The 144,179-nt window shown below is 46.1% G+C and overlaps 3 protein-coding genes and 1 long non-coding RNA gene across 4 annotated transcripts; 3 read left to right on the forward strand and 1 right to left on the reverse strand.

Annotated features, from left to right (window-relative positions):
- Nucleotides 1-20,872: 20,872 nt before the first annotated feature.
- On the reverse strand, nt 20,873-22,082 carry LOC119403095 (serine/threonine-protein kinase VRK1). Its single transcript, XM_037670078.1, has 2 exons — nt 22,016-22,082; nt 20,873-21,918 (listed from the first exon to the last, which is right to left on the reverse strand). The coding sequence occupies exons 1-2, from the start codon at nt 22,080-22,082 to the stop codon at nt 20,873-20,875; spliced, it is 1,113 nt and encodes a 370-aa protein (XP_037526006.1).
- Nucleotides 22,083-70,472: 48,390 nt separating this feature from the next.
- On the forward strand, nt 70,473-72,581 carry LOC119385982 (glycine-rich protein-like). The gene is made up of 2 exons (XM_049414870.1): nt 70,473-70,547; nt 72,214-72,581. Exons 1-2 carry the CDS (start codon nt 70,536-70,538, stop codon nt 72,490-72,492), a joined length of 291 nt encoding a protein of 96 aa, XP_049270827.1. The 5' UTR covers nt 70,473-70,535; the 3' UTR covers nt 72,493-72,581.
- A 12,287-nt stretch (nt 72,582-84,868) lies between these two features.
- Nucleotides 84,869-86,986, forward strand: LOC119393245 (neuropeptide-like protein 31). The gene is made up of 2 exons (XM_037660166.2): nt 84,869-85,026; nt 86,609-86,986. Exons 1-2 carry the CDS (start codon nt 85,015-85,017, stop codon nt 86,885-86,887), a joined length of 291 nt encoding a protein of 96 aa, XP_037516094.1. The 5' UTR covers nt 84,869-85,014; the 3' UTR covers nt 86,888-86,986.
- A 7,280-nt stretch (nt 86,987-94,266) lies between these two features.
- Nucleotides 94,267-95,927, forward strand: LOC125758101 (uncharacterized). The gene is made up of 2 exons (XR_007415848.1): nt 94,267-94,390; nt 95,649-95,927. It is a non-coding gene; the product is annotated as an uncharacterized LOC125758101 (long non-coding RNA).
- Nucleotides 95,928-144,179: the final 48,252 nt, after the last annotated feature.

The raw sequence follows: 144,179 nt of genomic DNA on the forward strand, positions 1-144,179 counted from the left end.
CCCACTATGCCTACACCATCATCATCATAGAAGGGTGTGTAACAACAGATCTATTTCTCTTAAAGGACACTAACAATAAAAACGATATTTCTTGTAAATTACAATTTCACAGTACCGAAAGAACCACTGTTGCGGCGAGACATCGTTTGGTAAGCGAAAAAAAGCATGCAAGAAGGAAAATAGATGTGGCGACGCCGCCTTGATGTTTCCGCACCTGCTCGTCATGACGACATAGATTTTGACGGTGTCTGCTAAGGCTAAGTAATAGTTTCACCCTTAAGATTATCCACATGGTGTTCTAAATGACCAAAAGTCTTTACATAGTAAGTTTCAGAAAATTTCATTCAACCAATGTGGCCAAAATACGCGAGAAGAACTTGAAATTTGTGACTTCACATTGACATTAACCTGCTGACGCTTCGGCGCGAAATTCAAACGCGAAACATTTACCTCCGTTTGCTCTTCTACTAATTAACCCGTGATGGCGAAATTAGTGACAATAGTATTCTGAAAGAATATGTCTGTTTTTTAAACCAACTTTTCTTTCACTTTGGTGTCGCTTTAATCTCACAATATGGTCTAAGGCAGGGGTCGGCAACCTGCGGCCCACGGACCTCCAGCACGACGTCAACCAGCCCCCACCCCTTGTCACTTCCTCTTTGAAGGCCGACATGCCAGTTGTGACCTAAAATGGGATTTTCGCTTGTAACGTATGTTTGATTGCAACTTTGTGATATGCGTCCTGAAAGTAAACATGATTTCTAATCCAGTTTGGCAAATTATTGTCAATTCACCGAGCCTTTACGCTTTGTTTGCAAAGCACAAAACACCCCCCCCCCTCCCCCTCCCCCATGGCTTGCTGTCCTGCCCCCCGTTGTGTCGGCTTCAGGCAACTTGGCCCTCCGCCTCAAAAGGTTGCCGACCCCTGGTCTAAGCAAATGGTCTAGTGTTCGACACCCGCAAACAAAGCTTAATATAGGTGGCTGAATTCGTAATTAATTCATTTATTAATTTTATGTATTCATTCATTCGTTCGTTCATTCAAATTTCCTTGCGGGACACAAAGGAGCATTGGGTAAAGGGTGGTTCAAGAACAAAAAAAGATATTACATTGTGTATACAGCCTATGGTTATACAAATAATGAGAAAACATTGTCAATAATAAGAGATCAAGAACACGCAAGTTGAACTATGCAAGACAATCACCATACAAAGATGTTACTAAAGACAAGATATCAGCTCAAAGGCACCATATTTGAAGAGCATGAGAAATATTTTTAAAGGGGTCATGAACCACTTTTTTAAGTAATCATCGAATGACCTTTTATCAGAGTTCATTGCCTCACGAATGGATTGCGGCAAAAATTTCTCGAATCCGTCAAGAACGAGCAAAGCCGTGCGACAAATCCGTCAAGAAGCCGGATTTGTCTCGCGCTGTAAGCGCTTTCTCTCGACTCTCATCTCTACGAGTGCGCTGGAAACTGCACAGGGAGGGATGGAACGGGGGAAAAAAGTTATGTCGGCACGCGTCATGACATTGAGCGCGCGTGATGAAACGCGGTCGCGCTCTCCCGGGCATTAGTGGGGCTATACAGTGTAATAGAGAGTTTGAGAATTGGGGCCCCAAAGGAGCTTGGACCCAAGAAGCTTGCGAGCCGCCAGGGCGCATGCGCAGAACCCAAGCCACTCTTGGGCTCTTGCGCTCATGTTGACCCAAGACGCAAGAATCAAAAACTAGCGTGGGGCCCCAAGGCGCCTTGGGTCACCAGCGAGAAGAGAGATACGCAGCGCGGGCCACGGCGCAGTATAGCGCGCGTCTCGCATGATTTTAATTTCGTCACGCCTGGAGCTCAGTGCGCTTGACCCAACGCAGCCTGCGTTGGCCCAATTCTCAAACTCTGCTGATCATCCGAACGCAAGCGCAGGCTGCCCAACGCAGCTTGGGGACCCAACGTCTTGGGTCCCCAATCGAACTCTCAATATTAGCAGGATATGGTGCGTGGCGCCGTGGCAAGAAGCGCATCTGATCGAAACGCCGCTTTTGATTTAAGTCGCCTATTGGCCAATTGTATGCTATGTGTTGTTCGGCGTCAAACAACAGGCGCCGGCTGCTCCGCAGACACTGAGCGCAGGCGTCTTTATGAAAAGATGGCGCCTGAGCAAATGGCAACTTCGCGCTCTACTTGTATACGCTCTCCTTGTCGCGCACGACTGCAAGACTGCAATATTTGGCTGCAATGTTCAAAGCAGTGTCTGCTATCCGCAGGATGTGTTTTCTCACCAAGCTCGAGGGTGGTTCATGACCCCTTTATATATTATGCAATAAAGGTTTAGTGCATGCAAGTATTAACACTGAAGGAAATTTCCGCACTAAACGGAAGGAACAAGAAGATACTAAAAGTTCCAAGTAAACGCGCGAAGAACACGACAATAACAAAATGCAAACAAGTAGTTCTTTAAAAGAATGCGAGTTCACGTGGTGACCAAGGGATTTTTTTTATTACGCTCACCTGCCGGGTCATCGGGAAGGTCGTTTCACAAGGGGATGACACGTGGAAGGGCAGATGAGTCAGGTGTGTGTTTTATCGTGCATGAAACAAAGATAACAGGGCTACGACGGCTGCTAAAAAGGCGAATGGATAAAATATTCTTCATTTTGTTTATGCCTGCGTTTTGTATTGACTGCCGTATTGACACACGCGCTTGCTTTATTTCTTCTTCAGTGTGACTGGGTTTTACCGGTTAAAACTGTTAAATGTGATACTGCTTGGCGGGACCAACGCCTTAATGCACCGGAAAATTCTTGAATGTTTTCTGTTATTATAATTGAGGGCATTCTGTCACGTGCGCAATTACAAGTGTTAATGTTGGATCATCTGCAAATAGCCGATGCGTTAGGTCCGTAGATGAAATTCTGACGGCCGACGACCATACTTGTCATGTTCGTCGTATACTGTGAGTGTTCAATGCTTTGTTGGGCATCACTTCGTCCAAGAAGTAGTTTACTACTTACCACTTTGGATCATGCATTCTTCATCGTCACATCAATATGCAAATAGGTTGTTGGTGGAAGTTTTAAATGCGCCTAAAATGTGCAGCTATATGTGAACCGCAGTATTTAAAAGGATACTTACGAGAATATTAGCAAATCACTCTTTCACAATGCCTAAATGACTGCGCTTGCCGCGAGAAGACGCTTGCTAAGCGAGAAAACGCGCAAAAACGAAATGAGGGCGGCGACGCCACCTTGAAGTTCCAGCACCAGTCACAATGACGTCATAGATTTTCACGGCGTGTACAAGGGCTTACGTAGTAACGTTGCTACGTAGTTCTTAATCGGTAGGAATGAAGTGCACTCTCTTCTGACAGAGCCAAAGGCTTAAAATACCAAGTTTCATGAAATTTCCTTGCGCCACTGTGGCCAAAATACGAAAAAGCACTTTGGGATCCGTGACGTCACCACTCGAGATTTTGCCAGAAAATTTTAAAATGAAACTTTTGGCATTGATTTTCTGACCTAATAATAAACATATGGTGGTTAAATTAACGGCACTACAGTTTTCAGTGTACAATTTTTTCAGTCTAAACTAACTTGCTGTTCCACTTGCGCGTCCCTTTAAGACGACTATCGCCTTCATAGGCCCGCAGAAAAATAAACTCATTCGCAAGCAGGACACATTAACTTGCGCTGCTATCCTTAAGTGTGTAATCTTCGCAGTTGTGCTCTGGACTGAGGGCCCCACCTAGATATGCCGTCACAGCAATTAACTGTTCAATAATGTTATTCGTCCTTCAACATTACGCCATGTGAATCTGGGCGAAGCACTATGTTCCACTCTTCTATGCTCCCCTGCTCACGTCTCCGTTATGGCGAGTGGTTCTTGTTCTTGTTTGTCTTTCGGCATGACATTTCTCTTTACTATGATTACGCTGCACGCTCTTGCAGGCTTCGCAATAGCATAGAGGTTCACGATGGGTGGATGTTCCCACATGCAGTGAGCCTGCAAGTGCTGGCGTCCAGCTTGATTCGGCTGTCACTCATCCAATCAATTCGTGCTGCCGGCGCAGCTCTAATCACTCATCTCGTTCGAGCAAAGATGTCACTAATAACAAGGCGTCTTGTCAACGTACCTCGGCTCTTCCTCCCTGCATGCTTTCTGCCCCCTGCCGATATATATGTACATATAAGTGAAGCGTAAGAAGAATGTAAGCATTAACAAGTGGCGAAAAGAGCAGCGCATGCGGGATGCAGCGATAGAGCTGAAGTGAGGGAGAGAGAGCACCCCAGAAAGTTGCGCTGAGCTCGACGAACCGCAACCCAAAGCTTTTCCTGATCCACTTTGGCCGAACAGCAGCCGCCCGCTTGCGGCCTGAATGTCCAACGAGACGGAATGTACAACGAGACTGAATGTCCAATAGTGGACATTCAGTCTCGTTGGACATTTCGTCTCGTTGGACATTCCGTCTCGGTTGGACATTCAGTCTCGTTGGACATACAGTCTCGTTGGACATTCCGTCTCGGTTGGACATTCAGTCTCGTTAGACATACAGTCTCGTTGGACATTCAGTCTCGGTTGGACATTCCGTCTCGTTGGACATTCCGTCCCGGTCACAAATTTCACTTTTCCGTTTTCGTTCCACACATCCCAATATTTGCTGTGAAAATTTTCCGAATGTGCCCTAACATTAGCGACGTGCGTGAAAATTCGTTTCGTCGTGATAGGACGTGGCGCTGAGACTGCGTATTACGCACGGCAAGGATATATATCAAATAAACCATATATCAAATAATGTGGAAGTAAAGTAATGTGGAACAATCTTGGTAGAGAACAGCGCTTTGCGATAGGTGGCGAGACACTGGAAGTTGTAAAGGAGTACGTCTACTTAGGACAGGTAGTAACCGCGGAGCCGAACCACGAGAGTGAAATAACTAGAAGAATAAGGATGGGTTGGGGCTCATTCGGCAAGCATTATCAAATCATGAATGGTAATCTACCACTATCCCTCAAGAGGAAGGTATATAACAGCTGCATCTTACCGGTACTTACCTACGGAGCAGAAACCTGGAGACTTACAAAGAGGGTTCAACTTAAATTGAGGACGACGCAGCGAGCGATGGAAAGGAAAATGATAGGTGTAACCTTAAGAGACAGGAAGAGAGCAGAGTGGGTCAGGGAACAAACGGGGGTTAATGACATCATAGTTGAAATCAAGAAGAAGAAATGGATATGGGCCGGGCACGTAGCACGTCGGCAGGATAACCGGTGGTCATTAAGGGTAACTGACTGGATTCCAAGAGATGGCAAACACGTGAGGGGGAGACAGAAAATTAGGTGGGTAGATGAGATTAAGAAGTTTGCAGGTATTACGTGGCAGCAGAAAGCACAGGACCGGGTTGATTGGCGGAACATGGGAGAGGCCTTTGCCCTGCAGTGGGCGTAGACAGGCTGATGATGATGATGATGATGATGATGATGATGATGATGATGATATCAAATAAACCAAATAGCCCGGTACCTCACCTTGTTGAGTAATCGATTAGCTATCAGTTTTTTCTCGGTAATCCGTTAGTTTTTTTAAAAAGGTAATTGTAATCACTGACGCCCTTTCACTGTAATGCGTACAAGTCTGTTCCCGACCCAGTTTTTTTTTCACTTGAGCTTCACAGCACTAATATCGACATCATTGGAAGAGTAATAGAAAAGCTCGTGTTCAGGCCGGTTCTGAAAAGTCCTCAAATTATTTTAAACATCATAAAAACGGTTTTATTGTCGCCAACGATTACCTGTATGCTATGTGTTGTAATGAAAAATTATTCACGCGAAGCACTGCAAAACGCGAGCAAGATTGGCTACTTCGGCAATAAGCTCAGAAAAAATGAGCAGTTCGCAGCGGATGGCCTGATGCTCTCTTGACTGGCCCGGTGCAGCGGAGGTGTAGGTCACCGCTCATTGCACGTCACTCTAATGTGGTGTGACGTCACTAAAACTTTCGTTACGCTTCCTAGACAGTGACGTCGGTGTCAGTCGCGCTAGCGATGGGTCTCGATCGCGAGAATGAGTATTTATACAGACTTTGGAAGTGAATTAAAATATATTCTAAACGTTTGCTGCGTGCAATACTTCGTGCTGAGCGTCCTTGCTTACAGAGAAAGCCTGCAGCAGGCTTTTTATAGCCTCAAAATTTGGTGACACCACCTCTTTAACGGCATGGTCTTTCCTAGACCGGCCTGCAGTTCTCTTGTAGCCGAAATGCCATGACATGTTTCCATCAAGGTAGTCAAAACTAAAACTGATATCCCACACTCAGCATGCTTCATAATCATTTCGTTGTTCTGGCGCGTGAAACCCAAGAATTTAATTTTAAAGGAAAATTTCCTCCCTAGCTTCTTCGACCCGCATTCTTTAAGAGGAAAGAAGAATTGTTCTAGGGGCTCGTAGAAAGCCAACAATCAAGCCAAGGAAAGCATAGGTACGTTATTTGTTGATCTTTTTAACTGTAGTGTAATGAATATGACCTAAATTGAAAGGACTTAAATGGAACGAAAAAGCACACTTTCTTTCGGTGGGTTTCGAACCCACAACCTTCGCATTACGCGTCTGATGCTCTAACAATTAAGCTACGACGGAGGGCGCTCCCTCGTCCACTTTGTTGGGCATTTACGTGAGCTTGATCCCTGGTAGTGTTAGCAAGCACAAATCACCGCCGTAATTATAAGGTTGCGGGTTCGGATCCCACCGATGGAAAGGGTGTTTTTTCGTCTACTTGGATTCCTTTGCATATGGGTTATAATTATTACATCGAAGTTAAAAAAAGCAACAAATAATGTCCCCAATGTTTTATTTGGCTTAATTGGCTGTTGGTTTTCTAACAAATAACTGAGTCTCTCGAACTATTCTTCTTTCGCACTTTCATAGCAAGGGATTCGTCATGCCTCGTGACGCTTTCTGGCAAAAATAGTGTTTCACACTCGCCGCCTTAGCTACGAGTGGCGCTGGTAACACTCTCAGGGATTAAACGCAGATAGATACCGCACAGAGTGGACGAGGGAGCGCCCTCTCTCGTAATCCTTTAAGGGGCTGTGATGTCCGATTTATGTCAAAGATAAACAGGACCAGCAAAGTATGCAAACAACCAAATTAAAGCATTAAAGTAACATATTCAATATACATATGAAAACTACAAATACAAAATAGAAATAAAACTAACAAAACTTGAAATTATGGTAAATGCAGGAAAGCGAATACGGAAACAAAAATACGACGCCCGACGCCACAGACAGTCAATATTTGGAAAACACACAAAAAAATGCGATCTTCCGTTAGGCTATCTTAACCCAATGAATAAGTTGTCTGAGAAATTTCAAACGAGGACACGTTTATCTCTTCTAAATTGGACATTCCGTCTCGTTGGACATTCAGTCTCGTTGGACATTCCGTCTCGGTTGTACATTCCGTCTCGTTGGACATTCCGTCTCGTTGTACATTCCGTCTCGGTTGGACATTCAGTCTCGTTGGACATTCAGTCTCGATGGACATTCCGTCTCGGTTGGACATTCCGTCTCGTTGGACATTCAGTCTCGCCGGTCACGTGACCCATTGGACATTCAGTCTCGTTGTACATTCCGTCTCGTTGGACATTCAGGCTCTGAATCCCCGCCCTCCGTTTTTCCCCTCGAGCGGAGTTTTGTATCTTCCGGCTGTTGTATCTTCCTTCCTATCCCTGTTCGCCAACCTCTGTGCCGCAGCGCCGAGTATCCCTCCCTCTCCTGCCCCTTGATTCCCGCCGCTGAAAGAGCGGCGTCCGCGCAACTGCCATCAGGGCCGGCGGTCGCGTGGTTCCCCTCACCCCCCAACACTGCGGGGGCCACCTAAGATTCCCTTAGGTTGGCCCCCTAACGAACTGCGCTCTCGAGGCACCTTCCTACCGTCTTTCTTTTCTTTTTCTTCTTTCTGTCCTTGTGGTTCCGTCTTTTCGCGGTGTGTTTTTTCGTTGCTCTTTACTCTCCCTCGCTTTCCTCTTGAGAATTGCGAAGCTGCGTGACGAACGAGATTCGAGCAGCGCTCGTTTGAACGTTGCGATTTCAGCGCGTGCCCGAGGCGCCAGTATATACAGGGAAGGCAGGATGCCCAGCACTGGTCAGCGATTCCGGCGGGCGGCATCCCGTCTCCGAGACCACGATCGTGCCTGGACTGCCACGGCTCTCGGTGGAAGACCTGGGCTGTATCTCGAATGCGCCGCTCGTTGCTTTCAACGGCGAACCACAAACTACGGAAAAAAAGAAGAAAAAAAAAACTCTACAACAGATTACGTCTACGGGACGGCGTTCGTGCGGAAGTTTGCATTTTGAAGACCTCGTATTTACGGCCCCACGGGATTATGTTAACGAACACGACAGACTGCAAAGTGTAGAAGGAAAGGGGACAGCGGCCGTCTCATGGTATTCTCTTTGCAATCAATGAATGGGTGAAAAAATTATTCCAGCTATGATGGACCACAACGGGCATAACGATGGGCATCTCTTACAGTGCAGTACTTTACCTCTTGAATGAGCTCACTTTTTTAACGAAGTCCGCGCAGTCTCTTATTGCACTAGGGCTGCTGATGAGGTAATGCTGCATCCATTACACCATCTTTATCATATTATCTTGTAACAAGCAATCGCTATATTGACACGTTGACAACGGAAGACTTCCAATCATTGCTCTTGATGTTTTTTTTTTTCCTGCCTGATCTTATCACACACTGTTGGCGGTGACACAATGTCACGATGTATCATGTTTGCGCCTCAAACAAAATAAAGTTTAAAAGCGGTATGCAGCGGCCTTAACTTTTTCAGGAACGTTATATATGAGCATAGTAGTTCGAGATATCAAGCATCGAGGGGACTCCGTGATTCCGCTCTCTTGTTTAAAATAATTGACGCTGTTTATTATAACAACCTAGAGCAATGTTTTTGTTGTTGTTGTTAATTTTACCGATTCTCGCTTTTCTTTTGAGTGCCACTTTGCGCCCATGTCATGGAAGGACAGTGTTATACTCAGCCGCTGTGGAAACGACAAACAGTCGCTAAAACTACACACATGTGGGGAAGGGTCTCAGCGCCTCACCAAAAAAAAACGCCGGTTCGCACTAACTACGCGCTGATGTGACGACAAAAATCTCGCTGCAAAGAGCAATTTCTATTCCAGATGGCCCGCATTGTGCGCAGGGTGTCTGCGGAGCGCCTTTCTCTTTCTTTTTTTTCGCTCAAGGGGACCCGCAGCAGCACACTGCGGGAAACGGCGTTTGCGGTTGCGTCAGACCACAGTCCCGGGGCTCAAATAATGCCGAATGGGCGGTGCGACAGAGCAACGTAACACGCGAACGGGCATCTCGCGGCAAAGAAACCCGGCAGCCACGTCGCACAATGAACGGCGTGCATATGAGCGGGACCACCGCCAAGTTGCCCGAGATTAGCAGTAGCAACATCGACGGATCCAGTAACCCTACACCTGAGCTTTGGCGGTGGAAGTGGCTCTGGCCCACACAATGTACTCGCGCTGCGGTGGCGCGTGCGGCGAGTGGCCCGGGGCAATCTGCCGGGCCAGTTAACTGCCCGTGTCAGGTTGCAGCGCGGCTCCCCTTCACGTCAACGAGACTCCCGCGTGCACAGAGCCGCCTGCTCATGGGAAACGTTATTCACTTCTGCCTGAGCCGTCGAAAGGCGCCGCGTTGCTTCGCCAGACCTCGCGGGCGGCAGCTCTTTTGTGCACGCCCAATAGTGCCGCCAGCGCCGCCGCCGCCGCGGGAAGCCGCGCTCGAAATGCCCACCAGCGTTGGCGCTTCCTTTCTTTTTCGTTTGTTTCTTTTCCATTCTTATTTAGTCTTCGATGAGCTAGGCTGCGCCTGCGGCTTTTGTGTTATCCAATGACGCTGTAACTCACAAAGACAGCCCGCGAAACTAGCCACCATGCACGACGGGCTAGCTCATCGCCTGCGTGAAGCACGGGTGCTCGCTTTTTGTTCGGAAAGCGGTGCGAACCCAAACGGGGTGGAGGGTGCGAAAATTGGCTCTTCACGAGGAAAAGCGTGTAAGCGAGCAATGAAGAAGGCTGATGCGTAATTTATGTGCTGCGCCTTTCCGCGCAGGTACTGTTGCGCGAAAGCAAAGCAAAATCACGCGCCTCCGGTTCCTTGGGGGTTATATGCTATAGGGCTGTGTACGTCGCGAGGATTGCGTTCACTATACCACGATTAAGTCATCGAAGCAACGCCGTTGGTGCTTTCCATACATGTGGCTCTTTCCCGTTCCGTGAATAGTTCAAACGGCGTACTAGGAAATGCGCAATGTGTGTGTGACTTCTGCACTGCTTCCGCACTGGAACAGGCAATCGTCAGTTTTCAGCGTGGGATTGAGATGCTTGACGCTGTGTTGCACCAAGACTCCAAAATTTTGGGCAATTAAGTGAAACGTTAGGCTACAGAGGGGTGCTGTACACTTTGTGTTTTTATACTATGTTCTTCATTTGTCGCGATTTTTTCAGCTTCTATCGTTGTTCTTTTTTCTTTGTATTTCCTCCTGTAGACTGACTTTATGGTACTGTTTACTATTAATATTTTTAATTTTGCGAACGCCAGCAGAGAGACTTTAGGGTTCTTCCTGAGCACTATAAGTGAATCAATTATTGATTTTATTATTATTATTATTATTATTATTATTATTATTATTATTATTATTATTATTATTATTATTATTATTATTATTATTCCCCATATTTCCCCAGGTTGTTAGACCTTTATCTGTCGAATAAGCTTGCTGAAGTCATAAGCTTCTAGTTGAGCTTATGCTCTTTGGCGCTGACATTTTAGCTGCCCACCACAACTGTTTTCCTAGTAGATCATGTTATGTGACCGGCCAAATATGTCTTCTTTGTTCGAGGCAAGTGGCAGAGTTCCCCAGGGATCAGTATTACGTCCGCCCCTTTTAAACGCGAAGCATTTCTTGGGCAAACAAATGCACTTTGAGCATATCTATCTATCTATCTATCTATCTATCTATCTATCTATCTATCTATCTATCTATCTATCTATCTATCTATCTATCTATCTATCTATCTATCTATCTATCTATATAACCGCCTACGTTTGTGCTCTCGCGGCCGTTCCGTTAAGTTGATGCGTACGAAAGTTGGTATGGCGTGACGTGAGTGCATGACGAAAATAAATGCCAGGTCGCAACGTGAAAGTCACGATATTGATGCTATGTACGGGATTACTTACATGCCACGGTGTTGGTGCGCTCGCGGCCGTTTCATTAACAGAGCATATACCGAAACTGCTACGGCATGACATGAGTGTTTAAGGAATATAAATGACGGGTCGTGGCATGAAAAACTCACAGGGTTCCTTATGCATTCGCCTAAGACGACTCGAATGCGGAAGCCATATTCTTCTTTTTCTGCTCAGTCGATGTATTGCTCCTACCCCACCCCTTGCGATAGCTTTCTGCACCTAACGTGGTTTTGCACTGCCTCCGTGATCGGCCCACTTTTGACCAAACGGCGATGTCAGTTGATGACGCCGCAAGTTTCGGCATTTATTACGTCATGATGACGTCATTTGGTGACGTCATCACTCGTGTTGACGCCGCCGACGGTCAGTTTTCGCATTTGATGAGGCATCTGAGGCTTTCGCCTTAATATAAACATTCATGCCATGTACGTTATTATTTACATGACGTGGTATTGGTGTGCTAGCATATGTTTCATTGACTTGAGATATAAATCAAAGATTGGTATGGTTGATGAACGTGAGTGTATGAGAAATGTGAAAGACAGGTCCTGCATGGTATATACCAGAATATACGTTTCATTAGCATGTCATATACCAGATTGTACATGCATGCATACATGACAAACATGCGATAGGCAACGACATGTCATGACATGAATGCCTTGATTTTCCTCAAAGCCAAATAATGCGATGTATGCAGCTCCTTGCTGACTACTTCGCATTTCATCGCTTCCTACAGTGGGTGGGGTCTGCCGGATTTCTAAAAGCGAAGCTGTTTAAGCTGGAGGTTAGGCCGCGTAGCGTGCGCAGGAAACTATCATCATCATGAACGGCCTCTGCCTTATATGGCATCTCGTGTCGCCTACCAAGGCGTTGGAGGAAGGAAGGAAGGAGGAGAGGAGAAGAGATGTGGAGAGGAGGAAAATCAATATCAATAAAACCAAATAAAACTCCTTGGCAAGGCGGTATATTGAACCCCGGTACCCACGGTCGAAAAGCTAGCGTCGTAACCACTCGGCTATCCAGGCACGCTAGCAAAACAATCATTTATGGGAACCATATGATTCTGCTGATATGGACGAGAGAAAGAGAAAAAGATAGAGAGAAAGAGAAAGAAAGAGAAAAAGAGACAGATAAAGAAACACGGAGAAAGAGAGACAGCGAAAGAAAGAAATAAAGTAGAGAGAGAGACAAAGAAAGAGACAGAAAAAAAAACGGAGAGAGAAAGAAAGCATAGCAGCATAGCTTTATATAGCATAGTATAGCAAGGGGGTGGGAAAGGGAGGGAGTGTGAGGGTAAAGATGAAGGAAAGAAGGAGGGGCAGAGAAAGCATAGCATAACCTTGTATAGTATAGTATAGCAATGGGTTGGCAGAGGAAAGTGAGGTTGAGGAGCTGTGATGTGAGGGTCATGAGGAGGGAAAGGAGGAGAGAGAGCAAAGCACAGCATAGCCTTGTATAGCATAGCATAGCAAGGGGGTGGAAAAGGGAAGTTAGGTTGAGGAGTAGGCAAAGGAGGAGGTGAATGCGCGGAACATGGCACAGCCATGTATATTATAGTATAACAAGTGGTGGGAAAGGGGGGTGAGGAGGAGTTGTGTGAATGTGAGGAGGAGGGAAAGGAGGAGGGTAATGCCACCTGCTCCACTGTTTGCTCAGTCTTTGCATCACTAGTGCCTAGCTGCCCCGATTCTTCAATAAATTCCTTAATGACGTTTCTTCCGCCGTTCGGAATTCTTCCCTTCTTTATGCCGACGACATGAAGAAGCTTGAATCCATTTATTTGATGCTCTCGCATCTTGGTGTCTAATCTATCTTCGTTTTCTGAATTGTGCAAAAATGTTAACTTCACCTTGAATAGCGCTAAGACCAAATTCATGACCTTCGATCGCGAAACATCCAGCACGGTCGCTCGGTTGGTTCGTTAACTGATTGGTTGGTTGGTTGGTTGGTTGGTTGGTTGGTTTAGCTTCTTTTTCCTGCGGGCGCCACTTGCCTGGCAATATGGGCTGATAAATTCTCCAACTCTTTATCACTTGTCAATTTCACTGCTGATGAGCATTTTTGTCATATCGGCATATCAGCAGAGATAGACATCCAAGCCTGCCATTTTTCTGTTCTTTTAATTCTGTACCGTGGTGTAAGGCCTGTGAGGCCAGTGATCTTATCTTGGTCGATTCCACGAAAGATCAAAAACGGTGTATATTTGATGTTTCCGATTTTCCTGATAATTTTGTATGTTGTGCACATATGACTGCACAGCACGAAATGGCAGTTCCTTTTCAAATAATTTTTTTTTTCAACACAGGAAAATTCAACAAGTGTCGCTGGTTGACGACGACCATTTTACGAAGAGTGCGTTTTCGTAAATTCGCAATCATGCTGGCAGCCACTGAAGCTATATATTACAAACATCTTTCTTTTTGGCGGAAGTAATAGTAAAGAGGAAATAGCTCTTATCATTTCATGGAATACTGAGCAAATTATGTATTTTTAAAAATTCATGAAAAACACTGCGTTTTTGAAAATCAGTCAAATTTGGGATGCTATGGTTACTTCTGTGAACATCTTAGCTTGTTCATATTTCCAGTATGAATAGGCCTTTATGTGAATAATGGACCTCTGCATTTGTATTTCTCTAATAATTTTCAAAGTAGTAAATTTTCATGCTCGAAACACCAAAAAGAAAAAAGTGCTCCTCAATTCGAAAATCTATGATAAAAAAACCCCAATCTCAATTTTGTTCAAAGTCCCCCAAAATGTTCTCAAAGGAATGCAGAATGATATTATGAAAAAACATGTTGCATCATTTTTATTAGAACAAAAGCAGAAAATGTCAAACATTGTGTTTCCAGAGCGTGGTGGCTACTGCGTAAAGGACATCTCTAGTAACAAGAAAATACAGTAACACGTCTTTTTTCTTCTCTGAGCTTCACTAAACAACAGTAATGATCTATGGTCGGAAATTGGCAACTGTTTTGTAAAGAAAAAGACAGTTCCAATAAAATGCATTCGCGTGGTTTGCGACTTCAGGCCAGTCTTAGACATCCCTCAGTCCACAGTAGGCACTTTCAGTTATAGCCTCCTTTTCTTTCATCTATTTCAGTTGAGTATAATTCATATCTTGAGTGCTAAAGAACGCATTCCCTCCATGCGTCTCTTATGATGATGTGCTGTGCCAGAATTGAGAGGTTGGTATAAAAGCCACGGTCTCTTCACGAATGGAAATGAATTTCTGGAGAGCGGTCGCCAAGAGGTGTTGTTTTTGTTGGCCCAAATGTGTACGTTGTCAAACCTTATGTGATCAATGCAGAATTTAAAAAGAATCGATTACGTGAAGATTGGTGGCAGCAGTTCTGGCCACGGACAAAACATGTTTTGTTTTCATTGCATCTGCTTTGTTTTGCATCTCCTTGTGGCTCTTGAAGCAGTGCTGGCAGATCTGGTTTCCCTCTTGAGCGCGTATCCTACTTCATGACCCTCCGCAAAAGAGACTTGATCTGATATCTTCTACATAACGAAAATTCCGCTGCAGCGGAATTTTCTTTTTGTGCACCATGAGGCAGTCCGTACAAAATCTAGGTCATGGATATAACGACTACCCCTAGCCACCTTCAGAGCGTAGGACAGTGATCGCATCAAAGCGAAGCACAATTTGGATGCTTAACTTTTATCTCAGGTGGTGTTTGGTTGACTGGCACAGCCGTACTCGTTGCTGTCGTCTGCTCAGGCGGGCGTCTATCGTGCCGCCCTTTGCACCTGTCCGCCTAACGCATGCTACTCCGTTCACACGAAGGCGTGTTGAGCGGGCCACTCGATCCGCCACACGATCCGCACGGTGCGGATCCAGAGACTGGGCGGGAGAGCGACGAGCGGTGAAAAATGTATCGTGTAACCAACGCAGTCGACACCCCAGCAATTTCTCGTGCAGAGCGACAAAGCCTGGCAAACAATGTGTGGCTGCTGTGCTTAGGTTGCACTGCGGTACTCGCCGTTCACCTCTGTCGCCATTTGCGATTTCTCACATTCTTACAATGCATGATCGACTCGGCTACACAAATTTCGCGTTTAGCTTCCTTGCTTTTGTATACGGTAAGCGCATTTATTAAAAAAAAAATTATCCAGAGGAATGAAGATATCCGTGCTGCCCGTCGACGACGAATATAAGTGGTGTCGCAAATGCATTTATTTGGAACGATCTTTTTTTATTTACGAAACAGTTCCCACTTTCCGACAATAGATCATTACTGTTGTTTAGCGAAGCTCAGAGAAGAAAAAAACACGTGTTACTGTATTTTCTTGTTACTAGAGATCAGGGGCGTAGCCAAGGGGGGGGGGGGTTGGGGGGGTTCAACCCCCCCCCCCCGAAATTTTTCAATTTTGCTTGCGTATATAGACACGCACACATACAAACGCACGCACGAACATACATAAAGTATGGTTGAACCCCCCCCCCCCCCCGAAAAAAATTTCTGGCTACGCCCCTGCTAGAGATGTCCTTCACGCAGTAGCCACCACGCTCTGGAAACACAATGTTTGATATTTTCTGCTTTTGTTCTAATAAAAACGATGCAACATGTTTTTCCATAATATTATTCTGCAGTCCTTTGAGAACATTTTGGGGGACTTTGATCAAAATTGAAATTGGGTTTTTTTTATTATAAGTTTTTTAATCGAGGAGCACTTTTCTCTTTTTGGTGTTTCGAGCATGAAAATTTACTACTTTGAAAATTATTAGAGAAATACAAATGCAGAGGTTCATTATTCACATGAAGGCCTATTTATACTGCAAATATGAACAAGCTAAGATGCTCACAGAAGTAGCCATAGCGTCCCAAATTTGATTGATTTTCAAAAACGCAGCGTTTTTCGTGAATTTTTAAAAATACATAATTTGCTCAGAATTCTATAAAATGATAAGAGCTATTTCCTCTTTACTTCTACTTCCGCTAAAAAGAAAGATATTTGTAATATATAGCTTGAGTAGCTGCCAGAATGGTTCCGAAGTTACGAAAACGCACTCTTCGTAAAATGGACGTCGTCAACCAGCGACACTTGTCGAAATTTGCTGTGTTGAAAAAATTTTTTATTTGAAAACGAACTGCGATTTCGTGCTGTGCAGTCATATGTGCACAACATACAAAACTATCAGGAAAATCGGAAACTTCAAATATACACCCTTTTATGATCTTTCGTGGAATCGACCTCTTGGCGTTATCATTGGTTCAACCTTAGCTTTCTGCGCACTAAGTGCGTCTAAATGCGGGGTCTTCACTTTTTCGGCTTTGTTTTGCCAGCAAGAGAATTCAATTCTGCAATATCTTTCTGTAAACTGTACACAACAATGTGTCTTCCCCAACTTGAATATGCATTTTTCTTTGTAAACTTTGTCACGGTATAATCACACGCCCTGAACTTCTCAGTTGTATATCCATTTTTTTTGTATTCCACGAAAGTGTTTTTTGTATTCCACGTAAGAACACTGGCCTTTTCATGTAGCTAACTGCCATTGCCGACACTGAAGCGTGCACAGAATACAAAGCCTTAAAACGCTCATTTTCTGGATGGTGCTATTTTCAGTAAGTGGCAGTCACTGTTTTTTTTTTTTTGTCATACAAGTTTTGCGCTGTTTTAACATACCAGTTTTGCATATTATACAAGTTCTTTCATCCTTCCTTATGTATCCCGCTTAAACTGTGCTTTGTTGCATATGAGCAGTATTTGTCATCGCTGCCCTTTTATGCTCCTTTTGTTGTGTCACTAAAGCGAAGCCTTATAGCGCTAGGGCCCCGTGTATTTTCCCTGTGCGTCCACAAAAACGTATGTGCTTCAAAAATTAATCGTATCCTATCACTCATCACCGGTTCACTAAAGAAATGAAGAACGGAAACAAAGGCGGCAAACACGAATTACGATCGTGCACGAAAAGCCAAGCGCATACGCTAAGCCAGGCACGATGACGCATGTCGTGAAACGGAGAATATGCATACCTGCCAACTCTCCCAGTTTGCCCGGGAGACTCCCGAATTTCGAACGCGGCCCCGCCATGGTGTTGTAGTGATTATGGCGCTCGACTGCTGAACCGAAGGTCGCGGGATCGAATCCCGGCCGCGGCGGCCGCGTTTTCGATGGAGGCGAGAATGTTTGAGGCCCGTGTGCCTAGATTTAGGTGCACATTAAAGAAGCCCAGGTGGTCGAATTTCCCGGAGCCCTCCACCACGGCGTCTCTCATAATCATATCGTGATTTTGGGACGTTAAACCCCAGATATTATTATTATTATTATTATTATTATTATTATTATTATTATTATTATTATTATTATTATTATTATTATTATTATTATTATTATTATTATTATTATCGAATTTCGAACGCGAAAAGAAAATAACGAAAGAAAGTGGTTCTAGAATTTTCTCAAGTAACACTCGCCGCAATACACTGCGCATTTTGTCCGGTAATTACACACTCGTGCGCACGCCGTGTAATTACGAGTGCCAGTATGATCGCCGATGTCTAAACACTTTACTGGCACTCATTCAGAGCAGTCTGTAACGTTGCTGCGGCCCTGAGAAACAATTAAAATGCACTCCAGTTTTCTTTTGTCGTGCCTCCCCCCTTCCTCCTCCCCGCTTAACGAACCTCTCGAACTGCAAGGTCTCCAGGTTGGCAGATACGAATAGGCCAAAAATACGCAACTACCATGCTTCTCAAATGGAAAACTACACACACACACACCACACACACACACACACACACACACACACACACACACACACACACACACACACACACACACATATATATATATATATATATATATATATATATATATATATATATATATATATATATATATATATATATATAATTTATTTATTTGTTCATTTGCCACGTGAACATATATCGGTGATACTTAAAGTATGCTTAAGGCGAAGTCAAAAAAAAAATGTCAAACGAGAAAAAGCGGGCTAGTAAGTGTCTCCAAAAAGAGAGTAAACGTTTTTTTTTTAATGTAGGAAACAAAGGAGGATAGGAATAAGAAGAGAAATAATGTATAGGAACACCTATCACAATGCATAACAATACATGCAGAGTAGGAAAATTATCGAGGAGATTCTAGGACCATGGTTGACAATAATTCCAGCGTAGCTTTGTGGTCCTAATATTGAGTTAGGACCACAAAGAGAAATACATCAAATGCTGTTCGAGCAAGATGAACTTGCTGAAATTTTCTCAGCGGTGCATACTGACAACTGTGTGAAGTTGATAAATCTAACAGCAAGGGTTCAGGCGTTTCACTATGGTGTCCAAAAGCCAGGCACGAGGGGCTCGGTTGACCTATACACATGTGTCATTTTCGAGTATCCGATACATCTAAAAGCGGATGGTCGCTTTTATTCCCACACCCTCCATGAACTTTGTATTGGTCAAAATAAAACCATTATTATTATTATAACTTGATCCAGACATATCTACTGCGGCGAGTCGAAGCACGGCCAGAGAGTGAAATAGAGATCAGATCACATTTCCGGTTGGAAGAAACAAAGAAGAATGTAATGATGAGCGAACAAGTCAGAGACGCTGAACCGATTGCACATTGCTGCTTACAGGTGAACATGCTCACAAGTTTCGCCAACTAGTGTGAGAGACGTACTCCATGGTAAAAATCAAGCTTAATCTTACAACCATATGCAACACAGGCACAAACACATGCTTTGCAGTAAAGTGAATCGCTAAAGCGTGCGAAACCCGGGGTGGTGCCTCGACACGTCTGTGCCTGTGCTTTCCTTTCCGTCAGCATTTATGCCTTTCGTTCTTGATACGTGTTAAACGCTGAAAATACTTAAGGTATCTAATGGCGCAAATCCAAAAGTTCGCTTTAGTCATCCACTGCATGAATAACGGGCGACAGTGGCGGAAACGAAAAAGCTCCCAATGCAACGCGAGTTCTCGTCTTCACGCAGTTAGCCTCAAAGGCGCCTGCACTTTCTACACCGCCGTTCTCACACTCTCAGCCTCATTTCTACGACTCTGAGTCCAGTTGCCTCGTATAAGAAGGATGGGTGGATGCTATGAGCGTCCCCTTTATAACGGGGCGGTGACATGTTTGCCACCATGCTCAAAGAAAAAAGAAAAAACTTCCTTGTTTCATGCTGGCCTAATACCTTATCTACATTGATTAAATCTATGTTATTACACCAAACAATTATAAATTCACGGTCTATCTCTCTGCCTCTTAAGGCAGAATGACCTTTTTTTTCCCCATTATTTATTTTTGTACTTTATCTCTACTTTTCTGCCACCAATACTCTAACCGTCTCTTACTTATTTCTATTGCGGACGTGCTCAGCTTTCCATTGTTGTCCCTAAAACCCAAGGCTTCCTGTAGACTCGTGCCCACAAGTATACGTGGGTGAATATCGCTACATTCAATAAGTACATGTTCCATCGTTTCCTTAGTTCCCCCGCAGCATGTACATTGTTCTTCTTCGTTACTGAATCTCGCTTTATAACTACGCGTTCTAAGGCAGCCCGACCTTGCTTCAAACAGCAAAGCGCTTCCCCTTGAATTATCACAAAACCTTTCCCTCCTTATTTCGTTTTTTCCCTTTCGGTAGTTACTCAGAGCCGGCTTCTTTTCCATCGCTGTCATCCAATAAGTCCTCTCCGCCTCTCTGACCTTCCGCTTAATGCTTCTTGTTGCCATATCGCCCGCACTGCTAGCCGCATATTTACTGGTGAGCCTCCTAGTTCTTTTTCTCCACTGCGTGTCAACGCTTTTTCTATACAAATACCTGAAAACCTTCTCTGCCCATCTACTCTTCTTCATTTTCCTCAGCCTCTCTTCGAATCTCATTTTGCTCTGAGCTTCCCTCACTTCAAAGCCTGTCCATCCCAATCACCCTTTACAGCCTCATTTGTCGTCTTCCCGTGAGCGCCCAACGCGAGGCGGCCCACCGTCCTTTGATTTACATCCATTCCTGATTGTACCTCTGACTTCATGCACACCACTGAGTTCCCAAATATAAGCCCCGGGACCATTACACCCTTCCACAGCCCTCGAAGCACCTCGTACCTATTGTATCCCCATAAAGCTCTGTGCTTCATAATTGCAGCATTCCTCTTTCCCTTTGCTACCGATGCTTTCTCTTGTACCTCCATATATCTGTCCCCCTCATTTACCCATACTCCGAGGTACTTGTACTCGCTTATCCTCGGTATTTTTTGGCCCTGTATGAAGACCGCATGGTCTTCGTGATCATTGAATACCATCAATCCACATTTTGTTGAAGACGCAACGGCAGAAAAACGCCATCTGTCACACTTGATTATTTATTAAGTTATTTCAAACTAAAAAACAAGTAGCTGGCGTGCGTGCAAGTTATTAAAGCATGTGACGCAATATATCCTTAATAGTTGAAAGGTCTTGCAAAGCATTGACTCAGTAGTGAACGCTTTTTTCTTTCCTGTAGCATCTAGTCCCTTTAAGATCCCGTTGAACACTCGGTCTGATCACCGGTGGAATATATGGGACGCTTTCGGGGTCGTGCGGTCGCATTTCGCCGGTCACGGTGTGTTGCTCTTATTAGCGTGGACTAGCGTGGTTGCAGGCTTATGCATGTGAGGGCACCGCCCACACTGGCGACGGGCACCGTTCGCAGGCCCGAGATGCTGGAATGATTTTGACCGTTACCGCCCGGTGGCCGTACCCCTTCCTGCTGTTGTGCCAACAGAGCCTGCTTGCGCTGAAGCATCTCCAGCATGGTCGTAGTGGTGTTGTCCAGGCTCATGCTGTTCCTGTCCTCGCAGAAGCCGTTCCTACGAGAGCCTTCTGAGCTAGTCCGACCGGAGAGGGATGAGACCGCCTTCTTCAACGGCGTTCGTTCGGGCTCCAGCTTGAAGAGGCCCTCGAACACCGAGGTGGACTTGGTTGCCGCAGGAGACCAGCGGTTGTTTTTACGAATCGGCGCCGTATAGTCGCTGGTGACCTGGGCTGGCGGTGGCTTTTCTACGACATTCTCGCCTCCGCTCTCGCCAATGCTGTGCTCGGCAAGCATGATTTCTTGCAGCACAGATTTCTTTGGCAAGAACGAGTTGCACCGCAGCGTCCTCGGTGTCTTGAAAAATATCCTGCCGTCGGGCTTAAAACGCGGCACCTCGACGCCCTTCTCCGAGATCCTCTTTAGCCGCTTGTAGTCTGGCGTGTTCTCAAATTTCATGAAGGACACGAACTCCAGGAGCTCGCATGGAATATCCCGATGTGGGGAGCACTTGCTCAAGAGCAGCGGAACGTCTTCCATGGTCGTGCTCTTCCCTTGGCTGACATACTGGGGGTACTTGAGGTTGTCCTCCCAAGGCAGTAGGCAACAAAGCCACAGGAGCTGATTGTCCCTCAAATGTACCATGTCACCCCTTCGCGAGTGTGCACCAACGTGGGCGTCCCGACTCGTGCATTCTACGGTGCCGATCTGCGCCATCCTGATATCTTCCTTGTATTCCTTGTGCTTGCCATTTTGCGTGTACCGACAGGCCAAACCAAAGTCCAGGAGATACACCCTGTTCTCACGGCCTTCGTCGAAAACAAGTAGCCGGCTGTAGGCCTTCACATCGGCGGGGATGGGCTCGTAGCTGTGTTCACGCTCTAAAACGCCGATCACGAGCATGCCGAGGCTGAAGGCAGTCTTCAAGCCATGCGTCTTGCCCTGCTGGTCGAGGACCTTCAGTAGCTCCAACCGTACCCGCGACCATGAACCGGTACTTGACGCCATTCTGCTTGTGGGACCCAGGACTTCGGAAACGGGGCATGCGAGAAAGGTGCACAGCATGCACAGAAGCGCTTCTTCTTTTTCTACTTCTTCCCCTGCAACGGGTAAGGATGTATCCCACTTTACAGCTTCATCATCATGTAACGTGGCGTATCGCTATATGCTCTCAGGGTATGATCCAGCGTTCGAGACAGCCACAAAAGATGTTCAATATAGGTAGCTGATTTATTTATTTATTTATTTATTTATTTATTTATTTATTTATTTATTTATTTATTTATTTATTTATTTATTAGAGCAAAAGTCTTTGATGCCTCATCAAACGCGAAAATCGACCCTCGGCGTCAACGCGAGTGATGCGAAAAATCATCATCACGTGATGACTACACATAGCGTGATGCCACATGATGACGTCATCGCATGACATCCACGATTGGTCAAAGGAGGGGCGAATCACAGATGCAGCGCGAAACCAGGTGAGGTACAGAAAGCATTCGGAGGGGGGCGGGGTAGTATCAATATCTCTACTAAGAAAAAAAAAAAGAAGCAAAAGATGGCTTTCGCCTTCGAGTCGTCTTAGGCGAGTGCATGAGGGAATTTGATTTATGCTTCCATTGAGGTTATATTTTTGTGAGGTGCGTCGAAAAGCTCCATTCTTGATTGTTTCCAGCATGTTGTTTGCATAGGTGAAATGGGGGGAGCGTATTGAAGAAGGAAGTTCAAGTTGCATGAGTGCGAACGGAGGTTACATAGGCTAAAAAAGCACGCACTACATTTGGCGGCGTCTTTCATCGATTCCGGAGTAAATAGCCCAATGATTGGGAGTAGCCCAAGAAAGGTTTGATGTTACGGTTACGCCTACATATGTGAAACAAAAAATGAATATTGGACACAGGTTTCTTATAACTATATATAGTGTGAAAAATCGGAGTTGAAACGTTTGTCAGTAAAAGACATAATCATATATTTTATGTGGATTTTGCCACATTAACTGAGTGTCACACCGATTCCTAATAAGGTCATCTTGAATCATTACGTGGTCATTAGTATTAGTAATCGCTCGGTAGAGTGAACGGACGTCAGCGAAAATTCGCACATGTGAATATATGTTATCAAGTGAGTCGTTAATGTGTACAAGAAAAAGGTGTGGACCCAGCACACTGGTGTGCGGCATATCAGATGAATCATAAGAAGGGTATGGTGGCGGATGATTAACAAAGGTGAACTGCTGTCGAGTGGTAAGCAAAGCGCCCCTTTTCAAGGCACGAAGCTAACATGAGTAAGGGGGCGCTTTTTAATAGCGAAGCTGTTTAGGCTGTCGGTAACTTGTGCTCCGTCGTAAAAAAACTCTCATCATCATGAACCGGCACGCGCTCTCTTCATTCTCTTTATAGTGACGCTGTTTGAGCTATCGGTAACTTGTGCTCCGTCGTGCAAAACTCCTCAGGTGGGTTTGCGCCACAGGAATTGGGCAAGCCCCGCTACAGTGCACAGCAGGTGCGAGTGCCAAGCGAAAACAAACACGCGAAAAAGATAGGGAAAGAAATAGATAGAAAATGGAGAGAAGGAAAGCGAGAGAAAGAAAGTGATAGAAAGGAAGAGGAAGGGAAAAATACCGGGAAATAGAGGAAATAGACACATAAGAAGATAAAACGACAGGGAAAGACATAGAAAGAGGGAGAAAAATACAGAAAGAAAGAGACACGAAAAAGAGAATGAAAAACAGAGAGCAAGACAGAGAGAAAGAAAGAAGGAAGTAAAGAGAAACAAGAAAGATAATGAAAGAAGCACAGATAGAGAGAGAGAAAGAAAGGGAAGAAAAGAAATAAAGATAGAAAGAGTGAGGAGGAGAAAGCAATATATAAAGAGAGAAAGAAAGAAATAGGAAGAAACAGATACAAAAAGGAGATACAAGGAGCAGTGAGAAAGAGAAAGAAAAACAAAAAATACAGAAAAAAATAAAGAGAAGCAGGGAAGGCCACCCAGCTGCGCTCTTTCTTGATTCTTAGCACCACTGCGAAACTGTCATAGTTTTTATCATACTGTCTTTGTCATATATGCTTCTTCTTCTTCACAATAAAATTTAAGTTGGACGTCAGAGCTCGCCTTCACATGTCTGCCCGTCTGTCGTCTACTCATGCGCTTTAGTCACATTTGAAATGGAATACCAACTAGTCCTTAGCCAACCATTGCTCTATGAGAGCGTTAGTCAATCTATGCACAATGGAGATCGTTAGCGAACAACCATACAAATATGGCGCCGTGGAGACATATTTTACGGTTCAAGGTGACACGAGCTCTAGTCTCCACACTTTAATCCTGATTTCCACGGCTTTGATCGAGTCCGGCGGTCCCGAGTAAGAAATAATGGCAGAAGTTCATGCGCTACGTATACTTTCTTCGAACTGTCACACGCTGTCGAGCTCGGTTTACCCCACATCAGGCAAGTTCTTCTCATACGTGCGTGTAAAAGAGCCTAGTCTTACTCGCACTAGTGAGAGAGATTACTTGATGTAGGCCTCCGCTGCTCTCTCGGCCGACCGCAGGATGCCAGTTATCCGTTTTCTGAGGAAGGACGGAAATGGGTGGTGGGTCCCTTACACACTACGCGATTTAAGTCTGCTCTAGCAGAGCCGCGCAATTTGCAAGAGGAGGAAGGGTAAGTAGAGGAATGAATGAGGTGGTGAAGGTAACGGGGAGGAAAGGTTCTGATTTGGGAATTTCCGGCACACAAAGGAGTGCGGAGGGAGCGCCTACAGTAAGAAAAGACAGCGCTCTACCAGCGGTGGACGAGACCATTGGTCGGGCCTTGAGGACCAGCGCGCAGGCCTGGAGTCTGTCCAGGCTTTTGCCAGGGAATATTCGCACCTACACCGCGTTTGGAGACTCTGTTCATCGCGCCTTCCCTTCCCGATGCACTTTCGCCTATTACTTTTTTTTCTCTTCTTTTTTTAAGAAGCACGAAGTCAAATACATATTTTATACATTCAGTGACCCATAAGGCGGCAATTGGTCAATCCCTGTAACAGCAGCGGTGACCGGGCAAATAAAAATGGAGGAGGGAATTAAAACCAAGTTGTATCGCTAGCTGGTGCAGCATCTACAATTTCCCTAGGACAGTTTCGCACACACTCATAGTTCGCCGAAACGATCGAGCGCGCCTTTCTACGCCAGAATTCGCAAAGCCGCTTCACGCCAGAAAGTTAGCGTTTTCCGGGCTACGTACTTGTGCGGCCTTTCCTGTAGCTATTAAGGTCTTCTCATTTAGCGCCACAGCTGCATGCGGCCACAATTGCTTCCGCTGCAGCTGCAACAAGGAAGCCGTATAACTAATGATCGCGTAACTCTCGAACGTAAGCCGGCAAGCAGCGCCCGGGCACCAAGCGAGAAAAGCTCCCCGGACGCCCGCGCTGCGCACACGACGTGGCACTTAGGGCTCTCTGCGCCCGCCCGTGTTGACGAAAGGCAAGAGCGTCCTGACACTGCGCCGCGGCAGTCGCGCTAGCGTTTTGCCCCGCAGCAGCTTCCGTGGTCAGGACTCGTTAGGCGCTCCTGAAGCGCTCCAGCAAGCGCCGTGCTATCCCGAGTGATTTGATGGCGCGCCGTATGTGTGTGCGTGCGTGCGCCGTGCGGCACGCCAGGTCGCCTAATGGCCTGAGCGCGCGCGCGCGTGCTCGCTGGTGGGACAGAGGGGAGGAGGGGTGATGCTCTTCAAAGAAGACTACCGTGACCGCAGAGCGGCCGCTCAAACACTTGGCCACGGAGATCCATCGAACGAGCGAGAGCCGACCCCGCGGTCTTGTTGTTTCAGCGCTTCGATCTTGTCTGGCAAGAGAACGGGGCTCGAGGGACAGTCTTCGAGGGGATTGATTTTGTCGCTTGCTTCCGAATCGCTGCCGCCTGCCACACGGCTAGCAGTCGCTTCTCCTGCTCACACGCCCGGCCTGTTCTTTCGGCCTATTGTCGCGCACTGTCCCCACTGCAGCGGTCGGGGTGGTGTGTTTTCTCTCGTGAGCCGCCACGACAAGCTCTTCTCTCTGCGTACACAGTTTATCGAAGGCCAATCTTTTGTCGCTAGCGTCCACTGCCAATCGGTACACCTACCTCCTTCTCGGATTTGCAGCGAAACAACCATTGTTTCACTAACCAGCGCTTCACTAACAAGAACCAAGGATTAGAAAAAAAAAAGGTGGTTAACGGAAACTGAATGAAACCAACGACATGTAGTTTACCGTCATGTGGCGCTCGTCGGGGTATTTTTTAGATTACGCCTAATTAGGTAATTAACTAAGATCAATTAAGCAATCTTTTAAATATTCATTTTAGGGCCCGGTGCGTTTGGTTACGCTGTAGAGGGTGTTCCAAAACGACCGATGCAATTTTTTGTTACATGCTGAGTGGTGATTTTTTCCGCCGTTTCAAAAAAGCCCGTGAAATATGAAATAAAAGTTCGTGACTGCGCTCATATGCAACCGTATTGCAACGCTGTCATACCATGCTTAATTTGATACTTTATGCGTCATTTTATACTTTATACATTGTCATATTTCTTGCTGTGATGAAAGCACACTTTATATACAGTGAATCTTGTTGACTCTTAGAATGACCACTCTAGTCGCCTGGGGCCGACTGAACAAATTTTCTCGGTCTTAACCACTCTTTGCCATTGGACGCTTTCGCTTATTACATCATCATCGCGACTGACTCAAGCTTTCTCCTACGAGCAATTATAGCGTAACAGTATTTTGCGAATACAAATTCTGGGCGCCTATTGGCAAAAAAATAAAAATAAAAATGCCTTATTACGAGAATTGCCGTAAGAGAAAACATGGACGAATCGTGATGCTGGACATATGATTTATGAAGCTGGCTATCCAATGGCCAAAATAATTTACGAACTCTTGTTCTCTGAAAATTCTGTCGCGTTCACGACGCCTCGATGCCTGAACAGTACAATAGACGAACAATAATCTGTGCTACATGTATATGGTTATTTTTTAAACAACTGTACTGAGTTTATCACCTTGGAATGTGGCTGTAAATTAGCTTATTTGAAAGACAACGGGGGTGAGATCAGAAAAAAACACGAGACTAGGGATTAAGCGAGGCAATAATTTCTGTCGCGGGAGCTAATGCTTTGGTAAGTACGCCCGGGATGCAGAAGGCTGGTACCAGTGGCTGGAGCCTAAAAGTCATGCGAGTTCCACATGGAAATGTTATTCCAAATGGCATCTGCACGGTAATTCCTAATGATGCTTTTGTGGGTCAGTCTGCACTATCATGCCTTGCTATACAACCTACTGCATTAAAGTTTATTTACTTATTTATTTAATAATAAATAAATAATTTATTTATTTATTTATTTATTTAATTATTTATTAATAAATAATTTATTTATTTATTTATTTAGTTATAAAGGTACCCACTTGCCTGCTTTCCATTATAGCTGTAGTAGAATTGCTGTTGCGCTCACCTACCAACGTCTCTATCAAATTCGAGACTTCATAAACATAATCGTGACCGCAGATGAAAAATCTCCCCCCTCCCTCAGCCGGAAAATTGTTCGAGGACGTATTGCGCGTTCCTGCCGCATGAAGACATGATGACCGCCAAACTGCCGACACCCGAAGTGGTTGCTTAGCAGGCTGAGGTGTCGTGCTACTTAGGTCGCGGTCGCGGATTCAATTCCCGGCCACGGCGGCTGTATGTTGAAGGGCACCGGATGCTATAACACCCGTGTACTTATACCTCGGTGCACGTTAAGGAACCTGTGGCGTTCAAAATAAACCCTGAGTCCCCCACTATTTAGTGCCTCTCAATCATATCGTGGGTTTGGCACGGCAGAACCCCACAAATTTATTAAATGCGAAGCATTTCTTAGCGAACCTTTGGCACTTTGAGCGTTTCTATCTACGTATCTATCTATCTATCTATCTAGCCGCCTACGTCTTGTAGCTCTCATGATCGCCTCCTTAACCTAGAGTAGACAAAGATTAGCGTGGGAGGGTAAGAGGATCTTACGAATATGATTGTCGGGCCATGACATCAATAATGTGAAAATCCTGTCGTGTACGTCGTCAAACCCTTTCCACTAGACACGTGTGGCACATACCCGTTTGCCACGGCCCGCGGTGTACGGGTATGCGCCACAGGTAATTGACAATTTATATCTACCCAGGAATGGCGAGAACAGACATTGGTTACCTAAATGCGAGAGCGTTAAGAAAAACCAACATCGGCAGCGGTGACTTGACGAATGGAAAGAATGAAAATTAAGATCCCAGCAGGAATCGAACCCAAGCATTCTGCGTGGCAATCAGGTATTCTACCACTGAGCCACGAGGTCTATAAACTGGTTTGGAAAAACAGCCTACGCAGGCGTAAAATCGGTGTAACATCAATTGTGGTTGTGGTGTTTGCCATCTAATTTTACAAGAAAGCAATGATCACTACATATGTACTCCTACGATACAAGCGTCATATCAGATTAACGTCTGTGGTTCGAGTGTTGTCTCTGTTTTTGTAGCAGTCTAATAAACATTACATTTGTACTCGTATGATTCAGCAAGCTATATTGAAGCATTGCTCGACCCCGGAGGAATATGTTAACGAAAGTTATATATGATATCCACATCACCGCACCGTACAGTGCACTTCGTCCGCCAGAATGACGCAGTGTCCTCTTCATTTCTTACGAGGCTGGGCGATGGTCTCATGCTGACCGAGGATGATGCCAGATTGATTGGCATCCGCTTTGTTGACTAGGCAACGCACAGGTAGTTTACGAATACTACAAGCGCCATCCACTGATGTTGGTCTACGTAGCACTATCCAGGCCTACCAGCCTCGACGACCTATAACTCACCAATGCGAATGATGGCTTCAGGTTCCGACAAGTCGCCGTCTCTATCGACTAACAATTTGTCGACGAAATGACCGAGGCATTCGCGAATTCCAACAGCTCTACTATACCACATACTTCACTACACATGGACCCCTGGATACTGCGATCACGACCGGATCCTATAACAAGTCATGACCAGATGCTGGTGCTCACTGATCACGGCGATGATGACCTTGTTCAAGAGCTGTCAAGAACTTCGTCCACTAATGCACACGGGTTGGTGAAACGTGCGTGCGTTCTCCATCATGAGGGACAAGTATAAGCACTACATATCAGCTTACCGCTTCTGGTGTTGGTGATACCCACGTTGCCGTTGGCAGCGTTACCCAACCGTAAACAACTGGTTATATAACACATATGCGGCTCTTCAACATATATGTGTGTGTATAAAATTTATACAAATCTTTAGCGTCATTTTGTGACGTGTCGCTCAATAAAAAAATTACGCCACAGTCACCTTCCCGCCGCATGCTTCGCATAACATCGACTCCCACGGTACGTGGGATCTGCCGAATTTTTTATTGATATTAAACTTCTCTCCGGTAAACAAAAACAAGTACTGTATTGGGTGGCTCTCGGTCCCCTTTACTGTGCACGTAAATCAGAGTGCAAGAGCGTCTTTGCATTTCGCCGCCATCCAAATACGACCGTCGCCATCACCACCTGGAATCAAGCCCGCGACTTTGTGCTTAGAGGGGTCCTTAACCACTTTTACAAGTAATAGTCGAATGGCCAGAGTATCGAAGTTTATGGTGTCACGAATCGATTGCCAACAAAATTTCTCGAATCCATGAAGAACGAGTGGAGTTACAGGGATTCCCGCGCTTTAAGCGCTTTCTCTCTTCTCTCGCCTCGACGAGCGTGCTAGAAGCTGCGCAGAGAGGGATGGCACGGTGGAAAGAAGTTACGTCCGTGCGCGTCATGACCTTGAGCGCACGTGATGAAACACCATCGCCATCTTCCGTTGTAATTCATGTGCGCGTGCGCGAGTGTGGCTCACTGTGTAATGTTAGCAGACTATGGAGCGCCACGTCGGCACGTGGCGGCACCCCGTGGCAAGAAGTGCATCTGATAAAAACACCGCTCTTGATTTATGTCGGCTATTGGACAATGACAGGATATCTGTTGTTCAACGTTAAACAGCAGGAGCCAGTAGCTCCGAAGAGTGAGCACAGGCCTCTGTATGAAAAAAGGGCGCCTGAGAAAATGGCAACTTCGTGCTCCGCTTCTAAACTCTCCTTGCCCACCCGCCGCGGTGGTCTAGTGGTTAGGGTGCTCGACCGCTGACTCGCAGGTCGCGGGATCGAAGCCCGGCCGCGGCGGTCGCATTTTCGATGGAGGCGAAAATGCTTGAGGCCCGTGTATTTAGATTTAGGCGCACGTTAAAGGGTCCTCCACTACGGCGTCTCTCATAATCATATGGTGGTTTTGGGACGTTAAACGCCAATAATTAATATTATTATTGTTAATAAAGCCTTCTTGCCTTGCACTACTGCAATATTTTGGCTGAGGTGTTCATAGCAGTGTCTGCTATCCGCAGGATGTCTCTCCAAGCCCGAGGGGTGTTTAAAACGCCATAACCAGGAAGAAAACACGGAGATCGTCACGTGGTTCACTCGTGGCCCCGGAGTTGTATATCGCGGATGGCGTCGTCGTCGAAACGACGTAGATGCATGCTGCGCCTCCGCGCCCGTTTCGTCGTCGTTCAGCCCGCAAGACACGCCCGCCTGCAGGCGCCAAGAGAGCGACGCCAATAGAGTTGTCGCGCGGCGCTCCAGCGCTGCATCTCCAATCTGCATGCCGAATGAGAGTCGGCAGCCGCCGCCGTAGTGTATACTGGCTCACGGCCCCGGCTGCCAATCATCCCGGCCGGGCCAAAAGTCGGTGACATTCCGAGCACGTCTTTCTCTGTCATCTATCCTCGCCGAGACTCCCCTGAGAACTCTGCGAGCGAAACGCCCAAGGATATAAGCGCAGCTTCTTCCCCGCTTCAGAGGACAAACTGTATCTGCGTCAGTCGGAGCGGAGGATGTCTCGCTCGCGATTCCTGCGGTGGCAATGCGCCGCGCTAACGAGAGCGGGTTTCCTAATGGGCGACAAGAGGTCGCAATGCGGCTAATGCAACTTTGACTGGCCAAATAAAGTGGGCGCCTTATAATGACTGAATGACTGAATGACTGATTGACTTGACTCTGACTGACTAACCTGACTACATGGATGACTGAATGACTGACTGATTGAGTGATTAGTTGAGTGAGTGAGTGAGTGAGTGAGTGAGTGAGTGAGTGAGTGAGTGAGTGAGTGAGTGAGTGAGTGAGTGAGTGAGTGAGTGAGTGAGTGAGTGAGTGAGTGAGTGAGTGAGTGAGTGAGTGAGTGAGTGAGTGAGTGAGTGAGTGAGTGAGTGATAAAATTTTGTAAACGGTAGAAGTCTTCGTTTTGATTTTAAAAAGCTTCTCTCATACCACATACTGTTGCGCAGAAAGTTTTACAATACGCGTGGTTAATTAATGAGTTTCGTCATTCCATGCTCCGGCAGCTTACCAACGCTTTCAAATTCCGAATGTGCTCTTGCTGATCACCTTTCGTTTCTATGTTGTTGACCTACCACTCAGTGCACAATAGGTCATAATCTGATGTTTTTGATTCGATCACAGCCATCTTTTTCGAACCTTGAAGCTGAACGAAGTACGGCGTTGTCTCCATTCTCGTGACTTGGATAACTCATGGCTTGCACAAAAGTAAACACCGTATTTGGAGATAAGCAACATTTGCTGGTCGGCTAGTTGGTGATGCATAGTTTATAACTATAACAGTACAAACGTAACAAGACAAAAAGAAGACACAGGACAGAGTATTTGGAGAACTCTACCGCGTTGCTAGCAAAGTCCACTTGCATAACGAAATATTTTTCCCAGGCTTTGAAGGCTTAGCTCGATGAAAAAAACGATGATCCGATTAACTCTCAAAATTCACGTTAAGGGATCGTTTGGGGGGAAAAGGGGGGAAATATCTGTTACCCAGCGTAATGTATATCATGCGGCGAATTCTGACTATCCGCTGCGACTGCAATGAAGCAATTTCTACTCGCTGCTGCACACTCCAGTTCTATCTCCTCTGTGCACTATTTATATTTCGAAAAACTCAGAAAAAAGTAATTCCATGTCCACGTTATGCCGGGTACGAACCCTGCGAATAGAAACAAGAAAACAGTCTGGCTCTTTGTGAACTTAAATCCTTCTTTATAAAATTGTGCGACCACTTGAAAATGCGCTGCACACATTTGACGCGTATATTTTTATTATTATCATTATTATTACTGCTAAGCAAGAGTATGCTAGCCACAGGCATGTTGCTTATCGTTAATGCTGTTAATTAAAATAAGTAAACAAGATGATCAGACGCAGCACAGGATGCCTTCACGCTCTACGTCCCATCCTTTCAAGGCGCGTATTTCATGATCTGACGAGCTCTGGGCAGGTCAGAATCAGTAAATACAGTAAAGCGCTCGTTCATTCGGATTTCACGCGACCGGAAACATTAACCGAATGCCGAATTATCGAAAGTATCAAGAGGGAGAGAGAGAGAATTCATTTTTTTATGAATACGCAAATCCAATACTCATTTTGCATAAGATCACTATAAAATCCGTAATTTTCGTGATTCGCGACTTCGTTCACAGTGTGACCGCGGCTCAAGACCCCTGTGTCTTCAGCCCAAACGTAAGATGAACCCTTCCCTTATTATGAACAGCCACCACCAACACGTGACAATATTGTTTTCGCCGGAAAAATGGCCGACAACTGATCGTTCATCCCTCACAATGTATAGATAGCGAGCTTTATGCCCACATGCTGACCGCGGCTGAAGCTCTTCACCTTCAACAGCTTCCACAATGTTTGAGTTTTGTGGCACGGCGCGGGCAGTGCCCGAAGTCAAAGCGAAGCTACTGAGGTCCGATTCCGCTGTGGTCGTTAACCGTGGTCGCTAAAGACACGATCATGGCGTTTACGCAGTTCTGACGCAGTTCTGATTTGAAACGAAACGGCTGAGCACCGCATCTGCTGAATCTGGCTCGTTAACGCACAGTCATGAATGGCGACTACGCAATTCTGAAGGCATGCGGCGAAATCAAAACTACTGCTTGCCGCACCTTTGACCCCAGTCGCTAGCGACGCGATTATAGATGGAGTTTGCGTGCTCCGAATAGAATCGAAAACGAAACAAGTTTGCCGCAGCCGCAGAAGCCTTGGTCGCCAACAATGCGCTTGCGGTAAGACTGTGCATGGCGACCACGCCTTTCTGAAGGCCCGCAGCCGTTTCATAATATAATATCTGGGGTTTAACGTCCCAAAACCACGATATGATTATGAGAGACGCCGTAGTGGAGGGCTCCGTAAATTTCGACCAGCTCGGGTTATTTAACGTGCACCTAAATCTAAGTAAACGGTCCTCAAACATTTTCGCCTCTATCGAAAATGCAGCCGCCGCGGCCGGGATTCGATCCCGCGACCTCCGTGTCAGCATTCGAGCGCCATAACCACTAGACCACCGTGGCGGGGCCCGCAGCCGTTTCGGTTGTTCGGGAACGCCGTTTTCGTTCCTTTGCGACGCATATTTGCGGTGCTTCGTGCTTGGCGTGCTCTGAGAATCGTCCGAATTAACTGGGTTCAGGCCAAATATGACCGAATTAACGAGAGTTTGAGGCATTTAAGCAATACATATCGAGACCAGAGAACACGTCAGAATTATCCGATTTGTCGAATTAGCGGGGGCCGAACTAACGAGCTTTTCACTGTATATTGTTTCCAGTACACGTGGTTGTGACCAAATGACTAAGCGCAACCACTATGGTACTTTCAGTTTTTCTCTTTTTTAGCCATATTTCTTATGCCTCTCTGTTTCAGTATATGCCATCGTTTCCTTCTTTTCATCGTCTTTTGTGCTTCTATTATCTCCTCGCTGTTACTGCCTCCGCGTTTCACTTGCCCTAATCCACTGTTCGAATCGCCACAAGTATAATTAGTACGCAAGTGGAGAGAGCCAGGATAGGCGTCTGCTGGGGCCACCTGTCCTCGTTTGCTAATTTCGCTCAGGTCCTCTCCCTTCTATGACTCTAGTGAGACGGGAAGCACACGTTTGGTGGTGCTGCTCGTGCTGTTTTTGTGACCACTGTTTGCGAAAGAATCTGTGCTTGCTTTTAGCTGCGTATATCCATCTATAAAGGTTGGGCCTGTGTTACGCGTGTTATCTGAAGTTACCTTTCCACGGCTCTCTGCTTTTCACGGCGCTGCAGCGCGATCCTGTGCCGTAAGAGGGACAGAATTTTTCCTTCACATGTTATTGCATGCACAGACCTGTAATTTCAATTCTTAAAAAAATGAAACGTGAGGCGCTCTACTGTAAAACTATGACCTTTGCCATTCCAAAAGTTTACGTTTCCCGCTACGACTAGTCAAAATCTTTCGGGCCATGCCCATTGAGCTTGTCTATCACTCGATGGAACGAACCCAGCGGAAATTCCCATCTCAATGTGACATGTACACGAATTGATTATGCACGATCATGTATACAACAAAAGGGAATAAATATCTTAGGCCCTGCGCCATTGACGCCAGTAGCCCTTCACCATTGGTCCAGAATTTTCGGGGCAGGTCAACATTGCCTGTCTCTCAAGCTGGTTATGCTCTCAGTTGCCGGCGAGAATCAGTTTTATTTCCCTATGATAAATACTTTTAGTGACAGTACATCATCAAGATTTTCTGGCACATATACGTCATCGCTCGGCCGACTTGTCTTCGCTAAAGATTCCTTATATCTAACGCCTCATTGCGATCCTCGATCCGCGATCGCCAACGAGCAATTGTAACGTAAGCAAGCGGAGGCTGACCAATTGAAGAGGCTCGCGCTGCGCTCTCATCCCAGTGACACGTTTTTCTTCTCCGCGGGCTCATGTAGTTTGAGTTTAGGAAAGGCACTGATCTCTAGCGCATATAAGGATGCAAAGCGCAGCGTCGGCGGAAGGGGGCGAAGGGCAATGAAAGATAAGAGGGAAGAGGGGACAAGGCGGGCTGCGCAGTGGCTCGACTCAACTAAAACCCTCTCCATATATGCGCGCTCCTGGAATCTCGTCAGCTGGTGAGATAAAGAAATTGTGTCAGAGCCGCTAATACTATTCATCTTTACTCAAAAGTGACCTCCTCTAAACAAGGGCAGCGTTTGATTGGAGCTACGTTAAAAAAAGTTGCAGGTTACCGCTGTAAGTTCCTTAAGTTCGATGTTAGAAGGTTCGAATGAAACACCAACGTAATAACTTTTGCGTTATAGCGCCCACGACCATATATGCAAGCGCGCAGGGTCTATAGCATTAAGGGGGGCGCCGTGGACTGATGGGGTCCCCTTCATCCGCTCCCCCAACTTCTAGGAGCCATACACACACACAAAAAAAAAAATCCAAGCAGAATCTTCTTTGGTAGTTGTTTAAGGGATGCGTATGCGTAGTTTTACTGTAGGTTGCACCTTCCCAAGAACGCCGGTTTTGGGTGGCATCGGCGCAGCGTCTTCTTCATAGCGTTCGTCAGCTTCTTGAAGGCCCATCGCGCGACCATCGAAACGCATATTTGACATCAAATTTTCTCAAAGCACGAATTTTCACGTTGTCTACGATTCTCCTTGTCGGCTTTACATCTTGTCCTGCAGGGGGCTTTCATTCTACCACCACGAAAGTCAACGAAGCCTTCATAGAAAGCGTTCTCTTTTTATATTTGTTTCGAACCGCCGGTGCACCCACCTCGGTGGTCTAGAGGTTATGGTGCTCGACTCCTGACCCGAATGTCACGGGATCGAATCCCGGCCGTGGCGGCCGCATTTCGATGGAGGCGAAGTGCTAGAGGCCTATGAACGTAGATGTAGGTGCCCGTTAATGAACACCAGATCGTCAAAATTTCCGAAGCTCTCCCCTGCGGCGTCACTCATAATAATATCTCTCCTCATAACACTCCTAGGTTTAAATGCATATATATACCCCATAAAGAGGACGGGAAGGTGACCGCCGCTGTAGCTCAGTGGTAGAGCATCGGACGCGTTATTCGAAGGTCGCAGGTTCGGTCCCGGCAGGCGGCAAGTTATCTTTTAGTCCACTTTAATTTCTTCACATTTATATCCTAATTACTACAAATAATATCCCCTACACTTTCCCTGGCCTTATTGTCTGTTACTTCTCATTATTCTTGTATGTAACAAAGAAAAACGAGCCATTAAAAGTCATCTCCTTTCCTTTACTCATAATCATCCTTCAGCAAAGAAATTTCAACTAGGCTAAAAAAAAGTCAGCTAAGTCATCCTCGCGACTCGCAGAGATGCTCGCGAAGCTACAGTGAGATATCCTGGTTTTGGGACGTAAATCCCCAACAATAATTATTATATAACGCACTGCTGGTATACAAAGCATTCATATGGTTCAGATATATCCACGTTCTGCAAGCATGGGTGTTCACCACTGTGGTTAAGACACTCACCTTCAGGCCGTGGTGGCCTGGGTTCCAACCCAGCCCTGCCAAGAAAATTTAGTTTGGTTAATTCATTTGTTTTTTAATGAAGATGATCGTCTGACGTGAGACAGGGACAAGTAGCTTTTTTTTTTTCATTGAGTCGGCAAATGAATGCTTGCGCATTTAAAAAAATCACAGTGTCCCTTACGCCTTCGAAGACGAAAGTCATTTGGTGTGGCTATTTTACCGTGCACTTTGTGTCACGCGAAAGCCGTTTTAAATGCGAAGCATTTCTTAGCGAACCAAATGCACTTTGACCGTTTCTATCTATTTGTTTATCTAGCCGCCTACGTCTTGGCACCCTCGTGGTCGCCTCCTAAAATCGGTATATACCAAAATTGGCGTAGGGGGACGTGTGTGCACGACGAACACGACTCGCAGGCCACGACATGAATAACGTGTCTTCCCTGTAGCGTACGCGATGAAATCCATTCCTCTAGTCACGCATACCGCGGCCCGTGGTATTCGAGTATGCACCACAGGCGATTCACAGTCTGTATCAACACAAAATTTGGCAATCATAACGCGACATCGTGAAGGAGCCCATGTTGCAGAAAACCCGGTAGGGCGTTGTCGATGGGGAAATATAGTGATGGAACCAAAGAATAAAAACTACGGCTCGACCCGGACTCGAATCCAGGTCTTCTGCACAGTCAACCAAGTACTTTAACACAGAGTAACGCCAGTGCTTCCAACCGCTTCAGAAAAAGATCCTATACAAGCTTCATGTCAGGACAACGCCAATTGAAGTTACAGAGTTGGCTCTCCGCCTTTATAGCAACGTAATGAACAAGTACATCTACGACTACGTAAGCGATAGTCAAGCGTTGCGCTAATACCCGTACGACAGATACTTCTTATATGCACGACATCGCACCGTAGCGTGCATTTCCAGGTGATAAAACTGACTCCTTTGCTTTAACGTGTGTGACGGCTTTAAGTCAGACCATGAGCTACCCTTTACAGGGCAGTGTTACTCGGCGTGTCTGGTGAGCCCACGATATGCGCACAACTGCTCAATTTGAACAAAGACGTCGATACACATCGTAACGCTTGGCTGAAAGCAAAAAATCCGGCATAGGCTCCTACTCGCTGACTGCTTCGCATGAAACCGATTCGCACAATGCGTAAGATCTGCCGGATTTTTTTCTTGTTGTTGTTGCCTTTTCTCTCTTCTTTTTTTCTGTCACGCCGAAGCCGCAAAGACGAAGTGAACGCGCAGCGTTGTAATCCCGCACCACAAAAGCTTATGCAATCTTTAAGCCATTGCGCTAGCCACTTGATTCATAGCAGGTGCTCCTCTGCGGTGGCTGAAAGGCTGAGTCGCTGCACCCGTAAAAGCGGTGCTGCGGTCACCTGTCTGCACGGTGATGGTGCGTGCGTAATACGGCCGCAGCCAGCGACGTGTCGCGAGTGTCACGTCGGTCGTCGCTTGTCCCGGCGTGGATGGGGGAGGGGGGGCGGGGGGGGGGGAGCTTCAGATGTCGCAATTACAGATCCGCGGCGGCGCGCGCACACCGCATGATTAATCCCAACAGAACATCAGCTGTGAGCGGCCGAACGGAATCAAAAGTCGCGCCGTGCTCCGACTGCGCAATCGAGACGACCTGCGGCAGGCGCCAAACAGCGGCGAGCGCGCTTGTTATGTGCTCCGCTGGCGGCGTGCATTGCTTCCCCGCCGGTGCCGAGGCGTTGCTTGCGACGCGGTTTCAAGCACGTGGTTCTCTTGCACAATAAGGCACGGCGTGCGGCCCGCCGTGTCTCCCCCTTCTCAGCAGTGGTAGTGGTACGGCGGTGCTAAAAGTTGCGCGCCCTGAGAGGGGCGGTGCCATCGGGGGAATTGCATCAAAATGCGCTCCGTGTGCTGTGCGCGCACACTGACAGCGCCAGATGGATTTCGAATGCAGCGTCCGGAACGGTGTCGCACGGCGACCGGCTATCCAAAGCTCTTCAACTGCGTCTCTTCTGGCCGCTGGACCACCTATATCGCGGTGTCGAGCCCCGCGGTAGAGATATATATACGTACGTGTGCGGAGTCGGCGCTCCTATCTCACAGCGCCCCCCGCCCGCAAACATGGTCCGCACCAACAACAGCGTTTGTCGAGGGCCACCCCCGCGAGCCGGAGTTTCGCTGGTTCTGCTCGCACCACCACGTACGCCTCGAGTGAAGCGCGCGCGGAAAGAGTCGGTCGCATATATATCCATAACTGATTGCTTGAGTGTGGGAACAATCTATGTGACACGATACCTTCGTCTCTTATAAGAGTCAACTCTTCACCCGATATTGTGTTGCTTTAATCATCGTTGACACACGCTATGTCTTTGTGAACAATAATTTAGAATATAACTACATAGCGCCGCAGGCGCTTGCTGTCGAGCTACTTCGATTTCTGGCCGCATCATTATCCAGCTTGCGTGTTTTCTTTCTGCTAGACGATTTTAAAAAAATGTTGCAATGGCTTCGCTTGGCTATGCCAGGACAACGTAGCGTTAGCAAAGGTTCAGCTGATAGTTCTTAGCTTTCCTTATTGTCTAGGATTAGCTTGATTATCATGCTTACTGCTGCTCCAATGACACACACATGGTATACATATTATTTGGCACATATACATTTATTTTGCCAGGCAACTACTTCGGGATCCGATGAGTTAAGCTTCCCCGCTCTTCTGCGCCGTTGAACAGCATTTGCGCTCTCCTTTTCCATGGCTAAACCACACTGGCAAACGCCAGTCAGGGGCGCTATCAAGCGGCTCCAACGCAGTGTCAGACGGCGACTGCACACCGAAGGCGAATAGCTGGGCGCGCGCCGGCGCCAGTACGTCTACCTCGGCTACGACGTCACTCCTCTGGAAAGCGCAGACCGGCGGCAGCGAGTCGCGCGCGGCAGCGGCGGAGTGCGCGGGAGGTGCTGGCTCCGATACTCCGATGCGCCAGCTGTGTGACATCACTGGTCCTCGCGCATGCACAGCACGGCTCTTGAGGAGCCACGCGAAACTGGCTCGGCTAGGCCAGTGTAGCTAACGCTACAAAAGTACAGCAGCAGTAAAACTGCGTGCTCGGGTGTCCTGCCCATGCGAACAATTTTATTGCTGCTAGTCTTCTATCATCCTTTTAGCGTGTGTCTCACCGTGCGTCTACTCCCTCCCCGTTCACCTCATTAGGCCGGAGGAAGTCGCGCTTAGGAGGCTTCGGGTCGGGGTTGCCCTTACACTGACTGTCATCTCAACGTCGAACTGGCCCCGTTTACCACAGGGTGCTACGCCTCCACACTGAACTGTCCCATCATGGAGGCAGATGCGTACCGTTTAATATAATGAGATGTCCAGTAGATCACTGTACGGGCCTGATTTTCCGGCCCGGGCCCGGCCCGGGTCCGCTTTATGAAGCCTGAGTCCGGCCCGGGCCCGTGGTTCCAAGCCCGGGACCAGCTTATCCAGGGCGCGCGTGTTTATGACCAGGCCCGGCCAGGGCCCGCTAGAGGATATTAGTTGATGATGATTAATAATGATGCCTTGTGCTTTGTAGCGGGCGATCGGACGGAAACTCCGGTGAGTAGATGCATCGAAATGTTGCTTTGCCTGCGGTGGTAGCTCAGCGGTTAAGCTGCTTCGCTGTTAAATCCTAGGACGCGGGTGCGATTCCCGCGGCCACGGCGGCCGTATTTTGATGGGGACGAAATGCAACACCCGCGCACTTATCTTTAGGTGCACGTTAGAGAACTCCAGGTGGTCGAAATTAACTCGGTCGCCACTACGGCGTGCCTCGTAATCATAGCGTGGTTTTGACACGTAATACCAAGGAATATAAATGAAATGTACCGTATGTGTCAACCTCAAATAAAAGACCGAAATCTTTATTCCTCCCATGGGAACAACTGTGATCTGGCCCATTGTTAGTGCTGTTATTTTTACGCTGCTGCACATGTATTTACTTTGATCGTACGATTTTGTCCGATCAGGTGATATACTCGTAGCATCCGGGGTTCCTTAACGTGCACTGACATCGAACTAGGGCCTGTAGGATTTCTCCTCCATCGAAATGCGACCACAACGGTCAGGATCGAACCCGCGACTTTCGGGTCAGCAGCTGAGCGCCTTAACCGCTATACCACCGCGGCGGACAGGATTCAGTTTATATACTTACGATAAGTACTTTCAGTGCCCAGTGACTCTTAATAACTTCGTACTTCTATTCGGTAGTTTTAGTAACAACATTTCTGCTTCGTACACTCACTACAATTTGACGTTCTTAGTGAAATCAAACATTCCATCCCACTCGATCCGTGAGTTGTCTCATAAAAGCCTTTCTGCTGCGTTCTATATGTTTGTTTGTTTCTTAATTCGATGGCGTCGGAATCGGTACTAAGAGGAATTGGTAAGGAATTGCTAAAACGCTAATAAGAGCTCAGTACTCAACATCCTCCCTTCCTTTACACCATAAAAGAAGGGAACAAAGGAAAAAAAATTCTCTTTTATATTTTAATCTATAGATTCTACCCGTACGCAAGCACTGTTGTGCCGAAGGAGCTCTGGCATGTTTACAGCGAACAATGACGTCAACACCGCTTTCTGGAGGTCAGACCTCGGGTCAGACATTTAGCTTCGACATGACCAAAGGAAACGAAAACTTCTTTATTGTGGATGAACAAAACAAGTACTACACTCATTGTGGCGAAAGTTCGCAGCATTCTATCATTAAGTCGCAGTGTTTATATATAGCGACGATTGCGCTGAATCAGTCGCGATGCACCAACATAGGCTGTGTTCCAATTCTGGACAGCATCGTAGACAGTCTACGCTGACAGCTTAGAAGACAGCATCGAGGTCATGTTGTCCGACAAATGGAACGCGTCTAGAAGACGTCTACGCGACGTGACGCCACCTCGCGTCGAGAAGAGAAAGCTAAGAAAAACAAACGTAAATGTTCTTTCTTTAGTCTCTTTCGTGTTCAAACCTATTAAAAAATTAACGTAGCTTACATTGAGCGCCTGGAAACGCGCCTACTGGTGCACAGATGACCATACCGGCGAGATCCGAGCTACGCGAGCATTGCGCTGAGCCGCCATCTTGTTTAGACAGCAAAGTAGCCTGCATCGTTTTTGTCTTTCTCGAAGCTGTCTATTTTGCCGGCTACGTGAGCATTGGAATGGGACTTAAGATGGCCGCTGTCCACTTAGCTGTCTATTTAGCCGTCTACGGTGAGTATTGGAACACACCCATAGTTACACTGAGTATATTACTTGCAAAGCTAACGCAATAATGCATTCGAGGGCATACAGTCACTTTAATTAATCGTTTATTTAACTAAAGTGACAGCACTGCTTGTATCACTGAATGACATTCCTTCAAAAGAAAACGCCATGATTCCAGGTGTACCACACGAAAGAACTTTGGGCCGACTACTGTTTTATATTTGCATTAATTATACAGTCACGATTTCACTTGATGTCAAGTTTATTGTACTTGCATGCGACGCCAGCTTAATTATTTTAGCTTCCCCTTCTACTGGCTCATTAGCTTGGTCAATAGGGTGTTCGAATATTTTAGTAATTAGGCGACAGATAGCCTAAAGGTTAACGCGAAGGAAGGACAGTAATTGTTCACCCCAGAGGCAAAAAGGTAGCCGTCGAACAATATCGCCTCTCCAGGCTCGTGAAGATCGGTATAGCCAACCACATGAGAATGTTCGGCGTTCACTTCTGGAATGCGACTACCACATAATTTATAGTTTAAGGAAGCTAAGTTTCATAACAGCTTTATCGAAACCGCTACCTTTTCAGAGAGTCTGGGAAATTAAATATTTATAATGTACTGTTTGCTTCTCACAAAAACAATTCGCATTCAGTTTGGGGCACAACCAGTGAAAAAGAAAATCCTACACGTCTTCTCAAGTAACATAAATAAGGTTTTGCAGGTTATTGCAAATTTAAAATCTTCAGCCCCTACAGAGTACTCCACTCTTTCAAAAGTTTAAAATAGTCTTAGAATGTAAGCTATGTAGATACAAACGTTTACATGAATACAGCTCCCGTATTGAGAAACGAGACACTTTTTGCACCAACATTCTAAACTTGCAAGTATAAACTCATGCATTGCACTAGAAGCACTAATAGTGCTTGGAAAATTCCACACTGTCAAATTATTCATGGAATAGAAATGCTAAGAAATGTTTGTCTCGAATATTAGAGGCATGCTTAACCCCGAAATTTACATTACCAAGATTAGTCGTACACAACAAGTTTTTTCTCGATATTTAAGCCGCATTTTTCTGGAGATTTTTCATCTTTTGTCGCTGTATATAACGTTACCTATGAGAATATCCACCTGTTCCTTCTTTTTGCTTCATTAATGACGCCGTGGATCTGTTGCTGTTGGTGCCATCAACAATACCAAGGATCTCCTCAAGCCATTAAGTAAAGGTTTTTGCCCTCGGCCCCTATCACAACGTGCAATTGAAGTTGCTGGAAAGAACAAATTAAAAAGAGATAACATGAATGAATGAAAATAGAATGAAAGAAAACAATAATTGACAGGATACATGGCCATTTTAAGCATCTCTTTGTTAAGTAAGTAATCGAAATAGTTAAAAGCCAATTTAATCAATTCCAACACATATAAATACAGCCCCCTAAGGACAGCGGTTGTTTATTACCATGATGGCCATGCCGGCTATTTTGTACTCGAATCACTCTCACAAGGAAATCCGACGAGCGGTGGATACTTGATGCACAGCACCAGTTCTGGGCGCGTATAATGTACGACCCCCTGCGGTCGGACGCGACAAAGAGACGTTTGATAGCCGGGGGTTTTCACCTGTCACCGTAGTAGAATCTCTTTATATGACGGCCCCTCCATATTAAACGGAGTACGCAGCGCGGCGCGCACAATGAAAAAAAGTAATCAAGAAATAAAGGAAAGGTAATAAGGTCGGAAGCGACACTGATTAAGGCCCTCCACTGCGATTAGGGGAATGGCCGTCCTTTGTTTCATTAGGGGGCACTGTCTTCGACGCGAGCTGATTGCCGGAGCCGAAAATTATTAACTTACCAAAGTGGCCGCGGGTAGGCGCTCCAGGTCATGAGCGACGCAGGCGCCGGCCGTGATGGCGGTGGATGGAAGGGGGGGGGGGGGGGGCATACGTATACGCTCGAGATGAAGCCGAGTCAAGCCGAGCCCGGACGGGAGGCAAATTGGCTGCCTGGGTGACGCAGCCCTAGCCGCAGGGTGAAAAACCCAATCTCCGTCTTGCGAGGATTCAAAACCGCGCGTCGCTTGCTTGTCACGAGCGATTTCGAGCGCGAAAAGTTGCGCGCGGACGGGGCGGGGACCATGCAATGCGTGCGTACATACGCCCGGCTGAACGCTAACTGGATTAACTCGCTCCGCACGGCCGGATATGGTATGCGCGCAATTCGTTGCGACGGGCGCGTGCGGTTTGCGACTGTGCTTCATTTTCCGGTGGGACATCGTTTTGGTGGTTAGTGGCAGTTAATGGGTACAAGAAAGGTTGGGAACGGTTGCCAGTTCGTCTATATAGGGCGATGTTCGCCTGGCTGAAGGACCTTGAAGCGTCGCGGCCCCTGCTCGCGCTGGATACAAAGAAACTTCTGGAAATTCAAACGAAAATCAGCATATTCCTTTCTTTCCCGTAGAATCCACAATGCCCGCCCCCCAGACAACGTCACAGGGGCGTTGTACATTTCGTGCAAAGCCACCAGACGAGCGCGAAGCTCAAGGTTTTCTATGAAACGAAGATTGATAAAACGCCCTCGTGGTTGCACAGGGAAGGAAGAAACTTAGAGGGACCCTTATGCATTCGCCTAAGACGACTCGAAGGCGAATGCCATCTTCTTTTTCTTCTGAGTTGATGTATTGATCCCGCCCAGCCCTCTTCGGAAAGCTGTCTGCCCCTGACGCCGCTTTGCACTGCCAGAGGCGTTGCAAGCTTTCTGCACCACACCTGGTTTTGCACTACCTCCGTCATTGGGCCACCTTTGACCAAGCGACGATGCCATATTTTCACGTCATCATGTGACGCAGGGGCGTAGCCAAGGGGGGGGGGGGTTGGGGGGGTTCAACCCCCCCCCCCGAAATTTTTCAGTTTTGCTTGCGTATATAGGCATGCACACATACAAACGCACGCACGAACATACGTAAAGTATGGTTGAACCCCCCCCGAAAAAAATTTCTGGCTATGCCCCTGATGTGACGTCATAATGGCGTCACAGATTTTGGTGATCTGTAGCGTCATAATGGCGTCATATGGGGACGTCATCACGTGAGATGATTTTTTGCGTCCCTCTTGTTGACGCCGTCGCCGCCGGACACTGACTCCGCCGACAGTTAATTTTCGCGTTTTATCAGGCATCTAAGGCTTTCGTCTTAAGTACCATGAGAATGTTTAGGAGAGGTGCTTTCTTGGGAAAAATTCTTGCTTTGTTACGGAATGCCGTGCATGACGCGTTTATAGAGCACGACCGCAGTCCTCCGTGGTTTCGTGATGGAGATGCGCACCTACAACTTCTGTCATGCATTTATTATGTCAGAATTATTGGAAAGTCGAGTTAAAATGAAATCAGGAGAACAACGTTCTCGTTTCTTGTTCTGTATGGCATAACTACATTACTGATATGATGTTGTGGGCTCTGTATAATTCTATACTGACTGATTTTCAGTTCAATGGTAACGGCTTGTTTTAATCCATATAGTAGCCGTGGCTTTTCTTGGTTTTGGTTACATCATTGTTTCTCGTTAGATTATACAGGCTGTTTTCTTTCAGACTATATTGGTTTTTTATAAAGTGTCTACAACTGTCTGGCACCTTTCGTCTTCACAGACGAACGGGCGGAAATACCATGCCGCTGACAGAGCTACTTTGAAATAGCTAAGCAACAAAAATTGTTAATTAACTATGTTATCATCAACTGGAGGGCGGTTGTTTAGGTATATGGGAAAGTTACAGGGTGTCACAATTTATTGCAAATCCTTTTCGTTAAAAAAAAACCTAAGAAAAGAAACGTTATTTTCGATATTCATCATCAAATTTAATGGCCCCGATCCCGGCGATATCAAAACAAAGCGCGCCGAGCGCGCAGAATAGTCGGCCGCTCTGTTACGTCATGTTGGAATTACCAGGGGTGAAAAAGTGACGAAATTTGAGTGAAGGCGTGTCGCAGCAGACTCTTGTCAGTAAAAACGGCAAGTCGTCTGAAATACGCGAGTAGGGCGCTTGTTCTTTCCGCGAGAATGCGTGGTGCTTATCTGCTTCATCTTTTAAACAATAAATAGGCGCAAAGCACTCTTTCGCGTTTAACAATGTCTACAAGAAAAAGCGCCACAATGACTGCCCCTTAGTCTCACGTATTACAGTGGAAGAAAAGGTGGAAACTGCGGTGTACTTGTGCAAAGCGCGAAAGAAACACCACGCGCAAAGGTAAGGCGATCCGTTGGTGCATGTCAAATGACTTGCCGTTTTCTACAACGAGATATTTTCGCGACGCGCATTCATTCAAGGTTCGTCACTTTGCGACGGAAAATTCTGGTCTGGCGTTAACAGAGCGGCCGCCTTTCCTGCGCGCCCGGCACGCTCGGGGCCCCTGGCTACGCCTTTGAAGAGCTCCGTGAGAATACTGAGGCCCTGGATTCCAGTAACAAAACCTCTTGGAGAAACGGCATGTTGTCCAAACCCAGGGTGCATATGGTCGCGTAGGGCGCATTGGAAATGCGAGAGTCACTTGAACGCTTCTTTTTTGCTGACGAGAAAAAAGAAAAAGAAAGAGGGGGGGGGGGGTGTTAGGAGTTTCGATGCATTCCGGTCAGGGGACTCCGCAGCAGCAGCAGCAGCAGCAGCAGCAGCAGTACAACGGATACTAGCTCTCGAATCTCTGGGGCAAAAGAGTCATCAATCTCTGACTGGACCGACTGGCGAAGCAAGCGCCTGGCAATCAGCAAACGGCAACGCAACCAATGCGCCGGCTGCACTCGACCTGAATTATTTATGCGGCCGAAGCCTCCGCTAGTGAGCTTCGTCTCGTGCATCTCTCCATTAGGAAGAACCAGCGGCAAACTGACACTGCCGTGTCCAGATCGCCGTTCGGAGCTGCAAGAAAGAAGAAGATAGAAAAGGGAAAGGAAAAGCTTTGAAATTGGGCAAGGCGACACAGATTGGAATGATGTGAACGCAAGAAAATGAATCAAATTTTTGACGAATGCCGGTTGTAGGATCGAAGCCTCCTTGGTCAGGTATTGATCGTAGGTGTCAATAAAAAAGAAGGTACAACTGTTATGTTTATCTTCTTTTTTTTTTAGACAACACTGCGAGGTTTGTACTTCTTTGAAAGCGGAGCATTTAATGGACACCCCATGACTTTCGCGCATAACTCGACTGCATGCACATCACAGCTCTTTCAGGGAGACCGACTGACTTGCTATTAAAGCAGTCCTCGTCAACTTGTACGATACTCACGAACAACTTTTCTTGGCAATGAACGAACAACTGCGGAGGTGGAGTTTCTGCACATGTACTCCTACGCCAAATAGTCCGGTATGGCGCACATTTTGTGCCGCTGTGGTAAATGAAGGCTCCGCAGCATAAACGTTCCATATCATTGTTAGACAGCCATTTCTGGAAGAAATTCGTCACGAGTTTATGAGGTGAGTAAACGGGACAGCCAGCAGGTGACAAACGCAATCTTGAGGACGCTGACGCTATTGTGCCTTTGAGGTACGCGTGAAAGTTGTGAAATTCTCGCACGCGCCAAAACGCGAAACGACGACTGATGTAGCGAAACAGATATCAACATTTCAATGTTGCTGCGTCCTTTTTCAAATAGTTTTCTGTAAAGAGTCAGGTAAGATTTTTGCTTTATTTCTCACGTAGAAAACACGGACGCAATCGGGGGGACTACACGCGTTAGCGGTGGCACGCGCGTCATTCGGCTACCTAGCCTTCCCTCCATAGCCAAGAAAAGTTATCAGGAACTATAGGAATGAATAACGCGTTATTTTTAAACACATGCATACGCCATCGACCAATCTGTACCTGGAAAACGTGACGCCAAGAAACTTCTTCGTGGGAATTGAAAGCGATAATGACCGAATTTCCCGAGCCACCGCGTCAGAATATACACATCCGACCAACATTGATAAACTCCAACTTCATGAATTTTGCGACGACGATGATGACGAAAACATTTATTGGTAAGAAAGAGATACTTCTAAAGCTTCGAATTGCAAAAGAAAGCCTACTAGCTCGCTCAAAATACTTTGCTAGATCCAGGTTACCCATCACTTTATTTCATCTGGATTCTTCGGTTACTTGGCGGTGAGAGTTTGAATTACATCTTCGTCAAATACATACGGTCAAAATGCAATCTAAATATCGCACTTCAACCGCACTTTCTATTCACGACAAGCTTCAGGGCATGGAGACTAATGGGCGCCCTTTAACTTTTCGAGCAGCTGCAAAAGAGCAGTTTCATTACATTCTACATCCATATTCCCCAATTGAGAAGCACATTTAGAACGCAAACAAAGCTTAGATATAACAAGAAAAGAGGAATACACCGTCTTTATAAATGGAACAGATATTATACACCGACCAAAGCTAATAACAGCGAGGTAATTTTACAAATAGGATGTGAAAACCAATTATACACCTCGTTACCACCGTCTTCTTCCAACTTCGTGCAAGAGCACAATGGAAACACAAAGAAAGCTAATGAAAACACTCCACCGAGCCTCACTGGAGAGTGACGCAGCAGGAGCAGCGAGCAGTGCGATGGAACGTCTTGGTTAGGTCCCTACTGACACGAAAGAAACTGCAAGTCGAGAGAATATTATATCAGCTCTTGAGTTTTCCACGGCGAAGGAGAAGCAACAAAACCTACCTGAGGACTTCCGTTTCTTCGGAGGTGATGCCAACAAATAAAAGGGGAAGAAAAAAAGAAAATAGCGAGAGAGAGACTACTTATGCACGAGCTTCCCTCTCAAAACACTCACCGTAATTAAGTCACAGGCCGAGCCCAGCTCGTATTCGAATGCAGTTATCTTTTCCGGCGTTTACGAGTCCCGCAGAGACCTGCACCTTGGGATCCCGATATGAAACTAAATTAAGGAGGAGCGTTTCTATGAATACTTAATTCGGAACGATGCCGCCTCGTTTTTTTTGCGTTCTTCTTTACTTATTTCTTATTCTTCTCCGACATAGATGTCCCCGTAATCTTCCGCGTAATTGGCCGGCCGCCCCCGCGCCGGCATGCATATAAATGCGATTTGCATGACCACACGGTCGTCTTTTTTGCACGTTGCATAGATAAGAGGCGCGCGCGGCACCTTCGCGAACGATTATTGTTTTAGTGATTCTTCATTTCATTTCATTCGTTAATAGAATGCCCGAATGTCACGGCTACCCTCAAGCTCATTTTCTCGCGCTTACCTTGTATCTGCGGAAGTGCTGGGTAAAAATACAGAAGCCGATATAGAGCGCTGCGCTCCTCGATTTGGATTCCATTTCCTTTCCACCGCAGCCGCACCTGCTGGCCGACGATGTAGCGGTAAAGTGATAATGCATGGCGCAGCTAGGCGCGTTGTTGGAACTGATGACTGAAGTTTGAGCTGATATACGTAGGTGTAAAATATTCAGGGAACGGGAACGTTCCGCCAAGGTCGTGTCCAGCATTGGCGTTGACCACCGTCCTCGACCTTTGGTCTTGCACGGTGTGTCTAAGAGAGTACGTGTAAACGTAAGCGAGCGAGTAATGAAGTTTGTGAATGGGATACTTTCACTCGTTCATTCACTCAGTCCGTACGCTTGTTTGTTGATAAAAATCGGCCGACCATTAGTTCTCCGGGTCCTATTACACGTCACTTTCTTTCCGGTCTCAGCAAGCAGAATGTCTAAAATGCTCCAACAGGCAGTCTCTATTAAAAAGACGTTTAGGCATCGAGAATTTGTGCGACGGGTGACTTGGAGCATCTGAGACCGATCGTTTTCAGTCACAATTAAATTGGCAGGTCGGCACTTGCGATGGACGCATCTTTGCCATATATACGACGCCGAAGTCGTGGTTTATCTGCACAATGGTATGCTAAAACGCGTTTGACTGAGCATGGTGACCAAATTCAAGGAGTCTGACGGCGCCGCTTGACCGACGTCTACCTCCACACGATGAATCACGTTTGCTAGTGCTGACGTCCGGAATTCCCTTTAGCAATAGCCTCGCCAGCTCAACACATAAAGTGTGTCAATTGAGGAGACTCATGTTTTCGTACAGCAGTACATGCATCCAAGAAGAGGATGGCTTCATAGAAGAAAAGGACGAGTTCGGAGGGAGTGCCGGGGGAGTTTTGTTGATACGATTGGTCAGCGAAGTTGTTTAGCAGTTAGAAGAACCAGGGTGGGGGCCAGTTGGTTGTTCATAGTGAACTTTTTCGGCGTGCTGCAAAGATATGAAAGACGACGTAAAAAGAACCATAGGGGACAAAATAAGCGCGAAGTAACTAACAACTGTTTCTTTTACGAAATCATGACGAAATATATACACACAAGGAAATGGGTAAAACAAACATTCATACATGCGCAAGAAACACATAGAGGTCCGATCCGCAATCTAACGCCCACCTGTCTCGAGGTCTAGTATCTTCCCTGCTCTGAATGAACGACACCTCTTCATCTGTTAATGATACCGAAGGTGCGCTAAGACAGGTATCAACGCCAGCGCGGCGCATCGTGAAAGCTTCGATAATTTCCCTTTCTTTTTAATTTTTACAACGCGATACAATTCTAGTGCATTCAGGAGGTGCATTAACACACGACTGCGCGAGCATAACTATAAGTGCAAGCAGATTACTCACCCCGGAAACTTGGCTTCTTATTGTAGCAGGTGTCAGTGTCATCCAAAATTCGATTGCAGCAGAATTGTATGGCGTATAAAAACTCAGAAGCAAGGGAAATTATCGAAGATTTCACGATCCGCCGCACTGGCGTTGATACGCACCTTCACGTTAGCGCACCTTCAGATGTGTTAGCGCACTAAGAGATGAGGAGGTGCCGTTAATTGAGAGCAAAAGATACTAGACCTCGAGACACGTGGGCGTTAGATTGCGGATCGGATCTCTCTTGATGTGTTTCTTGCGCATGTGTGAATGTTGGTTTTACCCCTTTCTTTGTGTGTATATATTTCTTCATGATTTCGTAAAATAAACAGTTGTTAGTTAGTTCGCGCCTATTTTGTCCCCTATGGTTCTTTTTACGTCGTCTTTCGTATCTTAGTAGCGCGCCGAAAAAGTTCACTATGTCGAGCAGCCTAACAAGTTGTCTTACAAGGTGAATTCAGCGTCTTGGCGGTGTTGGCGCTTGCACTCGGCTGCTTGTGTGAGAACCGCTGGGTATTGCCTGGTCTGACACCGGCCTTCGGCTTATTCAGCACGAACCGCGGGTTATTGCCTAGCGTGGTCCACGCGCTCGACAACTTTCATGGGCGGGATTTACCCAAGGTTTTCGTAGGAGGATGTTCGTTCGCCTTGCTTCTGCTGCTGTTGTGGCTTTCTCGCGCATGTATGTTGAGTGGCGTTTGCGTATTCGTATGGTAATAAAGATAACTTATGACTACGGGTGTGCGAATATCAAATTTTTCGAATACGAATCGAATACGAATATCCACCTTCGAATATCGAATCGAATATCGAATATCAAAGGAAAAATGCCTGCACAGTAACAATATTTTATTTAACTTGTAGCTATTTGAAGAAAAAAAAAAACATTAACAGCCTGACTGGCAACATAACATACACTGCTATCTCCAGAACGCAAAATCCAGGCTAGCACAGTGCACATCACAACACAAGCAAATATCATGGCACAATGAAAGTAATGACTAGGTGTTATCATGAAGAAATATGAGTTGCTCCACATGATCAGGCAGCAGGCGCTCCCTTCTAACAGAGACAACACCCCCCCCCCCCCCCTGCCACTGAAAAAGCACGCTCGCTTGGAACAGAAGTGGCTGGTATAGGGAGGTACATGGGGCAAAGCTTTGCCAGACTGGGGTATCTGAAGGTGCCTACAGTCCGCCACCAGTCACATGGGTCACTGTCTTTCTTCAGAAGTGGACCCGCATAGTGAACGAGTGGTAGTGCGGCACGTTACGGCCGCATAGTATTGAAAATGTACGGTTACTTGATCGCCAACAGCGCTGCACGTCGGAGATGCACCAGAAATAAATCATACGTATTGGGGCGCTCGTCGCAGGCAGATATCGTGCCTCCGTGTACTTACCATGTTTATCGCTCCTCTCGGCAACGTTTTTAGCTATACGAACGCAGCAGAAATGTGGAAGACGAGTTATTTTATGCATGATAATCGAATCGCATATTCGAATTTTTCGAATATTCGAAGTTATCGAATATTCGAAACTTTTCGAATACACGATTTTCGAATCGAATACGAATATTTCGAATGTAATGTTCGACGAATATTCGAAACTTTCGAATATTCGCACACCCCTACTTATGACTTATACAGGACAACATCAAACGTATCTTATATTTCACAATTTACATCTCCATGTACACGTACCGTCTCCTGTTTCCCTTTTTGAAGGCGTGTTGCACTTCGTCTTGTATATCTCATCTCGTGTTTACTTTTTTTTACTACATGTAAGGTCCCAGTGTGTACTGAATAAGGGTCTATGGCTGCTGAAGTATGACAAGCAGCTATGCGTAGTTACCGCGCCACACCTGCCGACCATTGTGAAGTGCGCGCCCAACGGGCTCAGCAATGCGCCTTCGACCACTGCATTGGGGCCAGGAAAATGGTCACCCCCATCTTTCTCCACGGGAGGACTACTTTGCCTCCGCCGCGGGTGAACCCGCTGCAGCGGTATACCTCCGGGATCGGTCCCTATTTTCTCCTGTGAAGTGTCACTAGTCAGTGCACGTTAAGAAACCCCAGGTGCTCGAAATTTTTCGGAGCGCTCCACTACGACGTGTCTCACAGCCTGATTCGCTTTGAGGCGTTAAACCCCATTAACTATCCAACAACACGAAAAATTCTGACAAAAGTGTCACTAACGGCTTCGCTGTACAATTATGGTATGATGCACGCCGAAATACAGTATGCGCAACCTGTACTATCGACAATACTCTGTGCGTGTTGAAGATAATTGCGAAAGTCCTGCTCCAGAGAAAATATTCACAGGGTCCCCCGCTGAAAGCGCCGATAATAAATCAGTTTAGAATGGCAAAACATTCTTAACAGCCGTACTTTAGTCATTAGACAGGCAATAGTTTCGTGTTTTTAAAGGAAAGGAAGGCCAAAATTGATATTCTTGGTTTGGTATTTGAAAATCAAATAACGTATATTCGCGCTGAGCCTAAAGAAAAAAGCCCACTCATGCTGCTAGAGGAGTATTGAAAGATAGAGAGCACCAACACGAAAGAACGGTGTACCTGAACATTTAATGCAACTGATAAACATGCACACTGTCTTCAGAGTTGTGTGCTGCCTCAATAATCGGAAGCTCAAGCCAGTTTTGCTACCTTCTGGAAAGAGAAGCTTTTTTGTTAAGCGTCGCGACACGGAAGCGAAAAGTGGCTCGAACCCTGCATACGCGTTTAGGCTGCGCAATTGTGCTTTCTTTACAATTAGTTCACTTTCTTTAAAAAGAACTGCCGTGCACTTAATAGAAGACGACCAGTGATCGCACACTGCCATCAGCTAAAGCTTTTTTTTTATAAAAAAAAACAGCGCAATTTTATGTCAAGGGAAGCGAAAGTGTTTTGTCACTCACAGCTACAGGACAAGTGTAGGATTAGATAATATTTTGGCAATTTGTGTTGAAACTTGTGTAATCTTTCGTGAATGCCGTGAAGTGGAAAATGCACGCAACAACGTATATCTAAGCGAAGGGTTTTGACTGAGACAAAGAAATGCATGAAAAAGAAAAAGCAAGGTGGAAAATCGTTGGCTACCCTTTACGTCATGCAAGGATCTACAAGAATCTTTACGTAATACAAGGATTACGTAATACATAGAAAAGGAAGACGGAAGGTAAGAAAGAATGAAAATAAGTGTGAGGGCACTCGACCGAAGAATATTCTCTCACGTGTAGTCGCGAGCGCTTGTTTAGCCCGATCGCCGTCGGAAATCATTGTGCTATCAGCGACCTTAGGCCAAGTTGCCTGTATCTTTGCTTCCTTGAATGATCTGTCGTATAAGCGGCCGGAGCAGGTACAGCTGGGGATGGAAAGAAACGCGAACAGCGCGGCGCGCTGTTTTCATTACACTCTGACCTTGGTGGCAATAAAAAGATGCTATAGAATGGTTCCTGATTGTATCATGAATGACTCTAGTGGCTTTTTATTACCATTTAGGCTACAACCGCTTGAAAAGAAATGCGAAACAGCAGACAATGTAGATGCCACTCTGTTCGCGTTTCTTTCCATCCCCACTGTACTTGGAGCATATTGTCGAGATTTAAAGGATAGACAATGGCACATAATCTGATTTGCATTTGGATCACATCCACAAGAACTGATCTCTACCACAGCTTATCTGTTCACTTATTAAACCATGCAAAGACAAGTGCTACACCATTAGTCGTGTGCTGCCTTCACGGCTAATACCGGGAAGGAGCTGGGGATGCTGTGGACGTGATTGTTTAGGCGTTGCCTCCAGCGCAACATGCGTAAAGTACATCAGATATCCGCATTATGGAAATCATTGTGGCTACACAAGGAAGTAAACGTTGGTATGTCGTGCTCATATTTATTACGGAGCGCTGCTACATATTCCCGAATCAATCAAACTAGATCAACGCTCACCATGCCACGTGCTCTATGGTAGGTGTATGTGCGACTTCAGAAATGTATTACAGTGCTTTAATGGGAATCTTATGAAATCGCAATTTTATTTCTCCGCACCTCCTAAAGAATCATGACACCCGCTTAGTGCTTGGATCAGCCTAAACTTCGTTTGACAGTGCCAGGGGTTCGGAAGAAGGCGGAGCTCTCGTCGCCAGCTTTAAAGCAGCTGTCTTTGCTGATGCTACACGAGTAATACGCAGACCATGTTAAACTTTACACGGATGGCTCTATAACTGTTAGGGGATCTGCAGGAGCTGTTATCTTCTCTGGAAAAGCCGAAATCTATAATTTTAGAGCGTCTCATAGGACTACGTCGACTGCTGTGGAGCTTGCGGCACTCCGCAGTGCACTTCGAAGAACTGAACTAGAGTCACTACAGAAATGGGGCATATTTACAGACTCGAAGTCAGCCCTGCAGTGGCTGTCATCAGCTTTACGTCGTGGTGCACAAGACCAACTAGTATTAGAAATAAGAAAAACCTATCAGCAATTAAAAGACAAAGGGCATGACATAACTTTTCAGTGGCTTCCAGGCCACTGTGGCGTCGACGGCAACGAACATGCCGATAGTTCTTCAAAGAATGCTCATGAAGGTGGTGTGCAGGAAGCCATTCCATTATCACGAACCGATGCAGCATCAAAGATTCGCTCGCCCGCACGTGATCTAACGCATTCAATGTGGAATACGTCCGGTTTTCTGCATACCCGCGTTCCCCGTCTGGATCCGTCACTTCAACTTCAAATTCCATCCGGACTATCCCGATCCGAAACAGCAGTCCTCTGCCGCCTGTGGCTTGGAGTGTATTTCACGAACAGCTTTGCTTACCGAATCGGAATGGCAGACAGTGCTGCCTGTGCTCACTGTGGCAGCGAGGAAACCGGTGCGCACGTCCTGCGTCATTGTCCTCACTATAGCTCCCAAAGACAACAGCTCTCAGCAACGCTAACACGCCTCGATGACCAGCCGCTTTCTGAACAATCAGTTTTGGAGTGCCGGAACGTTCTAGCTTCCAACGAAAAAGCGACGAAGGCGCTGCTGAAGTTTCTCCGCTCAACCGACCTCGCTAAACGACTATGATGCTTCCGTGCTTGAGTGTGTGTGTGTGTGCGTTTTTTTTAACTCTTTTTTCCTTCCTTACTTTTCCTCCCCCCTTACCCCTTCCTCAGTGCAGGGTAGCAAACCAAAAAACTCCTGGTTAACCTCTATGCCTTTAACTTAACCTTTCTCTCTCTCACTCTCTCTCCGCATAACGAAAATTAATTCCAGTGACCATGAGTGAGCTCCCATCTTTCTGCTCCATTTGCAAGGCCTTGGAGGCGAGGACGCAGATAATACCGTTCAAAGCGCGCGCTCATTCTTTTCCGTCGCACGCCTCCGAAACTCATGCAGCGCTCTCAAGCGCTCGCCGGAAAAAGCGTACCGGCAGCGTTGTTCCTTAAAGCCATGAGATGGCGCTAGCTGTAACGCGCTGTTGAAGTCTTCCTAACACTTAGTACATTGCGCGAGTATACGTGCATTATTCAGCCCGCGAAGTCACTGCAGAAGAGGCAGTTAAAGCGTTGTAATGCCGCTAAAAAATGCACCTCGTGAGGAAGCGAAGTGGGTTAGTTCAACTATTTCGTGATCAAGTTCATTACGCCGTTGTCGCGCTCGCTTTTGATCAGCGACCAAGTGCGGCACAAACAAATATCTGATGATGATTTCGGCCATAGATGAAACACAAAATTGGTTGTAAATGTTACTGTGCGCTAATAACGGGCAGAAACGATATAGTGGCAATTATTCTAGACTGGCGCTTAGCCGCCTGCGGCAATGAACATCAGTGGCCAGATTTTTTCCTTAACTCACTTTAATTATTTTCTCTCGCACTCTCATGAAATGCTCAAGGAACATGCGTGCGTGTTACGGAGATTCGGCGCGAGAGTTCGAAGTGTACGGCTATGAGTTATCATTATACCTATATGGTCAGGCAGCGCACTTTGGACGGGGACAAAAGTCTGGAGGCATCAAGTCTGAGTGCGCAACCTAACCATATAGGTATAATGATCAGTCACCAACTAGCCCAGCTCTCAACCTTATTGGGCTATGAGTTAGTTAACAGCCTTGATTACTTCTATCTGGTTTATTGCAGCACTTCAACGGCGAGATATCAGTCAGTTTCGTGAGATCTGTGCTTGGCTGCGTAGGCGTGCGCAAAAGGAAGAGTGTGTGTGTGCAGGGCTTAAAGTCTCCTTTCAGTGGAGGGGCGGCCCTCCAATATATATATATATATATATATATATATATATATATATATATATATATATATACAGGGTGTTTCAAGAAATGTGTCCAACCTTCTCAACACATCAGGAAAATGCGATATTTGCCGGGACTTTCAGAATTGCTTTTTCTGTAGCGGCAGGAATCTTAAGGTAGTTAAGGACATCATTTAGGACAGCAATTAAGAAAATTACATTAATTAACTTTTTAATTAGTGGAGTTAGGTGGTTGTGTCAAATGGGAGAATTGAAGTTCTTCATGCGAGGAACCCATCCGAGCTTTGAGATTTCGAAAAAGCGTCCTCTAGTAATTGTTGTGGCGTAATGAAATTCAACGAAATGCAACGGCTTTCAACAGCGAAAGCCATCGAATTCGGTTGAATTTCATTACTTCGTAATTATTACTAGAGGCCGCTTTTTCGAAATCTCAATGTTGGGATGGGTTTCTCGCACGAAGAACTTCAATTCCCCAATTTGACACAGTCACCTAACTCAACTAATTAAAAAATTAATTAACTTAACTTTCTTAATTACTGTCTCAAGTCATGTCTCTAACCATCTTAAGATGCCTAGCGCTACAGAAAAAGTCATTCACTCATTTTGGACGTCTCAGAAGAATATGGCAGTTGCGTTCTTCCATGTTTCTGTTTTGGTTTCGCCATTGAATTTGGTTGAATTTCATTACTTCGTAACTGTTACTAGATGCCACTTTTTCGAAATCTCAAAGCTGGGTTGGGCTTCTGGCATGAAGAACTTCAACTCGCCCATTTGACACAACCACCTAACTCCACTAATTAAAAAGTTAATTAATTACAGTCCCACATCATTTCTTTAACCATCCTAAAGTCCCTGCCACTACAGAAAAACCAATTCTGAAGGCAGCAATCAAATATCGCATTTTCCTGATTTTTTGAGGAGGTTGGACACATTTCTGGAAACACCCTGTATATATATATATATATATATATATATATATATATATATATATATATATATATATATATATATATATATACTTTGGGTATGAAGATCGATGGGTCCGGTACGATAGATGGGTGAAAAGAAGGACTCGCGTACGAAATGTAGTTTTATTGACGTTTCGGCTGGTGGGCCAGCCTTCGTCAGAATGAATGTACTGCCCGTGACAGACACTATTTATAAGTGTGTGGCTACACATCGTGGTGCAGAATAACAATGCAACAGGTGAATAACATGTACAACACAGTCAAACGTGCTACGCTTCGAGAGCAACAGACAGGTGATGGGCGCACGACACTGTGAATAACAATAGGAACAGGTGCCACAGGTGCAACTATGCCGCACATCGAGCGGTATATATATATATATATATATATATATATATATATATATATATATATATATATATATATATATATATATATATATATATATATAGATTGCAGAATCGTATCCACGAGATTCCACTGTGTATAGGCTATAGTTGAAGCGTTAAGAGAGGTGTTTGCGATGATCACAGTGCAGTGAAGCCAATTGTCTCTAGAACTGCGCAAACGGTTATGAATGCTATACAAATGCACATATTATTCCGAGTGTATTTCGGGCATTAATTCAACGTGTCAATGCAATAAAACATTAAATGAAATTTTTTTTGGAACGATCTTTCAAAAATAACTCTGGATGTAAAGGCTTAAAGATATGTGAGCTCAAAGTAAGTAACATTAGTTGACTCACTGGATTCAGAACCTCACGCTAACACTTGCCTAATAAAGTAGGCAAAATACATGCGTCTTTGCAATTACAGCAGACTTGTGATGCACAACTAAAAGAGTGAAAATTGAGTGGCAAACTAAACATAATAATATGTGGGGTTTTACGTCCCAAAACCCCGATCTGATTATGAGAGACGCCGTAGTGGAGGGCTCCGGAAATTTCGACCACCAGGGGTTCTTTAACGTGCACGTAAGTGTAAGTAAACGGGCCTCAAACATTTTCGCCCCCATCGAAAATGCAGCCGCCGCGGCCGGGATTCGATCCCGCGACCTTCGGGTCAGAAGTCGAGCGCCATAACGACTAGACCACCGTGGCGGGGTGGCAAACTAAACAGACCAAGGTGAACCATTACTGATTCACGAGCAGGTAGCTTCACACTCAGGTGCCTCGTGAAACAGTATGCTGTGCCAAGACGCTCTGTCGAACAGGGTGGTGACCCGGTTTCAGGAGGCCTTGCCCGTGGTGTTCAGTGTCTCAGTGAATTGCCTTCAGCAGCACGACGGTACCTGTTTTCTTTGTTTTGCTGGCACTCCATCAACCAAACATTCGCGATTAAATCATTATTCGGAAAATTACTGGGTATAATTTCCCCGCACAAAGCACTACTGCCAAAAAATTCAGCTCCAGCACTTGTCAGGGTGCCGCAGTGCCACCGTCGGACTGCCGAGGGGGGGGGGGGGGCGTCTTTAAAAAGTAGAGGGGGGGGCCATGCCCCCTCTAACTTTAAGCCTTGTGTGTGTGCGTGCGTGTGTGTGTGTGTGAGTGTGTGTGTGTGTGTGTGGGGGGGGGGTGATATGGGCAGTAGAAGCGGCCCTAATCGTGTAAGGAGTGCACCACGTCAGCCCTATCTCATTACTCATGCGGACCTGTTCCCTCAATGTTTAATGTGCATGGTTATTGCTATGCAGATTTTTTACTAATTGTGGTTCACGACCCTGATGTCGCATTCCAAGAATGCTTTACTTCTCACATTTACCCCCTAAAGCCGGAGACCAAAGGCAGGCCGCAGTGAGCACTAAGTCGCTGCTTCACTTTCCTTTTTGCGTCTATTACGAAGCTTGTCTACTTTCGGTCTCGTCTAATGGGAAGGGGAGGTTGCGCTGCAGTGACACTTTGCCCCTCCAAGTGGAGCACCCAGCGCACGCCTATGCTTGGCTATCCGAATATACCGGATGCTCCAGCGAAAATGGAAATCTGTGCCACTATATGTGCATTAACGGAGATGGGGTGTTGTGTAATATTCTCGGGGTAACTGTTTTATAGGTGAAAATCATTATTAACTTTTGTTTGCTGCAGTTAACCCTTTGCGACAGCGGAAGTGGGGCCAGACGCTGTTCAAGGCACGCGTGTCCGTTCAGCAGGCTTCATAAGGCTCGTATATTGGTCTCCGAAAATCAGTCAACAAATCCATCGGTGTTTCTATAACTATGCTCTCTCTCTCTCTCTCTCTATACACATATATATATATATATATATATATATATATATATATATATATATATATATATATATATATATATATATATATATATATATATATATATATATATACAAGGAAGTGGCCGCGTGAGACCAATGCTGGATTAACCGCGAAAAAAAAACAACACTTATCTTTTTAAAGCTTAGGGCAATCGAATATTTTTTTGTTTTGTCGCCTGAGTTGCGTTAGGACCCTGCCAGCCGCGTACCGGTGCGTGGATACGTACCAGCTACTATAATCTGTCTTAGTGATACAAATTTAAACCATGGGCTGTGTCATATGGCCCCGAAACTGCGCAGTGGATCATGAAGGAGCCGTACTGGTAAGCTCCAAATTAATTTTGACCATGTGGTGTTTTTTTAAGACGCACCCACTCTATAGGGTTTATGAGCTTTCTAGCATTCAGTTCATATATTAGATATCTACTTGACAGGTGTATCGAAGAAACGCTGACAAAAACCCTGCGTTGGGGTCACGAATAAATACATAACGATTCAAGAGGTGCACGCTAACAAAAATTGCGTACCTGGGGCGTCTTTCTGCCACGCAAAAATAATCGTCACCTATCTCGCGTGCTTTCGTTGCGTTGTCGCCGCGCGCCCGGTACTTCCCGGTCAAGAACGCCGTGGTGCTATCAGCATGGCAAATCACTCTTTATAGGAAAGCAGCGAGGCACAGTTTTCGGGAAAGGTAATGCAATAAAGCCAGAGGACTATTATCGTTGTGTGACAGAATGACGCTCCAAATATTCCCCTTAGGGTGTAGGCACTCGGGTCTTCCATTTATGATGTCTTTAGGTGGCTTTTCCCGCTTTAACGGCACTGTAATGTTGCCAGGATAACTGAACTGAAGAGGATAGAACACTTGGAAATTGCTCCTTGCCTAGTAAGAAAAGCGCGTTGAATACAAAGAAGAAGGAATGCGTACACCTCTAAAAAATCGAGCATTTAGGGAGTATTTCTGCTACACAACTATAATCGTCATCTACTTGGCGTCCTACGCTGTCCTATGCCTTTATTTTTATTACGCTGTCATCACGGCCCTCATCAGTCTACGGAATGTTGTTATTACATCGAAGCACCGCAAGACGAGGCAGAATATCGAACGTTTATCCGCCTATTTTGAGGTTGCGGAACCGTAACCGGCATATCACGATGTCGAAAAGATAAATGGAAGATACACAACAGGTTAAACAGGGATACATCGTGTCTCTTTCTTGGTGTTCTTGTACACTTATGCATTTCTATGTTTCTCATTGCGCAATAGTCGGAAGCACTGCATCGTGTTACCCTTGTGTCTCAATCCATGTCGTTGTCCTTTCTGTACGAAAGCTTCAAAAGAAGAGGTCAAGTCATCAAAGCCACTTCTACCTCCTACTTCGACATAGACGCGAGTTATAAGAGATACGAAGACTAAACGCCAACTCGACAGCACTAAAAAAAAAATTCACAGCATATCCACGGGTGAATGATGAAGAGCTTGGGCGAAGCTCCTGAAGCAATCATGGTTACACCGTGAAATCTTCAGTGGTTTCGCCCAGTAGTAATCAAAGCGATAGCCCAGTGCATCATGAAAGACGTGACAAACACTGTATATATTTATACAAGAAATTTTGTTAATCGTAAGTGGTAGCTAGACGTGGCTTCCGTTCCCCCTTCATTATAACGGCTTTATGGTCGGTGAAGTGATGGATCGGTGATGGGTCGCAGTGGGATGTTTGCAAAGGCGAAGTAGTGGGCAGTTTGCAAATGTGCTTCCGTTCCCTCTTCATTATAATGGCTTTATTATGTTCGGTGAAGTAATGGATCGGTGACGGATCGTAGTGGGATGTTTGCAAAGACGAAGGAGTGGGCAGTTTGCAAAGGTGGTTACGCCGGACAACGGAGACGTGACAAGGTTAGACTAAGAGGAGCTTCGCCCCTAAAAAGAAAGCGATTTCACTAGAATGGCCTTCACAGAACTAGTTGGTTTGTAGGTATACCGTCCAGTCTCTCCTTGCTCTCTCTCGCCCGAGAGTCAAGTGTCCATCTCCATTTCCACGGTGGACGGAGGATGTTGTACCTCGAGTCCCCTCACTCTCCGTATGTAGCGAGGCATCATCTTCAAACTGACTTGATCCGCCGTCGTAGCATAGAAGGTAAGGAGTAGAACTTTTTGTTGGGCTAGTTGGTGCATGTTTAACGGAAGGAATAAGGCGCAAACGAGACGAACACAAGAAGTGACATGAAGTGAACATAAGAAGTGAATGCACTTCTTGTGTTCGTCTCGTTTGCGCCTTATTCCTTCCGCTAAACAGGTAAGGAGTAGCGCTGCAAACTCAAGGACGCGTGTCCGATTACCGGCCACGGCGGCCACGTTGCGACGTGGGCGAAATAGAATACCACCTGTCTACTTAGATTTAAGTGCACGTTAAAGGACCCAGGTGGCCGAAGCTAATGCGGAGCCCCCCACTACGGCGTGAATCATACCGTGGTTGGGCACGTAAAACCCAGCAATTATTATTATTATTATTCGAAGTAACTTGAGAGTACCTGTAACCCGTAACCCTTAGCTCATGTCAGTCAACAGACAACAGCGTTTATAGATGAGTTTATTTTTCAAGAGGGATAAAACAAGACCGTAATGAGCTATGACATATCCGTAATAATTTACAAAGTCGGATACACACAGTTTTCACGAGGCTGCAGCTGCTTTAAAAAATAGCTGGCTCTCCCGTAATCGAGAGTATATGTAAGCATGAAATGCCTACCGGCAAAGCAGATTGGTTGGAGATGATACTAGCCACCATCTTGTGCATGTTCGCATGGGCACACCTCACCAAACTACGACACACTACACTGTGCACTCGTCGATATGGATGCCATTGTTTCCTGTCACTGTGCGATATAAATTTTGGGCCTTGCCTAGCATATGCGGCCACGACGCTACATTGGTCTCGGGTACATCATGCAGCGTGGCGCCATCTCTTCGAAGAAGGCGGCAACCCGCGCTGCGAAACCGCTGCCACGAAGATTACCTCTGCCAGCTTGCCGTTTACTCACTCGTCCAAACACCCACCACTGGCTTTCAAAAGAGCACAGGCGCTGGCGTTTAAGAGAGTAAGTGTATGGTGCCCTATCTGCCTTTGCAACGTCACTATTTCAGATGAGAAAGTTTCAGTGTACAAGAAGTTACAGCTTCAGTGATAGTGTGAAGAAGCACTAAAAAGAACTCTGAAACAATATTTCTTTGTAATTTGTTCCGTACCTAGCATGTGTAATGCGGTCCTGTACGAAGGGTTGGCTGCGAAAGATCACTTTTTTTTTTTTTAAAGGGCCCCTGACAGCCGATTTCTTGTTTGTGAAATTTATGTTGTAATAAGTAGGTCTATGTCTTGTAATCACGGAATGACACCGGAAATGTTCCAACGTGATGTCTAATTAATCCTAGCAGCGTTAATTATGGTCATTTTTAGTGTAGGTTCAAAACGCGCGCCGAAAGAGGATAAGAAACTAGCGCCGCGCCGCGGCGGTCGCGCCTCGGGGCACGCGTGATGACATGCGCTCAGTATTGGGTGACGTCAGCCACGCGCTTGTTGAACTGCCAGTTGGAGAACACACACACGGAGAGCTCACGCTGCCTGCCGACACGTACCGAAGAAGGAGAAGGTGGGAGAGCAAACATGCTTCGCAATATACCACAGTGCATGCACCGCGCATATTTCTGTCTGTGACGTCGACAACACTTGCTTTACCTCTGCAACGTCACAAGGGGCCTACGTCTACGTCATACTAGTGGTTATGTTGATAGGAGTTCAAAATTCAGATGAGCACTCAGGCTTACTTTAAAACCAAATTAAAATATCCTAAAGGCAACGCTCGTCACTCATAATCGGTCAGAAGTGCCCCCGCATGCAGGACTATCAAACAACACAAGCATCTCGAGTTTCCAAATTCGATGTCAGGGGTCCTTTAACTTTTGGGCTGTTTGCCTGGATTTCTCGTTTCGTTCTCGCAACGATGTCCGGCTGATCTCGTTTGAGTTCCCGGACAACGGCGCGGGCTTTTAGCTCAAAGTCACTTGAAGGCCGCAAACAATGGGACATAAAACTATTTCACGCTTAACATCCGCGAACTCAGTCCGGACAGAGTAAAAATACGGACCGCATTTACATTATAAAGCGAAAGACAATCTTTTTACAAGGTATGGTAAAGCTATTTGGTCTCGTCACCTCATGTAGTACCCCGCCACGGTGGTTTAGTGGTTATGGCACTCGACTGCTGACACGAAGGTCGCGGGATCGAATCCCGGCCGCGGCGGCTGCATTTTCGATGGAGGCGAAAATGTCTGAGGCCTGTGTACTTAGACTTCGGTGCACGTTAAAGAACCCCAGGCGGTCGAAATTTCCGGAGTCCTCCACTACGGCATCTCTCATAATCATATCATGGTTTTGGGACGTTAAACCCCAGATATTATTATTATTATTACCTCATGTAGTAAAGCGGAAGGAAGGAAGGAATCAATTTCGAAAAATGAATTGTGCAGCATAATAAAAAAATACGTAAAAAGAGCTCTGGTTTATACCATATTCATCCCCTCATTGAATTCGCAATTACGTTACCTTTCAACAGAACTATGGAAACCCTTATTCACCGGTTAAGGCTAGCCACTACCAACACAAAACATTTCTTACACAGAATTAGCCGTGCGGAAACTCTCGAATGCGAATGTGGGTTTTGTGGGTATCGGGCTTGCTGCGTCCCGTCCGTTGTCAAAGCAAGGACGACGGAGGCTTCAAAGCACAACAAACAACAATTTGTTTACGACTGCGGTTCATACGGAAAGATTGGCATGCGTTATGGTCGACATCGGGATGAGCAGCTGTCTATACTTCTTGCTGGCCGGAGTGCTCAGAAGCGAATAACTGTATGTTCATGACCTGAATGATGGCAACTAGCGTGAATAATTCGGGCAGTCATCGGACAGTTGTCGGGTAAGAGACGGACCTGAACGAGCAGAATACATTCCGCCACACATACAGCGGTAATGCGTTCTTAAGAACCCTGACAAAAGGAAGCGATATTCATTCAAGGACGCCAAACACGTTTGTTCTTACAGGGGAGGGTTTTAAGTAAGCGCGTCTACGGCCTGCTCCCGCTCTCAGTGTATCCTGAGTACGCACAGAGGTACTCAGCGAGAACGATAGTGCGCATGCGCACTACTGTCATGCCTGGTAACGTAAGACCCCCAGAAAGCTGTCCTTGCTGCATTGTGTGGAGCCATGCAGCGGAGCGTGACGATGCGCCCCTTTGGTTTCTTTGGGTTTTTTTTTTACAGTCAAACTGATGGCACATCATTCGCGTCTCTGGTACAGGCGCACTGTGACGTGTTTATTGAAAATGGGAGATCATCACATGCGTTGCGTGATCACGTGGTATATTGGTGGACACTAAAGCTGGAGGAGGCGCACGACGAGAGATATCGCTTGATGAATCTGTGGGCGAGCAATGCGTGTCTGCCGACGACCTGCTTCCGTACCGATTTGTTGCAGCTCGAATCGAATCGATACTGGTTCCCGCTTTAGTGAGTAGAGCGCCGCGCCGTTTTCAACAGACAGAGTGACTCTACACCTCTTTAAAGAACAGCTGTGGGGTGTCAATGCGACGCAAGCAGTTGTGTCGAATGGAGTCGCTATGGGCCATATCGTTGAGTCGAGGTGGAGTGTTGACTGTATGAAACGTTCTATAGAATTTGGGAGGTAAGCCTCTCCACAACTGTTTGACGTTCGTGCGCAGACGATCATGCGAAGAAAATTTAATCTAGGAAAGCTGCACTTTTGGCGGAGCATTTTCAACAGAATTTACTAAAGAAAACTCCGGCATTGCGATTGTTCAGCTGCAAGGTGAATGAAGGTTAATATACGCATTTCTATAATATTCGTGCTTCTAGTTTAAAATGTTCTGGCAGCGTTGTTTACTGCACTTCATTCATTCATTCATTCATTCATTCATTCATTCATTCATTCATTCATTCATTCATTCATTCATACTTCAAAATTTTTAGAACAAATTCAACTTCGTACCAAGCAAGGCAGTTAGTTTCGGTACAGATGCGTAATCAATTAGAATTATTGCATATATATAACCTAATATGTTGTTCTAAACGAGAAAATGACCAAGCTATGGAGTTGCTTAGTAGTATTTAGTAGCTTAGTAGTAGCTTAGTATAGTAGCTAAGTAGTAGCTTAGTAGTATGAAACCAAAAGGACAAAGGATGGGTAATGACTACCTGTCATTACCACGCCTGGTGAATAACCGCCATGCTTGCCGCTCACTAAATACCTTTTCAACGGAGAGAAGGATCACCTCCTTTCTGGACTATTGCACGGGATTACAAAAGCCGACATCATAGCCTCGGCAGTGTACTTTTTGGGCGAGGGAGTGTCACGCATGTTAAAAACAGCCCAGTAGGGATTATGGCGGCTCCCCGGGAGCCTTCGTTGAGAAGGTGCATTGGCGTAATGAGAGGAGAGGAGGGGGGTTCAACCCTCCTCCTCTCGAAACGTTTACGGTTTGCATGAATAGATATACACACGCAACTACATGCAGACGCACGAACATACATAAAAGGGGGTTGGACCCCCCGAAAAAAAAATCACAGCATATCCACGGAGTGAATGATGATGAGTGGGCGAAGCTGCGGAGGTTCATCGGTAAACCGTGAATCTTCCGTGAATTCTGCCCTGTACATCATCACCGACGTGAGATCGGGCGCGTTTATACTAAAGGTTCGATGAGTTATGACGACTTGCAGCTCACTTTAATTTTACATGTACGCTGTGAATTTTCATTGTTTAGAAAACCATTGCTTTAGAAAACATCTGGCGTCTTTCGTTAAGCAGCTGGCATCTTTTCGTTTTGCTTTAGAAACATCTGGCGTTCTTTCGTTTTGCTTTTACAAAACATCCGGCGTCTTTCGTTGGTTTATTTCATCAATCAACGGCGTTTTGAACAAAATTTTTATTGTTTAATCACGCACAGGAGAAATCTCACCAGGCACTACCTTGGAGGTAAACAATGGCTGCTAATGGGAATGAGAGACAGAAGAAGTCGGCTTTTAGCTAACACTTACACTTCTACTTCTACTAACGTTTCCTACTGGAACATGCCAATGGCTGCTAATGGGGAATGAGAGACAGAAGAATTCAGCTTTTAGTTAACGCGCACGCTGCGAATTTTTTTATTGTTCAACAACGCACAGGAAAAATCTCCCACCGGCACCACCTTGAAGGTCAAAGCGTAAGACTGGTTACGCACTACGACTACTACGACTACGACTACGAGGGACGAACGGGTGCCGCCTTAAGGAGCTTCGCCCATAAAAGAATCCTGGCTACGCCCCCCTGCCAGTCAGACAGTAGTGGGGCTATGGCATCATACGCCGCTAAGCATGATGGCGCAGGTTCGATTCCCGGCCATGGTGGAGAGATTTCACTGGTAGCGAAGTGCAATTACGCCCTCGTATTTCGATTTAGATAGACGATAAAGAACCCAGGTGGCCAAAATTAACACAATGTTGAGTCGCTCCCTGCGGCGACTTATAATCATATCGCGATATTCGCACGCTAAGCGCCACAGTAAAGAAGATACTACTGAAAAGGTTTCTTTAGGTACGTTTTATAGTAATCTGTGTGGTTTTTGGTACCACATGTCGACTCAACGTCCTGACGTTTGACCATCGACCCAGGCGTCGGAATACCTTGCTTTAGGCTGCAACCCTTAAATCTGACGCTGGGGCAAAAACCAGTCAAAAAAAGACGCCGGACAAGGGGAAGAAGTGACACACACAAGGACTGGACTAGCAACTGTGCTTTATTAGCTGACAGCACCTCCCAGAAGAACCACGGCGCATGCGCTAATCACGTAAAACCATGACGCCAAAACCCAAAACAAGAAAAAGCAAAAGCAGAAATTTGGCCTACATAACGGCCAAGAATCTACCGCCAGAGTGACAGGAACTCGCATTCCTTCTGTAGTAATGAAATAGACGTACTGCTTACACAATCATCGCGGTGCGTGTTTATATGATAAGCCTCAAGGATTTCGCGCTCCTCCTTGCCCCCACTTCTACCTAAAATCTTAACATTGGAAAACAGCGGCACACAACCGCAGATCTGGCAGTGGCGGGGAAGATTAGCCCCGTCTGACGTGTTCAACGAATTGTGGTGCTCGCGCAGTCGTTCAGTCGCGCAGTTATCATCTAATGACAACGTCACACTGGCGGCAAAACAAGTTCTGAGTTACTTCCGAGGTTGCTCTAACGCCCTATCTTTTACTCATGAACTTCCGCTTGACAATTCCATTAGGTTTTTGGATCTTTTGCTTAATTTTAGGGCTGATGGACATTTGTGCTGGTGCTTTTCTCCCAGAAGCAAGAAATCCTTGTTACCCTACTCGTCCACGCACTCAAAAATTGTTAAGAGAGGGATCGCGAGTAACTGTTTCCGTAATGCACTGCAGAAGAGTTGCCACCACTGCGTTAAGTCGAGTTTTGACTGTCAGGTTGAGCGCTTGGAAGCAGCGGGTTTTCTCAGGCAGGTCTTGACAGCTGTAGCAGAAACGCTGCTGCAAAAGGTGAAAAGGCCGGCGAATAGACGTCCAGAACCAATTGATTCCCAGCGGAAGAGTGTTGTAGTGATGCCTTACATACATAAGGTCTCCCACAATGTGAAAAAAGTCGCTTTGAGACAGGGCGTAGATGTTGTCTTTTCGGCGCCTTGCAAACTTTCTGCGCTGTGTGCACGTGTTGCTCGCGGAAACACTAGCACTCCGGTGTGTTCTATTCGGCATAAAACCAAGTACACTACCTGCGCGAAACATGTTGTGTATGCGATTCCGCTAACATGCGAAAAAGTATACATCGGCCAAACTGGCCGATGCTTGAATGAATGACTGCGCGAGCACCACAATTCGTTGAACACGTCAGACGGGGCTAATCTTCCCCGCCACTGCCAGATCTGCGGTTGTGTGCCGCTGTTTTCCAATGTTAAGATTTTAGGTAGAAGTGGGGGCAAGGAGGAGCGCGAAATCCTTGAGGCTTATCATATAAACACGCACCGCGATGATTGTGTAAGCAGTACGTCTATTTCATTACTACAGAAGGAATGCGAGTTCCTGTCACTCTGGCGGTAGATTCTTGGCCGTTATGTAGGCCAATTTCTGCTTTTGTTTTTTCTTGTTTTGGGTTTTGGCGTCATGGTTTTACGTGATTAGCGCATGCGCCGTGGTTCTTCTGGGAGGTGCTGTCAGCTAATAAAGCACAGTTGCTAGTCCAGTCCTTGTGTGTATCACTTCTTCCCCTTGTCCGGCGTCTTTTTTTGACTGGTTTTTGCCTCAGCGTCATGTACCAACTGACCCAGACTTCGACGTTATTGCCTTAAATCTAGTAGTCGCAACCCAGGCAGATTGGGCATTCACTTTTAAATGCGTTAGTGGAAGTAGAGAACGAATGCCTGCGTTTGTCTACATTTTGTAGCGGCCTATTTTATGCCTGTCCACATCACCGTCATCGCCATCAGCCTATGCAGGACGAGGGCCTTTCCCAAAGATCTCCAATTTACGCGGTGCGGCACAAGCTGATTCCAATTTATGCCCGTAAATTTCTTAGTTTTATCATCCAACCTAACTCTGTCTCCCACGGCTAGGTTCCCCATCCCTTGGTATCCATTACGTCGTCCCAATGACTATTATCGGCCCAAGTATGAGCCAAGAACGAAATGTGGAAACGTCAGAAAATGACATTTATGCTTGCTTTTGACGGAAACTACACAGACGGTTCTCCTATTAAGACACCATGACGCATGTGTCCTGATATGATCGAAATTTACGAATCGACAAAACAGCTCATCTAAGCAGAGAAAAGCTTGTTAGTCTAGATGAATCACGTTGCACCTTCGAAAGTGTTTGAATCGATGTAGCTGCCGTCGCCGCACAAGTTCGTAACTAAGCGTCTTTGACGGAGAACACGGACGTTGTCCAGCTGGCTCCGGAAGCGACATCCGGGGAGAAGTTGTCGCAAAATAAACGATCAGGGTGCCTTCCTGCTCGCGTTCATAAACAGGGAAGCAGTCGGCACTACAGCTTCAGGAACTCGTACGCTGTCCCAATGGTATACACGCCCGCATTCCTCACTGTGCCGCCTCGAATCGGCCGTTTCGTCGTCACCTCTCCCCGAGACGGTTGTTCTGTTTCGCAAATGGAAACTCCGCCTCGCAGCCCATTAAGCGAAATTGAACAAACAGCGCAAAGACAAAAGCGGCGTCGCTGCAGTCGGAGCTCGTGTGGCCCCGGTGCCTTTCGGGTTGCTCGCACCCGGGCCCCAAAAGCGATCACTTTCTCTCCCCGCTCTCGGCGACGGGTCAAGCTCGGAACAAAAAAGGCGCAACCTTCACGCCTCCTTGGGCACACTAAACTCCAGGAAAACTGGAGTGTTATTAGGCAGCCAGCTGTTTGCTCCTTCCGAGGAATGCTGGAAATCGTAACACCAACGACCCCGTTGCGTGGGCCATACTACGGACCCCACGACAGGAAGCCCCGCCCAGGAACTTGCAGGCTGTATAAAAACGCAGCTCGTGCAAGACACGCTCTGTGTCCACTCATTTGCTTACAGTCCCGTTTCGGTTACCAGGATCGCGACAACTCGAAAGATGAAGCCTACGGTAAGCTAAGCTGCATCGATCCGTTGCACTGTCCACGTGTGTAGACGCTCGCATCAGGTTAAACAATTATCGGTTATTGCGGATAAACGCATACGTGTCGCTTCGCGTGCTAAAGGTGCGATAATGCTTACAAGATTCTTCATATAGGGTAACTTTTGCACTGCCATGAAACGCGAGGGCCGACGCAAAAATCCCGAAAGGCATTCTTGTGACGTCCCTCGACCACTGTTGATGAAAGAGAACACGGCCGAATGATGTGGAATCGAGCAAATACAGCTCGCAATACAGAACTTATTTGTTCCAAGATTTCGGGACTGCTTTTGCATGTGCAATGCTATACCACTAGGGCTGAGGATGTGCCGTGTCTCGGATTGCATGGACTTTCTAGCCAAGCTTACGGCTGCTTGAGGTTGGATGCGAGATTCGTTTGGCCATCTAGCAAGCCATAGCATTGTCTGGTGAGGCGTTTTACGCACCAACGTTGGTCAAGGGTAAGCAGCCCATGTGCCGTGCCTGTAGCCGGAAAGCTTGAGGGGAGGTATTCCACATCCTACATGGAAATGAACCAACTTGCTTTCACTTGTAACTTGTTTTCAATGTAATGTCTTCGCTATTTGTACGCGCAAGTCAACTCTTGTTCAAAAGCGCGTTAATGAATTGCAATCGCATAAACCCTATTTTCCTTTGCATGAAAGTTTACACTAACCTTCTGCGATCATGCCTATGCGATGTCTTTCTTTTTTGTTTTTTTTTCCTGCAGATGCGTCATTGTACGGTAAACAAGTGTAAGCGTAACAAGCAAATTATTATGAAACAATTAGAGCATCAACAACTTCTTCGGTATCTGCGACAATGTAATGATGCGAGCAAACATAATAGCTCACCAATCCTCTTGCCCGCGCCATCGTCGATTGAGTCATAGAACGAGACAATATAGGTCGGGCAAGTGCGCGCCTTCCTGAGTGCACCAAGAATAGATTAAAGTAGCGGAGGCCCCCAGATAGTTATCTTCAGGCGCGGTATAAAGGAGCCCATCCACAGCGTCACTAGCTTGCGCACCGCTCTCACGGTACTCGCCTCTCGTCACGGTCTGCTGCCTAAATCTTGGCGGTGAGAAATTTTCTTCCGCCTACTGCGTGTATCGTACCGAGTGCGCCGTAAACCCGTGACAGCCGAGTGTGAACGCAATGCTCTGACGCAATCGCGAACGGAAATTGGGACAAAGGGTGCGGTTACGAAAATCCTTGTCAAAAGTTGCAGAATCAAGCGCACCACTTAGTTTCCCTCTGTTCACGCGGCCCGCTCATTGTCTATGTGTTGACTTACTTAGGCGGGAATATTACGAGTTCGTTCGAACTTTACCGAAACCCATGCGTTCTTCCCTATTGACTCGAGCTCGAGTAGCATTTGTCTTGAACGCCTTCACCCCGATTAGCTAGATGGTGCGTCAACCGACCTTACGTAAATGAGACTTAAATAGAAATACAAAAGGGTCATAGGAGGCGGGACCTGTTTAAGCAAGCCAAATGTGTAACGTCCGTCGAGCTCCGAGTTTCACATTCATGTCATTGTTACACTGTTCAAACTGTGTTGTTGCGGCGTGTACCGTGCGCACCAAACAGGCAACAGTTCATGCCAATCTGTGTTCTTGTTTTTACATCTCCAGGTTCTTGTCGTCTTCTTTGCCCTGCTGGCCACGGCTATGGCTGGCTTTTATGGCGGTTTCGGCGGCATCGGTTACGGCGGCTACGGAGGATTTGGTGGCTACGGAGGCTACGGTGGATACGGATTTCGCGGTTTCCCAGTTGGGCGTGTGTTCTCCTACGGCTCCATCATAAAGCACGGTTTCGGCGGTTACGGTCTCGGCTTGGGCTACGGAGGATACGGCGGTTACGGAATCGGCTACGGAGGCTACGGAGGATTCGGCCGCGGCTTTTACGGATAACGTGTGCAAGTGTGCATATATCAAGCTGCTAGCCAGTGATCTGACAAGCGCAGTCACAAAGACGCATCCCGGACTTCTCTGTTGCGTGTCGACCAAGATGACACTCAGGTCCTACGTTTTCCCGACTCCCATGTACAATAAACCTGACATATGCAAACACTTGATCGTTCTTGTTAGCCCTTTGGAGGTACCACTGGCACGGAGACTACCATCACAACACCATATACTATAGTTGTCTTCGGCATATTGCAGTAGATTTTCTAGAGGAGGCCATTGAATGGTGATTAAAATGTACGATCATTTATAAGTACACCTGCACGTTCTCTGTTTATTATTAGGGTTTTTATCATTTCCTTGCTACAAGAGCAGCAAACGAAGACGCATGACAGAGTAATTTAGCACCCTGATAGTTAGCCAAATTAAAAGTCGTTGCTTCTGTAAGAAAAAAAAAATGAATACGTGTTATACCTATTCATATTGTAAAGCGCGGCACTGATATGGCGAGTACGGGACGGGGCGTAACACACACACAAGCACGTCATATCAGTTTCATGCTTTACAATATGAATATGTCACACCAACAAGGTCAAATATCTACCCTTGCCCAGTGTTATACCTTCTCCGATAGTTTCTTTAATTTTTTATTGACGGTACCTGGAATGAAAATACTTTCTTTTCCTCAGAAAAGCAGCGGGATAGTGGCAGGAAAGGCGGCAACTACGATGACCATCGCATAAAAATGATTTAAAAAAACGCCAGGCCGGCGCGGAATGCGCAGCACAGTCACAACGAAAGCTGAAAGAGCGGCATTTATAGATCCCGTTGTGAAATCTCTTGGGGTTGCAAATACAAGTACACTTGCAAAGTTCCCACTAAGCCATAAATAATAATTTTTGTGAAGTTTGGAAGCACCCACTGCGCCATTATTCGTCATTCTGCGGAGAAGCCAGGTACCCGCTACACATCCTTAAGGCATTATGTGCACTTTGTTCATGCGGCGGCTGATGACGATGAAAAATTACTGCTGAGCCCTTTGTTATGGGTTGGAATCTTTAAACGGCCCACTACAGGTACGTAATTCGCAATGTGTGACGCCCGGTCGTTATTTCACTCTCCCAGCACGCTATATAACATATGTTAACGTGAGAAAGAAAGAGAGAGAGAGGAGAATAACTTTATTGAGACCCCGAGGAAAAGGATCATGGGGGCCTTATGGGCTTCCTTGGCAACCAACAGAAGTGCACTTGCGAGGTGCCCACTACGCTATAAATCACTATAATTTTTGTGAAGTAAGGAAGCACCCACTAAGCCATTTTTCGTGATTCTGCGGAGAACCGTCGTACCCGCTAAACACCTGTAAGGCATTATGTTCACTTTGATGATGTTGTGCCTGATGATGAAGAATTATGGCAGAGCCCTTTGCAATGGGTTGGAGGCAGCCCACTCGTTGCGCAATTCGCATTGTGTGACGACTGGTTAGAGCATTCGCGTTGCGTGACAACTGGTTGTAGTTTTACTCTTCTACGACGCTATATTACATATATTTTAATGTGGTTCCTTCCCGACATGAAGCCTCTATAGAGTCTTTTTGCAAAGTATTTTCAAGCACCGGCATGGCTCTGAGGTAGAATACTGGGCTCCCACGCAGAGGGCCCAGGTTCGAACCTCGTTCATTGCTGGATATTTCTTATTATTTATTTCGCGGGATAGTGGTTACGGACACCGACGGCGGCGGCTGCGGACAACTACGGCGCCAAAAACGGCCCTTCTTGTGATATCATAACAGCTTTCACCGAAAAAAACTATATTGGTCATGTGGGAGCCTTCTGAATTCCGCAGAATGTCGTCTGAGTGTTGTTTGTCATAAAATTTATTCTGGGAGTATCGTTCCTCGTTTCAATACCAAATTTGGTGTAAATTTTTAAAAATGCAATAAGTCAGCACAATTTTTAATACATTTGAGATGGTCGCAAGAATTCCTGGGATGTTTGTCAGCCGCTGCGTGTTATCTTTTTCGAACACGCCGACCCCAGTATAGTGACTTCGGGCCAAAATATCACTCCAGTGCACCGCGGCAGTGCTCATACACTTGCAGCACTTCTTTTATCGCGAATCAAAAACTACTTTATCGCTTCTAGATGCATCGTCGCAGGGCATGTGAATAAGAACTGGTAACGATAATAAATGTTGGAGTTTTACGTGCCAAAACCAACACTATCATTACGAGGCACGCCGCGGTGGAAAGTTGCAGATTAATTTTGGCCACCTGGGGCTCTTATACGTGCACCTAAATCTAAGCACACAGGCGACTAGCTATTTCACCTCCATCGAAAATATGATTGCGTCGCGGCCAGAAATGAACACACAACCTTTGGGTGAGCAACCGAGTACCGTTGCCACTGTACCACCGCGGCGGCACCGGTAACAGGCCAGCGACCACACTAACCATGTGTTACTGTTAACTATAAACGAGGAGTTGAAGCGACTTTGCGCAAAGCCTCGTGTTCAATGGCAATGGTTAGCTTCCCCCATTATGACATCGATAGCAAGCTCCCTATACCTTGTTTCTTCACCGATCAAGATGTTAAGAGGGTGACATATTCAAACGTTCCTGCGTCGCCTGCATTGTGGCAGCCGCTATTGAGTCCATGCACTGGCACTGTAGCATTTTACGAGAACGCATAGACACGTGTTTTCGCGTGCAGTGAGCCTTGACGAAGGACGCGTGCCAATTAAACACTGCAGTCTCAATGAGACTAATCGTTTCTTAGTGCCTGCTTGCAAACTGAACACAAACAGCGAACGATTTTTACTGCCTTTCTTCAATCCCACAGTGAGCGGTAGTTGCTTGTTGTCCTTCAACACCATAAAAGAAAGAAAGAAAGAAAGAAAGAAAGAAAGAAAGAAAGAAAGAAAGAAAGAAAGAAAGAAAGAAAGAAAGAAAGAAAGAAAGAAAGAAAGAAAGAAAGAAAGAAAGAAAGAAAGAAAGAAAGAAAGGAATGGTCAAACACCAATGTCATAGAGAACGTTCCAGAACTTCGCTGATATATTGGGCTATCATGACACAAAAGAGGTAAAGCATTCCAGAAGTGTGGGTCGTTGGTCTGGTTGGTCAAACATTTGTAAAGGCAAAAAACAATGCGAAAGTAGACGTAGTACAAGCGAAGGAACCCACAGGACGAGCGCTGTCCTGTGTGTTCCTTCGCTTGTGTTGCGTCTCCTTTCGCGCTGTTTTTTTTTTTATTTACAAACGAGGTAAGCATGAGGTTTTCTTCGAAATATCTAAAAGTAGAACTACTGGACATCAATGGCAGCAGTGCCTGCGGAAAAAGAAATCAACTAACGTTTGAACACCATTTCTTGCAAGTAGCTAATTATTCTCATTGCGATGAAGACTTTCCCGGCATAATGCTTGGTTTGCATTGTATTTGTGCTAGTTGTAAGGCCTGCGTTGTGCATGCACGGAAGCAGTGTTTTGTGGAACATGGAATCTGAGCGCTCAGCAAACTGAAATTGGAGCGAGCACTTAGATTTAACACTTACCCGCCACACGCGACGAATGTATAACTCCCAGTTTTATGGTGTAATTTTTGACAAAAACGCTCACCAACATTGAATAATACCATTCACTGAAAACATTGACATATGCACAGTAACATATTTAAAAAATAGAGAATTATGAAATATGAAAAGAAGCTGCTGCATAAGCTGCCCTTTAGGAGTGGCAGTGTTGCTATACTTAAAGGTCTCACTCAGCTTTTATTTGAGCATCCAACCTATGGCGCGCAGAGGCTGCGTTTTGTAACGATCTATATTATATTAGCCATTCTACTTTTCACTGCGGCGAATGCACAATTGGGGCAATAACAGTGGTTCGACAGCGTTCGTGGCAATGAGAAAGAGCGAAAAAAAAATGAAAATAAAATGAAGCGGCATTCCTAAACACGGCTTTGATTGTTTTATTTTTTTCAGAAGTCGTGGATTTCAAAGCACATTTACGAACTGCGGAATTCCAGATTCAAACGTGTCCACGTCAAGGAAGGGCCGAAATTGTTTTGATTGTTTTGATAAGGCTATGGCTGCCCCGTAGTTTACATCATGAATATAATAAAACTTTGGCTCTTTTCTTAAGGCGAGAGCTTTGTATACCTCATGCGAACGTGACCTTGAACAAAAAGCCGGCGTCAGCGGCGTCAGAGATATGAAGCAAAAAATATCCCGTGACCATGCGAGCTGCGCGTTTACTTCGTCTCTGCGGCGTTCCCATGAGTAAAAAAAATAAAGGCGTTCCTCTCAAGCGTGGCTCGAGACGCACGCGCTGCGCCTTCATTTCGTCAGTGCGGCGTTCGCGTGACTAAAAAAATTATGCGCAGCTTCAACTGACTTAACTTCGCGAAGCGCGAAGGCTGATTAAACAGCGGAGCTGGTGGCATCAGCGCGTCTTTCCTCCGATTTCGCCAACGCTCGGCGCGCCCTTCCTCCTCTCTCTTCAACACCGCCTGCGCTCGAGCGCGCGCTACCACTGGCCGAATCCTTTCACCGGCACAGCCAATCGCGGTCTTGCTCTCTCATCCCCTCCACACTTTAGCGTAGTAGAATGCTTATTCTAGTACACTGTACTCAACACTAACTGTACCTCTGCGCCATAGCTTCGCCTTTGCTCTCCTCCTCTCTACCCAGCTTCACCATCTCCCCGTCGCTACCTGTTCTCTACCAGGTTCAACTCGCTATACTGGGCTTCCCTCTCACCCACTCAGCTTTACCCATGCTCTCCCTCTCGTCAGGCTTCGCTCTCGCAGTTGGGCTAGAAAGTGCGGACGACGGATTCCCAAGGATTTACCTCGGCTTTAAACAGCTCCCCTGCTAATAAAAACAGCGCTCGCGTGGTATAAAGTGCATGGTAATAGCCACACCGGATGGCTTTCGCCGTCGGGTCGTCTTAGGTGAATACATGGATCCTCTGAGTTTTTTTAGATGCGAGGCAGCTTAAGGCGGGGGCTTTGTCCATATATCCCTCCCGCGGTGTCTACACCCCCACTGCGCATGCACGCCCCTCCCCCTCTCTCTCATCTCCTACGCTCCCCCCCCCCCCCCCCCCCCCCCCCTCTCGCGCGCCTCATTCTCACCTGCGCAAGGCCGCGATGAGCGCCAGCGCATGCTTATTGCGATAGCAATTATATGGACAGTGTCGGCTGGATTTTGCCGTCGCCGTCGTCATGCACCGTATATGTATAAGTGTATATATATATATATATATAAAAGCCCCAAAGAAAAATAATTCAGAAAAATGCTTCCGAGGCGCGGAATCGAACCAGGGACCTCTTCCTCCGCAGCGAGTGGCGCTAGCCACTACGCCACGAAACGCAGATCCTCCACGTAGGTAACGGCGAGCGTTATATACACACACCCTTTACCGCTGGACAGACTCAGAGACGGCTGCGCTTATAAGCGTTTCTTCATTACCAGCGAGATGGCGTTAGGAGCACGACAGGCGCATTTAAAAGTCGTCAGCGAGCTCGCTCGCTTTTTATACTTGCGCAGGGAGAACCTTGCCCTTCCGCTGTCTGCTCGCGCGGTTTTCTTGTGCTGAGGGGAAGAGGGATGTTTCACGCTTTCACCGTGATGTCCGCGCTCATGTTACGCAGCGTACGAAAGCCACTCGAGCTCAAGGGACGCCGCTAAACGAACAAACAGAAGATGAGCGCGAACTATCAAGTGCCACAGCTCGACACTTGAAGCACGCTAGTTTCCTTCGCTGCTTCGGCCGCCTTTGCCACAGGAGCGCTGTTCAAACTGAGAGTATCCATTGGCGAGCCTCACTTCATATAACATTAGTTTCTTGCTATCGCATTCATTGCTTCGGCCTTGCCGCGAAACTGTGACCTTTTTTTCTAATTACAGCCTGCACAGTTTTTGTAATCAGTTCATATGTGTTTAAGCAAATGGCCATGAGTTACGGTAATCAGCACTGCTTGCGAGTGGCGGCTAACCGATAGTAAATGAGGAATACATCTGATCTGTTTCTTTAAGCACATCGTGTATGCATTGAGGCCCTCTCGCTTACTTAATACAGTAGAACCCCGCTGATACGTTTTCTGCGGCACCGAAAAAAAAAAAGAAACGTAAGAGCCGAGAAACGGCAAAAAATGAGAAATTATAGTAGTGGCGAGAAGCTCACAATTTTATTTCAAGCCTGTCGCTTGAAGAAGTTTTGCAGCGTTGCCTGGCTCATTTTCTCACGCCAGATCAGTACAAGGCGTCTCTGAAGCACCTTCAGTGTCATGTGGCTTTCGGCGTCGTCAATGCGTGGAAATCCCCGCAACAAATCCCGCGCTGTTAAGACCGATTAAGCCGTTAGCTCCGGCAACTGCTCCACCTCCTCAACTTCATCACTGACGCATGCATCGGTACACTCGGCCACGATATCGTCGATGGAGAAAATGGCGGAGGTGACAACGGCAGCGTAATTGCTGTACGCGATGCCGTCAGAGCGAAAATCATTTCCTACAATAACGATAGCGATGAGTCCACCCGGGCACCCACTCCACGCAAGCAGGATTACTCCGGGCAACAAACTAACCTTGAAGTCCGTACTTTTGCTGAATGCGTCAAAACCAATTTTTAGCACCCGAACGAGTCATAGAAGTCATGTTTAGATGAAGAATACAGATCCCTGAGGTCATGTTTCTGGTGGCGGGAATTTAAAATGCATCATAGATGGCGCCCTCACCGCTTCTGGTTGCCAATTCGATCACCAGGTGGACAAAGCCAAGCCACGTGAAAAGTCAACATGGCCGCCTGGGCCGGTTCGCATCACACAATGCGGGAATGGTCCCACAGTTGCTACGTCTCAACGGGGTACCAAATGCATTTGATCCTATGGGAGCTATGCCGTGGCCGGCCGAAAACGACGTAACAGCCGGTAAAACGCAGCACCCGGGAACGTAACAGCGGCTTCTGTATTGCAATGTGTTTTAACGCGATAGCGTTAAAGAGCTCGTTTCGCAGAAATTTCGGTGTCGGTAGCGTGAGAATCGAATCCAGGCCTTTTGCGTGGCAAGCAGCTGTTCTACCACGGAGCTACGCCATTGCTTGAAACTGCTTAGAAAAAAAAAGAAAACACTACATGAATATCACGTTTGGGAGGAGTCTCCTTAACGCATGTACTATTTCGTGGAAGAAGCGTTGAATCACGCCAGGCGTAAGAACATGTGAACTGCGCAACGAGTGGGTGTTTTAAAGGCCCACCCATGACAACGCGCTCAGACATAATTAATCATCATTTTCAGCAGTGGCGGAGGCAGAATTTTTTTTCCGGGGGGGGGGGGGGTATCCTTTTTGACCCAACATTGGGTCTGGGCAGATAAATGGTTTCGAGTGTCATTTGGGCTCTGTATCCCATGGGGAAAAAAATTCGAGGGTGTGGCACGGGCCCGGTGTGCCCTCCCCCCTGGCTACGCCACTGATATTCAGCAACAGCATGCGCAAAGTCTGCAGGTGCGCGTGGCAACTTACGGACGCGTAGTTAGTATACTTCGCCGATTGGCAAAAGGAATAATTATGGCGTAGTGGGCACATCGCAACTGTATACTTGTAGCAGGCATTTAGGATAGTTTGAAACGCCCAAGGTTGCGCGCACAGATGTTCGTTTCCTTGCATCATGGTTGAGGCGGCCCGATCACGCTATCGCGTTCTACTCTGGAAGGCGAAGCTCAAGCGCCTTCCAGGTTTTCCAAGTTTTCATCCGCAGAGCAAGCAATTCAGATTCCAAGAGCTTACTTGAGGGTGTGCTTGTGAAAAAAACTTACGAAAGCTTCTCGGCCGCTTCAGCTCGGGCTGTGCTACGGACGCAGTATACGGTCCATGCAGAGTGCTTCCGTACAAGGCGTACAGAGCAGACGAAGTTCAGGTTTCTCAGACGCCATCCTTGCACGCATATACGGCTCATTCATTCCTGAAACGACGAAAGCAGTCGCCTCGTTACTGTCGCCGATATTCAGTCGATATTACATTAGTAGCAGGAAGTAAAGAAGATTTGAAAACGCTAGTTCTGAAGGTAAAAGAAGAAAACGAGAAGGCTGCTCTTTTTCTAGGCATAAAAAAAGACTAAGTTTGCGACAGCAGGTGAGGCTTAAAACATTGTTTTCCTAGAATCCACAGTACGCACTTATAGTAGCTCTACAAAACGAATACAACGAGTAGCAATATTAGCAGAGAGAGCAATGGGTGGATTGCGAACGATTTTGCAAGACAAAGATGTCAGCCTCAAAACCAAAATTCGCCTTATAAAGGCCCTGGTCTTTGCCGTGGTAATCTATGTTCATACGTCGTGCACCTTGCCGAAAAATTGAATAAAAAAGAAACTAGACTATATTTAGCTCTTGCGCAGGCGTACTCTTCTCAGAATTCCACACACTGCTAAATGAACAAATATCTGGCTCCTAATAGACACAAATCCTGAATCTTCTTTCGAATCGAAGGTAATGGAACAAAAGCTTTCATATTTTGGCTATGTCATGCGAGCTACCAGTTCTATGGGGTGGAAATTAAGGTTAGCCATAATGGAACGTAAGAAAAATGAGGCCATCTGCGCACACGATAGTTAGATGGTACTCTAGATGAAATGAAGAACAGCCTCGATGAACTTAAAGAGCCTTTATTAAATAGGCGTCACTGGCTGTCATATACTCGGGGTGTCACCAGGAGTCGCTAGCACTCGACGACACTTAACTGATTGCGCGCTAAGAAATTGTCGGCATTTCAGTTACAAGATTCACTTTCTATGGTTCCATTGTGCTTAGCATAATGCCACGTGGTCGTGCCGTTGACGAAGGCCCCTGTCGGCGTGTTCAAGACGAAACTCTTTATTCGGGCAAAGTTGTGCCCAGGAGGAGGAGGAGGAGGAGGAGGAATAAACTTTTATTGAGACCAGCAATTTGTTTGGCTGGGCCTAGGCCTCCCACGTGGGGACGTCGAGGTCTTGCCTCTCCGCCGCCTCGCGGGCCTGCTGGGTCGCCCAAATTGTGCCCAGGAAATGAAAATTTAAAGTACAAGCAATACACGCTGTATACTGATCGTGGCAAGCACTGTGTGTCGGTCGTCGGATAACCTGATCTGCGGTACAATGCGTCGACCACTCAACCTTTATACGCATAGACGTGCGCAGGGTTCCCCTTCAGAGGGGGCGAAGGCGGGCGAAGGTTCATCGCAGCGCCCCGCCCCCTCCCTATTAAGTCAATGTATGGGGCAGACTTTGCGCCCCCCCCCCCTCTTAGGTGACTAGGGGGGGGGGCGCCCCCCCCCCCCCCTGCGCACGCCTATGTTTATACATGTGGCATCGAATATTCGGGCCTTATCTCTGGCGGCCGTGTTAGTTCCAGAATAAATTCCACTGTTCGCGTTTGCGCGCTCAAGCCTATCAGATTATTGTAAAACAATCTGGAAGGTTCCGAGACATTCGGGCGTGGTGTGCGCAAGGCAGTGGTTATACGTGTAACGGACCGGTTACATAAAAATAGTAAAAGAAGCCCGCGTGGTAATAACACAGAGGGAGAAATAATGAACGATGAAGGAAGAACGACAAGTGGACGAATACGTGGTGCCGCGTAAGTGTGCTTTCATCGTCGTTCGTTATTCTTTCCGTCAGTGTTACACTATAAGCGCCATTCAACCATGAACGCTCACCAACTAGCCCCGTTCATTGCTTTACGATATACAAAATTCAGCTGTTGGTTGAACCATAGTCCTTCAATACTTTTCGAACTCACCAAAGAGTTCACCGAGGTGAAGAATGCTGAAGTGAGGAACGTTCCTCATAGCACTAAATATAATGTTGCGATGTCCTATCCTCCAGCCTTGCGCTTGGCATCCAAGGTTATATAATGACTGAGGATGAGTGGTCGTGAGCGTGAGCAGACAAGGTGGCCGTGCAGGGACGACATATAACTAGGCTTAAACTTTGCAACTTATTAACATAAAGAGAGAACAAATGATGAGAGGGTAAGAGTCCGGCGGGGCGGTAATATGTCCCTTCTCGGCGGAGTTACCAGTTGCTACCGAGCTAGCAAGCAAATAATCATCACAAAAGAAGCCCCACCAAAAAGTGGCGCGTCTTTCACAAAGAAGCGGAAATTTAATTCATTTTCCCATTCTTCAAAATATTTTTAATTATAACAAAAAATATCACTCAAATACGAAAGGGTGTTGAAAAAAAGTCACCTTGGTTATTTTGTACAGCTAAAATATGCGCACCTATGAACGAAAGCACATGTTTACTTTTTAGCATTGTCTCCATGGTTGTCTCCATTCAGTTAAATGCATGTTTGCCAGTGCATGATTAACGTTACTAGTTGATTCCTCCCACGTATGTTTGACTTCAACACTCAACTACTCAAAGTCATCGACAAACGCGCTATTGCTGAACGTGATGATCACTAAAATAAATATATTTGCTGAGAAAATGCAAAAAAGCCAAAAAACGTGACGAGCGACTGGAAAATTCTACAAGCGACTCTGTGAAATAAAAGAAGCCCAAATCCGCTTATTATAAAAGGAACTAGCAACTCTGCTTGTGAGGCCTCCCAATAGTCCTTAGTTTTTTTAAACGGGAAACTCGCACTGGTTACGAGGTTTTAGCTTTGTTCATTTTCTTTAAATTGGTGGTCGAGTGTTTACACAGCAGTGGTACCCGTATACGGGTCATTGCCTCCTCTCAGGTGAGCGAGGGGGGTCCTTCAATCACCAGTGGTCGCAACTGCTTCCTCCCCTTGTGGCGAACGTAGGGGACCTTCTCTCACCGGTGGTGCCAAAGCCTCTCTTTGGGACCAACGGAAGAGGCTCCGCAAATATAGAGTTGATATCAGCTGGTATTCCGTCACACCCCAGAAACACAAAACGTGATTCACGCACCAAACATGTAGACGTAAGGGTGAATCGTAACAGGATGTATTTCAGAAATATCAGGTTGAACTATATCAGGTTGGAAATATCAGAAATATCAGGTTGGACTAACACCTAGTGCCGAATGCTTTACTGCTAATGAAAGTTAAAAAAAAAAGAACTTCATTCGGTAGGACGACTATTCAAACGAACAGCTTTGAAATATGTAAAATGCGATGATTCGCCAAGAGTCTTGGTTGGTTCCCGTTGAAAACTTGAAGCATAGATATTATGATGACCTAATGGCAAAATGATCTGAGGCGAAATGCACAAATAAACATAGTAGCACGGTTCATTCGCTCGTTATAAAAATAAGAAAAGATATTGAGGCGAGAATTTCTTATCGAAAACCATGCGATCCGTATTTGAAAACCAGAATGCTCACATTTCACTTCTCCATACTAATTTATGACGAGCTGCAAACGTTTCACGTATGCATAAAACGATGAACAAAGGCGATAACTTTTGCAGAATTAAGCACACTGGTGCTTAATTTATTGTTGAAATTTTCATCCAATTTTTCCGAGCCTGCGATAGTTTACTGATTCAGCTTCGCTTTCATTTTTCTTCCGCTGCTCACTTTTGCTGTTTCAGCATAGTGTAACGTGACGCAGGTTCGGGTAATATTTTATTAGTTTGGTGCACGCAAGAGCTGAACAGAGGAAGCGAAGCTTCCAGTTGATTGAACGCAACGTTGCGAAAGTGTAGGGCAAGGGGCCAAACAATTGACTCTTGGCTCGATCTGCCTTTCGTGCAAAGGTTCAGCGTTCCCGTACCACGCACTGACTGGCAAAGCAGACTTAGACATACTGCAATTTGGCATAGGAGCTCTGACTGAACTCGGCTATCGGCCGTCGTTGCTCACGCATCTGGCACGAGGAAATGGAAGAAAGACGAATTTTTCGGCATTTGCGTTGCCCATACAACACTAAAATCGACAAAAAGAGAGTCGCCGAATTCTCAGTGCCACCGAAAACCAGTCCAGTTGTAAGTTTGAAACCGATCCGCGTGTTCGGAGCTGGTCGTGATTGAAGAGCAGTTCACCCCCCCCCCCCCCCTCCCTCCCTGCTTTTCCTTCTTCGTGTGGTTCACAGTAGGTGGCGTGAAGAAAGGCTTGCATAACCTTCACGCTTCAGTCAGCAAGAATCTCGAAGGGGAGGGAAAACTAAAATAGAGACCCGCACGAGTGCGTGCAAACGCCCCGGGGGCGACCGGAACCCTAAATTACGAGGATAAGGTTACCCTCCACTTTCAGAACCCACACACCTTGCGCGAACGACGGTCCTTTCTTTTTTTTTTTTCTCTCGATCGCGTTTAGCGTGACGTGTACCTTCGTGTGGCCGACTCCACGCTTCGACCTGCGCTGGATACAAAAGAAGTCGCGGAACGTGTTTCTTTTTTCTTTGTTCCTCTCTCCTTCTGCAAGACATGTGCAGAATGCAGACCTGCAGGATCGACTTCTTTGCGAGGGAACCCAGGGCCCTGAGGGGGGCGGTGCCGTAGGGGTGATACCGCTGTATAAAAAGGCCCCGAGGTGAGTGCTGAGTAGTGTCACTGCCTGCAGAGCCAGTAGCAAGCCCAACCATGAGGTCCCTGGTAAGACTCTCGTGTCTCCGCACCGTTTTGCTCGCTGCCGGCGCATCGTGTGGAATACGTGCACTCGGAAGACCGCTGACCCCTTCGTCTCCGCACTGGATACTGAAGTCGTTCGGCGAACATGCATCCAGTTCGCCGTTCGACTCTCGCGTTCATTAGCGGCGGTTTTCTCCTATTTTGCTTTCCTGGCTTGTCACTTCCCGTGTTGCTTGTACTTTGTCTCGACCTTCCAGAGAACGCTTCCTTAACTCAAGACCTAGCGTTAAGGGAGCTCTCTGAGTCATAAGTGCCGAATTCATCTCTGTTCCTCTTGTTTCTTTTGCCGCTGTCATGCAAAAGTCAACGTAACTTATAACCAACATTTCGTCATCTGGCTAAGTTATGAAGTGACCCTTTAGCCTATAGGATACATTCACTGGCCAGTAGCCGTTGAACTTAAAATTTTGATTTGATTTGTAGGTTGGTAATGCACTTCTTTTACTGGCTAGATTGTGCAGAAGCTATCATATATCCGTTGTTTGTTCTTGTTTTAATGTAGAGTTCATTGTCACTACTTAACTCTATGCCTCGAATAACCTGAGGAAAAATTAAGAAAACTTTTCGTTAGTAAGGACTGTTTGCCAGTGTTCGCTTACCTTTGTGGTTGGCTGTCATATAGTCTTCCTAAAAGTAGATCATCAAGCGTCTTGTGAAGTCGGGCCCTGGACCCTTTAGTTACTAGAACGCGAGTCATTACGCATTCCACGTATAGTTTCTACGCACATTATCTTTCTTGGTTATCTAAATCATAACATTAGTGATACTTGCTGTGATCAACCAACGAATGTACAGTCAGCTTATTTGCAGGAAACGACAGCTGCCCTTTAAGTTATGATGCTTAGTTTTATCGCAGAGAGCAACAGCCCATAACTTTATGATATCCCAAACAATATCTAAGAAGAGACGGTCGATAAGTAAAATCAGTAACGAGATAATAACGAAATAATCGACTACAGCCTCCACCATGTCCTCTAAAAAGCTCTCAGAATTATTTTGCGGGAAGTTATTTCTAGTGAGTGCCATATAAGGTCTAAATAAATAAACAATATATAGACATCCCATAGGTTCTGGGGTCTTACCTGCCAAAATCAAGATATAACAATGAGGCACGCCGTACTGTGGGTCTTCGGATTAATTTTGGTAACTAAGCAAAAAGCATCGACTGTCTGTGATGATAAGCTTATCAACTTCAATATGAGCATTATATTCAAGTGCGTGCCTTAAAGGCTTCGTCAACTTGTATGACATGCATAGCTGCATAGAATTACCTAAAACGCAGTTAACGCATTATATAAAAGACGATCGCAAACGTGTAAGTGCAACCAGCCGCACTGAAGACCGCTTGAGAAACGCCAATTCGTATAGGCTAGTACCCTGTCACCTTTGTGTCCTGTATAAAACTCCGTAGCCGCTATCTGTAATTCATGTCTATAGTAGCCTATCCAGGAATAAACTTTAACTCGAATATTTAGTCGGCAGCGTTGCAAGTTAGTCTTTTCACTGTCTACCACAGCTTTCACTATCGCTTCAACGCCTCTTGCAGATCGCCGTCGTCTTCTTCGCCCTTGTTGCCACCGCCTTCGCCGGATACTTTGGAGGCTACGGCGGTTACGGCGGATACGGTGGCTACGGCGGCTATGGAGGGTATGGTGGCTACGGCGGATACGGTGGATACGGCGGCTATGGCGGCTACGGCGGACATGGCTACGGCTACCCAGTCGGCCGCGCGTTCGCCTACCATACGCACATCAAGCACGGATACGGCGGTTACGGTGGATACGGACTCGGTGGATATGGTTACGGACACGGATACTACGGCTGAAGACACGTTAGGCTGACGCGAAGTCTCTCTCATTCTGGGCCAAAAAAATTCTCATTAAGAATGTTACTTCGCCGAAAATAAAATCTCAGCGAACACACATTTTGACTTTGTCTGATTTACAGGATATAAAAGGTGATGAATGTCCCCTGTGTGAACATCAAAATTGTACTGCAAGATTGTTCTACAGACATCCGGCCAAGGGCAACTCTTCTCTAGCATTCACGCCTCAAATCGCTCATGTAAGGCCTAGCAAGACAATGTTGAGAAGACGAACGCTTGAAGTGAATAACAGTTGTCGAATAAGGAATGACCCTGATGCAAATGTTTCAACAAGGAGACATTATCAGGACTTGTCTCTCGACCAAAACAAGGCCCCTTGCTTCAACCTTTGCTCCAGAAGCATTCCTTCAAAGATCACATGCACCCAATGGCTTGAAGAAAAGCCGGTCATTCGCAAGCAAGGAGCCATGATGCATACGCACAAACACGACGGTCACAGGGGAGTATTTGCATGAACTGTGTTTCACGATGTCTGCGCAATGACATAACACACAAGGAATGAAGCGAAATTCTTTCAATATTACGCTCTCTGTCGCACTCGCGCGTGGCTAATACAACGAGAGATGGTGTCTTTCTGACTTTCTGATGCCTCTAAAGCAGAGGGAAAAAAATCCATTTTTGGCATATCAGGCCTGTCAATGTCATAATAATAATTGTTGGGTTTTTACGTCCCAAAACCACTATGTCAGTATGAGAGATGCAGTAGTCGATAGCTCCCGAAATTTTGACTACCTGGGGCTGTCTAACGTGCACCTAATTCAAAGCACACGGGCCTCTAGCATTTCGCCTCCATCGAAATGAGGCCGGGGTTTGATCACGTGGCCGTCGGGTCAGTAGTCAAGCACCATAACCACTAGACCACCGTGGCGGGTTTATTATTGTCACAAATGTTCTTTTCAGCTTTGAGAAGGATTCATATATGACCAGCAAAATGAGAGGCCGACTGGTACCTGGTATTACATTATAGCCCCCTTACCCAAAAAGAAACAACAGTTACAGAAATCACAGGTGGTTTTCAACAGTTACAAATGTTCTTCCGAGACCCGCAGTGCGTTCAGCTATAAAGAAAGTGCGTTCAGATATAAAGAAAGAGAAATAGAGAAATTCCTGGCGAAAAATATTCTTCACAAGGCGGGATTCGAACCCGCGCACTATCGATCCGAAGGCGAACGTCCTAGCCACACGGCTATCCAGGCACGCGAGCCGAGTAAAGAATAGCATTGTATAGTACAGTGCAGCAGTAGGGTGGGAAAGGAAAGTGGGCCTGAGGAGGACAGATGTGATGGTGAGGAGGAGGGGAGAGAGCACAGGATATCACAAAAAGAATGAGAAAGAGAGAAATAAATAGAGTGAGAGATAAAGAAAGAAAAGGATAGAAAGGAGGAGGAAAGAAGCAAGAAATAGAGACGGAGAGAGACAGAGAGAGAAAGTGATCAGAGAGCACGAAAGATAGAAAGAGCAAGAAAGCGAAAAAAATAGAGAGAGATATAAATAAATACAAATAAACAAAGAAAAATGACAGAAAGAACAGAGAGAAGTCTCAAAGAAGAAGAAAAAAGCGAAAATTTGCCAGGCTTAGGAAAACAGCAAGAGCCAGGACTACATAGGTGCCCATCAGCTGCGTTATCTCTTTAGCATTCCGCCACCAGTGGATGGATAGAAAAAAACTATTTCGTATCCGGCGTGTTTGAGGGCTGGGCTCCCGCCTAGGTGTCGGCTAGAAGGTCTTGCCTCCTAGCGGCTTCCTCAATAATTGTTGGGGTTTAACATCCCAAAACCCCGCTATGATTATGAGAGACACCGTAGTGAAGGGCTCCGGAAAGTTCGACCACCTGGGGTTCTTTAACGTGCACCTAAATCTAAGCACACGGGCCTCAAGCATTTTCTTTTTCATCGAAAATCATCGGCCCGCTGGATTGCTCAAAGCTCATCGTCCAGAGCTGAGCTGAGCATCGCGGGCCGCCAACGAGCGCGGAGGCTGTCGGTGGAGGCCGCGTTCTCATCCCTGGCATTCCCTGGCATTCCTGGCATTCCCATGGGATATGTTCTAAGGTAGCTCGTGCTTCACAATCTTTGCATTGATCTGTCGTGTATATATCTGTATATATAACATGTAGTAGCGCGCTAGTCTTATATGACCTGGTATCCAGTGCAAGCTGCGCAAATGTTTGTGCTAATCCCTTCGCCCAACTGAGATAGCCATTGTAGATGGACTCTGACAGAATTTCTGACACGCAGTCAAACAAGATGGCTTCTGCGCCGCAAGAGCGGCATAAGTTAACTTCAATAGCTATCACTGTCGAACTATTGTGTCCGACACTTCGACGTCCGTCATGTGGTCAACATTAACTGACAGTTCATCAACTACGGCTTCTATTTTCTAAGCTCCATTTAGTGCTCACTGTCATGCACGATCTTTGGTACGCAACTTACTCGCATAGAACCCTAAGAGTGAAGCTGTTTGCCGTGGGAGAAACCAGGGTCCATATTCACAGAAGTGCCTTACGCGATAATTGTTCGCAAAAGACATTTTTCAGCCAATCCTGATGCTACGCATATCACTAGCGAGCGCAGCTGCCCAATGGCAGAGAACACTTTTGAAAGAAAAGCTTCGCGCATTCGGCCCCAGAATTGTGAAGTGTGCGAATGGTTTTACTCATTTTAGTGACTTTTTTACTTATCTTGCTCCTGTTTATCACCGAGGCCTAGTTCATCTGCCTTTCACGTTTCCTTCGTTGCTCTCATGTGGATTTGAATTTCTCTTCTTCAGTTTGGCTAATCACCACAGTTGTGCGCAAGGTTGACCATTAGGGTGAGCCGAGTGTGACCGTAGCGCCCCACTCCCACCCTACAGCCCCCCGGTGGTCTAGTCTGAATTAAAAAAAAAAAAACAAGCTTCGCAATGGACGCAAAAATGAAGACGAAGTGATATCGTGCTTCTCCCAACGGCCTGCCGTTGTTACCAGGCTTTTCGGGAGTGAAGGTTGAAAGTGAACAGTCCGTGGAATGTAACAGGCCCTTGGCTTCCATTATAGTAAAAAGCTGTTTTGTCAAGATGTCAGACCGTCACGTTTAGAATGCTACAGACCAGGTCTTATCCTAGTGTATCGTTCATCACCATCGTCTCTTCGGAGGCTTTCGAGTCTGCCTGCCCTGGCTGCGGGGAGGTTATTAACTTTGGACATATGCTCCGACGGTGCCCCTCGTTACGGGGCCCTAGTCGGCTCACAGAAGAGGATTGGGACTCCGCCTTACGAAGTTCAGAGTTTCTACCGCAACTACGAGCTGTCCAGAGAGCCCACGATGCGGAGGTGAGGCTAGGCCTCCACGTGGCCACGTGGGAGCGGCCCGCGGCGTTGCTCTAAAGGAGTAGCGTTTCTCAGGACCTAAATAAAGGTCTTTGTCTGTCTGGCTCTCTGTGTCGTCTTAACTCCGTACATTAAGCAATGACAGAACAGGTGCGACTGAATAAAGATTACAGATATGGGGCAGACTTGGGCGCCCCCCTTTAGATGACTAGGCGATGCCCCCCCCCCCTCTCCCCGTGCGCACGCCTACGCTAACCACACAGCATGCTTAGTCTTTCTTTCGTTTAGTTCGGTGCTCTTGGAAGCCAGAAATGTTCGCTCCATCTTCACACCAGAAGTTCCACACCTTCCTTCAGGTCTCTCCTTCCGGTCTAAAAGAATACTTGTTCCTCGCGCCGCAAATGCTACAATTCCTTCGTGCGCCTGCTACGTTCCTGGCTCTCTAACTTCGGATGGAAGAAACACTTCTCGTGAGACTTAAAAGCGCAGCGCCCCTGGAGCTACCGCCGCCTGTGCCAGGAGCTAGGCCGGGACACTGAGACCTCGTTAACTGTTCGAAGTGTTTTGCCAGACTACCTATGATGCTCGACATCCATCCTGAATTTGCACAGGAAGGATACATGATAGAAAACTCTAATAGCTACCAAAGTTGGAAGTGACAGTTATGAGTGGTGGTTTCTTACTCATTGGGCTGCAAGGTATAAACTTACGTAACGCTTACAAAAACTGAAATTTGGGAGAGTCTGTAAAAATTCATGGTGGATCTGAAGCGCGAAAAAACAAAGACACAGGAAGGAAATCAAGAGAAGAGGAGCGCTACCCATGACCTCATTCGGTCTCATTTTTCTTCTTGTGCCCTCGTTCCTTTCTTTCTTTTTTTTTTTTTGATCGCTTCGAGTAAAGTATGGAGTCACGCTGTGAGGTCTTACGGTGCTTGGCCACATTCAAACAGTCAATTTTCTTGCACAAGATAGATTTTTTTTATTTTACTTTTTATCTATGCCAAACATTCAAAAAACATGTTGCAAAAAGAATCATTCCTCTGTCATCATTAGTTTGGGAGTTAAAGCGCCTTTGCCAACTCATACCTTTGAAATACGAAGCCAAAACGAAATTCTATTGGCTCCGAATATTTTTCAATGTATATGTATACTATTGAATGTACCCTTCTTATTTTATGTTGACTGTACCATTACCGGGAATTTTTGTGGGCGATTTTTCTCGCTTTGTATAGTCGTTTGCACATTATTTCCTTAATATTTATTTCATTACATTTTTCTTTCTTAATTTCATAGATCCCACACCTTGCTACATAAATACCAAAGCCGTACTCAATAAAGTAATTCATTTGTCACTTATCATTGTTGGCGTTACTAGCACTTATAACACATTTTATAACACAAAGTGGCCGTCAAAATTAAAATAAACAATTTCATTGCACTTGATATAGTTAGGTAAGTTAAATAAGGCAGGCATGGTCAGGGAAAAAAGTTATTTGATTCCTGGCTTTCCTTCTTTTTTTAATTTTTTTGTGCGAGTGTGGCCTACCACCTTAACATGATATAATATTTCGATCCGCGCAAGACAAGTCACACCAAGCTAAGGGAAAAACGAATGCCCATGCTGGCATTCACAAACTATGCCGAAATACAAACGCCAGAATCAGGAGGATGCACAGAGGAAAACGTTGACTCAGCGAAGGAAGTCTGTGTTTGTCGATGGAAAAATAGTGACAAACATACGTCCGCAATAGAGAAATAGAACACATATGCAAATGTACCTAATTATTCAATAATTATTGTGTTGCAAGGGCATTTAAGTGATCTCGAGAATTGGCGAAGGATGGGCTTGTACGTAGTGGCAGGTACCCGCTGGCGCATACGGAGTGGCTGAGGAGTGACCACCCTTTATATATGGTCGTGCGTCTGTTGCTATGGGCGCGTATATATATATATATATATATATATATATATATATATATATATATATATATATATATATATATATATATATATATATATATATATATATATATATATATATATATATATATATATATATATATATATATACCGTCCCCGCCTGGCTACGCCATTTGAGTATGACGACAATACATGGCGACAATCAAAGCTAATTAAGTGAGTACTGAAATAGAGTTAATTAATGAAATATAATTAAACTGAAGTTAGTGACAGCTAATTAATTAGAGTTATTCAGTGAACTTTGGACGCAGATATAAAGTGCACGGTCAAATAGCCGCACCTGATGGCTTTTGCCTTCGAGTCATCTTCGGTGAATGCATAAGACACCCCGTGAGATTTCTCGTTTTTTTTTCTTTTTTTGTCGTTCAAAGGTGGTACAGAGCCGAGGTGGGCTCACTGCGCTTCTTTAGCGGCAAAAAATGACGTGAACGGTGAACCCTGAACAACACACCAGTGACACACACGTGAAACCCAGAGGAAGAGAGAAATCAAGCTTCGTTCAGTGCTGTTGTAATACCACGCATACAGTGAACGTACGTGCATTTTGAGGTGGGAATTGTCAGTCCGGTTCTGTTTGCATGACGCTTTTTCGTTTGCCGGACAAAACGGAAGATCTCCTTAAATGCGAGACAACAAGTGCATAAACTATCACTGTACACCACTAAAGTACTCTCATTTAGCCCAACGCGTTGACAAATATATGGCCGCGTTTCTACACTTAGATAGGTTGTACATAAAGCAGCGCAAACATGTATTTCGTGAGATGGTTGGTAGAGGCTTTTGATACAAGCAGAAAGGAAGAAATTTGAAGCAGTATGGCCATCCGTGGCGACGTTTAGTCGTGTATTCGATTGTTATTACACAATGCTTTATGGTTCCTGCACTTCTGATGCTGATTTTTTTGTTCTTGTTTTCTGTCGTAAGATGTGGGATTCATAACATATCGTTCAAGTGTATCGAATGTAACTTTTATGCAAGTCCAGAGTTGCAATTTAGGGATTTTGACCCAAGTTGCCTAAACATCGCACCTGCTATGCCAAAGTTCGAAGGTTCTATTCAATTCTAGGTGAATCTCCTAAGCATGCGAATGATTTTTTACGAAAAATGCGGTCCGCATAATTTAGGCCACGGGATTTTCAGTTCATCCTTGAGCACGCCCAATGAATAGCCTCGATGTCTTTGGGTCATTATTATTATGTGCCCCTCAAAAAGTGTCGTTTACGTGTTAAACGCTATAAGTTTTGCTCGAGATGCCAGTTTTCCTCCTGTAACATTAAGAAACGGTACCCTAGGCCACTGTGGGGTGTAGCTGCAAAAAACAGCTGTGTTTTGGTACAAAAGGGAAGCAGGAGAGTACAGTAAGCGCCTCAAGTAACCATATACTCTACTGTCAGGGCGTGAGGAAAGTAATCATGCTGTTACAGTATTGCGGGACTTCTAACTACAAAAATTGCTTACGCACTATCTGACGATTCCCCAGTATGGTGTTTCTGCCATTTTTTTTTTTTTTTTGATGTCGTAATAAGAACGTTTGGCTTAGCGATGCGCTTATAATACGGTAGCCCACACTATAGAAAGGACACACAGGACAGAGTTTAACAGGACGAGTTTAACAGGACGTCCTGTTAAATTGGGTCCTGCGTGTTCTTTGTAGTGTGTGTTACCCTTCCATAAGCGCGTCGCTAAGTCATCATGAACCAACTATAGCCCCATTCATCGAAAAACCTTTCAACTGATACACTTGATATCGTGCTGCCATACCGGTGAACAAGCCCACTGTCTCCATTGCAACGGAAATTGCAAAACAGTGGACCGCCTCTCGCAGTGGCGTTGCCCGCGTAAGCGGTTCAACTCCGGCTAACCGCACCGTGATCCGCGGTCTACGGGAACGGCCTAGTCTGTCGCCGCGGTCCCATGCCCATTGGCGCGAGACATCAGCTGCGAGGGCTGTTGCGGCCCCAAACTTGCGCGCGCGCGCAATCCTAGAATTGGCCCGGGCGGGAACGAGAGTGACCTGTTTGGTCAGCGACTCCGTGTAGGCCCGCCTCGGTCTCGATATATAAAGGCCCATTGTTCGGCGCTCGGTCTATCACTGTCCCCTCAGGAAGCCGGACGGATCGCCCTCAGAGAGCGGCATGATGAAGTTCTACACGGTAAGGATGCGTGCCACTTTGTTCCGGTATATTACACGGCGGCGCACGTGCGCCACGCTTTCGAGATGGCTCGACCACTATTTCCGTCACTTTTCCTCGTGTTGCCACTTTGCGTAACGGGCAGCCGAAGAAATGGCGAGTGTGTAGACGGCAGCGCGTGCGCAACGGTTTTCCGCTTGCGCTCGCGCTGTTCCGTCGCTTCCGTAATCGAGTAGTGCGTCGTTATACCGAAACGAGCGCCCCGGGCGGTGGACCCCCATGAGATCGAATCAAATGCGAGAACAGAGCCCCTTCGGGAGTTGACAGAAGAAGCGATTTCAACGTATGTAGCCAGCATTCAAGAGGGTTAAACGAAATATCACAAATCTTTTCAGTGCAATGAAAGGAGGTTCATCACTTTTGTCGTGCCAGTAGTGTTCTAATACGATACTCTCGACGGACGAGTATTCCCTAAATAGCCGCATGGTAAGTGTTCCAAGGGCATCTCTGTGGTAATTTTGTTTATTGTACAGCTTGTTCACATAGTTTATTCACATAGCTTGTTCACATAGTTTGTACAGCTTGTTCACATAGTTCCCATAACCAAATACCTGAATTTCCAGTCTTTTGTTAGTTGGCACGCATTGCCATTTGGTCGGCTTCCTTTTCTGTTATGAACAACTTTAGCATGCGAGCTTTTGGTGAATAAACGACCATGACCCCGGCGTTAACAAAAGACAGAAATCTCACAGGCTACACCTGTTCGTAGGCGACAATTAAGCCGACCGTGGTACCAGGCATTAACAAAGTTCGCCAGCTAATGACAGCGCACTTTTAAGAAAACACATCATAAATTAAGGTTCACTCAACTCTTTCCTTTTGCACGAAATAAGCTTTGGGTCGCACATTAATCAGTGGAGTTTTATAGTATATTGGTTCCTGCTTTGCGAAATGTCATATCTTCTCGGACACTAAAATGGAGTGACCAAGGTTCTTACACCAATGTGCAAGTGACAGCAAATTGTGTCAATTATACACTTATATATAATATGCTTATTATGAGAACAAACCGCGCAAGTACTTTAGAGATACCACTTAAAAAAAACAGAAAAAAAGCACCCCATTCGACTACGGATGACGTGACCATGCCGCTATTTGTTTTTCTCGAAACTTCTTCCACGAACGAGATTGCTTGTAGTACGAACAACGCCGATATTTCCTACATTTTGGGGAATAATGCAGGGTGGCTCATTACAGCCTGTTATGTAACCCTTCGCAGCTCCTCCTGCTTGCCGCTCTGATCGCCGTTGCGACGGCCGGCTATCACTACGGAGGTCACGGCGGGTTCGGGGGCGGTTATGGCCACGGCGACCACGGCTACCACCACCCAGTGGGACGCAAGTTCTACTACCACACGCACATCAACCACGGATACGGGTACGGACACGGGCACTACGGCTGATCACTTAAGACCTCGGAGGGCGTTACAAGAGGCCCCATCAAATGCTGCAGCTACGAACCTCTTGAGCAACTACGAATTAAACAGATTGTTCCTATTATGTCATGCTGCCTCATCATCCTCTCAGAATACGTGAGAACATGAGCAAAAGCATGAGCCTCCCGTTGGTTCGGCAGCTGCACTGCCACCCGAAATGGCACTACAGTTGACACTGTTTATTCACGGGTGGCATATGAACTATTGGAAGTCACAGAAACAGCGACAGCGTTGAAGGTGACAGTGCAGTTCAAAGGCCATAAGCTCAGAGAACCCTAACATTTGTGCACGGGTCCACGCCTTACGACCACCGCATCGCGCGTTTCTGCCGAATCAAGCTTCGATTCGGGAACACACCAAAAGAGCATTCAACCTAACAGATTTCACGAGCAGCAGTCAGTACACACGCATGTATGTGAACCTAACGGTGCACCGCGACACCCTTTTTTTTCTCAATCAATGCGCAATACAAGCGACAGTCAGTGTAGTATCAGGTACTGTTTGGTGTTGCGTCTTTCAGCAGTTTACTATGTTGCGACAATCTACTGTGTCTACTATACAAACTTCAGTACAGAAGAAGCGTAACTTCCGAGTCTGTCGTATAGACTATCGCACAAAATGAAAGCTTGGCGTCCCGGCCACATCCGTGCTCAGCCATTCTCTCGCTTCTGCACGAACAAACGGTGCGCGGTTCTCAGCCCAGTGAACGGAGAAAGCGGCGCGCAATACTGCCCACTGCGTCGCTCGAGGCTGCAGACAGCGGCGAACAACGAGTTGTCGCCCCTTTTTTTTTCTCCGCGAAGAACACAATGGGCTTGCCGCTACTTCTCCGACGCGTCGAGACAGGCCAGTGAGCGCGCGGCTCGCAGCTTCCGCATCAATTGCGCCGAAATCAGTGAAGTGGGAGACCGCGCCGTTTCTGGGTCAAATAGGCTGCGCGAGCGGTGCGTGTGTTTATGCCGCCACTTCCGCGCGGAACCACTTGAGCGTTGCAAGGGCGCAGTTGACAAGAGGGCCGCGCAGCCAACCCCCCCCCCCCCCCCTTCCCCCCTCGTTCTGCACCCTGCTGGTTTTAATACCTTCCCAATGTGAAAGGAACAGGCCGAGCGCTGTCCTCCTTATGTCGCTTTTGCCGCTGTATCGACGTGAAACCTTGATGGCCCCAGGGCGAAATAAAAGAAAACAACGGCGTCTGTCCAATGTGCTGCAGGCTCCCATATATGGTTTATGGTTATCCATAAAACGAACCTGTTGATCTGTCTGCTCACATTTACTCAACAGCTATACAAAAGCAATTCGAACTGTTTCGTTAAGAAAGTTGGTGCTGTGGCGTTGCAAGTTCAGCCGAATTCTCCCCCCCCCCTTACTGCCGCATATATATATATATATATATATATATATATATATATATATATATATATATATATATATATATATATGTAAATCATTTGGAGATGAAATTTGCTGTCGGCAAATGGTAAGTTAGAGCTTGTCCGATGTGTTAAGTAAACTCGAAAGCTATCACTTCTTAATGCGATATGAGCCGCGGTCACTCCGCTTCAACCACAGCGGGGATAAAATAGACCCAATCATCGTAGCGTTGACCCGGTGACTCAAAGTTATTGGAAGCCGCACACAACGTGATTAACTTATGCGCGTGTACAAAGTTGCCGGCACGATTTCTTATTCATGGCAAGAAACCAAACCTCACGCTATATAACGCAATCAGAGAACAGGCGCGCCGTAGTGCTGCCGGTAAGGCGTCGTCGGAAGCTGTCTTGAGCTCGCGAACCAGTCGCCAGACGCGTTCAGGTTGTGCGTGAGCATCCAGGCCGGCAGTGCTGACCAGTTATACGCCTGGTGGCCCAAAGTGTCCACACTTATCAAAGCGCTGATGACAATCAACGCCTTCAACAGGATCCCATACAGCAGCTGCATAAATACAAGCACATCAGCAAATTTACATGGTTTTTCATCTTGTTTATCACCTTCTAATCTGTAAATATTGCGTATTATAGCTCGCGAAGTTTTGATGCTGCGCTCTGCATGCGTTAAGCTGGTAGGCTCGTCATATTGAGCTATCCTGTATATATAGCAGGCAAAATATCCCAGCACAGTGTCATCATCATCATCATCATCATCATCAGCCTGTCTACGCCCACTGCAGGGCAAAGGCCTTTCCCATTATCCGCCAATCAACCCGGTCCTGTGCTTTCTGCTGCCACGTCATACCTACAAACTTCTTAATCTCATCTACCCACCTAATTTTCTGTCTCCCCCTCACGCGTTTGCCATCTCTTGGAATCGAGTCAGTTACCCTTAATGACCACCGGTTATCCTGCCGACGTGCTACGTGCCCGGCCCATATACATTTCTTCTTCTTGATTTCAACTATGATGTCCTTAACCCCCGTTTGTTCCCTGACCCACTCTGCCCCGACCCAGCACAGCACTCCCTGACCCAGCACAGTGTGTGTTCATGCAAAACGACAGTGTCATTAGTTTCAGTCTGGGCCAGATTAACAAATATTTGTGCTTGCAAATACACGTTTGTCCTTGGCCTACCGCCTTTTCTAATATGACCGTCGTCATTATTGGCAGATTTTTTTTCTTAAGGCCAATTCCAGCGCAAGATCGTTTTGTGCATACCGCGCCGACGATTTCGTGCAATATATAATTTTCAAATATCTTTCGACCATGAAGAGGTCGTATACATGAAGACACACTATGTATTGCACTGAACTTGCAAAGCGTTGCACAAAATACCAAAGAGAGACAGAAAAAGACAAGGCAGAGCGCCGACAACCAACTGTTATTGCATGAAGAACAAAGCTCCAGGGGCGTAGCCAAGGGGGGGGGGGGTTGGGGGGGTTCAAACCCCCCCCGAAATTTTTCAATTTTGCTTGCGTATATAGGCACGCACACATACAAACGCACACACGAACATACATAAAGTATAGTTGAACCCCCCCCCCCTCCCCGAAAAAAATTTCTGGCTACGCCCCTGCAAAGCTCTTACACTTGAGCACGAAACAACGGGTCCACAAGAAAGTTTTACTACGTATTGCAACCTTATGACAGAGAACTAACAAAATCTGTTGAAAGTGTCTTCTCACACGCGGTGCCTTTACGTAACATGGGCCTGTATTGAGAAAACGACTCTAAAGCTAGAATTTTTAGCAAGAGGAAATCTCAGCAAATCTTGATGTTGGATATATTATCTGCGAAGATGGTCAAGCAACCTCAAGCATCACTTACAAGCAAGAACCTTCGTGAATTCGGCCTCTGACTCCGTGTGGAAACCTCTAGAGGCCAGGGTAACGTGTCCAGATATATTTTCATTAATTAGTAAGCCGTACTGGCGAATTCATGCGCAGGCTTCACAAATTCAGTGAAAAAATATGGTTTGCGAGTACGGGCCCAGTTTACCCACTGCGAATTCATGTACAGTGTTCACTTTCGCATGCACCATACGTCGAGAGGGAAAGATATACGCTCGCGGACTTCAGAGCGCAATATTCCTAAGTGCGCGTAGTACAAGCACACCCATTTGTTTAACACTCCATCTTATTTATATTTAATGTTACAGGAATTGGCACTCACATAAGTTTAAGAACTATCAGAAGGATGAGTGGCGTGCATATCGGGAACACTATATACGACTGCGCCGCCAGTTTTTCCTTGTTTTCCTGTACTACACGACAGACCTTGCGGCAACTGTGCAGGTACTCCCCGACGACATCACGAGTATGTGCAAACGATAACCCTGATGCGGCTGTGACACGGGTATTCTATCAATCATTTTCCGAGTACCTCATTATATGATCTTACAGAGCTGGACTTAACACTATCGGCGACGGTAGTCGAAGTCAAAACAGCACAGACCAGGGACTGTGTTTTGGGCCGAGAAGATAATAAAGCGTATAGCAAAAATATATTTGACCACGACGATCTTAAGGGGTGCTATACACCCTGCGCACATAGCACACTACCTGAATTCAAGCTACTTACGGAATTGTACTCTGAAAACTGCGCAGCTTAATATCACTGGCCCTTTCGTCTGATTTCTACACTGAAGTAAAGGCACGACCTTCTTTTAAGACATAGTACTTAGAACATGCTGGAGCTCTTAGGCGGCACCGCCTACTCCTTTTCAAATACGAAAAATAATACACTAAAAATGAAATTGAAAACCATTACGTAACAAAGAGAAGACAACATGGACGAAAAAGTCAGACAGTTAGATGACGTTAAATTGAGACAGTGCCTAAGAGATATCGCGGAAAACTCATTGAGCACATTGTCGTTTCACATGAATGTAGTAAGGGCAACGCACAAAACAAGTCGCGAAAAACAAGTCAAAATGTAAAGTCACTTCTCGTAGATACATGAAACGCAGAAAACACAAAATCAGGTCACCACACTGCGCACGAATTAGGTTACAGTTAAGGTATTACGAAATGCAATTAATAATGTCAGACAGTAATAATCCCTCCCCGCAATTCTACAAGGCCTGATTTTAAACACACAGTGCTCCTTCCATGATAGGCTCATTTCGTAGACGCTTTGAATAATGATTTTGTGTGTAAGAGTTTGGTGCACTGAAACGCCACGAATCACGCTATCAAGCGTCTCAACTAACCATGGACAGTGGTCCGATGTCTGTCAGCTCACTCAGCAAAGCGAGAGTGACGCGCGCCGTTGGAAACAACAGCGAGGTCGAAGCAGCCACGGTGATCGGCAGTGCGTAGTACAGGGGGTTGCAGGGCCTCACCAACGCCTGCAAGCGTCGTTTCGTCACATTCAAGAATCAACTAAAACAGAAGTTTGCGTAGGCCGGTGTCATGCTGATCTGTGAAGCGGGCAGCGAAAAATTGTTGACAGTGAAACGGAAACAAACCATTACCTTAATGTATAGATCAGGGGTCTCAAATTCGCTTCAGCTAGCGGGCCGCAGTCATGAAATTTACTGCCACAAGGGCCGGGATAGTGCAGATAGTTGAAGCGAGGGGGGGGGGGGGGGGTGAGTGTTTTGACAAGATGTCAGCTAATGTTGCCATTTGTGATATATGTCATATGTGGGTCATTTCTGAAGAGGATTTCATGCCAGATTTTGATGAATATATACATACTGGTCTCCACAATGAGTAAAACCTGGACACCGATTCTGAGAAGTTTTCGTTCCACGGTGATGTTTCAACTCGCATTGACCGCATGGGGTGCCTCACGAAAAAAAAAAAAAAGAATGCTTGAGATCGTTCCCGTCTCTGTACCTTACCCGAACAAAGAATTATTAATCTCAAGACGTGAGAAAATAATGCGGGTACCATTTAGTGAAGTCACAATACTTTATTCCTTGTGAAGCCCGGGCCGCAAGCTAAAAGTCCGCTGGCCGCGTGTTTGAGACCCCTGGTATACATTAAGATGAATGGGGGAAGTATACACTGGATGAAAATGTTTTTCAAAGAAAGAAAAAAAAACCCCGAAAGCTCATATTATCACAACTTGACAATACTTAGCTCCAAAGCATTGTGTCGACAAGATATTAAGCGCGTCGGTTTGCTAGAAAACGAGAGACTAGCTCTCACCAACCAGCTGTCGTAACTCATGCAGCTCTGTTTTGGAAGCGATACGCGATTCTCAATACACGCGCTTGCGAATTATGGTAAGGATAAAATTCATGTCTGCGTGATGCTGATCTAGAGGTCAATCACGATGGGCCTTAATAGTTTCCATCAACGACAAGTGGTACGCGAATTACTGAATGTCGAATGGAAGTCGATGCCCAGTCATGACACCGAGTGGTCAATGCATCGACGGTTGAGCGGTTCTATCCTGATGAGTCAAAGTTCACTCGTTCAAACGTGTCCTCGTCGATTGCCACATCACCTGTCATTCGACAATGGGGATGCGGAATCCAAGCCCAAGTGACTCCTCCAATGACAGCTAATGAGCCAATCTTGTCTGTTTACGGTCAGAAGGGCGCGCTTCCTAATTAGCTTCCCTACATCCTTGGTGAGACGTGCGACGACTCAGCGTACAGAGACTGCTTTGTTTCTACCGTTGCGGTAAAATGAAACTGCTATGAAACTTTTGAGTTCTGTTGTTGGGAAGCATCCAAGAAGTTTTCAGAGCGCTATTCTTCGCTTTACTCGTGTAGACAGAAAGCTGAGCTGTGCACGATCGTTTTGGTATTGAGATTAAAAAATAAATAAAAAACAACCCGTGACAACTGCGTTCCTTGCGGGATGCGTAAAAGTTTGTCTCTCCGCAACCAGAATACCTCTGAGCGGTACACAGCGAGTGAGGTTCGGCGCTTTGTAATGTAAGGAACTAATCTATACCTGATAAGCGAATCGAGAAACACGGCTCTGTAAGCTTTTCAATGGGTGCCAGAGAAATTAAAGATAACTTTGTTTTACTATCACTTAGACGTTAATGCTTCTCATTCATCATAAATCAATGTTATGCAATAACATTTTACAGCATTTCCGTTAAGGAATTCGAGAAAGGTTTTACAAAGCAAACATTTTTTTTACAAGCACGATGAATATACCAGATATCTGAGGTGACAGTGCAACGTTGTGTGGCCTCGTAACAACAGCAATCAGCGGGTGTAACGTGAACAGAAGCGCAACACTCAAAACACCTTTTATGGGTCACACTGCTTAAAACGCGTCGTGTGTTGGCCGCTGTTGCAAAAACGTCCAACAAATTAACCTTGTCTTCGTCTACTCGACTCCGCCGTGTGAAAGAGGGAATCTAACTTAAGGAAAAGCATTGTTTCTATTTCATTTGTCCATTGTGATAGTGCCACGTAATTCTTCTTTTTTTAGAAAAAGAAAAAAAAAACGTTCTGCTGGCGTGAACTGTTTCGCGACGCTCTTTCAAAGCAATAAAGTTTTTTTTCCCTGCTAGACAACTTCTGCAGCTTCCGTTACCAAGTAAGAAACCCCGCGAAAGACTTTATGGCTACATTTTTAGCTATTACACTCACACGAGCCTTACATGGTCGAGCCGATGGCACTCCTTTCATGTGAACAGAGAAAAAGATAGTATTTATACTGCTATGAAGTGCTCGTAGAACAATAGGAACGTGAAGGTAAGTTTTCTTTTTAGAATTCTATGGAAACGAGGTATATCACCAGACTCACGGCTTCAGTCGCCACGGGCAACAGGATTCGCACAGTGTTGCGGCTGCTGAGCAGTTCAGTCATGAAGGCGGCACAAACAGTGAGACATGCTTGCGACAGTACTCTGTTGTGAGCCTGAAGGCCTATCAGATGGTCCCGCAGCCAAGTAGCAAACCTGCTACTCTGGTGTGAAAAAGAGTAAGACAATAGCACTTAAGAAAACCAGTAAGCAATTATGACCTTTGAGCTTTTTTTTTTTGTTTAGACACTTTCCAGCCTACACAAGTAGCAATTCAAGAATGATAAGCGTGTCCAGAAAGACGGAAAGTCCTAAAAACATTCCTGCAGGCCCTTTTAGTCCATCGCTGCGCGAACGAAACTATGGTTACCTCCTGTCCGTACACATTCGCACATCAAATGAAGAACGGCATTCTCAAATTAATCTGCGTTCCTTCCGCAAACGCGAAAGCTGTAGACGTACTTATGCGCCAACTGGCAATGGCACCACCGCTATAGCGTACACTCTAAGAAAAAAGAGAGTCAAAAGAGGGTCATGGAACCCTGACTCTCTTCGGGTGTCCATCTGACCCCTTTTGGAAGGTACAGGCAGAGAAAAAGAGTTCGCATTTGGGAAGGAGTCACTGGACCCTCCTGAAGCGCGTTTCGATTGGCTTCCGTTCTGAAAGAGCCGCCGTATACGCCATGCATATCGCGCGCTTGCCCTTTGGCGCCGTTGTGGCGCGTTGCTCGCCGACGGAGACGGGGTTGGCGCCGGGGTGGCGCGCCGCTTCTGGCTTCTCGCTTCTCTCTCAGTCGTCTCAGTCAGTCTCAGTCTCCTCGTCTATTGGAATGCGTTGCGTGGTTGCGTTGATAGCGCGGGTTGCGTGTCTTGAAGTTTCATCGGTTTCATCAGTTTCATGTTCATGCGCGTCTTCGGTGGTGTTGACGCCGGCTCCGTGCACGAAGTGACGCTTGGAGGGCGGAATATTCATGGAGCTGCGGATACGGACAACGGGCGCCAGTTAACGGTGAGTGTACTGCTTTCGTAGGCACTAGTTATACAGCTGTAGCTGGGCGTCTGCAGCAGCTCTGCGGAAGTTATCTGCCAGCCATTTCCAACAGCAGCCTGTGTCCGCGGGGCTGTTGCGGATGCCCAACTAAAGCTGTCAGTTAACGAGTTGCTACCGTTATGCGCGTTGCTGTAAAAGCTCCCATAAAGTGAGCGATGCAAACAATTATCGAGGGTCATTTCTTGCTGATCGCACGTTGTGTCTGCACTACTGAAGGTGCAAGATGTCGTTTTGAGATGCACTTCAGTCTACTTCATAACAACATTTCCATCGACCTTGAGTGTGCTGCGTGCTTCCGCGCGTGGGAACGTGAAAAAAAAGAAAGCCTGTGTACAGAACGCTCACACGCACTACATATAATGGTGTTTGTTGGCTTAAAGACGGTAGTTTGAGGTGCAGATATAGTACGGTGGCTTCCAGAACGTACGCGGTAGTCATTCAAGTTGGACACGCCTCGCCGGTAAAGTGAAAAAGCTCTGGACTTTCGACGGCGCGCGTTGTTGCGCGGCCGCCGGCGTGCACTCTTTTCCCTCGTTTCTGTTTGCTGTTTTCGTGGTTTGCATACACTGCGATGACGTTGGGCGCTATAACAGAATCGAGTGAGTGTACGTGATTGCGGGAGTTATGTGCGCTAATTCTAGCATATGACATGTCTGATCTCGACGTAGACGGCGTACACACGCGCTGGGTGTCGTTCGGGCCCTAGTACTCGCATCTGTTTATCTGAGTATTTAAGGATGGGTTACGTTTGTAAAACATGCGGTCAATAACCGCTCACGGCATGCCCCTGGCTGCCGGAGGATGTGCTTTGTTGTTTTGTTGTTGGCCTTTATTATGTCTGTGTGAACCACTTATTGTGTAGGTTTTGCAAACCTTTACTGCAATTTCATTTTCTCATCATAATATCACGTTCTGCTTTTCAGATGCCGTTTTTCATGGTGCTCACGGTGTACAGGAGCGACAACCTAGCAAGCCACACGTCTGATGCCTCAAGCCGTCACCACTTTTTATTTATTCTTAATCACAAGGAATAAATATGGAAACATGATGGCGATTTCTCCTGGTCATTTAGCACCATATGACACTGTGCACATCACAGTCACACATTTTAGTTGGCTGTACTCATAGAAGCATGTAAATGAGGAATACCCAAACTTCTTAATTGGAAATCACAGACCATCTTTTCGCGCTTTCTATATAACTTTGCTGAAAATATGTGTTGTTTTGACGAGTTTTATTAAAATAATGCTAAAACTGAACTATTCTTTTTTTACAGTCGCTGGGCAGAACGGCAAGTATTATTGGACTTGCTTAAAATGAATGCTCCACTATTTTCAACAGCAGTCGCGCAAAAGTAGAGCAAGGATCAAATGAGTAGCTTGAAATACTTGTGGAGTCGCTTGATGCTTCGATGTGGGTCCCTTGACCCCCCTAGGAGCGTTACCGGCAAGAATCGTCTGACTCCCTATAAGTGGTAACGTGATCCTCCCGTTGAGAGTCTTTGCACTCTTCCTAGAGGGTCAAGGGACTCTCCTAGAGCGAGCCGACCCTGACCCACCAAGAGAGTCACCGTGACTATTTAAAGAGAGTCCTATACGTGGCAAGTCAGAACTCTCCGAAAAGAGTCACGCATACTCTTTTTTTTCTTAGAGTGTACGGAACATCACGGGCCGAATGTTTAACAATTTCGTTTGTAAGTGCTGTTACTTACTGGCTTACAGTATTCGCTAATATTGAGTTCAACAACTCAATCGCCTCGTAAATGCTCTTGCAAACAGCTAAGCTCTAGTGCGCATGCGTCAGTAATATATTGTATCAATGAAGACATGTTACCTGCACGATGAAAGCGAGCGTGAACGTGCTCCCGTACGTTATGACAGCTCCCCAGGGCATCCGTTCCACGACAAATCGGACTCCCGCCGTGGGTGGTTTACTGCACCAGCTCCAAGGGAGCGAGTACAGGGCCACGATGACAATAAAATCGACTTCGAGCTTTTCGTAGCTCCTGCAAATCATCACAAGCGCAGACAAAGCCTCGCCAATGGCGTGCGCGAGTACAGATACACGCAGTGTACCTACTAACTGCAATGACGGTTTTCGTGAAATAAATAAAGACATAACTTTTGTACATAACGGTTTCGACAGTGTTGGCTCCAGTGTAATATTATTTCTGCCGTGCTAGCCATGTCGGCCGACGAGGGCTTCCAATAAGCACGATGTCAGGTTATCAACTTATTTTTAAGCCGTATCGCAAAAAAAAAGAGAAAATAAAAGAACCGAACTACCATCGCGCCCGGGAACTGAACAGTGACAGGCTCGTTAATTAAATAAAATGGAGAAGGTAGCGAGTACTGAAACCAGTGCTTTAAAGGGACACTAAAGAGCAAAACGATTTTTCTCATATTAGTAAAGTACTCTTTCACAATACCAAAAACACCACACTTGCGGTGAGAAGACGCTTAGTAAGCGAGAAAACGCGCAAAAACAAAATGTGGGTGGCGACGCCACCTTGAAGTTCCGGCACCATTCGCCGTGACGTCACATGTTTTGACGGCGCCTACTAGGGGATACGTAGTTCCTAATCGGTAAAAATGAAGTACATTGTCCTCTGAGGGGACCATAGACTTAACATACCAAGTTTGGGGTAATTTTGTTGAGCCAATGGCGCCAAAATACGATAAATACACATTGAAATCCGTGACGTCACGCGGAGAGATTTCAGCGCGAAATTTAAAAATGAAACTTTGTACTTGATTTTCTCCTCTATTAATAAACCTATGATGGCGAAATTAACGGCATTAGAGTTCTCAGAGCACAACTTATCGATCTAAACCGATTCATTGCTTCTCTTTTGTGTCCCTTTAATTGTGGTCTGTCGTTCATCTCTAATGGATATTTTTCAACTTGCCTTATGAGTTTGATTTAATTCCCAGAGGTAGTCTCTGATGTAGTGTTTCTGAGGTGCTCGAAACAGGAGATGGGAATGAGCACCCTGCTTTAGTTTGCTCGTATACATGCACGACGACCGGCGTTCGTGTTTCAGGCACATTCGCGCTTCGAGTTAACAAATAATGAAATTCATAGGAGCGCAGAACAATAGCTAGACTGAATATTTATACCCGCACCCGCATAGTTTACAACTGTTACTGGATCCGAGTTACCTTAGGCCACAGTTTGTGGCGCGGTGTATTCTAACCTCTCCCATAGTCTCCACTTTTGTAGAAAAAAATCACAGCATATCCACGGAGTGAATGATGATGAGCGGGCGAAGCTGCGGAGGTTCATCGGTAAACCGCGAATCTTCCGTGAATTCTGCCCAGTACATCATCACCGACGTGAGATCGGGCGCGTTTATACTAAAGGTTCGATGAGTTATGACGACTTGCAGCTCACTTTAATTTTACATGTACGCTGTGAATTTTCATTGTTTAGAAAACCATTGCTTTAGAAAACATCTGGCGTCTTTCGTTAAGCAGCTGGCGTCTTTTCGTTTTGCTTTAGAAACATCTGGCGTTCTTTCGTTTTGCTTTTACAAAACATCTGGCGTCTTTCGTTGGTTTATTTCATCAATCAACGGCGTTTTGAACAAAATTTTTATTGTTTAATCACGCACAGGAGAAATCTCACCAGGCACTACCTTGGAGGTAAACAATGGCTGCTAATGGGAATGAGAGACAGAAGAAGTCGGCTTTTAGCTAACACTTACACTTCTACTTCTACTAACGTTTCCTACTGGAACATGCCAATGGCTGCTAATGGGGAATGAGAGACAGAAGAATTCGGCTTTTAGTTAACGCGCACGCTGCGAATTTTTTATTGTTCAACAACGCACAGGAAAAATCTCCCACCGGCACCACCTTGGAGGTCAAAGCGTAAGACTTGTTACGGACTACGACTACGACAATTGTAGCGAAGCTTATTGGAACTCTGAAGTGGGTCGTCCTCTCCGGCCCCTTCTAGTGGGTTGCCCTCTTCGGACAGAGTACAGCTCGCGCAGAGTCGGCCCCCGCCTTGACTGTCGCTGTCGAGTATCGTCGCCGCTAATAAACCTCTTTATAATTTGGTGGAGAGTGCTGAGCCTTCACAACTACTTCGGCCCTCATTCGATGCCCCTGGCTCTTCGATCCCGTACCCTACCGCCTACCATGCCTCAAGACGCCTCCCAGCAAACGACCCCGCCCGCACCGACATGTCCCGGTGTCCCTCGTATTCGCGACCCTCCCGTCTTCACTGGCGCCGATGGTACCGACGTGGAGGACTGGCTCGCCATTTACGAGCGCGTGTGTGTCCCCAATAAATGGGACGAGGCCGGAAAATTGACTAACCTGGTTTTCTACGTCGCGGGTGTGGCGGGCCTGTGGTACAACAACCACGCATCCGATTTTACGACGTGGTCCGACTTCAAGACCGCCATTATCAACGTGTTTGGCCGCCCTGCCGTTCGTAAGCTGCAGGCCGAACAACGCTTACGTGAACGCGCTCAGCAGGCCGGTGAATCATTCACCAGTTACATTGAAGACGTCCTCGATTTCTGTAAGAAAGCCGACGCCACCATGTCCGATTCTGACAAGATCCGGCACATCATGAAAGGCATCGATGACGACGCCTTCACCATGCTGCTCGCCAAGAACCCCAGCACAGTGGCAGAGGTCATAACGCTCTGCCAAAGCTATGAGGAGCTGCGCCGGCAGCGATCGATGACCCGTCGCTCTCCATCACGCGACGCCGAGCTCGCTGGCTTGTCGACCATACCCGACCACTCCGCGTTGCTCGCAGAGATCAAGACCTTCGTGCGCGAGGAAATCGCGCGCCAGTTCTCTCTGCTGGACTTTGCTCGCCCTAGGTACGCTCAACAGCCGTCGACCACCCTTCTGCCTCCCCTCCGTCGAGCAATTGAGCAGGAAATTGCGGAGGTCATGCCCGAGTACCCAGCACCTCCACCAAATTATAAAGAGGTTTATTAGCGGCGACGATACTCGACAGCGACAGTCAAGGCGGGGGCCGACTCTGCGCGAGCTGTACTCTGTCCGAAGAGGGCAACCCACTAGAAGGGGCCGGAGAGGACGACCCACTACGACCCTACGGCCCCCACAGAGGTACACACGGACGCCAGCGGTGTTGGCCTCGGCGCTGTCCTTGCTCATCGCAAACCTGGGTTCCCGGAATATGTCGTGGCATATGCAAGTCGCACGCTTACTAAAGCCGAAACCAATTACACCGTCACGGAGAAAGAATGCCTGGCAATCATCTGGGCCCTTACGAAGTTCCGACCTTATTTGTATGGTCGCCCATTTGATGTCGTCACCGACCATCATGCGCTGTGCTGGTTGTCGTCATTGAAAGATCCCTCAGGCCGTCTCGCCCGTTGGGCACTCCGCCTGCAAGACTACGACATCCGCGTACTCTACCGCAACGGACGCCAGCATGCTGACGCCGACGCCCTGTCGCGCTCTCCCTTGCCTGACGACAATGCCCACAGCTCAGTGTCTCCCCTTACCGTTTCTTCCATCGACATTCAGACAATCGCTACCGAACAGCGCAAGGATCGCTGGATTGCCTCACTGATAGACTTGCTGACTGATCCATCGGCAACACCATCCACTCGCGCGTTGCGTCGTCAAGCGCACCATTTCGCCGTTCGCGACGACCTCCTCCACCGACGCAATTACAGCGGCGATGGCCGCCAGTGGCTACTAGTAATACCCCGAAGTCTGCGTTCTGACATATGCGAATCGTTCCACGCTGATCCGCAGTGTGCGCATTCTGGGGTATCGAAAACTTACCACCGCATCCGCCAACGGTACTTTTGGCGAGGGATGTACCGCTACGTGCAGAAGTTCGTTCGCTCCTGCATCGATTGTCAGCGCCGCAAAACTTCAACGCACCTGTCGCCGGCAGGTCTGCAACCTCTACCTTGCCCTGACCGGCCATTTGGGCGTGTTGGCATCGATTTGTATGGACCACTTCCTCTGACGTCTGCTGGTAACCGCTGGGCCATCGTCGCTGTAGACCACCTCACGCGATACGCCGAAACTGCCGCCCTCCCAGCGGCTACAGCGCGCGATGTAGCCTCCTTCCTGCTCCACCGATTCATGCTACGTCACGGTCCACCCCAGGAGCTGCTCAGCGATCGAGGCCGTGTCTTCTTGTCGGAAGTCGTCGAAGCCATTCTAAAAGAGTGCAACGTTGTTCACCGCAAAACTACTGCTTACCACCCGCAGACTAATGGCCTAACCGAACGATTTAACCGAACGCTCGGCGACATGCTCTCCATGTACGTAGCCGCCGATCACACCAACTGGGATGCCATTCTGCCGTTCGTCACCTACGCCTACAATACCGCCGCTCAAAGCACCACTGGTTTTTCTCCCTTTTTCTTATTGTATGGCAGGCACCCCTCGCACACAATCGACACAATCCTTCCATACAAGCCGGATCGGTCTGAGTGTGCGCCGATTTCTGCTACCGCCCGACTTGCTGAAGAATGTCGCGACCTTGCCAAGACCTTCACTACGCAGGACCAAGAGGGGCAGAGGAGCATTAGCGGTGACAGAATCACTTCTGAGCCGACGTTCCTCCCTGGAGCGCTCGTATGGCTCTCGATCCCTACCACTGTACCTGGCCTCTCTTCAAAACTACTGCCCAAATACGAAGGCTCCTACCATGTTGTTGAACGCACATCCCCTGTAAACTACCTGATCGAACCAATAGATCCATCCTCGGACATGCGCCGTCGAGGGCGCGACATTGTAAACGTGGAGCGCCTCAAGGTGTACCATGATCCGCTCATTGTGACAAGTTGTTAGGTCGCCAGGCGGCTCCCTTTTCGCACCCGGAGTAATTGTAGCGAAGCTTATTGGAACTCTGAAGTGGGTCGTCCTCTCCGGCCCCTTCTAGTGGGTTGCCCTCTTCGGACAGAGTACAGCTCGCGCAGAGTCGGCCCCCGCCTTGACTGTCGCTGTCGAGTATCGTCGCCGCTAATAAACCTCTTTATACGACGACTACGAGGGACGAACGGGTGCCGCCTTAAGGAGCTTCGCCCCTAAAAGAAACGAACATAAAGAGGGCTGACACCGTCCAGAAATTCCGCGCCTATGCCCACTCATATTCAAGCTGTACCCGTCTCCGCGTGTCTGCTTCTTATCTATTCCCTCAGACAGCATAAACAAAATACTTTTGTTGCTGCAAACGAACATATCAACAAAACAAGGCAACTTTCCAAATTGAAACTCTGATGTCTGAAGCAGTGATCTGGGCTGTGGCAGAGCTGCTAATGCAAAAGAGTTGTTTGAAGTTTTCCTTTGAATAAGCATGAGGCACAGTAAACTTCTGCTCATGAACGCGGAATGAATGAATGAATGAATGAATGAATGAATGAATGAATGAATGAATGAATGAATGAATGAATGAATGAATGAATGAATGAATTTGCATTGGTCTGCGCTCAAAACATCCAATTGAAATTATGAGTGTGTCTCGATGTATCGGTAGGTAGCTGCAAAATCAACATGGGTGCCTAGACCTTTACGACTTCACTTAGTACCTGCGCCATGCGCAGACAACCACGAAATTCTCCGAGTCCGGAAAATCTTACCAGATTACACCCCAATTCAGACAACGGAATACTGTCCGGTGTTTTAACTGGTGACTAGGAGTATGACGCTTTGACATCACATGTGTCCCAAGGTGAGCTAGTGAGCTCTTAGCCATAAGATAAAAAAAGCAAACACTTTGCAAGCATCCTAGCAGTTCTGCGAGAGTGTTCTTTTTTTTTCTTTCCGTGCTTTCATCACCGGCTCAGCGCTTGTCCCGTGGTCTTCGTTCCTTTGTCGTCCTTGTTCCATTCGCGCTGGTACTTTCTTTGTTCTAATTATGAACCAACTAGCCCTCATCAAGTTGTTACTATTACAATACAGTGTTTCAACAAAGCTTTCAAGGATAGCAATCAATGGCACAAGAATAATCCCGTGGAAAGCGCCAGTTAACAAAGAATAATTTCCTCCATAGCTTCTCAAAAGATGCTTACTGTGTAGTGAGGATGATCCCGAAGACCGATGCGATGTATATGCACAACCAAATGCCGATTAGCACTGCTGGCACGTACTCCGCCGCTCTGTAAAACGAGGTCATTCTATTTATTATATGGTCGCTTCTAAACGTTTTCTGAATCGATCGTGCAAACAATCTTTGTAAACTTAAGACGTTTCTGTCGCAATAAGTCAGAGCAAGATCGTACAATCGCGTGGTATGTTCCTATATACCTGCATTGAATCCACTTGAGACATCGCCAGAGCATCCGAAAGTAAATGTTAGCAATTTATTTCATCTGAGCATTAAGAAACGCAATCAACATAGAAACTTCGCTTACTGATGCAAGAGCATGGAAGTTATTATTGCGCATCTCTTAGTCATTTTAGCCATTATCGTCGTGATTAAGAGAACGGGGACGAATTCACAAGTGCGTTCTTGTTTAAAAGTATTGCATGCCGCTCGTAGGTAGGCCGCCTTCGCTTAATAATATGGCCGACATCCCTTCAGGCTCGTACTTGGTCTTACCCTGATCTTAATCGGAACATTTTTTTTCCCGAATGCAGGTCGATAGCATTGTTTGTGAAGGCGACACCGCGGTCGCCATTGTTTTTATGCTGGCCACGTAGGCGTGATAAAATCCGACGATGCAGCCTTCACGTATGGCTGATGGCTATTGAAATGGTCTCTGCGATGGTTTCGACGATTTCTTTACACACACATCGATCTTGTAGCATACGTCCTTCGAATCATCGACATACCTAATTAAGCGTTTTGAGTAAAGTGTGTGTGTGTGATTTATTACACGCTTTCAAAACATGTGCATCGCTAGATTTCACCGCGCCGCCACAGGGAAGTTTTCAGTCGCCCCTATTTTTGGGCGTGACATTGTTTTGGCACTTGCGCGGTTAGTGGCGTAGCCAGGGGGGTAGCCAGGGGGTAGCCATGGCATATAGAGCACAAAATAACACTCGATCACGCCTACCTTCCCGGCGCCCACTTCACATCAAGAAGGTGCCCCCCCCCCCTGAGAAAAAAATTTCTGCCTACGCCCCTGTCCGCGGCTGATCTGATTGGTTTCTTGGCGTTTGTAGCGGAAGCGGAAATGCGAGAAGCCAGGTTCGTCCTGGCCCCATGTGGCGTGGTGATCAATCAGACGAACGTGGAGCGGTGGCCTCCGCGATCTACGACCCGCCGGTGGAGAACCACGGAAGGCGGAGCCGAGCCCCGACCACTCGGCGAAGAGGTTCAGAAAAAAAAGCACGGCTTAGGAGAAGGGCAACCTCCAATCGCCCATGGTTCCCTTCTCCTGATACAAGGTGCTTCGCTCCAATTTTTGGTGCGAATAATTTGCTCCAGTTGTAAAAAAAGCTCTCACATAATTTTCAAAAACTGTTTAGGCCCCCTTTAATGTAAGGAAGGATCAAACGCTGTAAAATTTATATGGAAGTGGTTTATTAGATCTGTGCCATTAAAATCCAATAGAATATCTATATTATTAAAAGGGAAAAGATGGGATATTGTTTAACTACATTCTCATGACGGATAGCGATCGGTGAACACCGTAAAATGATGATTAACTTGAGACGTGCTGGGAGCCAAGCGCTATAAAGAGTTAGAATGTGACTGAATGAGAAAGAGGTTTATTGGTGAAATAACAATTCGATACAGCATACATTTGAATTGACATCTTTCACATACCTTCTTATATGAAGGTATGCATGTCTGTCTGATGCTATAGCATCAGACAGATTAAAATCTACCAGACGAGGGGCCAAATTCACAAAACTTCTCTTTCCTAAGGGTTATTTGCCATTCGTCAGCCAGCTTCGCTAATGGTATGCCTAACATCCTGATTGGCTGAAATTTTATCTTAATAAAAATTCTATAGAGTAAGACATGTTTCCACACACGCAGGTTCGAGACTACGGGCGTATTGGCGTAAGGCCCACGGGGGTAATTACCCCAGGAAAAGAAAGAAGCGCGAACTCGCACGCGGGAAAAGAAAGAGAACGAGACGATAGCTGTAATTACCTTGCCACACCCAGGTCACTCCTCCACTTCTCGATGCTCAACTTGATGGCAACTCTCGTCGCCATGGACTGAGGAGCATCGCTGTGAAATACAAGACACAAGGTGCGCACTTTTCACACTGGTAGTAATACAGGACGAGTCAGTCGTATTAAAGCATTCAATCAGCGCAACTACAAAGCGTGGGCAGTTTAATGGAACAATTATTTACATTCGATTTCTTTATTTTCTATATTCATTTTTTTTATCGTTTCAAGGTAAACAGTTACCGCATATCACATAGGTGAGGGGGGGAGGGGGGGGGGCGCCTGCAAAACTGATGGCGAGTGAAAAAGGAACACCACTGGACCGAAACCATCCAATTTACGGGTGCCCATTATTCTTGCCTCGAAAGCAAGTTACCAGTTGCTATATGTGTCATCTTAAAACACGCAAATGAAGGGTTAGATTCAAGCGGGCCGTATTTTGTAAAAATACAATTTTTCCCAGATACATTAACTATATTAACCGAGTGCATGATCCCTGGGAAAGCGAGGACACGACATCGTGCGTGCTAACTAGAAAAAGAAAACATATATTTTAAAGCAAAATAATCAGTGATAAAACTGATACGAACCACAATCTGCCTATTAATTATTGCCAGATTCCATCGTGTCCGAAAAACGCAAATTTCACGCCTTGAACATTTAGCTCTCGATTCTAATAATAATAAAATAGTTGCTGGTGTTTTACGTCCCAAGACGCCGTAGTGAAGGGCTCCGAAATATTCTATCACCTGCAGTTCTTTAACGTTTACCGAAATCTAAGCACACGGGCCTCTAGCATTTTACCTCCATCAAAACGCGACCGCTGCGACCGAGATTCGATCCCGCAACCATCGGGTCAGCAGTCAAGCACCATAACCAGTAGACGACCGCGGCGAGTAACCCCTGATTTTAATACCATTAAATTCTGTTTTTACGCTAGTGTCTCTGCATTCATATTCTTAAATTCATTTTATCACCTGCACTTTCAGTATTATTAGGGCGAGAGCCTTCAGTGACTCATCAAACGTTAGCCTTGAAAAACGCGGCGTGCGATAAAAAGAAACGCACGGGACCTTAATAAAGATTATATAATAAAAACAGGGTTCTAACCAGACTCAAACCCAGACATTGTGCGTGGCAGTAAAATACTATACCACATAGCCACGCAAGGGCTGGGAACCGCTTTTGAAAAAGATAGTCTTCATGTCGGGCAAGGGTCACGTTAAGAGATCTAATATTGCGGGGCGGAAGCATAGAATCTCACCAGGCGTTACACCATGTGAATTGCGTAACATGTGGGTGGTTGAAAGCGGCCAACTCATTATAAAGGGCTGAGCTATAGTGCGTAATAATCATCGGCCACAGCATCCACAGCATCCATTAAGACACTGGCCCTGAAAGCGTTGCTTGCGGTGCCGAAACTCACGTGGCCACTCAAGCTCCTGTAATGATGATGATGGTGATCTCTTGCGCATTCGAGTCGTCATAGGAGAATGCATCAGGGAACCTGTGAGATCTTTTCGTTATTGTTTTCTTACCGTATTTTCGCATTTATATACATTAAATTTCGAACAGGAGGTTCCCTTTCAGCCATGCGCTATGATACCTCCTCCTAAATAAGTATCCTACAGTTGTATTTTCTATGAGCGAGTAAAAAAATAAGTAATTAAGTAATTCATTCCTAACAGCATATAACTTTGCCTACAAGTCACCCTTCTGACAACGTATGTTATAAATGCCACTACGAATGATTAATGTGACCACGTAAACTACATAATTGCTCTCCATGTTCTTTGTTTGCTGCTAATATTTGACTTTATCTAAGATCGTTCTTCCTTTTGTCTCTCGTTTTATGTCGCGCTGTTTATTACTATGCATCCATACCAAACTAGCCAAGCTTACCACTCTTTCGAAGATTCTAAAATAAGCGTGAAGGAAGACTGACTGCAACGACATTCATATCGAACATAAGGCATATCGGTTAAAAATCAGAGAGTTCGCTGGGATTCTTCCTGTTCTTTTTACAAAATAATGGCTTTGCAAGATACGCCAAGTTGCGTGCAATAGTAGAAGACACAAAATAAGCGCATTGAACATTCCCATAACTGACGTTCCAGCGTAAGAAATGTCTCAAAAAATTAAAGCCTTTACACTGTAACTCAGAGAAGTCGGATACGCACAAGTGGTGAAGAAATGTCATCCACGTGAACTGCCAGTGGAGAAGGAAGGCAAGCAGCTCCATAGGCAGGAACAGCATCCACCAGCTTAGCGCCGAAATGGTGGATTCTTCACCAAAATTCCTAAGGGAAGGGACAGAGCCGTAAAGTAAGGTCAGTTAATGCAGCAAAGCAATTTACGTGACAGTTTACGTGACAAACCTCGACTGAACCACTTCACACGATTATCAGCAAAAAAAAAAAGGACCCCATCCGACGTAATATTGGAGCGACAATGAAGCGAAGATTGTTCAATGAGGCGGTGATGTAGGAGCAGTAGCGTATATGACACCAGCACGGCCTCGTCGTCTACCTAATACACGAAGACGATGGTGAAACAATGTTGATTTTGAATTGAAACAATGTGGTTCTGAAACAATGATGATTCAATGTTGCATGTTCAAAGAGAATCTCGTTACATTTGTTCATCTATGCTGACCGGCGAGCTTCCATCTTTTTCGATTCCGTCAACACTATGGGCGATGCCTTGCGTGGTCAATCTACACAAGCCATTTAATCTCAGCACTGTCCCATCTCGTCCAAAGTGCTTCGAAGCGACGTGAAGTAAAGGTAGTCCGCGCAGTACTGTGCAAATATAATGTGATCTTGATGACCGATATTCACAGTACCTGGTGAAGCTTATCGCAGTGATTCTTATCGTATTGTTTCAGGCTGATCCCGCGGATTTGAAGCGTACAATTGAATCACTGTTCGCCTGATTACATTGTCAATTTACAGCGTCATTTCCTTTGCCTTGTTCCTATCGGTGCCTTATTCTGTTTATCAAGTTCGGTGCTTTTCAATCAATAAGTTTTATTCCTGTAAACCGATTACCGTCATTTGCTCATGCTGAATTCCGCATGTGTCGACTTCTAAATTGATGTATTCGAGTTCTTTCTGTCTTTTCTTTTTCTTATTTCACTTTTTGTTCATATCTTTGTATTTGAGGATTACTATGCATCCTTGTTTTGCTGTTTCATGACTTTATAGCGTTGGCTCTAGTAGCTCATTGTATATTTCTGTTCATTCGTGCACTAACTCATTCCTCACACACATACCCTCCAAGAAAAGGTATTTAAGTATGGTAAATAAATAAGTTAACAACGAATATATATGTAAACAAATAGATATTTTTAATAGAATACTGCGTCGGCCGAACTAAAAGAAATGATATCCTTACATGGCCCGTTCGTCAACAACGATTTCGAACACACTGGAATCATCCTAAAGAGTAAAGCAAACATCAATGGGACACGTAGAAAATAAACGATCTGCAGGTAATGAGCACAGCAACGGCCTACCTCTTAAAGTAAAGGTAAAACTCGAGGTTGCCTCCATTGCTCGTCAGGTTCATTATTGATGTCAGGGCGCACGTGACGACTACGCTGAGAAGAAGCTTCTTGTGTATCGTGTGATACCGCCTGAAAAGTGAGTCATATATATAGTAATTATCCGAGACCAGTTAACGAGATGGAGTCTACGTTCGCAACAGTCAAAACAATAATTTTAATTACGTCCTTACGTTGGTCACTTTTCTTGTTGCACGCCGCAACACATTATCGTAGTTTTTCATCCCAATCTCTATTAAATAACTGTTATCCAGCCACCAGCCGACATTTTCTACATGCAACTCCCAGCAATGCCATGCAAATAAGTCGATACAAATACCCCTACCCTTAATTGTCACCAGAAGCTCCGCCCCTTTTTACTAAATGCCGTTACAAAGTATTTCAACGGATAGGGGTGAACCTCCATGTCAGTCATAACTCATCACTACGTACGCATTTTGGTGGGTCGAATGAGTGCAAGGGTCGTTAGCGTTGTTGCGCGTACGGAAGACTACATAAAACGCGGAAAAAAATCCGCAAACATTACGAAAAAAATCTGTGTTTAGCGCCAATAGCCTGAATTCGTTAGAAACGTGGTTAGATAGAGTACACGTACGCTTCGTTCACCCAGTTATTTTTTGACAATTTCACACTTTTAGATTAGGTGATAGGCGCACTTTGAGATTAGGCAGTAGGCGCAGTTAAATTGAAAGCGTATTTATGTTGACAAAGTGACAAATGAAAATAAGAAAAAAGTTGTAATCGCGGACTTCTTTGTACAACGAATGCTATACAAGCTCATGACTGCCCAAGACAAATAATCGTAATATCGCCAAACTGAGCTTCTATGCTTCCGGTATACGCTTTAGATCGCAAAGGGCACACCTGATTAAACATCACCCGGTATTTCGCAAAATGAACCAGGTGACTTTTTAGTGCTTACTCTTTTTTCCAAAAGTATATTTCTCTCACTTCTTGTCGATCTTCTTCAGGCACAGTCACTTTTTCTGAAATAAAGATCAATTCAGTGACTTAGCTGAGCATGAAAAAACAACGATCACGTCACGCTGGCTCTTCGTCGAATTACCGTAACCTACGAGACCGCTATTCAATATTCGATATCACCTGATAGTGACTCACTGAGAACTCGAAATTATCGAGTGAACTGCGCGTGTAGCGTGTTTTGACGTATACATGCAGGAACAAATCAACTTCGAAGCGGTACACTTTGACGTGTGTGGCCAACAGCGAGTTCTTATCAGTCATTTCGAATCATTTAAGGTGGCTTTATCGAGTGCTTATTGAACAATGGTTCGATCTGGTACTAACAAACTCAAATGATAATACTTGTAGGGACTTCGCCTGGACGTACCTTACATTCAGCTTCACAGAGCTTGTATTGGAGCTGATGAAAAAAGGAACATAATTCTAACGTGCTCAATATTGCCTGTACTTCACCTCTCGGAGATGTATCACGACTCCATCATACGCGTGGCATCAGCGATCACTGTTATTTACGGTTAGTTTAAACGCGCATTGCTGCTCCCGTTCGAAGATCGAGGAGCTTATCAGCCTGTACGATAAGTATATATGATACTACAGCGAAGCATAAAGAGGGAACTTTCCAAATTTCTTTACTTGGTTCGTATTTAGCAGTGTAAAATCCTTCGCCGATGCCTACTGACCTCATTTCAAAGAACTCTCAAAACAACCATGTACAACTTACTTACCCACCATCACCATGACCAAATGATCATTTTCACCGTGGTTCAACAATTGACACTCAAGTGAAACACTGAATGAGTTTAAACTTACAAATTATTGTTTTAAATGCGCAGCTTCGTTGACTTCGCGGTAATGTAAGAAATAAATCATTCGGCAGGAAAACTGAGGTTAGGATTTCCTCACCGAAATCGCAGTGGTGTTAACGTCATTGTGACATCACAGACTTCGAAATACATCCTAAACGAGATACATCCTAAACGAGAAAGCAGGCCCAAAGAAGCCTTTGGGCCTGCTTTCTTGTAACTGCTGTATTTCGCTCTCTTAGAACACGGTGAATGCAATGAGCTTCATCTTTACCGGTGAAATGTCAACCAGGCCCGAGTATGCTTAAAGGGACACAAAAGTTAACATGTTATATCGGAGTGAAAGTTCAGTGTTTCTTCTTTTTTATTGCGACATAGGCTTGCCCTTAAGAGCGCTCGAATGCGTCTAAAATGTCAATATTATATACAGCGCTTTAGTAATAGATGAATTAAGGTAAATGTAGGACACAATTGGCGCCACTAGTGCGACATTCTGCACTCACAGCGGCAAGAGAGTGCTAGCAACTCTCTTTGCGAGAGTAAACGCTTGTCCCATATTTCACTCCCTTTTCAGGAGTGCTGGGAACTCTCTGCTGCACAGAGTAGCCACACTCTCTCGACAGAGTTCTGGTACTCTGGCTGAACGAGAGTGAACAAGCTCCCTCGCCAGAGTAAAGTCACGCTTTTGAAATGGAGTACATACACTCAAGGCTGAAATCGCGCTACTCCCTCGCAGAGTTTTACAATGCACTCTAAGAAAAGATCGAGTAAAAAGGGCGTCTTTTTGTCCCACAACAATAATCATCATTTATTTTGCCTTCCTTTCCTTGCACTATCGCCGCGCGCCCGGCACTTTCCGGTCACGAACGACATGCGCGCTATCGACGTGACATAGCATTCTTGGCAGGAAAGTGGCCAGCGCCGAGTTTTCAAGAAAGGAAACGCAAGCAAGCCAGATGACGATTATTGTTGTGGGACAAAAAGACGCCCTTTTTACTCGATCTTTTCTTAGAGTGTGGTGGTTGGGCTAGAGTGCATGAACTCCCTCCAAGAGTAGAATCACTCTTGCTGCTAGGACTAACGTTTAAAAAAAAGGAAAAAAAAAGAAATCCATCGTACGTTTTCTACAATGTAGCAGTGAACCTGGCTGAAATGCCTGAAGCTTACCTTACACATACACAGAACTCACATCTGCACACTCATTCATACACAACACAGCAACACTGAACATATGCACTACTGGTGCTGCACACAACCATACACCCGGTAACCGGTATATATATCCATGATGTTTTGCCCCCCATCCAGTGCCAGTGGCAGCAGCTCTGCTGTGCGTATTTACACAGCAAATATACACGGAACACGTGTAAATATTTAATGATCTATTGGGATACTATTGGCACATCGACCTTTTACTATAAAACAGCATAATATTCAACACTGTTTTCATTCGTAAATTCCAAATATCAGCTGGGACTCTATGATATCGGCTCAATGCCGTACAGCCGCTCATGCCCAAGTCTGAGAGTTGTAGCCACGCGCTTAGAAATACACTTACGGCGATCTTTTACCAGGGCTGGCTGATGAATACTTTACGACGTTACGATCTGGCGTCCGATCGGACATGCGGTGCCGCGGCAGGCGCGGCACGTACGCCAGAGAAGCAACGCCGGTCAACATAACCACAATGCAAGTGCATCTTTGGCGATTCTCGCACAACCTCGGTTGCATTTTAATGTAACAGTGAAAAGCTTTCGACGATAAAATGCGCATTCTTCAGCCTTCGTCAGCCACTTGCGCCGAGATCGGTCGCCCTCAATATGACCCGTACGACTCCCAGCGAAGGTAGGCCTAGCGCACCTGCTGAGTCCGTGGTTACATGCTGTCGGCGCTTCTGGGTTTAAGGATACGCAATTCCGACGTGTAAAAATGAGTGTACAGTAGAGCTTTAGTATCGGTTAACCTGAATGAACGATTTTTTCTTGAGTACGGTGTTTGTACAAGAAGCGATGGGCATCGTTACGACGCCGCTTTCAGCCAATGCACCCCGGCAGCCATCGAAAGCCGCCGGGCGCACTCGCCGGCACTTCGCAGACACAGACTGGTCAATTAGTACGCCTTGTTGAACTAACATGATGGCACGCCTTGTTGAACTAACATGATGGCACACTTTAATGGAGGCTTATCACATTAAAAAGAAAGACCGTGAATGTATCAGTGACACTTCTGTTGTCCTGCGCAGTAAGGAAAGACTGTTCTTAGACACTTGGTTATAATGCGAATATGTTTTGTTATCCTGATCCTGATTAGCATTGTCGACTGTCATGTGCATTGCGCCTGCGCAGGCCACTCGGCTGTGTATATATGTAGGAAGACGTTTCTGAATAAAGCACACTTTCTTGCATGTTCAATTTGGTGTTTGGCGATCGGTTATGTATGTAGTTGCGCCTATCGATTCAGACACAAATCAGTACACTGACACGAGCGCTGTGTGGGTGTATCGTCGATAGCGCGAGAAAGTCCACGTTGTTCAATGTCATTCGTGGTCGTCAGCTGTTTTGTGGGTTACGAAGACGCGAATTTTATTTGAAAAGGAAGATCGCGTCTGTCTTCAGTATTCGACCCGTGATGAAGTCGAGCGGTGAGCTCTGTTTTGACTAGTATTTCTACGGCGAGAATGCTGCGTTGGGGCGTGGCGTAGTGGTAGAGACCTCGGCTGAGAATCTGATGGTGGCCGGTTCGATTCCTTCTGCCGGACGTTTTTTCTTTTTTTTTTTCTCACGGCTCTTTTTTTTTATTGCAATAATGCTTTAGTGTCCACCTTATTCCAGTGGCAATTAGTCTGTGTCGTAAACTGTTGGCGATGCGTTAGAAGCTGCCGATGTTCGAGGCTTCGAAGCATGCCTCTGTTGGCGTTTCAGAAACCAAAGGTTTACGATCATAAACACTTTCTTTTGTTATTACTGAAAACTATCCCATTAACTTGCACATTAAAGTGACACCTGTGGCGTTTACGCTCGGAGGATTATGGTTAAGAGACAGTTATATATCGCTGTGCGGCGTCGGCCAGAAGCTCGCGCTAGTTTGTACTCCGCCTGCTTAGGAGGGAGTTCCCGACCCTGTTCACGCTACGTCGGGGCGGGAGTTCCGTGGATTGGGAACTCTATCTGAGTAGCAGAGAGTTCGCGGTCTCTTTTAGTCTGCCTTCAAGGAAAGAGTAAGTTCCGCGGCTAACTCTCCACTACTCCCCCACAGCGTAAAAGAACTCTGGCGAGAGTAATACAGTCGCTCTACCCTCGCAGTACTCCCTCTACATCTGTGAGTGCATAGAACACAAACCCGATGACGCAGTAGGGCCTCAATACAATTATTCGCGAGTACTCAAACTACCCATGGCAAAAAAAAAAAAATTGGACCATCTCCCCGAAGGGAACCCTGATGGGATGTGAAGCAGCAGCGTTGCGCACGGGTGGCGTCACGGGTTGAATGGCGCTAACGCGGGTGCTGCGGTGAGCACTGGAAGATTCGTTTGAAACGAAACTCGGTGTAGCGTTTACTGGTGTAAACGTTTGTTTGAAACGCAGACACGGGAGGCGAGCGGGCGTTGGAGCCGGCAGCTGCGGGCACTCCGGCGGGTGAGGGAGAGAGTGACGTACGCGCGCACCTGCGAGGGAAGCGTGCGAGGGGAGCACGACGTCAAAGCCCAGCTGCGGCGTGACCTACTTGGCAAGTTGGCACCGCTCCAACACCTGCGCCGAGGGAAGCGCGTTGCCTCGCGTTTGTGCGGACGGAGGGACAGCGTTACACAGGCTAGTCAAAGAGCTGCTTCGCATCTAAAAAAACATTTCAGTGCATTACAAGACGAAATAAAATGGAGCTAGTGAATTTCAGTCTGATTGAAGAAAAAAAAATTTTCTTGACGTCACCCTTGAGAGTGACGCAAGTTCCGTTTTCGCCGGGCTGTGCTCCGCTAAAGTCCCTTGCCGGCTGTCCGGCAGTAAAGGCCGGGTATGATTACGTCAGAAGGCCCTCCTCGGAGGCGGGTGAATTGACTTGCGCTAACGGTCTGCGGACCACTAAATAGTGTTTTTGTTTCAAATGAAGAATTTCCTTGGCACGAAGCAAGCCCTACGACGTTTCCGCAACGCTATTTCAACTATCCTAATCGAGTTATTATTTGCCTTTAGTTTCCCTTTAAGATGCACTGAAGCTGTAGTTGGTATCGCATGATCGGATATGGCAGCGCACATCGTAATAAGGACAACAGAGAAGAATATACAAGCATATGCAATGACTTCAGCGCTTATATTGGTCTGTCCGTGACGCCTAGACGAGCTATTGCGCCGAGGCTAACACTTGGTTGCGACCTGCCTTTTGCCCCTGCCTTTTTTTTGTCACAGCCTCTTCACAAGGCAGGAATGAAAGTTTTATTCAAATTGTTTTATGCAATTTTGCACGTAATGATAAATCATAAGTGATAGCTCGTTGCATTCCTATGATGTGTCACAGGTTAAGCTACACTGATGGAGTATCTTAACACAGCGCACACACACGAACACAGAAGAATAAGGAAACGACGACACGAGCGCTGTATTCTTCTGTGTTCGTGTGTGTGCGCTTTGTTAAGATGAAGATATACCAACTTGCCCAATTATCCACCTTACTGATGGAGTAGTAAACACCTTCGACTACGATAACGCGTGTTTAGGTAACCCTCTGTCGCGATGCCAAAGCATCGAGAGAGAGAGCAAAGAAATGGCCCTGAGAATGACGTACTCTTTTTCCCAAAGTCAGGTTTCTTGCGCGGCGAAGATTGGCCGGGGTAAAAAACCTTCCCGTTTTCGAGTAGCGTCGTCGTCTTGCGCGTCCTGTTGCGGTTGGGAGACAGCAGTGCAGATTTCAGCGCCACTCCTCGCGTCAAGGCGGACGCCGACGAAGCGCTGCCTTCCATGACGGCGCTTTCACCCAACGTAGGCACGGGTGGGCCGGACTCGCAATGCATGGACTTTTCCATGAGCGAACGCAGCGGCGGAAACACTACTGCCGCAGTTTTGCCCATGCGGCCTAACACGCGCTTCCAGGTCACTTTTCTGTTTCGATCAGCATTCGATCCCTCCATGCCGTGCGAGCCCGTTCCCTGAGAATCCTTCGTGCCTTCGGCCGACCTTTGGTACAAAGAGCTGTCGTCGTTGGACACCTTGTCGCTCAAGGAACAGATCGACGCTTCCGTAGGTGTGTGGTTTGAGATAGATCTTTCCGTGTCGTATGCCTTAGAGTCCTCGTCTACGGCATTCCCAGGAGAAACGGCAGCGTCCGCGACGCTTGTCGGCGTCGCAGAGAAGGATGGCACCGCCGACGGGCTCCTTGACACGACATCTTCAGTACTAATGTCCTCCTTGCTTCTTATTGCACAATGTGTTGTAGGCCGAGATGAGGAACCTTCGTTTGTGAAATAGGTGCCGTCGGCCGGCATAGACAACCCTGTGTGCTTGTCTTCTCTGTTGACATGCCCGATGACGGCCGACTGGTCAGAAATCTCGATTGAGACCGGTGCTGACACAGCCAGTTCGATGTCCGTAGTGAAGTCCCGCTGCCCAAACGACGTTGAAGGCTTCTCACGAGTCTGGAGTGATGAGAAAGTTGCTCTAGGAGCATGAAAATCCCTGTCGGAGCTTAGTGACGAATCTGGACCTTTTAAGAAAAAGAAACAGGCACAACAGATTCATAAGCAGTACTTGGCGCGAATCTTATTTATGAAATCAAGAACCTGTACTATTAGCGCGTTATTTTTATGACGCAATCTTAGACCGCTATGTTAGTTTCTTTCGTTATTATCTATGCGCTAAAATTTCGCTATACGCCCTATTTCACTGTCCAAATTGCCAAATCGCAGCATTAATTAATAGATACGCAGTTCATATGTAATTTCTTCCAAGTAAACACGTTAGAAGCGATGGTGACGTTTTGTTGAAAGCTGCGAAAAAAGCCGATTCTTATATAGAAGAAACTTATTTGGAGTAATGTCGCGAATTTTTCATTACAAACTCTACTTAGGTTACGCAGGAATGAGCGTGGGCAATTGCCGGTAATTTTATTGGGAGCTGCGTGCTCACGATCACCTTTACGCCAGTCGAACATTTATAGTACACTAGAGGGAAACCTGGCGCCAGTGTCTATGGGAGTTTGCAACGCATGGCGCTTCAGCCAGCATGGGAATGATGGGCAGTTCATGGATTGGGCTAAGCTTCGTCCTTTCTGCTCCGTGTGGCTCCGTGGGGCCTGCAGCCGCTTTGTCGCACGACGAAGTTCATCAAAAATTCAGCAGTCCTACTCCACCACCACCCTTTTAGACTGACCAATTCAAATCAGCTCACGAGGTTCACAACGAGTCATTCTTTTATCCTTGGTTTGACCACTGAGCCATACTGTGACAACTGTGGTGCAATAGGAACAATAGAACATATTTTTTTAGATTACCAGGCATACAGAGGCGAAATAACTTGTCTCCAAAGTAGAATATGCTCAACTTCCCAAGCACCGCTAGATCTCGGGAAAATACTTGGACCTACGTCTTCTCCTTCTCAGCAATCTCAGATTTTAAAATTTTTGTTCAGATTCCTCGAGGACATTAACTTAATTGACAAACTCTAAAGTAACTTACATCGCAACCATTACTTTGTCACATGCACATACCACGATCGTAATATTTTATTCTTTTTCTTTGTTTTTCTGCCCTCCTCCTCCTAGGGCCTTTCTGTCCTCAACCCCCTTCCCCTATACGGATTAGCATGTAGGCGCCTTTATATACACCGGCAGAATGATCTGTTTTTCATTAAAGAGCTTTCTCTCTCTCTCCAAAACATCAGCCAAAATACAACAATAAACAAAACCACAAGTGCGCAAGCAGTCGCAAGCACGAAGACTAGGCAAATCCATGCACTATACACACATCATTTCCATGGTGGCTGAACGATTGCAGCGCCGCAGTTTCCTCTAGTAAATGTTGTTGGAAGCTCTGTGATACAGACCACCCTACTGTAAACCATAGACCCCTGCTTTCCGCAAGTGTAAATCGCAAGCAAGTGATTTTTCCCGCTCACTGGTGTCGTCTACGCTCCTCAGGAGAGACTCTCGGAGTTCCGGCCGGGCTCTGAGGGCGGGCATGCGCGTCACCGTCTTGCGGAACAGCTCGCGCTGGTGGAGCACCTGGATGCTTTCCTGCTGCAGCACTTCAACTGACTTCCAGATGAGCCTGGCCATGAGCAGGACTGCCAGGGTCTCTTCCAGCAGGAGCGACAGGAAACAGCTGAGCGCGAGGCAGGTGAGCTGCAGGTTGCGAAGCCGCGTCCCGGTCACGCTGAGCATGTAGAAAGCGACGTGGGCAGCCAACGTGGTGCCGTCCGTGGACGCCACCATCAGGATGATTGCCACAACGTGCATGACGGAGACCTAAACAGATGAATCGAAGGATGTCGAAACGCCGGTATAGTATAACTACTTACGGTGACAGAAGCACGCAAAGCCTGCCGCCGCGGACGCACGGATGCATGGCATTCACATTTGCATTGCGCCGGTCGCTCCGTTTGCGCGGCTGTGTTCATAATGGTCAGGAAGTTGAAACTGCCGTACAGACGTCCTTCAGAGTGAGCACCGATGTCTGCATCGTTGCCAGCGGGACTTTGTTTTATAACAAAAGCAGGCTTTTCTCGACATGTGACGCAGAGCTACAGAATTAAAGGAAATTACGGCGTCGCCAGACAGTGCGGAACTCGACCCATTACTCAGAAAAGCGAATGAATCAATAGGCGTGGGACTTCGTGAGACTGAACCTCAGTCTCACCTGCTAACCTGCATAATTCAGTTGACATGACGTTCTGTTGCAGAGGGCTATAGGTTGCAACTTCGACGTAGTGTAGTGGCGATAGTCCCACTCGGAGATAGAGGAAATGCGAAATGACGCGTGTGTACTTTAATTCAGATGTGCATTAACGTGTCTCGTGTGATCTAAATCACTTTTACTCCCCATTTCCCCTCCAGGCAACTTTTATAGTTCACTAAGCACACCTATCCTTTTCCTTTCCGTCGTTCATCGCGTAGTCATTCACTGCTTCTAAAGCTGCATTGCTAGCTGGCAAGTTTCTTTCCAGTATACTGAGTACTGGCGAAGCCAATGATTGCCCTGTTCTATTGAAATATCAGTAATTACTTGGAAATGCCTACCATGCAAGCTCCACCCCGTTTTTATTGCTCTGTGAGTTTTCTTCTCATGATCAAGGTCCGCAGCAGCCTAAATTGCATAGATGAACGTAGTCCTGCACAGACTTAAAGCACTGACTGCCAATTTTCGAATAGTCCGCCACGGTCTATCAATGGTTACAGTGCTCAGCTGCTGACCCGAAGGTCGCGGGTTCAATTCCGGTGGAGGCGGAATGGTAGAGGCTCGTGTACTGCGCGATGTCAGTGCACGTTAAAGAACACCCAGTGGCATAGCTAGAAGGTGGCCCACCGGGCCCGTGCCCGCCCCCCCCCCCCCCAACTATTTTTTTTTGCCATGGCATACAAAGCACAAAATGACACTCGACCACATCTGTCTGCCCGGCCCCCACTTCAGATCAAATAGGTGCCCCTCCCCACCCCCCCAAAAAATTTCTGCCTACGCCCCTGACAACACCAGAAGGTCGAAATTTCCAGAGCCCTCCACTAAGGCGCCCCTCATATTCGTACGTGGTTTTGGGACGTAAAACCCCAGATATTAAAAAACCTAATTTCGAATATTCGGAAAAACTCCTGCACTTCCTCGGCTAATGTTTCCAATTGTTTGTTGAAAGTCATCACCGCCTTTCTTGAATGGGACGATGTCACATGCAAACAGCAGATTGTTATCACTGCACATCCCAAATTATTGTGCATTCACGTTTTCACAGATAATCCCGCTATTTACAAGACCGCGGTGGTAAGCAAGTGAGAACACAGATTTTTCCTTAATTTGCCTGGTGCCTTGAGAAACAAAAGATGCCTGTCCTGATTGGGAATGCCACTGCAGACCTCACCAAATCATGACGAGCAATCTACCACCGTTCCTAAATCGAGAAGAATACAGGCATTGCATTCTACCAGTTCTAACGATTGAGGCATAACAAAGAAACCCGAGAAAAAATTAAGGACCTCGCAGCGAACTACGGAATGGAAAATGGTAGGAGTAACATTAAGAGGTTTGAATACTGTGTTATGAAAACTTAAACTGCGCTTAGGACGAGACGCCAGAGTAGAAGCAGACAGGACAAACGCAGACTAACAACTGATTTATTGAAATCACATAAACTTCCCCCCTGGAATAATGCGCGTGCGCAAAAACAGTCATGACCGCGTGACGAAAGCACACTCCCCCACCAAGACCCCTATCTACGTAAGAAAATCAAGCTCTTTCCTAGAGAGATACACAGACGTATCGCTGACGCACTTATCTGGGCCATGTCTAATTATCCACGAGGCTTCCAGGATTTCACGGGTCCTCCGGCCCCTCGCTCGCCCTAACACCTTCGTGCTACTAAAACTACTTTTGCGCACGCGCATTGTTCCAGGAGGGAAGCTTATGTGATTTCAATAAATGAGTTGTTAGTCTGCATTCGTCCTGTCTGCTTCTACTCTAGTGTCTCGTCCTAAGCGCAGTTTAACTTTTCATGTGTCTTACCAACTAGCCCCTCAACACACGCTCCTGAAGACTGTGGAGTGGGTAAGACAAGAGACAGTTGTAGCTGATATGATATTCTAGCTGATAGTTAGCGAAAGAAATGGACCAGGGGCGGCCACGTATAGCGTAGGACATACAACCGGTGGTCAGTTTGAGCAACGGAGTGCATACCAACGGAAGGGAAACGCATACGAGGACGGCAGCGCGTTAGTTGGAGCGGCGAAATTAATAAGTTCGCAGGGATTAAATGGAATCACCTCCTTCAAGATGGGCTTAATTGACGATAATTGGGAGAGGCCTTCGTCCTGCAATAGACATAAATATAGGCTGAGAATGCTGATAATGAGCAAGGCCGGAATTGCGTCGCTGTGTCGACAAAATCAGGGTGTGTCCAGATAAGATCGAACACGAGATACCGGTCACCATTATCGATTTTGATGAAAATTACTGTAGGCGTAGGTGTTAGACCCAGAACAATGGTATCGACGTTAGTTTTGTGAAAAAAAGAAATTTTGTTCGCCTGTAAAAAAATATCTAAATTTTGGCTGCGAAAAGCAATTTTTCCGCCAATTTCGCGATTTCTGAATTTTTAGCGCACCTAGGGAAAAAAAACGGTGCACTTCTTGGTCGCAATATTTATACCCCTCAAATAACAAGCAAAATATAATCTTATGAGTCTATCATTTCTGTTACCTGTCGGAGCCATTTTCATGAAAAATACCTGTCATTCAGGAATTTACTGCTGCAAACAAGTTAAACTGAGGATAATAAAAATCGGTACATACTAACTTTAATATCTGCACTCTCTTTTAAAATAATTTTCGTGGTTTTGTTGAACTCCGTTCCACTCCATAATTGTGCTGAAACGTAACTAATTTACCAAAAAAATGCCGAAGTTTGAAAATAGTTTTCTCAACGGGCCATATTTTATTTTTTTTAAATCCCTCTGACTGAAGTGAAGGACGTCATCTACCATTCTGCGTAAAAAAAAAACGTTGCATTATTTTGGTTACTAAGAAGTTATAATGCGTCACATGTGACCAAGGCAAGCTAGCAGCCGCACCGTTCGTTATTTGCTGGAAATCGGGTATAAGTTGTTCAAGATAACTGTGCGCTGCATAATCACAAAAGCAGCAGCTCCACCACAGCAAATCCGCAGCCAGGTGTCATGGTTCGGCAAGCTTTGTCTTGCGATCAGCCGCTTGACAAACCCGCAGCAGCGGCCGCTTGACGCTGCGGGCGCTCACATTACAGTGAGTGCCGCTTCGGCTGCGGACGAGCTCCGCTTGGGCGCCAAACCATGCTCACATGACGAACGAGATAAGAAATGCATCACTGTGAAAGTTAAAGGCTTTTAAGTACCAACAAAAGCCATATTATACAACGAAAACACCGCCGGCAAATTTTCATTGAGCCCCTTCAGTACAGCAGGCATCTATTTCTTTCCCTGCTGTTACGCCCGAAGCCGCAAAATATCGTGATAAGCGCACGGCTTGCGCTGAATATTATATGTGCGGACGCACAAGAATACAGTATTGTAAAAGCGGTGCTTTAATAAAGCAAAGGACTTTGACACACTTCTGTTCGCAGCCGGCTGACACAAGTGTTTTGGCACGATACGAAGAACAACTGTAGTTTGAGTTGTTCGACCATCGTAAGCACGTATGACAGCTTTCTTTATATGTGAATGGCTTGCTTTTGCGTCATATGTTGTTGATAGAGTGAAACCAATTCCTCCTGCAAATTTGCCGGCGGAGCTTTCGTTGTATAGTATGACTTTTGTTGGAACTTAACAGCCTTCAACTTTCATAGTGAAGTATTCCTTATCTCGTTCATCCTCTGAGCGTAGTTTATCGCCCAAGTCCGCAGTCGAAGCGGCACTCATGTAATGTGAGCGCCCGCAGCATCGAGCGGCCCCTGCTGCGGGTTTGTAAGCGGCTGATCGCAAGACAAAGCTTGCTGAACCGTGACACCTGGCTGTGAATTTGTTGTTGTGGAGCTGCTACTTTGCGATTATGTCGCGTACAATTATCTTGAACAAATTATATCCGAGTTTCAGCACCTAACGAACGGCGCGGCTGTTGGGCTGACTTGGTCACATGTGACGCATTACAAGTTATTAGCAACCAAAATAATGCAACGTTTTTTACGCAGAATGGTAGATGATGTCCTTGACTTCAATCAGGGGAATTTAAAAAAAATAAAAAATGGCCTTTTTCAGAAAACTACTTTCAAACTTCGGCATTTTTGGTAAATCACTTTCGTTTCAGCACAATTATGGAGTGAAACGGAGCGCGATAAAGCCACGGAAATTATTTTAAAAGAGAGCGCAAACATGAAAGTTAATATGTACCGATTTTTATTATGCTCAGTTTCACTTGCTTGCAGCAATAAATTCCTGAAAAACAGGTATTTGTGCAATTTGCCATGTTTGTGATTTTTTTCTTCAATAATGCTTCGACAGGTAAGGGAAGTAATAGACTCATAGAATTGTATTTTACCTGTTCTTTGAGAAGTATAAATATTGCGATCAAGAATTGCGCCGTTTTTTTCCCTTGGTGTGCTCAACTTTCAGAAATCGCGAAACTGGCGAAAAAGTGTTTCTTGCGGCCAAAATTTATACATAATTTTTTCAGACAAACAAATTTCTTTTTTCACGACTCTAACTTCGATAACATTGTTCTGGGTCTAACACCTAGGCCTACTGTTAATTTAATCAAAATCGGGAATGGTGACCGGGGGCTCGTGTTCGATCTTATCTGGACACACTCAACATCGCCTTAAGCCGATTTCACACGACAGCGATATTGCTCGAAGGGCGGCGTGGCGGCCGTCGCAAGAGCCCCAATACCTCTTTCTAGAGTGGCGCGCGCGGCTGCGATAAGATAGGAGCTGGAAAACTTTGACCAATGGCGGGAGCGCACGCGAGCGACGCGGGAAGCAGGCGATGGAGGCGGTGTCGAGGAGCGGAGCCGGAGGCGCGAGTAAACGGGTGTTTTCCGCAAGCAACACTGCACATCGCAGCCGCGGGCGTCGAGCTAGAGTGGTGCATGTGAAAGTGTAGTAAACTAGAATATAGCAAAACACATTCTAGTTCAATGGGTGCATTCATGTGGGAGGTAGTGGCCAAATACTGCACCAGGGTGGCCAGTTCTTCTCTGGTAAGCGAGTGCATTACCGGCCGTGGTCACCCGTGAGGCCGGGTTGATTGGCGGAACATGGGATAGGCCTTTGCCCTGCTGCAGTGGGCGTAGTCAGGCTGATGATGACGATGATGATTCTAGTTCAATATAAGCGAAACCAGGTCGTGTCCGCCCGTTGCGGTGTCACTACACAACCGTGACCGCCGCTGCGCAGCCGCTCGCATGTTAAACGGGCTTCAGAGCGCTCATTCGTTAGGTCGGTTGCCATAGAGCCGCGGGACCCATATTCACAAGAACGTTTTACGTTGTTTTTGTTCGTAAGAGAAATTTTCTGCCAGTCGTAATGCTGCGCATTTCATTAGCGAAGCCAGGTTGTCAATGGTAAGAAAAAAAAAGTCACAGTTTCGCCGCAACGGCGAAGCAATGAATACGATAGCAACAAATTGGAATGTAACGCGAAGAACGGAAAGCAGCTCGAAATTTCCAGCGCGTCGCTCAAGCGCAAAGGACGCACGAAAAGAACGCGCACAGGACGAGCGCGAACTATCAAGTGTCACAGTTGTTACTTATTTCTGTTTCAACAACGTGCTCGTTTCGAAAACGCGGCCGCTGCAGCGAGCGAAGTGACCTTCTTACGCTCTGTGAAGCGCGAGACAGACGGTACAATTTTCCATGCGATGCGACGGCCGACGCGGCGGGGGGGGGGGAGCGGGAATGGTGGCTGTCCGATGCTATGAAAGGTCACCATTCCGGCTTCCCCACCGCCGTGTCGGACGTCGCATCGCATGGAAAATCGTACCGTCTGTCTCGCCCTGAACTTCAGCGCGGACATCGCGGTGAAAGCACAAGACATACAACCACCCCTCCTCCCTCCACGGGACAAGCGCGCACGCAGGCGACCACGCCTTGTAGTGCGAAGTGCACGGAGGCGCGCACGCAACGCTGCGAGCGGTGCGACGACCTTTAAAGCGCGCCCCTCGCGCACTTAGCGCCATCTCGCTGGTGAGCAAGAAAGCATGCTGAAGTACATGGTGTATATAAATAGCTCGCCGTTAGTATGCTGAGAGACGGTACTCTTCGTGGCCTAGCCGTCTAACGCTGCGAAGTGAGAGGTCACCCGTTCGATTCCGCGCGTCGGAAAGTATTTCTTAATTATTTTTTATTTTTCTTTGTGGGTTATATATATATATATATATATACGGGACATGAATGCGACGCCGACAGCAAAAATAAACAGAGAGTGTCCATAAAATTGCTATCGCAATACAAAAACTTACAGATTCGTGAATTTGGCGCGGCGGATGAATAGCCGTATACGGCTAAGCCATGAAGCCCTACTCTGGTATTTCAATCCCGCGGAAACGCTACGCGCCGCGCCGTCGTTGTACCTTTAGTTCGTCGGTAAGCAGGGGGAAAAAAAGATGCTTTTGTAACGCTATTAGGCTTAAGCATTGGTCATTCAAATGAGAGACAAAAGACATAACCAGTACGTACCGGCAAGAAATTATTTATATCCCCGAAGAAATCGAGCTCCATGTAGAGAAAAAGAGGCATCATGGCTGTGACTTGAGTCGGCAGAGATTCCGTCAGTAGCAGTATAGTCACCGAAACCAAGCAGTATGCCGAACGGGCTTCCTGGTCGAAAAAAATAAAAAGGCAAACCTTAATACAGAAGCGCTATTTTACAAATTGGCGGCCTTCAGTTAACGCCACAGAAAAGATGCTAAATTAGACATCTCCTTACTTAGTCTAACATACAAGCTATTTTGATATCTTGCAACACTGGGGGAACGGTTATTTACCATGCTTATTGAGGTCCAACGGAAGTGCGCTCAATGTTTCTGAGGTGTAAATATTAGGGAAATATTAAAGGGTCCTTAAACAACCACTGAATATATAAAGAACGAGCGGCTTATAAAGAACGATTCGGCTTACCCTGCCCTCGCGGGAGACCACCACTAGCATGACCACCGCAAATATGACTCCGAATACGAAGAGAAACTTGCGCGTCCGGTGTAACAGCCCACCGTGCAGCGAGAAGCCGTGGTGACCTGGCATTGCGCTGGTGCCGCTGCTTATACACCAAAACACAATAACACTGGACTGATCATCAATCTGTGCCGCTGCTGCTATACTCTCGTGCGCTTGTATGTACTCGCTATAAAATTCTTCTGACTCGGACTGCAAATATTCAGGAATAACTCGAGTTCGAAAAAAAAAGCACGTTAAGACATTGGTGCGCGCCAATTCCGCCATGTAATTAGTTCAGTGGGATTGGTGCGTAGTAGAAAAAGAGCTTCAATGAGTATGCTAATACGCGCATAAGCGACAAAAAAGAGGAAATCAATTAAGTCATTCAGCAATTCAAACCTGCTGTCATTTGGAGCCTATCAGTTTGGTGCAAGCCGCAGTGCTCATCCGACTGCCCTACACAAAATTATTGAAGCATTCGGAAGTTTACGCTGCTAGTGCTACCGACCACAGGAAACAATTTTTTTTTCCATTCTTTTATTCGTTTCTCTCTGAATGAACATCCATTATTCTATACACATTTACATCACGTTTCGTCCTTCTCATTTCTTTTTGTGATGCTATATAGCATTTAGTATGGCTTTATTCAATTCGTTTCATGCATTTCCCGGTATGATCTACAGTGTCGCCAATCACCGTCGTGTGTATGAGCCCTAGGCAACAAAACAACACAAAACAAGATGGGTACGTACGTGGCCACGAAGCTTTGTTTTTAAACGAAACTAGTGATCAACTGGCAAGAAGGTCGCTTTATGCGCCAATCATTCGTGTTCTGCCACCAAAAGCGGCCAGATTTCGCTTCGTTTACATTTAAACATGAACCGTCGTACCCAATACCGGTTGTCTCTGCAGATTATAAGTCCCTTGTATTCTTGGTGTAGCGATTTGTGCAACTCAAGCACGATAAAGGTCGCCATCAACAAACTATGTGGCCGCGTTCCCACTATAAATTTTTATTTACACAGGTCAGGTATGGTGGCCTCCGCCCTCTGCTCTTTCTCTAATCAGGCGGAAACGATTCACCATTTCTTTCAGCATTGTCACCGGTTCACTAAAACCAGGAAAAAAATACTAGAACCAACTCTTCGAAATCAGGGCCTTGAATTAATAGAACCGGCTAGTCTTTCGTTTGGGGCTTCTTCATGGACTAGGATATAGCCATATGGTTGCTTGTTTAGGCATTAAGGAATTCCTCACACAGTCTAAAAAGGACGTCCTGCTGAATAGGATCGGCTTTGGATAACTCAGCATTGATAAATTGAAATTAAAATTTCAATATCATTTGAATATAACAGCCCAGGAATCATGGACCTCGAGTACATATTAGAATAACCCTCTCGTCCATCTTGAAAATTAGGCGGAAATTGGCGCTACCTCATTCACACGCTCGTTCACATAGCGCCGTTTGTGAGTTGTGGTCCTGAGTACTTGCGTGTATTGATGCGTGTGTGAATGAGGGAGTGCCAAGTTGCGCCTAATTTTCAAGGTGACCAACCAGCCCAACAGCAAGTTCTATTAAGCTATATTTCTCGTCCAATCCCAGTATTGGGTACGAGCCACCCTTAGTGAAGAGAGCAAAAAGAAGGAAGGCAAATCGTGAATGCAAGTTATGCATGTGTTATCAGACATACTCGTTATTTAACACGATTACAAGCGACTGTCATTTCTCTCGCGAATTCCCCCACTGCACAAGACATGAGGTCTCCACCACGAAATCATGCTGCCTCCACCTCCAAACCTACCATCGTGGTCTAGTGGTTATGGTGCTCGACTGCTGACCCGCAGGTCGCGGTATCGAACCCCGGCCGCGGCGGCCGCATTTCCGATGCAGGCGAAAATTCTTGAAGCCCGCGTGCTTAGATTTAGGCGCACATTAAAGAACCTCAGGTGGTCGAAATTTCCGGAGCTCTCCACTACGGCGTCTCTAATAATCGTATCGTGGTTTTGGGACATTAAACCCCAGCAATTATTATTAATTATATCCACTTCCATATCGTCATTCGGACAGCCGTGATCGTGTAGTAGTCAGTGCCACTTCCATATTGAGACTTCACCTTCGAAGACTTTGCCTGCGTTTAAGAGTTCTTGTTCTTTCGTTTGGAATCTCAGTTCTGGAATAAACGCCGTCTACGATTTCTTCATTCATTTCCACCGAATTATAGATTTGCATCGCTTTTGTCTCATTTACTATTCGATCAATGTCACATGTCTTGGCTGTTGGGATTCTTGTCCTTTTAGTACTGAATTTCGCTTATCTAGAATTCGAATGCTAATTGTCCCTTGGCGAATTAAAGGCTATTCGACGGTATCTATCTATCTATCTATCTATCTATCTATCTATCTATCTATCTATCTATCTATCTATCTATCTATCGATCTATCTATTCTATCTATCTATCTATCTGACTATCTATCTATCTATCTCTATGTGCTCTCGTGGTCGTTTCGTTAACTTGAAAGATGCCAAAAATTCACATGACATCACGTGAATGTATATGGAACACTATACTCCGTTTTATACATCAGGTGCAACGATATGAAAGCTAGCGAGACTTCTTGCAGTAGATGCATCCGCACCAAGAAATAGTTGAATGATTTTACCACCCGTAATGCATCTTTTTTTTTCGTTTTTTTAGATTGAGTAATAAATTAGGATGCTTTGTGCCTTAGAAATAAACTAATCCAGTTATATATACGGTTGTCAATAGGTTGTGCTAGATCGCTTAGCGTGTCTATGTTTTCGTATCGTGGCCTCAGGGATTAGTTCCGGTAGCGCGCAGCCGGAGCCGGTCGCGGAGGCCACATTTACAACGACGAAATCTAAGCGATAGACACGCGAGCTTACACATTCTGCTGACCGAACTTTCTGCACAGCTTTCACAGCGTTGCGCCTGTTGTGTGCAACGGGATATCCTGGCTAGTGATGACAAGAACATCGTGACATGCAGGTCATGTAAATCATTATCTAGCCGCCTGCGTGTCTGGGCTTTTGTGGTCGTTTCGTAAACTTGGCATACAGGTTTTCGAGAAATGTGTCCGAAAATCCTCAAAAGCAAGGGAGATTGAATATTTGCTCTTTGTCTTGCCAGTTACTTTTTACGGAGCGGCATTGATCTTAAGATGACCTGAGACATCAATTACGACACTAATTAATAAAACTAAATTAATACTCTTTCCTAGATAATACAGTCAATTGGAGACAGGCGGGAGGGTCAAATGGGAGAATTCAAGTGCCTTCTGAGAAAAGCCCATTGCCGCTTTGAGATATCCCAACAGTCGATTCTGGTAATTATTGCGGAGTAATCGAAATCGACCAAATTCACCGGCGAAACCTGTTACATACATTGCTACGGCTATCAAAGCTTCGCCTCGCGGGTGAAGATTTTTTTTCTCCTGAGAATGAGCTTGATCGCATATGTATCTGTGCCCAGTGAGATCACTGATTCAAACGATACCTTAAGACGATAAGAAAAGTTAGGTGTATATGCTTTCCGTCTGTCAAGAACAGCCCCTTAAAGAGTTTTCGCGTTATGAACGGCGGTAAGTAGCTCCTGTGTGTTATACGGCAAGCTCTTGCGCGGCAGTTTTAAGCGGCTGGAATATATAGGACAGCAAAAAATTCAAGTAAACGCATCAGCATTTAGCCAATCTTATTCGTCGTCAGTATATTAATCTTGTTGTTTCCCTAGGGTTTTACTTGTTTCAACGGCAGGCAACTCTCCAGGTCCTATATCTGGCATCCAGAGTACCGCTACGTAACAGTGGCACGCCTTGTTGGGTTAGTAAGAATGTCCATTGCCACTTGTTATTTTTAGGAAGACCAGTACCATGTTGCAAATGTGCGACAATAAATCATCGTCACTGTGTCAGAGCCAGTGTTTTTTTTTTTTTAAAGAAGCTGCATGATAACCGGCGAAGTCACGTATTTCCGGCGCAACGCTGGAAGATTACAGGCTCCTTCTCGGCCTACATTCGGGCATTTTCGGCCCTGCATATCCCTAGGAAAATTTGTTGATAGTGTGTCTCACCACGACACATTCGGTAGTGTGGGTGAATCAAGTGCTATACTGATTTATGAGAGTTCCTAAAATGGTGAATCATGCCGTATATTTGTCTGCCCACATTCCCAAATGCCTCTAATATTTCTTCCTAGTCCCATGCAAATTTTGATCCCGCTCCCACAGAACACATGGGCCATCGGTAAACGAGAACGAACCAACGTTTCAGGTGCATTTTAATCTCTCCGTTTCGAAATAGTCGTAAAGTAATAAATAAAATGATTAAAACCTCCTATATCTCTTCAAACTTGTTCTGGTCAGGTTAGCGGTCTGCTTGCGCAATGATGATGATGATGATGATGATGATGCAAGCTTTATATCTCACAATAATTTCTCACTTTATTAATTTTTACCTTTCTTTAAATCTTTGTGTATTCTTCAAATTCTTACTTAAATATTCCGATGACAATGGATGGATGGATGAATAACTTTATTGAGGTCCTTCGGCGCGCGCGCGCGCAGCGGCCCGCCCCCACGTCGGGACAGAGTCTTGGGCAATCTTCCAGAGTGGGTATGTGCCATGTTTACGAGAAACAAACAAACAAACAATTGTACGAGGTGCTTGCACCAGGCTAGAGTAATGAAAGACAAGGACGAAGACTGCGGCTCCTAGGTTCGGTGTCTGGTTGTTGACGGGTCGGTCTCTCCGGCGCGATGCCGCGGGCGTTTTGATCTTGTGCGCCGCTGCTGAGACTGCAGAGGTCAATGAGACTGAAACGGGCCAATGGCGGTAAGACTCTGCAATTATCTTCCTCTGAGCATCTTTCCTCCGCTGGAACGCAGGAGCTCTGTTACATTTTTTCATTAGCGTTGCTCTTATGGCGTTGTTCAACACTGAAAGCTGTGTCCTAGTGATTGTGTAGAGCGCTGTACCCTTAACAACGTGAACCTAAATTCCTAGTCCGAAGTCATTTTTTGATGCCAGTTATAACGAAGATAACTCGGAGCCCCATATTTACGCTACGGTAGAAGGTGTGCAAACTGATCTTATGAAGAGCAAGGGTACATAAAATAAGAGCACCCGCTGCTTAATCCGCAGTAGTGTCTTGCCAAATTACAGTGCATCTGCCTGGCCTGTCACTTTGCGCGCAAGCGTTCATTGGTAACTGCGCACCATGTCGCAGAAATGGGGGTCAGGACCAGGCGTTCGCACTTCTTAGATGCTCGTACACTCTTAAAAAAAAGGGTGTCTGTACTGACTACCTTTGGGTGGTAATCGCCTCGCTACACATATGATGACCTTTTGGGGTGTCAAACGACTCCCTTCGTTCTTCAGACCAACGACTCCCTTCTTCACAATTTGGGGTGTGTCAAACGACTCCCTTCGTTCTTCAGACCAACGACTCCCTTCTTCACAAGCAGAGAGTCTACGTTACTCCCAACGCAGGAGTCTACATGACTACCTTTTATTTCCCGCTAGTACCTCTAGGTATTCAGGGTGACCCCTTTGCCATGGTAACGCTGACCCCACTGGAGCGTTCCTTTGACTCCGTTGTCCTTAAGGGACAGTGGTGTACATGACTCCCCTGGCAAGAGTCAGTGTGACCACTTCGTGGTACTCAATGAGACACTCTGCAACAAATAATGCGTTTATTTTTCTTCTTGGTCCATATTGATGAAACTTGCTGAGTTTAAGGTTTACTTATTGTGGCGATTTCAAATATGCAATTATCTGGAAGAAAACGCAGTTTTTACACATAAAAATTTTCATGTGTCTTGATGAGCAAGCCTTCCAAACTTGGAGTTACAAAGTAAATCGACATATCGCTATAGTTAAGGGACAAAAACTGTATGCAATAGTTTTAAGGAGTTTACTGCGCTGTTCTGGCAAGGAGTTTACTGCGCTGTTCTGGCATAATGTTCATGAACCCACTAGCCCACATACGAACTCGCGTTTTTAAACCCATTTGAGTTAAAAGTTACGTAATATTGAACTCGCGTGAGCGAATCACCAGCTAGACATACACTTACTGGTCAATGTTCAGCATACTATGACTATTGTTAAGTGGGTTTAGGACATGCATTCTGGTTATGTTGCATACAGTTCCCATTTCATATTATTGTGATATGCTTACTTTGTAACTCGTGCAGGCCTAACATGGCACATGAAATGTTTGATATACTTAACACGACATATAATAGTAGAAAAATATTTGCATTTTCAAAATCAGCGTACAAATACACATAAACTAAACAAGTTTTATAGAGATTGATCAAGAATTTCAAAAGAACTTCAAATCAGAGCGAACACCATTAGGGTTTTTATCTGACAATCGACGAAAGTTGGTGCCGCTACCTCTTGTTACTCAACAAGGCACTTCCACCGGGTTTACTCAAACAGGAACACTGTGGTGGATGCATGACAGCCGCAACAAGTTTTTGTAGCAACTTTACAGTGCTGCATTCGATTCCTCTGGGGGAAATAAAATACTACTCGAAGTTTATATAGATGAGTCTCAGAACAATTTCCGCTCGCGTAAAACAACAAAAAATGTTGATTCTAGAAGAAAGTAAGCCATGCAACACGGAAACAGAAGAGATGCGGACAGCTCAAACGCTAGCGTTTGGTTTGTCTGTGTCTTCTCTTTCACGTCTGCATGCCTTCATCCTATAAACAAACTGAAATTTCTGCGATTCGTAAAATTATTCTTTGAATCGGTTTTAAACACTTCATGCCATTTCATACATGTTCACATTGTAATGACAACCTACTGTTTTATCAGTAAGCACCTAAACTATAGGCACAACATCCTGCGAATAATGCGTAGTCCTTAGCCACGTCACCACAATTGTTAAGCATTATATATATATATTATATATATATATATATTATATATATATATAATATATATATATCTGTGGTGTGTGTGTGGACATTTTTGAGCGCGCAAAAGAACAGGGACGAAAAACGACGCGGACACAGCGCTGACTTCCAACATATGCTTTATTTTCTACAGTGGTACATATATATTAGACACAAAAGCAACGCACGCAGGTGCATTGTACAGGAAGGCTTCATGTAAAACCACAAATTAAGTATGCATGATAAGCAAATCAAACAACCCTGATATCCGGATTTTTTTCTTTTTAAGAGATCAAGCGGTCATTCCTGACTACCACTATCGTCAGTCACCCTGTGGGCCTGCTTAGAAAGGTCTAGTTCTTTTTGGATAGGTCAATTGAGGTGCACTAATGCACATGTCTCCCAACTTGCAAATCTTTCGCCGCTTCAATTATCTCGCGTGTGTTTGTGCCTGGCTCCTTCCTGTCGCAGTGCACTGCGAATACATGGGATCGCACCCACACTTCCTGCAGTGGAAAGCCAATGTCCCACACCTCCAGTTCGCACGTTATTTGCGTGGCTACGCAGCCTGTCATGGCACACCGTCCCGTCTGCCCTATGTATTTCTTGCCACAGGACAGCAGTAACTCATAAATGATGTGTTTCTCACATTTAACAAGCTTTCTTTGTGCTTTTTTGGCACCTGGGTTTTTCAGAACCACTGTAGGAGGCCTTGCACAGATTATAAAGCTTGTTTGGTGCTGAAAGGACGACTCTTCCGTTGGCGTTGTTTCCTATCTTTTTCAGCCTATGTGAGACATCGTGAAGGTACGGTATGACGGCGCATTTCCGCTTGACAGGCTCCGTTTCTGGTGAAGCCTGCCTCCTCACCCTCGCGAGCATGTTGACAAGTCTGAGAAGACCCTCCGCCACAGATGTGACGACATACTGAGGGAAACCCCGCCTTTTCAGGCAGTCAGCTTGCGCCTGGAAACTACACGAACACTTGTGAGGACATGAGCGGCGAAGCGCATTCATTAGGGTAATTTTGCAATACCCCTTTTAACTAGCTTGGAGTGGCCCGAAGAAAACGGCAGAAGCGGCTTATTGGCCCTAGGCTCGTACGACCAGCAGACCTGGTCTCGCTCGAAGAACATTCGTAAGTCAAGAAAACGCAAGGCGTTGTTTGCGGCATTTCATGCGTGACTGCGAGCGGTTTGCAGGAAACGCGTGAACAGATCAAGTACGTTGAAGAATCATTGCCAAATTCGCCTGGACTTGATTCTAGAAGACACGTAGTCGTCTACATATCTAAAACACCTTCTTTACATGTGTGCCTGTTACTAGAACTAGAAAACAGAGCTAACAGGCACAAATGTAAAGAAGGTGTTTAGATATGTAGACGAACTACGTTGTCTTTCTAGAATCAAGTCCAGGCGAATTTGGCAATGATTCTTCAAACGTACTTGATCTGTTCACGCGTTTCCTGCAACCGCTCGCAGTCACGCATGAAATGCCGCAAAACAACGCCTTGCGTTTTCTTGACTTACGAATGTTCTTGAGCGATACCAGGTCTGCTGGTCGTACGAGCCTAGGGCCAATAAGCCGGCTTCTGCCGTTTCTTCGGGCCACTCCAAGCTAGTTAAAAGGGGTATTGCAAAATTAACCCTAATGAATGCGCTTCGCCGCTCATGTCCTCACAAGTGTTCGTGTAGTTTCCATGCGCAAGCTGACTGCCTGAAAAAGGCGGGGTTTCCTCAGTAGTCGTCACATCTGTGGGCGGAGGGTCTTCTCAAGACTGTCAAACATGCTCGCGAGGGTGAGGAGCAGCTTCACCAGAAACGGAGCCTGTCAAGCAGAAATGCGCCGTCATTACCGTACCTTCACGATGTCTCACATAGGCTGAAAAAGATAGGAAACAACGCCAACGTAAGAGTCGTCCTTTCAGCACCAAACAAGCTTTATAATCTGTGCAAGGACTCCTACAATGGTTCTGAAAAACCCAGGTGCCAAAAAAGCACAAAGAAAGCTTTGTTAAATGTGAGAACAACATCGTTTATGAGTTACTGCTGTCCTGTGGCAAGAAATACATAGGGCAGACGGGACGGTGTGCCAATGACAGGCTGCGTGAGCACGCAAATAACGTGCGAACTGGAGGTGTGGACCTTTGGCTTTCCACTGCAGGAAGTGTGGGTGCGATCCCATGTATTCGCAGTGCACTGCGACAGGAAGGAGCCAGGCACAAATAACACGCGAGATAATTGAAGCGGCGAAGATTGCAAGTTTGGAGACATGTGCATTAGTGCACCTTCAATTGACCTATCCAAAAAGAACTAGACCTTTCTAAGCAAGGCCCACAGGGTGACTAGACGATAGTGGTAGTCAGGAATGACCGCTTGATCTCTTTAAGAAGAAAAAAATCGATATCAGGTTGTTTGATGCTTATCATGCATACTTATTTGTGGTTTTACATGAAGCCTTCCTGTACAATGCGCATGCGTGCGTTGCTTTTTGTCGTCTATATATATATGTACCACTGCAGAAAATAAAGCATATGTTGGAAGTCAGCGCTGTGTCTGCGTCGTTTTTCTTCCCTGTTCTTTTGCGAGCTCAAAAATGTCAAACATGAATTACCAACTTGCCGATGCCTACGCTCTCTCAATATGTGTGTGTGTGTGTGTGTGTGTGTGTGTGTGTGTGTGTGTGTGTGTGTGTGTGTGTGTGTGTGTGTGTGTGTGTGTGTGTGTGTGTGTGTGTGTGTGTGTGTGTCATTCCATGCCAAGTGTCCCAGACGTGGCGCTCGCACATCACAGATTTTGCTGATAAAATTTGTGCCTTTTTCCTGTGCCACATGGAGTATTGTGGCAAAACACTTTTGGTCGAAAAAAATTTTGACAATCATGGCACCCCCTCGAAATTCGCTTCTATTTATTAAACTGTACCTAATAGAAAAATGTGTATAAAATCTATT

This window comes from Rhipicephalus sanguineus, chromosome 1 (assembly GCF_013339695.2).
Source record: "Rhipicephalus sanguineus isolate Rsan-2018 chromosome 1, BIME_Rsan_1.4, whole genome shotgun sequence".
Classification (NCBI taxonomy): domain Eukaryota; kingdom Metazoa; phylum Arthropoda; class Arachnida; order Ixodida; family Ixodidae; genus Rhipicephalus; species Rhipicephalus sanguineus.

Bases quoted from the DNA above. Each gene is read 5' to 3' on its own strand.
- LOC119403095 (XM_037670078.1), bottom strand. From the start codon at position 22,082: ATGCCCCGTTTCCGAAGTCCTGGGTCCCACAAGCAGAATGGCGTCAAG. The intron at 21,919-22,015 runs GTACGGTTGGAG...TCGGCGTTTTAG, and splicing joins GTACCGGTTCATGGTCGCGG to AGCGTGAACACAGCTACGAG.